This window comes from Bidens hawaiensis, unplaced genomic scaffold (genome assembly GCF_021521415.1).
Source record: "Bidens hawaiensis isolate Kalapana, Puna unplaced genomic scaffold, B.hawaiensis_p1.1 tig00005523_1, whole genome shotgun sequence".
NCBI classification, from domain to species: Eukaryota; Viridiplantae; Streptophyta; class Magnoliopsida; order Asterales; family Asteraceae; genus Bidens; species Bidens hawaiensis.
In genome coordinates this window covers 750,735-894,913 of record NW_027491356.1, presented here as the reverse complement: position 1 = coordinate 894,913, position 144,179 = coordinate 750,735, and the positions used below count along the sequence as shown (strand labels likewise).

The 144,179-nt window shown below is 37.2% G+C and overlaps 1 protein-coding gene and 1 pseudogene across 3 annotated transcripts; both read left to right on the top strand.

The window, feature by feature from the left end:
• The first annotated feature begins 38,634 nt into the window (after positions 1–38,634).
• Positions 38,635–45,190, top strand: LOC143630082 (protein ZINC INDUCED FACILITATOR-LIKE 1-like). Of its 3 annotated transcripts, none has more exons than XM_077099182.1 (16): positions 38,635–38,856; positions 41,398–41,438; positions 41,526–41,586; positions 41,666–41,768; positions 41,862–42,018; positions 42,101–42,163; positions 43,241–43,290; positions 43,384–43,459; positions 43,550–43,729; positions 43,815–43,902; positions 43,975–44,060; positions 44,309–44,416; positions 44,505–44,549; positions 44,654–44,742; positions 44,843–44,886; positions 44,996–45,190. In XM_077099182.1, exons 1-16 carry the CDS (start codon positions 38,703–38,705, stop codon positions 45,085–45,087), a joined length of 1,437 nt encoding a protein of 478 aa, XP_076955297.1. In that variant the 5' UTR covers positions 38,635–38,702; the 3' UTR covers positions 45,088–45,190. The 3 variants fall into 3 exon arrangements, with proteins under 3 accessions (XP_076955297.1, XP_076955296.1, XP_076955298.1); XM_077099181.1 differs by having other exon boundaries at positions 41,398–41,444; positions 41,532–41,586; XM_077099183.1 differs by lacking the exon at positions 38,635–38,856 and adding an exon at positions 40,782–41,252.
• A 16,526-nt stretch (positions 45,191–61,716) lies between these two features.
• On the top strand, positions 61,717–85,392 carry LOC143630048 (protein ZINC INDUCED FACILITATOR-LIKE 1-like; annotated as a pseudogene).
• The last annotated feature ends 58,787 nt before the right edge of the window (positions 85,393–144,179 follow it).

The window sequence follows — 144,179 nt, the reverse complement described above, 5'->3', positions numbered from 1 at the left end:
TTATTTCCGTATCTACATCAATAATGAATTTATAATGAAATAATTGAATATGGTGATTATTAAGCTATGAAGCACGAGAAGTAGAGCGTACCTTGAGCATCGGGCGCGACCAAATGCAAATTTGCCAACACTAGAAGTATAAATATTAGCTTCATAGTGACTTAGTTCAGCAGGATATCCACTTTGAACTCATGAATATATATTATTTCCGTATCTACATCAATAATGAAGTTATATCACTGAAATTGGTAGAGATGGAAGTGGGTTATCATCAATTTATGACATAATAATCTTTTAAAAGTTTGAAAATTTCACTCTGAAGTCAAAATTGGTTGAGAACACACACACCCATATTCAGTATTAGCTAGTTTATCAAAATTAAACCTAAACAGCAAAATAATTGGATTCGAAAGGCAGTTTCTATATATGGAAATGAACGGAAGAAGACTTACCGGTGGTTGTGCAGTGAAATTGAATCGATGATTGTTGGGTTGTTGGTTGGAATTGGATCACAGACACGACGATGGATATTTTCCTACGGTTTGTTTTCAAGAATGACCCATGTTTTGACTTTTTAGTCCAACATGTAACATTTTTTAATCCACACTAACATGATGATATCATTATTATTTATTATTTATTTAAATGAAAAAAACAACAATCTACAGTCAGTAAATTTTGAATGTTACAACTCTATTACTGATTAGTTACACGTTTAAAAAACTATTTTACAAAATAAATCTCTTTTGTTGGATGAAAAGTGATATGACATGTCATGTTTGCTATTAAACTTGAACAATAGCAGTTTTTGAGAGACTCAACCTTTATTATGTTAGGTATTACGTGTACGCAGCTGACCTGAAAGAAGTCGGACAAGACTACAGAAATCAATACAATACAACGGCTCGGGCCTTAATAACGATATTTCTAATTAATTTCTAAAACGGACAATAATACAATAAGTAATAAACAAACCAACACCAAAACGCCACGGAATAAACAAGACTAAAATTAACCCAAGCAAATAATTCAAAACTGAAATATAATCAGAACCTGGACGTCCAATTACGATTGCTTCTGGTCGGAGCTCGACAGTAGGTTATACCTTCCAGAACAAGACAAAAGATTGCAAATGTAAATCCTAATATTGCAATATAATATAATGATTGGTGGTGACAGAAGCTTCACACAAACAAAACACCAACAAATTGCAAACCACAATTTCAATATAATAATTAATAATGATGCCGGTGGTAGGTGATTTAACCACAAAACACATGACCAAATATATTAAAAATCAGTAAATACGAACACGGGATTTACGTGGTTCGGTCACGGTGTGTAACCTATGTTCATGGGCAACGAACAGGGTCTCTTCTTTTAATGAGGTGCTCAAAAAATTACATGACACAATATGGTTTATACAGAGAGTCAACTAGGGTTATTTTCTTTCTCCACAAGTTACAAGAAATAAAATAAACCGGCCACTAAAGTTAAGTGGGTGGCCATCCCGTTCAACCCTTCAAGTCTTCAACTGCCCAACCCATAACAGGTCGGGGCTACACCTGTATAAAACCCAACAATCTCCCACTTGGAGCCTCGGAACGTCTTCACTTGCTCCACCTGCAAACCAACCAGTACCAGTAATCTTTAGTCTTCAATATATACCATGTCTTCCACCTGTTCGTCGCCATCTCCTCAACACTATTCTTGGAGACCAACTGAAGCTACACAGAGCTTCAGTTTGTCCAAGGTCACAACCTTGGTAAATATATCCACCGAGTTCCTGTCTCTCCTAATGTTGTTCAACCGAATAGTCCCATCACTGACTAAACCCTGAATGAAATGATAATGCATATGAATGTGCTTCATTTTACCATGATACACAGGATTCTTGGCTAATTTCACAGCACTTTTATTATCACAGTACAATGAATAATCTGTTTATTCCCTGCCTAACTCCTCTAAGAAAGTCTTCAACCAAACAAGCTCCTTACTCGCTTCAGGAGCTGCCATATACTAAGCTTCTGTGGTTGACAGTTCTGCAGTCTAGATTTCCAACATAGTGTAATGTCCCCCATAGTGAACACATATCTCGTAGTACTTTTATAAGTCTCCTTGCACCCACCTAAGTCGGCATCTGAAAACACTTTAAGAATTGCATCTTTGCCTTTAAAGCATAATGCCATCTTTGAAGTTCCCTATAAGTACTTAAGCAACCACTTCACTGCTTCCCAATGTGCTTTCCCTCGATTTGACATGAACCTGCTAATAACTCCCACTGCGTGAGCAATATCAGGTCTCATGCACACCATTGCATACATAAGACTACCCACTATAGATGCATAAGGAATCCTTGCCATCTCTGCCTTTTCTCCATCGGTACTAGGAGACTGATCCTTAGAAATTTTTATATGACTACCCATAGGTGTACTTTGAGTAACGATTTTCTCATCGCTCATGTTGAACTTTTCTAAAATTTTCCATATGTATTTCTCCTGAGATAAAGTTAGAGAACTGTCCTTCTTGTTTCTGGTGATGCTCATGCCAAGAATTAGCTTGGCTGAACCTAAATCTTTCATTTCAAATTCTTCAGACATCTGTTGCTTCAACTTCTTAAACTTTGACATGTCTGAACTAGCAATCATCATATCAACTGCATACAACAATATTATGATATAGGAACTATTGAACTTCTTGAGATAGCAGCAGTGGTCCATCTCACATCTTTTGTATCCATTTCTACCCATAAAATCATCAAACTTGATATACTACTGCCTGGGTGCCTGCTTCAATCCATAGAGACTCTTCTTTAACTTGCACACCATGTTTTCTTTACCAAATGTTTGAAACCCCTCTGGCTGTGCCATGTAGATATCCTCCTCAAGGTCACCATGCAGAAAAGTTGTCTTCACATCCAACTGCTCCAGATGTTAGTTTTCTGCAGCCATGATACTAAGCACCAGTCTGATTCTAGTCATTTTTACCATAGGATAAATATCTCATTATAATCAACCCCATGCTTTTGTTGGAACCCTTTCACTACCAATCATGCTTTGTATCATCACTTTATCCTTAATCCTGAATACCCATCGGTTCTAAAGAGCTTTCTTCCTTGCTCGAAGCGGTGTGAGAACCCAAGTCTTGTTCTTGTTCAGTGAATCCATCTTTTCTCTCATAGCTCGCTCTCACTAAAACGAGTCTTTCAAACTCTTTACTTCAGAGTAACAATGTGGTTCACCGTTCTCCGTCAGTAGAAGGTAATTAACAGAAGGGGAATATCTCTTAGGAGGTCTAATGGTTCAGGAAGACCTCCTAACCTCTAGCTGAGGTGTAACCATTTCTTGTTCCAGTGGAGACTGTTCAGTATTAGACTATGAACTCCCACTGTCAGAGAAATCCTCAAATTCATCTGCATTTCCTTCCTCAACCTCTTCTGATGTTTCTGAACTCTGACTATCAATCTTCTCACTTGTATCTTCAAACTCTACATGTTCTTTATCAACTTCTTGTGTGAATGACTTTCTATCTTTGTGAAGTCCTGCTTCATTAAACACCGGATCACGAGCCCTGCATACTTTCCTGATCTCTGGATCCCAAAACCTATAGCCCATCTTCGCGTCACCATAGGCTATAAAAGTACACTTCTTCGCCTTAGGGCCAAGCCCTTGCCCCTCTCGTTGTCTTTTATCCCAACGTAAGCACCACAACCGAACACTTTAAGATGTTTGAATGTAACCTCTTTTTCACTTCATACTTCCTCTGGAATTCTGAATCCAAGAGGAACTGACGGTCCTCTATTTATAAGATATGCAGCAGTGTTAACTGCATCTGCCAGATGGTCTTTGGGAGCCCTGCATTTAACCTCATTGCTCTAGCTCTTTCATTCAGTGTCCTATTAATTCTTTCGGCTGCTCCATTCTGCTGTGGCGTACCAGAAACGATATTAATCATCTTTATACCCCTCTCCGCACATAATGAATTCCTTGCTGATGTATTCCCCACCATTGTCAGACTTTAAACACTTCACTTTCAGATTCGTTTCCATCTCCACGGCTACCTTCCATTTCTTGAAAACCTCAAATACCTCTAACTTGTTTTTGAGAAAATAGACCCATAGCTTCCATGTAGCATCATCAATAAAAGTAACGTAGTAGTTGGAGCCTCTTAATGACGATACTAGTGTTTGTCCATACACATCAGTATGAACAAGCTCAAGCTTCTCTGCTTTAATGGATTTTCCTGATTTTACAAAGGTGACCCGTTTCTTCTTGCCAAGCACACAAGGTTCACAAAACCCTGTATCAAGTTCCACCTTTTTCAAATTAGGGAATTTTCCTTTCTCTGCCAGTATCTTCAAACCTTTCTCACTCATGTGACCGAGTCGTTGATGCCACAAACATGATGGACTCGATCCACTAGCCACTGAATTTACCTTTCCCGCTGAGATTTCTGCCATGTACAACGTACCATTTTTTTCCCACGAGCAATTACCAAGTTACCCTTTATAAATTTCTATTGCCCTCCTCCGAAATTAACACCATAACGTTGATCGTCCAGCTGCCCAATTGAAATCAACATCTTCTTTAGTCTAGGAATTATCCTGACATCTTTCAGAGTCCATGTAGTTCATAAAGGAGTCTTCAAGTCGATATCCTTCATCCCGGTAATATCTAGAGCCTTATCATTAGCCAAACGAACTTTGCCAGAGTTTCCCGTTCTGACATTCTTCAAGCTCTTTGTGTTAAACGTAGCATGGAAAGACACACCGGAGTCCATGATCCAAGACTTAACTGTTTTCTCAACACAGCAAATTAGGGCTTCATCATCTGAAACTTCTTTTGTATCAGCATTTACTTCCGAAGTAGAATTTACTTCCCTTTTCTGTTGAGGTGCTGGAGAGTTAGTACATTGACTTCTGAAATGCCCATTCTCCTGGCAATTCCAGCAAATAATATCTTTTCTTGGCCTAGACTTGCTTCCTTTTCTGGATTTTGATATACCCCTGTTGCCTCCTTTGTTCTTGCTCCGCCCCTACCTTTAACACTTAGCAAAGTGCTTGATGATTCTCCACTATTCCTCCTTCTAGAATCTTCATTCAAAATAAAGTCACGAACTTTGTTAAAAGTCAAAGCATCCGATCTAACTGAACTGGTGATTGTTCATGATCAACTCTCACGTAATGAAGATAAAAGTAGGCAAGCTTGCAATTCATCATCAATCTTGAACTTCACCGATGATAAACGTCTCAGGTGAGAATTGAAGGTGTATATATGTTTGGTAACAGAACCTCCCTCTTTCATGTGTGTGTTAACCAACTCCCGGATTAGGAACACTTTGTTTGCAGACGATGGTTTCTCATACATGTTTGACAATGCCTCCATGATTCCATGTGCTGTGGTTTTGTCTAAGATGTTGTAGGCCACGTTCACAGATAAGGCAAGCCTAATCATTGACTTTGCCTTCTTGTCAATAACTTTCCACTCATCTGTAATCTTCTCAGGAGGTTCCTCCAAAGCCACATCCAAATCCTTTTGTATCAGCAAATCCGTGATTTGCATCTTCCACCATCCAAAGTTTTGTCCATCAAACTTCTCGATTTTCGTTTTACCCTCATCAGCCATAATACCGGAGATCAAAGAGTGGGAGCCAACGCTGGCTCTGATACCACTTGTTAGGTATTACGTGTACGCGGCCGACCTGAAAGGAGTTGGATAGGGCTACAGAAATCAATAAAATACAACGGCTAGGGCCTTAAGAACTTAACGGTATTTCTAATTGATTTCTAAAACGAACAATAATACGAGAAGTAATAAACAAACCAACAATAAATCCAACACCAAAACGCAGCGGAATAAACAAGACTAAAATTAACCCAAGCAAATAATTCAAAACTGAAATCTAATCAGAACATGGACGTCCAATTACGATTGCTTCTGGTTGGAGCTCGACAGTAGGTTAATTTAAATAATGATGTTGGCGGCTATTGTATATCTTCAGGAACAAGACAAATGATTGCAAATGTAAATCCTAATATTGCAATATAATATAGTGATTGGTGGCGACAGAAGCTTCACACAAACAAACACCAACTAATTGAAATCCACAATTTCAATATAATAATTAATAATGGTAGCGGCAATAGGTGATTCAACCACAAAAAAACACACGACCAAATATATTAAAAAGCAGTAAATACGAACGCGGGATTTACGTTGTTCAGTCACGGCGTGTAACATACGTCCACGGGCAACAAACAGGGTCTCTTCTTTTATTGAGGTGCTCAAAAAATTACATGAGACAATATGGTTTATATAGGGAGTCAACCAGAGTTATTTCTTTCTTCACAAGTTACAAGAAATAAAATAAACGGGCCACTAAAGTTAAGTGGGTGGCCAGCCCATTCAACCCTTCAAGTCTTCAACTGCCCAACCCAAGACGGGCCGGGGCTACACCCGTATAGAACCCAACATATCTAATACTAGCATAAGTGCCCGCGCGTTGCTGCGGGTTCATGTAAATTATCCCCTCGTATTGGTTTGTAGTGTTTGGTGTGGTGTGTAATAGGTTATCAGTATGAGCGCGCTGCCACATTTGCAAATGGTTTATCGGATTTTTTTTGTGCGGGGTGCGCACTAAAATATTGCATGCACACACATACACACACACACACACACACACATATATATATAGGGTAAGGATCCTAAGAGAACCATTAGCAAATTGAGAACTTTGAGAACCATTTTGGACAACTAAAAAAAACATCTAAAAAAATATTTAAAAAATTATAAAACAAAAATAAAAATTTAAAAAGTAAAAAATCCAAAATTCTTATATTTCATTCCGGTTTCATTAAAAAAACCATTTTTTTTCTTTTTAATTCGTATTATACATATACACATATGTATACTTTTATTTAATCTCTAGTTACATAATGTACACATATGTTTATTACCATTTACCTTAAATTATACATATATGTATAGGAAAAAAAACATGTGTGTACATATTACACATATATGTATAATAAAAAAACGATTTTTTTTCTGTTTAATTCGTATTATACCTATACACATATGTATAATTTCATTTAATCTCTAGTTATGTAATGTACAAATATGTACATTATCATTTACCTTAAATTATATATGTGTATAGGAAAAAAACATGTGTGTACATATATGTACATATTATACATATATGTATAATTTAGCTAAACCGAGAATTTTTTTACGGTTTTTTTTTTGTTTTTTTTAAAACCGGGATGATAAATAAGAACTTTGGTTTTGTTTACTTTTTTTATTTTTGTGTTTTTTTTTTGTTTTATGATTTTTTTTATTTTTAGGTTTTTTTGTGGTTCAAAATGGTTCTCATAGTTCTCAATTCCTAAAAAGTTCTCACATGATCTTGATCATATATATATATATATGTGTGTGTGTGTGTGTGATGCATCATGTTTTGTGAATACTTATTAATAAAGTAGGTTTATGGGTTTTGTGATTTTTAACAAACACGTAAACAGTTTATGAATCCTAATTAAAACATAAATAATGTCAAAACTCAACTTCATCATTTCTCACCCACAAGGCTACCAATACACATTTTCATCAATGGTGCGTTCTTATGGAACTGCTGTCTGCCAATCATTTCATTTGCTATTTTTCTAATAAAATAATAATAGGTTTTAAATAAGTCCTAAAAATAAAATAATAAAACTTAAAGCAGCCAATTTTAATAAAGAACTTATATGTCTTAATGAAACTCTCTTTACTTGCTAACTTTGTAATTTTTATCACATTGCGCACCACATGACCAAGATTTCCAACCCGGTGTGCATATCTTCCAAACAGCAGCCAGCCAGCCAATGTTGCCTACATGAGTAAGCAAAATCATTAAATGAAAACTCAAACTTGTTTCCATATAAAAAATCAGATATGTTGGATTGACATGAAAATTACCTTCACAAAAGTTACCTGATCAACTGCATTAGTAAGAACATAATTTTTGTGAGGTTGTAGAATCTTTTTCAAGACACTACATTCTCGTAGCAAGTGATTGATCATAATATTGTTTTTGCTTTCTAGGATAGAAACTATTATGGTATCAACATGATGATGCAACATGTTATTATATGAATACCTACACAATAACAACATAATTTTAAGTAAAACTTCAAATTAAAATTAGCTACAACAATCAATAGTTATTACAAGTGATAAGTTACTCCTGTTTCGCAATTTCATTCCAGGTCTTCAATGAAGCTGCTATACACTCCACCTGCGCATCATATATAAACCACTTCTTATTCTAACCTTGCTCTATATAGTGTGGAGTTATAATAAGAAGTGGAATGTGTCTAAAAAGTGTAAAAAGTAATCTGGTACGTTAGATTTGGTGATCTGATGGTCTAGATGGAAAGTGTGATTTGTAGGCTGTGTGTTTTATTTTAATACATGCTTTATAACACTCTAGTGACATATTCGTCTAGTGTGTTATATTATATATGGAAACATTATCAGTCTATTATTATTATTTTTTAATCCAAATTGAAAAACAACACCAAAAAAATCATAAGATATATTACTGTGTGTTTTAACTTTAATCCAAAATTTAATCCAATTTTAAAACACAAGACCAAGAACATCAAGAACAATAACAAATTATGCTGAACATGATGAACAAAAACACAATAAACATCATAGTAATACATCAACTTTAAACACTAAAAACACCACAACTATGAGGTAGAACACAATAGTCCATTAAATCAATATTACAAAAAGCCTTTCGCAGAAAATAATCCGTCAAATTCATCCACACAACCACCAACGAGTTCATGAATGTCTATTAAATCCATTAAATCGATATTAACACTCCTCAATATTCAAACCCCAACTCAATATTCAAAACCCTAACTTAGTATTCACACTCCTCCGAAACAAACCCCAACCCAATATTCAAAACCCTTAAAACCAAGAAAACCACAAGCCGAGAGTGCAACTACAATGCACGAATGATTAGGCTAGAACCCGCGTTCCAACATCTCATTAAATAGATCCAGCCCCTCTTTAAACAACCCGACCTGTACATACCCGTTAATCATAACACTCCACGTCATGTTATTCCTCTTTTACATTTTATCAAACAATTGGCGTGCAACATCCACTTTCCCCAACTTTATATACCCATTTATCACCGCAGTCCACGTAACAACATCCTTATTCAAACTCCCATCAAACAATCTCCGACACCCGTCTAACCAACCACAAATAGCGAACAAATGAATCAATCCATTTAGCACAAAATGATAACTTTCCCACCCCAAATAACGATTGAACACGATGGTGGTGATGCCGGTGGTACCTGAGGTTGAAGACAACAATGACGATTTGTAGTGGTGCTAAAGCCGACCGACAGTGAGTCGAACCCGGCGGTGGGTAGCGGTGGTGACTTCCGGTGGTAGCGGCTGGCTTGAAGAGAGAAAAAAAGAGATGATAAACTACGACCCCAGACGGACGAATCGCCGGCGGCATTGAATTAGAGCTGTAACAGTCACCGCCGACCACCACCATTTACCGATCTAAGTAAGTGAAGATAGACTGATATAGAGAGGCACCAACCGTCGACCACCACGCAATAGTCACCGCCGCAACAATCATCGCCGACCACCACGGTGGTACCTGAGGTATGCACCAACATTGTGTTGAATTATCTTGGTTTAACTTTGATCTTAAAAGGTATGCACAGACAATGTGTTATATATATATATATATAATTCCAACAATAATAAAATACCTATGGAGTATCCTACCCCTCTTTGTTATATTTCATCCAATAATCCATATTACTTTTTAGGAAAAAAACCACTTCTTATTCCAACCTTGATATGTGTGTGTGTGTATATATATATATGAACACACACTAGGTTTTATCCACCGTATTATGGGGGGTTGTTTTACATTTTTTATTTTTTAATATTTATTTATTGGATTTTAATTTTCTTTAAGTAAGAAAGTTAATAATATACTTAGAGTTTAACGATGAAAGGGTTTAACAAATAAATGATATGTTATAACTCGTTTAAAAGCTATCTGGATTTGATGGCTCATGACCCGCTTATTTTTTTAACTATAAAATTGTTTCTTAATTATAAATAATATTTTTTTTAAATAGGATATTAATTTTTAGTATATTCCTATTTTATAGGATTTTCACATAAAATATTTGGTAAGATTAATTTTTTAATTTAATAAGATGTTATAACCTATTTAAGAGATATTTGGGTTTGGTGAGACCCATACTCATGAATTCGGGTCAAATGCATGAGAAGCCTTCATTTACAAAGAAAACAATCTGGTGGCTTGAGAGAATTTAGGGAGGAACCAGAGAGCTTTTAAAGACTTTCGTTTATATATATATATATATACTAGATTTTATCCCTTGTATTACGGGGGTTATTTTACATTATTCGTTTTTAATATTTATATATGTATATTTGGATTTTAGTTTTATTTATTGTAAGAAAGTTAATAATTAATTTACTTGAGATTTGATGATAAAATGGTTTCACAAATAAATGATATGTTATAATCCGGTTTAAAAGCTATCTGGGTTTGGTAATACCCATTACCCGTTTATTTTCTTTATTATAAAATTGTTTCTTAATTATAAATAATATATTTTTAAAATAAAATAGGATATTAAAGTATATTCCTATTTTATAGGATTTTCATATCAAATATTTTATGAGTTTAATTTTTAATATAATGAGTTGTTATAACCCGTTTAAGAGCTATCTGAGTTTGGTGAGGCCTTTACATGTGAATTCGGGTCAAATGCGTGAAAAACTTTCATTTACAAATAAAGCAATCTGATAGTTTGAAAGAATGGTTGCTTTACATTTTTCGTTTTTTAATATTTATTTTTTGGATTTTAATTTTCTTTATTGTAAGAAAGTTAATAATATACTTATGGGTTTGATGATGAAAGGGTTTCATAAATAAATGATATGTTATAACCCGTTTAAAATCTATCTGGATTTGGTGACTCATGACCCGCTTATATTTTTTACTATAAAATTGTTTATAAATTATAAATAATATCTTTTTCTTTTTAAATTGGATATCAAATTTTAGTATATCCCTATTTTATAGGATTTTCATATCAAATAATTGGTAAGATTAATTTTTAATTTAATGAGATGTTATAACCCGTTTAAGAGCTATCTGGTTTTGGTAAGATCCATACCTATGAATTTGGGTTAAATCAATGAGAGGTCCCCATTTAAAAATTAAGCAATTTGATGGTTTCCATAAAAAGGAGAAGCGATCACATCGCGACACGTAGAATTTTAGGAGTTTCGTTTATATATATTATAGATATATATAATTGACCTGGTTTGCTAGAAAAATCACTTATTTGACACATTACTCAATCCGCTCACCAAAGTACCCAAATCTAGCACGAGCGTTGTATGATAAAAACGCCATAAATCTAAAAATTCACTAAGTGTTGTATAAACTTTTGGGCAATTATAAAAAGTCTTTAAAAATTTAAAAACTTGATAGTTGTTTAAAGGTAGAAAAAGGAAATTGGAAATTTTGACTTTTAAACTAATTTACTAATATAATATAGATTACCCCGCCTGTAGTTTTTAGTTACAAGTAATTTTTGAATACTTTGTAGTTAATTCTTATTGAAAGTTGTTATGTGAATTGCTACATTAATTTATTAGTAACTTATTTTAAAAAACATATACTCGCCTTAAAATGGTACAATAACAAACTAACTCCCTACCAACCAAATGCTTGTGGGGCGTGACACACTGCCGCAACAAGCGGGCTCTCCTACTAATAAACTAATGCATCAAGAGCCTTAACGCAACACGTAGGGTATGTCTTTTTGAAACTAATTTACTAATAAACTAATGTATCAATTCACAATAAAAATTAAGTAACCTTTTTATAATCAATTTATAATTAAAAAAAACATGTAACACGTCGTCTTAAAAGCAAAATAAAATGAATGAGCAGACGATTCACCATTAGGAAACGTTGTTCATCAAATAAGTGTAGCTCTCTACCATCTTGGAGGTTTTTTATGTGGCATGTGCGCGGAAACTAACACAAAGATAATAAACGAAATGAACTATACGTTCAAGTTCGCTTTATGCATACACGATTAAACAAAAGATAAACAACAAATATTAATACTAAAATAAGGTTTAATATCCTTACACGGCTTTCTTTAATCTTTAACCGTCTCACTAAACTTGAATATACAGGCCCGAGTTTTTCAAAACAAATGACACATATCTTCTTATCCAAAAGATAGTAGCAACTTGCAAGAGCCTTGGAACTGACGTGTGTATGATTAGTCACCTGTCCTAGTTACTGGAAAAATACAAAAGAAAAGGGCTATTAGCAATGCTACTGTTTAGTCATGAAACCAAAAATGGTTACGAGTTGCGTAAAACATAAATTCCTTAATGAAACTTTAAGCAAAGTTTTAAGTGAACTTTAATCATGAGTGAACTAATCTACTTTTAATCAAGAGTGATGTGGGACTTTTATACCAGGTATTGCTTGTTTGAGGAAAATTGGTACTATTTCAGTTTGCAAACACGTTTGATTAGTTAAACGGGTCGTGCTCTTGTCGAGCTGATGGATTGGTGGTAGTTGTGTGAAACTTAGAAAAGAACAAAAACAGTAAAAAAAGGCAGTCTAAAAACATAGAGCAGAAACATAAAAACACTTCTTAGATGTGAACTATCAAATTGATACTTTTTTAAGACGGTCCATTATTACCGAAACCTATTTTGCTCAGGACCTATTCTGACCTGTACACATTATGAACCATCAACATTCTTACCTTCGCATCAACTTTTGCACAACTCAACTGCATCTTTCATATTCGGCCTGCATCTTTCACATTCGGCCTACATGGATCCTGTATATATTATATTTATGCCACTTGTGTCAAAATTCAAAACAACATAATACATAAACTTAAAACAAAAGAAAACAAAAATGATATCTAATAATTCCCTTCTTCATATTAATAAGCACTCACTTAATTATTCAAAATAAACAATAAGATGCGTTAATTATATGCCCCAAAAAATAATCTTTCCAAACAAAATGACATAAAATCACATTTGTATACCATTGATGGATCACTGTGTATTTTCTTTGAGATGTTATCCCATATGACGAATATCACATTTAACATCTGTGTCGATTGACCCGAATTTTTATCCCAAAGGTAAGTGTAGATTGGAGGAATGAGTTTGGTCTTAAAACTTTGATCACCAAAATCTTGTCTTAAAAAAATTTAAGACATCAAACTATAAGCAACAAATTTGCGGTTGGTCGGATTCGTTGGGTAACGAATAAAAAAGGTAGTACATTTGGGGGTGAGAAAAGTGGAAATGACGTGACAAGTATAAGTATAATAATCAAAACCGTTTTGTGGCAATTCTGCTTACTTGGAAAACAATAATGTGACAATTATGAGTATAATTGATTGACTCATTATTTAAAATAATTGATCATTATTATGAGAATTCGAATGAAATAACTCATAACATAAAATTAACTTACTGATTGAGTTCTAACAATGAGGCTGCTACCAAATGAACAAAGGGTCTACAAACCCCGGTGGCTTATCCACGTAAATCTCTTCCTTAACTTCACCATACAAAAACGCGGTCTTAACATCCATCTGATATACCGTGAACCCCATGAAAGACGCATAAGCCAGAAAAATCCGAATGGCCTCAAGTCTAGCTACAGGAGCATAGACTACGGTGTAATCTAACCCTTCAACCTGACAAAAACCACGAACAACTAACCGTGCCTTGTTTCTAACAATAACTCCCGTGTCATCTTGCTTGTTTCGAAAAACCCATCTTGTATCTAGTGCTTTCTTTCCCTCTGGCAGTTCAACTAACTTCCACACTTTCAGTTTATCGAACTGATTCAACTCTTCGTGCATGGCATCCACCCAACTTGGTTCTTGAAGAGCCACTTCCACCGACTTCGGCTCAATCTGAGAGATGAAGCAAGAAAACAAACAACTGTTTATGTGTCCTGTTTGACTTCTGGTGGACACACCTGCTTCAAGAGGCCCGATAACGTTCTCAATAGGATGATTTCGTTGGGTTCTTGTCGGAATTGGCTGTTCGGGAACATCTCCAACAGGAGATAAGTTAGATAGATTTTCACCGACATCAGTGAGAGGATTCTTAAATCCAGAAGTTGTCGTACTATGTGAGTACGAAGTGCTGGCAACGTAGTCATTCGGAATGACATCGGGAAACAAAGTGCTCCCAAAGATTTGACGAATAGGACTCTCCCCCTCAACTGCCGAATCCTTTACTGAAGATTTTGGAATATGCACGGTTTCTGTAACTTCTATCGATTGGCTGATGGACGCAGGTGGTTTGTCATCAAGTGGTTCTGCGACATCATCATCCAACAGAGGAGATATGTGAGATACTGCATGTGAACTTTCTCTCTCAGTATCTACGGTGGCACCACCTGAGGTTTCTGTGTTGATGACCAGAACTACATTGAATGGCTTGAAGAGTTCATTGTAGTCGAACAGCCAGTCCGGACCAACACGTGCATTAGTCTCGTTTTCTTCCAGCCAACGAACATCATAAGATTCAAGAATCTGTTTAGTTGACTTATTGTAGATTCCATAGGCGGTGTGACCAGCATACCTAACAAAGTAACAATCATCAGCTTTGGCACCAAACTCCGGAGTAGACTCAAGATTCAGTAGAGTACACGGACAACCTAAGGCTTTGAAGTGTGCAACAGTAGGCTTATGACCATAAACGATCTCATACGGAGTTTTCATTTTTGATTTGTTGATTATCACCCGATTCTAAACATAGCACGCCGTGTTGATGGCTTCAGCCCAGAAGAACAGAGGCAATTTAGAGTCACACAGCATGGTCCTTGCTGCCTCGATAAGAGTCATGTTTCTCCTTTCAGCCACGCCATTCTGTTGTGGTGTCCGAGCTAAGCTGTACTGACGAAGCACCCCCTTTTCTAAACAAAAATAATTCAATGAAGCATTCTTGAACTCCGTACCATTGTCACAACGAATTCCTTTCAGCTTCAGATTCAGCTGATTTTCCATCAGCACCACGAACCTCTTGATCAGCTCTGCAGTTTCACTCTTATTTGATAGGAAAAATACCCAAGTAAAACGTGAGTAATCATCAGTGATAACCAAACAATAAGAGCTGCGAGAAAGACTTAAGACATGAACTGGACCAAAAAGTTACATATGCAATAGCTGAAAAACTGATGAGATGGTATTAATCAGTTTTGGCTTGTGAGATTTTCGATGATGCTTTCCAGAGCATAGGCCACACATTTTTCAATGGTAACAAAATCTTTAACGGGTAATCCACGTACCAAATCATTTTTAGCAAGACGATTCAGATTTTTCATATTAGCATGACCTAGACGGCAATGCCAAAGCATTGCATTATGTTTAGACACTTTTGAGAACAAACAGGTTATTTCATCAGGAACATTTTTGTTTATGTCGATCACATAAGCATTATCTTTTCTTTGTGATCGAACAAGAATCCAGTCTTCAGGTATAATGATACCTGGTTTCAAAATCAAACACTCCCTTTTAGTAAAATGAGTTGAAAACCCTTTATCACAGATTTGTGACACGCTCAACAAACTATGCTTCAGCTCTGGAACAAAATTAACATTCTCAAATTTCAAAACACAGTTACTTACAGTACCCTTCTGTGTGACCTTCCCTTTTTCTCCACCCGCAAAGGACATATACCCACCATTAAAAGTTTGAATGTCGTGTAGCTGGGAAATGTCTCCTGCCATGTGCCTGGAACAGCCACTATCAACATACCAAGGTCTGATGATATTCCTCCATAGCTGCTCCTGCACAAAGTGTGGGATTAATTAGATTTTGGCACCCAGTCCATAGTGACACTGGGTACTCCTGACTCGTCTACCCTGGTTACGGGCTGCCATGACATATGTTCTCGATTATCTAAAATGGAAGAAGAAACCTTCTTTACCGGAGACTTAGGCATCCATTTATATTTACCATTGAAAGATTTAATGTTGTTTGTACGAATGGATGGTTCAATGTCTGGTTTGCGTGTAGAGGGAACAAATGAATTTGTTCTCCCGACAGGCCGAGGCTTAGAAATCGAGTTCGTTTTTGAAGTAGAAACCTAGTTTCTATTCCTTTTACTAGACATGTTAGGCTTGTTCTGATGAGGACTAAACCTACCAGCTTTGTTCCTGTTCCAATTACCGTAAGAAGGATTTGCCTTGTGATACCAAAAATTTCGTCGATAGGTATCACGAGGCATATTCCTCTGGTAAAATCCATAGTAAGGCACATATGGACGATGTGGACAGTTTCTAGCAATATGACCAGGAACCCCACAGTTAAAACAAGTTTGACGTTTTACATAAAAATCATTATGGTGAACCTTTTCTCTTGACCTATTGTGTGGGTCAGGACATTTAGCTTGATATTTATCGTTTGACTCATTATTCGATTCGACCCCCTTTAGTTCATTTGAGCATCCCTCTTTAGTGAACTTGGTGGTGAGCAGTTTTTAGTTAAACTTTTATTTTTAGTTTTCTTATCAAAAGCCACATCATCAGATTTCACAGTTTTAACAGAATCAACCACACAATTGTCTTTGCCCTTAACACTAGAGCCCACACAAACCGACGACATAACAGAATTCAAAACAGGCAGTTTAAGGAAACATCAGAGTTAATGTCTTTATTAAACGAAACACAAGAGTCATCATCCTCATCAGTCCAATCCTCAACAACTACTTTATCTGCACATGAAGTAAACACATTAGAATCGTTCACTCCTGAAGTGGATACATCTGTATTCACAAGATCAGACTTGTTATTCTTATCTTGTTTACCGTACTTCATGCCCTGTACCTTTTCTTCCTGTTCTTTGATGACAGGAAGTTGAACATAGTTGTTATTGTAAGGTGGGGGTACCTGACTATAACCTATACCACTACCTTCGTTTTCTTTCCACCATAGTTGATTATCAATCATTGAGCTAACTATTTTACTGGAACCCTCGAATTTTTTAAAATCAAGCTCAGCTCTTTCAAATTTAGCAGTTAAATTCAAAATTTCAATTTTGGAGGCTTCCAGTTTAGCGGTTAATTCAGCAATCTCCTGCTTGGCATCTAGATGGTGACAACACTTTATGCTGTATTCAGATTTAAGCTTAGAAAAATCCTTTTGATTTGCTTCAATTTTATCAAAAAAGGCTTTTTCATTTTTCTTAAGTTTAAAGTTTTCAGATTTCACTCTCTCCATATCTCTAAGTAAGTTATCATTGTGGAGTTTGTATAAATTAATTTTATCAACACAATCTTGAGAGCATGGTTGAAAATTTACCTCAGCTGAGCTGGAAGAAGTGAAGGCCATGAACGCAAATTGAAGTTCCCTGATCTGCTCCTCAGCAGCATGTTCTTCCTCAGCATTCTCAACGTGAGCATAATTGGCAGTCTGATTGCTAATGTTGAGAGCAGCCATCTGATCATCCCAAGAAAATTTTTGAGCAACCAAACCTCTTTCACCATTTCCCGAGCTCCCCCAACTTCTCCTCTAACATTTCCCATTGGAACCAGCGCCCTTTCGGTGTTTCCTTCCTTTGCTGGGTTGGTACATTCACGAGCATAGTGACCTGGCTCGTGACAGTTGTAGCATCTCAGAGTATCCTTGTTAAAACCCACTTTCTGGTTGTTTGGCATATTCCAATTGTTCCTTTCCGTTCTCTTAGTGAACTTCTTGGCCCAAAAGACTGCCATGGCGATTTGCCAAGAGATATCCATTTATTCAACATCATCTGGATGGATTTGATCAAGTTCAGAAGCAACTATAGGTTGAACCAAATCTCCAGCCAAGAATGCATTGTAGCAGTTCATGAATCCCGCCATTAAAGCTATGTTCTCTTGAGTTTCCTTTGGGATAGAGGGAATCTGACTGGAATTCTGATTGGGAGCAACGCCAGATGATTTAGGTTGACCACTTTGAGCAGGTTTAGTGAAGAAAACTGGAGCTGGTGGAGATGGGATGGAGGACGGTTAGCTCTAAGTGGACTTGAACATTTGGAAGTTTCCTTGAGGTGGAAGTTGCTTGTAAGTCCCCCCGGGGCGTCGCCGATCGATACGAGATCCGCACGACGTCTAGGAGTGCGGAATCCTCCTAGACTCGTTTATGGTGTAGAAGACGAAGAACACGATTACACACAAAACACATACACGAACAAACACACTAACGGGATAAACAAATCTACAGATCTTTTATAATAATCAAAACCACGTTACATACCAAACATAAATAGAAACACGTCCGACCCGAGGTGAGCTCTACCTCGGGCCGTCCCACACGACTCTCCCTCTCGGTTTCTCTCTAGACAATTGAACTGTAACACAAAACTCTCTAACTTTTCTGGATACACAAACCTAACCAAGACACATATATATATATATAAACAACTTCACGGGCTTGGGCCTGTAGGCGAAGTTGTTCTAACTTCGCCTATGGCAGAAGTTGTTACAACTTCGCCTATGGCGAAGTTGTTCTAACTTCGCCTATGGTGAAGTTGTCCTAACTTCGTACATCGTTTCCGCTGATCAGAATTGCATAGCGACGGTCACAAAATGCACCAACAGACTCCCCTTTGACCTTTGCTCTCAATTCTAACAAACACAAAAGATCATCTGTTACAAAACATGCACCAACAGACTCCCTCTTAACTGATGATCTCTGTTGCAAAACATGCACCAACAGACTCCCTCTTAACTGATGATCTTCTGTTTGCTCTTCAACCAGTCGTGTCTGAAACTGTCGTGTAGCTTCACAAATCTACCAATTACCCAGCGTCTTCCATATCAGATCTCCCCTTCAGTGTAAGCTTCTCCGACTAAATAGATTGAGGTCTTTGAAATGCATGCATCCCCGTGCCTAATTGATCATCTCAACCAATCACGTGAGTCCTTCTGACTTCACCAACACGTGAAGTTGGGCTCCCTCCACAACTTCACCAACACGTCGACATACGATAAGGTTTAATCTTCAACTACTCAACATCAAGTGATCAATTTTATCACAAAACCACCTTGACAGAATCTAACACACATGACCATTAATTAATCTGAAGCATCTTCAATCACCAGGGATAACGATCAAGAACATAAACACTGTAATTCCCGATTAAATCCAACTTGTTCCAGAATTTTCACTTTAATAAATAAGTATCACGTTTCAGGATCCAATTCTCGAACGCCTTGAAAATAACATAAATAATATGCTCTAATCGCAATCCAGTAATGACGAAAACCTTCAGTTCAATTTGACTTTCTTCAGTTGGTCAACCTCGAACAACAACAATTTCATTGCCCACAAACACCCAAATATGTGTCAATATCCAGTTTCAATCAATATCCCATTCACAAACTCAACTCCATATCCAGAGTTGACACGTATTTGTTCGCACGTAAGACCAAGAGATAACAAGTTTCACTCGTTGACGGAACAACGTCTTCGGTCTCACAATAATCGTGTACACCTGGCCATACAGACGAAAACTTCAAACACTTTTTTTTTAACTTCGCCTAAAGTCAACTTCGCTCCTCCTTAACTTCGCCTGTCCATAACTTCGCCTGACCAAAACTTCGCCTGAGATAAGCGAACTTGTGAGGTAGGCGAAGTTGTGAATAACTTCGCTTAACCTTTTATCTTCGGCTAAACCCTAAAAATTTAAGCGACAACTTCGCCTGAACCCCATAACTTCGCCTACGGCGGCTGTTCGGCCAAAAACGCATCAGAAACGTGCCAGAAACACCAAAACGCAGATCTCGAACCATAGCATAAGAGCCTAAGGCTCTGATACCACTTGTAAGTCCCCCCGGGGCGTCGCCGATCGATACGAGATCCGCACGACGTCTAGGAGTGCGGAATCCTCCTAGACTCGTTTATGGTGTAGAAGACGAAGAACACGATTACACACAAAACACATACACGAACAAACACACTAACGGGATAAACAAATCTGCAGATCTTTTATAATAATCAAAACCACGTTACATACCAAACATAAACAGAAACAAGTCCGACCCGAGGTGAGCTCTACCTCGGGCCGTCCCACACGACTCTCCCTCTCGGTTTCTCTCTAGACAATTGAACTGTAACACAAAACTCTCTAACTTTTCTGGATACACAAATCTAACCAAAACACACATATATATATATATAAACAACTTCACGGGCTTGGGCCTGTAGGCGAAGTTGTTACAACTTCGCCTAAGGCGAAGTTGTTCTAACTTCGCCTATGGCGAAGTTGTTCTAACTTCGCCTATGGTGAAGTTGTCCTAACTTCGTACATCGTTTCCGCTGATCAGAATTGCATAGCGACGGTCACAAAATGCACCAACATTGCTGAGTGGCTTTAAACATAGACAAGCTGTCTTGTGAGATAAGGGCATTGTTGGAAGCGACGTTGTAACCAGCAGCACTGTAGGAGTTTGCATGGTTTATTGCACGTTGCTTGTCATCCATGTCACGTGCCTTAATGGTGGCCATCATCTCAGAGATAGACATCCTGTTGAGATCTTTCGTCTTCTTGATAACCGCAACATTCATACCCCAGCTTTTGGGCAATGAGTTCACCAACTTGTTGTTTATCTCGGATGTTGCCAGATAGATGCTTGCGGATCTCATCTCAGTCACAAGAGCAATGAATCTTTGAAGTTGTGTTTCCAGCGATTCTCCCAACACATGATTGAACATATTGAATTTCTGTCGCAGCAGATCTTGGCGACTTCTCTTCATGTCTTCATTTCCTTCATACACTTCAATTAACACCTCTCACAACTCCTTAGCAGATTGAAGTTCTCTAAAACTTAAAGCAATCTCAGGTGAGAGAGCCATAGTTATGGTTGATAGGGCCTTTTCATCCCCTTCAACTTTAGCAAGATCATCATCATCATACATTGCAACAGGCTTCACAACAACTTCAGTTGAATTCTCACGTTGATACATGATGATTTGGGGTCCCCTAACTATGCTTCTCTAGATCTTAGCATCTTTCATCTTAACATACTTCTCGAATCGAAATTTACACTCACTGAATCCCTCATGTGACAGTAGACGAGGCACACGAGTGGTCGTCCCCATTATGGAATCTAGTTCTTGATGGAGTGAAGCATTTGATGACACATTACTGTTGGTTAACTGTTCCATTTTATAAAAACTTTATTAATCAGGTCCAACTAGGTTCTCGGTTCGGTTTCTGACCGAAAACAAGCTTCAACCGAATACTTCAAATGTTGACCGAAAACTGTAAGATTTGACCAATAATCACCGAGAATACTATTTCTTGACCGAAGACACTAATGTTACACCGAAAACCCTTGTTTAGAAGCCAAGAACTGCCAAAATCACCCGAGAACTGAATTATGGAATAAGATTAGCAACCAACTGAATTCCGTGAATTACGGGATTCAAATTTGTTTCCAGATTAGCCAAATCTCTATCCAAAATAAATCTCTTTTCTTCTCTGATTGGTAAACTCACCGGAGAATCACCAAACACCACCAAACGAATAACTCTTGAATCCGTTGATATCACAATAACGAGCCTGAATAGGTCTAAGGCGCTGATACCAATTGTAAGTCCCGTGGAGGATCTTTCAATATGATATCAACTGATCATAATGTTGGTGCGTAAATCCAACACAAGATGATACAAGAATAAGTATAAAGAACTCAAAGGATTGCTTCAAAACACACGTTATAATTAACGTCGGGTGCTTAAGCACAATGTTTACAATACTCGTCTAATGTATCTATGATACTAGACGGCCAAAATCACACATACGTCCACCCTCCTAAACCCTATACAAGATATCTATAAATAAGGTAGCCAACATACCAGCCCAACAAAAGCCCAAAGCCCGCCGAGAACCATAAGGTTCTCGGCTTACATACAAAATATGAAACCGGGATTAACTAAGTGCAAACCATCAAGTATAGACCCAACATTAAGTTTTATATTAATATTTGTTTAGTATGATAAGAATATTATGGATTATTCTAGAATAAGTTTGCCTTGTTTCTCAAGTTAGGTTTGGCTTAGAGAGCAAATTTAGTAGGTCTATAAATAGAGTCTAGATTATTAGTTTTATTTGTGTGTGCGTGAGTCAAGAGAAGTCTCTTCTCCATGGAAGTTTGTTATGTTCGTGATGTTCGTTTGTTAAGTTCATTTGATTATATGAAAAGAGTCGAGTGTTTTGTTACCCCAATATCTCGTGTTTGTTTGCATGTTTGTTTGTTTGATCTGATTGTTTGATCCGTCTGGGCCAACAATTGGTATCAGAGCTACGGCTTGAATTGAAGTAAAGTTTCGTATTATTTCTCTTTGAAGGTTTTGATCACTAGGAAGCTAAGAAAAGGTTTGTCATGGGTTCTTTGTTTTGTCGTTAGTCGTTATTAAGAAAACTAGCAGATTACTTTTTACTTTTAAATCTTGATGTTTTGACTTTGGATTTTCCTTGGAGCCGCCAACATATTTTTGATTTATCGGTTTTAGCTATTAACCATGTTTGGCTTATTGGATTTAAATCGTGGCTTTGTGAATATAGAATTGAGGTTAGAAAACAAATTTAAAAGTTAATCACTGTTTCTTGGTTGGTATAGGAAAATAATAACATATTAATTCTATTTTGAGTTCAAAGTAAGTGCAATAGCTTTTGTTGTTGCAAAATAAGAGATTTTGTTATTTCTCTTCTTTTGTTTGGTGGTTGGAAAAGAGGTTTGTGAAAGCCGTGGTTGAGTTTGGATTTGAGAAAATCAAAGGATAATTGTAATTGTGTGATTTTGAGTATTAAGAAAAGAAAAGTTTGTGGTGTTTGATTATTTAGTGGATATTTAGTGGAGATTGGTTTTGGGATCAGGAATCAATTCCAACTTAAAGAGCAAACCAAAAAAGAAAGTAAATATAGGAAAGACACGATGATGATTGGAGGACTTCCAGTATTGTTGAAATCGAACTACAAAGTGTGGTCGACCTACAGTCGAACCTACAGTCGGCGTAGCTGTAGATGAGAGGAAGATGTACACAGCATTGGGGTTCATATGCCAAACACTACCGGAAGACATCTTGGTACAAGTTGGCATACTCATGAATGCTAAGGAAGTATGGCGTTCTTTGAAGATTCAATTTCTTGGAGTGGATTATGTATGAAAGGTAGAAGATGAAATAGCAGCTAAAGAATCTGCTGAAAAGGAAAGATTATGTGAGATCGCTGAGAAAGAAAGGTTAGATGCAATTGTTTAAGAAGAACAGGCACATAAGAAGGAAGCCCAGGAAGCTGCAGAGATAGAAGAAGCTTTGCAAGCTGTTTTAGATTGTGAAGAAAAATAAAGGTTGAATGAAGAAAAACAAAGAATTTCTTCGGAAGAAGAAAAGATGGTGAATCTTCAGGTATGTCTTTCTGACTCAAACATCCTTGAAGATGAGAAAACTGTCAAGATAAGTGAGGAGAAAGAAAGCAAGAAATTTGCTACTAATCATGATGATGAGAGAAAGGTTATGGAATTGAATGAAAGCAATGATGGAGTTAACATGACTGCAGATTTACAAGTATGTGTGAAAGTCAACAATCGAGCATTTGTTGATGAAAAGTCAAAACAAAATGAATAGTTCAGAAGAATTGTCATAATGAAAAACCCTACAAGGTCTAATAAAACATATTAAAAAGAACATTGGTCCAAATTGTTTTGACCAAGTAATTTTCATAATCAAACATGCCAACTTGGTTATTACACACTGGACATGAGAAATAATTGTTTTGACCAATAAAACTTGGTTATTACACACTGGACAATTATTTTGAGGCTATAATCATACATTCCTCATTTTCTCATGTGTAATATAAAATTAAATGTCACATGAGAAACAATTGTTCAAGCAGACACACAAGTCAAAACAATTATTTTAATACTTTAAGTAATCAAACATCCAATACTTTAAGTAATTTTCTTATCAGATACTTTACCAAAACACTCTCTCATTCTCTCTCTATCTTATCTCTCAAACCCTAACTATTTCTTCATCATACTTCACGATTTGGCCTCATAATCACACTCCGATTACAAAGATGGAACTCACACCCTCGGTATAACATCATCACCACTTCATCTTCATCTTTATCTCTTCTGGGTTCTTGCAGATTTGGGTGACGGTTCATATGAACCGTCAGCTAGATCTGGGTGGTTGATCTTATGATTGTTGAAGTAATCTAGTCTTGCAACTGCTATTAGGCTTCAAGAACATCAATATCATCATTAGATTTTAGGTTTAGTGTCTTGTTTGTATAGTTTGTAGATCTAGGGGTTGTTCGGACATTTAAGGGTCCGATTGAGGGGGTAAACGAAAGGATTTTGGTCTCAAACTCTCCAGATCTCTAAATCAGGTCCAAGCGAATTTGTGAAACGCAAAAGGAACAAAAATAGACCAAGTTGATCTTTTTCGCATAGGAATATTTCGCAAAGGAACAATTTCCGCTTCGCATGGATCATGCGAAGCGAATGGGAAATCTACTTCGCTTCGCACAACCATGCGATGCGAAATATATTTCTTATTCGCTTCGCACAATCATGCGATGCGAATCCTATCTCTAGTTCGCTTTGCATGGCTCATGCGAAGCGAATAGAAATCCTTTTCGCTTCACTCCAACATGCGAAGTGAATAGGAAACCTTATTCATTTCGAATGACCATGCGATGCGAATAAGTGGCCTTGCGAAATTCTCTCCATGCGAATTTTCAACACTTAGCACAATTTTCAGAATGTTGATCCTCAATGCTACTGGACTGTTTGACTCTGGAACAAATATGGGCTTACAATATTAATATATAATGGACATATTGACTTATTAATTAACTAAAATCAACTTATTAACTTATCAAAACAAATTTGTATATAATCAATTAATTATAAGTATATATATACTTTGTACATACTTAACCATTTGTATATAACTTGTCTGTTATTTTGGTAAGTCATCAATGATGATTCTCATGATTTTAATGCTTAATTGCAGTTGCATAACTTATTTTCTCCTCTTGAGGAGCCGGAAAAGAGGAAAGAAAAGGTGTTTACTTCAATGATCAAGGGGCTAAGGCAGTCACCCCTGGAATATGCTATCTCAGCCAACCCTGCCATCTACACCAAATGGGTTACTGAATTTTGGGTAAACACGAAGGCAGCTGGTGATTCCTTGTCTATTATCATCAAAGTAGCTGGCAAGACATTGAAGATTGCTAAGGGTGTAAGACCCGAATCCCGGGAATCCTACAGTTGGTATTCATACAAAATACTTACAAAATACTTAAACTCAAAGACAGTTCATTCCATTGAAATAACCAATTCAGCGGAAAATCATAATTAATAAAACAAGTTCCCAAAACCTGGGAATCATGCCCAAAACCAAATTGAAATGTATTTAATAAAACGTTAAAAGAAAAATGTTTATTATTATTAAAACTTCCGACTAAATATGCCCTTGTGCACTTCCAAGCGGAAACGCATCCTCTTCCTAACCTGAAACTCACACTAACATGCACACAAAGTCAACTTGAGCTGAGTGAGTTCAAGTTTTAATAATTGACATCTAAAATAATAAAAACCATAATAATCATTCCAAGAGTTTTAAAATAAACGGGATACAACAGTTAGGCCATCATCATCAATAAATAATCATTCTTATATATATATATATATATATATACATATGTATATAAACATCCTTATAATTACATCCCTATATATATATCATCTAAGTAATAACATCAGGGTTGAGCACACGTACAACCCAAACACGTAACATCTCATCCAACGTATGCAAACACAAAGTAGGCATACGTAAACATCCTTAGTCGATAACGACTAATAAACATTGCCAATTATTGGCCATACAATAATACATACAAACATACCATAATATCATCCCAAGGCCTGCCCTATACAAGTAAGCCTATGCAAAATAGTTTAAACGGTTCATCAAGCAAAATCACTTAGGTGCGCATGCTAGCCCAAAACTTGAAAAGAGTAAAAAGGGGCATCATGAACTCACCTGATACAAGACACGTATTCACCACGAGCTAGAGAATCCCTAAGTAGCCCCACAACTCAAACTCCTATCGGTTTACATACAATCATTACTAATGACATCGAGATGACTCGTTTATCCTACGAGACGTTCTAACATGGTTCGAGTTACCTAAAGCCTCGACCTCATCAAACTCAATCATAACAGCCCCGGGGTCTGACATTCACCAACACGACCCTTAGATACTCCCTAGAATAAAGAATTCCCAAATTACCCCCGGAAGCACTAGGTGATACTAACACGCGCGTTTAAGAGTCGTTTAGGCAATTAACATTCAACTCAGCCCCGTGTGGACCCAATATGATAAATTCACAGCCAACAAGTCCACACGAGTCAAATGGGTCGGTAACTCGCAAATACAACGCACAAACTATTCAATAAACGCAAATGCGCGTTGTACCGACCCGTTTGAGTAACCGACAACCAATTCAGCCCCAATACTTATAAAAATCATTTTCCAACAGACAACCGAAGCTATCCGAACTGAATTGGTCATCACTTACTCCATCCCTCGCGTTAAACGCAACAATCTACCATTCTAGTAAACCGAAAACTATCTTTCAAACTACAACTAGTTGACCAAATTAAACTAACACCAATGTGCATAATCTTAAAGTATGTTATACTAGACATACCTAGGAGGATTTTGGTGTAAAATCCTCAACCAAAACAGTCCCGAAAAGGTTAGAATTGACAGCCACCCGGTAAGCCTACAACACGTAATTTAACGATCAATACGCGTGGTATAATGATCAATTAAGGTGTAAAAGACTTGGGGAAACATAGAACTAACCTTCAATTGAAGTTTTAGACCTTAACTTGGCTGCAAAACAAGAAAATCGCAGGTGGGGGGGGGCTGCTCTAATGCCGATCGGACACAAGGGACGGGCTAGGGTTTTGTTTTATGTTATAAAATAACAAGTTACACTCTAGTCTCTCAAGAAGGAAGTGTGAAGCAACTTGGGTGAAAAGTTAAATGAATTTAACGTACCGGAAAGATGGTAAGGTCATCGAGGAATGCCGGATAACTCCCAAGAAATATACATACTTTACAAGCTATAAATCTTTAAACCGAAAATTAACGGGTGTTACAGAGGGTGACATTAAACGAGCCTTGAATATTAAGGATGAACCAGATTACCTATTTGAGAAGGGAGATAAAGCGAAGCTCATCGCTTAGGTTAATTTAAAATTGTAATAGTTATGTTTACTTGTATTAAAAAAAATTTTGTTCATTTATATCTTAACTATCTATACTATATATAATATATGAGATACGGGTAAATTAAGACAATTGATTTTAAGTGTTTTGCAAATGCTAATGCATAATGTACATGTGTAAAAAGGGGTAAACTTGTCTTTTAAACACAATTCACCTAACTTACAAGTTTGCCCCCACATCTTTAACCACATTATGTTTTTAATTTTAATCTTAAAATAACTTCCCGCCATGATTTTTAAACGACCATAATTTTTCCGTATGCCAATATTTTTGTAAAAAAAGTGCATCATAAAATCGAGCATTTTATTCTCTTTAATTTGAGTATGATATGTTACAATTTTTTTCAATTTTTAAAAAATTAATAAGTTACGTAGGGGTGCTCGATGCCGATTTCTGATGGTTTGTAAGTTAAACTTGTGAGCCCAACCTTTAGCATCGATTTTTCGTTGTCCAAACCAAAATTGAATGATTAAAAATTGAAACCGAATCGATACCAACTCTCTTATATATAACAAAATAGGAAAAATGATAATTTTTGTAACATAAATAGTAAAGATTAATGGAGCACGTAGGATGCGAAATTATAACAAAGACGAAGATTATATATACTATATATAATACATGAGACAAGGATAAATTAAGACAATTGATTTTAAGAGTTTTACAAATGCTAATGCATAACGTACATGTGTAAAAAGGGGTAAACTTGTCTTTTAAACACAATTCAACTAACTTACAAGTTTGCCCCCTCATCTTTAACCACATTATGTTTTTAATTTTAATCTAAAAATAACTTCCCACCACGATTTTTAAATGACCATAATTTTTTCATACGCCAATACTGTAACATCCCGAAATTTCAAAGTGATATTAATTATATTACTTACTAATAGAGGGAAAGTTTACTCGGGTTGTCAGGAAATAAATAATAGAGTAGGAGGTGGTATGAGTCGGGCTAGTATTGGATTAATGGAGACGGGTTAAATGAGAATGGGCCTTAGGTCCATGGGATTTCAGGGATATAAATATCCCCTAAACCCAAAAATATCTTCATTTCCTTACTTTCTACACACACACTCCAAAAACACACACACCATCTACACCGCCGCCGGGCCGAGGAGAGGAACGGGCAGATCCGAGAGAGAGAGAGAGCGATTAGTGTGTTAACAAGTTAAACGAGATCCAAACAAGCTCAAAAAGGTATGATTCTTGATCTTTGAAGTTTAAAGATCCAAGCTTTTTAGTGTATAAGCGACCGAAAATGGTCGGGAAGCGTAGTGGGTGATATTGAACCATAGCAAGGGTGTTAAAATCGCTCAAAATGCTGGACAGAAACCGAACAGCGGCTGATCTGGACAACTTCGCCTGCAACTAGGCAACTTCGCCTTCAAAGCGATGAACTTCGCCTGCAAGCTAAGTTCGCCTGATGAACTTCGCCTGCAAGCTAAGTTCGCCTGATGGCAACTTCGCTGTAAAGTTAAGTTCGCCTAACTGGTAACTTCGCCTGAGGCCAAGTTCGCCTGATGACAACTTCGCCTGAAGCCAAGTTCGCCTGATGGCAACTTCGCTGTAAAGCTAAGTTCGCCTAGCTGGTAACTTCGCCTAAAGCTAAGTTCGCCTAAGGTTAACTTCGCCTAGAGCTAAGTTCGCCCGAGGGTTAACTTCGCCTAAAGTCAAGTTCGTTTAGAAACTAAATTAAAAATCTAATGAAAAATGTGTTAAGACAGTTAATGGAAATAAAATTTTTCCAAGCTGACCTGGCAGCTCGACCCCAGCTAGGGGCTCTGCCCCTTGGACCCTGCTAGGGGCTGCCGCCCCTTGACCCCGCTGCCAGGGGCGCTGCCCCCGGACCCCCGTTCGTTGTGGGTAGTAGTTAAGAATGGAAAGATGATATGAGTAGTGATAGTTGTTTGATACGTGTACTTGTTATACAATCAGCCGTGCACAGCTGAAGAAAGGGATTACGATTAACGGTGAACGTAACCGTGTTCAGGTGAGTTTCTAGCCCCATTCCTTGTTATGTTTTCGGGGCTGTGTGCATACTCGATGTGTTGTTAATACATTTATCCTAAGTGATAAGTGTATGCCATATGTGATATATGTGATGGATATGAATGATTACTTGTCGGTACGCGAACGATCTTCGGATATTGCGCGTACTGTCAGGTTAAAAATAAAGATACGAATATTATATATCGAAGATGTATGAACATTACAAATGAATACTTGGCGGGGCGTGAACGATCTTCGGATATTGCACGTATCGACAAGGGGTATGGTTGTTAAATGAATGATGTAAAGAACGCCTAGTGTGTTCTTATGCTATAATATAATTATTGTATATGTGACGTATGTGTATACAGGTACACGAATGGTATGTGAGTTCTACGTTCGACATAGTAAGTTAGGATGGCAAATCCCTCTAGCTTCTGTCGGACATAGACTCGGCTGGTAATGGCGTAGTTAAGGACTGTGAGCCTTATACGCGAAGTAGATGATATATGTAAACGTAGATAAGGACTGCGAACCTTATACGTAATATAGATAGGCGTCAGCATAGGAAAGGACTGTGAACCTTATACGTGCTGTATTTGTAGCATAGGTGAGGACTGCGAACCTCGTACATGCTATGAATTAGGTTGCAACATAGGGAAGGACTGCGAACCTTGTACGTGTTGTGGATGTATTTCGGCATAGGAAAGGACTGTGAACCTTATACGTGCTGATTTTGTAGCATAGGGGAGGACTGCGAACCTCGTACGTGCTATGAATTAGGTTGCAACATAGGGAAGGACTGCGAACCTTGTACGTGTTGTGGATGTACTATGGTATAGGGAAGGACCGCGATCCTTGTACGTACCATAAATGGTGAACATAGGTAAGGACTGCGAACCTTGTACGTGTTCACGACCTTGAGTACAGTTATAGACGGTGAACTATGAACGTACTCTCGGTAGACTGAGGTTAGTGATTGTAGATATGTATGTATGTATGGTAGCAAGTATGTATGTAGAACAGAAGGGTAACTAGTGAAGTATGGATATGTATCTACAGATATGTATGTATGTGTATGTATTGTATGGCGTTCGATTAACTAGAACTCACTCACCGTAGCTAACTTTTAGTATGCAAGCAGGTGAGCTGATTATAGAGTTAGCATGAGGATGGCACATGGCATGGATTGAACGGCTGGCATCTGAAGAAAGAAGTAAAGATGTTTTAAATATAAAGTTTTGTGTTATGGTATCAAAGAAAAGATTTAATGTTTTGTAACAAATGATTGATGTTTTATATTCCGCGAAAAGTTTTAATAAACTCTGATTTGAAGAACTGTGTTTATGAGTAAATCCGACGCTAAAGTAGGGCTACCGGGTTCGAGGCCTTACAAATACTTTTGTAAAAAAAAGTGCACCATAAAATCAAGCATTTTATTCTCTTTAATTTAAGTATGATATTGTTATAATTTTTTGAATTTTTAAAAAATTAATAAGTTACGTAGGGGTGCTCCATGCCAGTTTCTAATGGTTTACAAGCTAAACTTGTGAGCCCAACCATTAGTATCAATTTTTCGTCGTCCACAACAAAATTAAATCCTTGAAAATTGAAACCGAATCGTTACCAACTCTCTTATATATTACAAAATAGGAAAAATAATAATTTTAACAACATAAATAGTAAAGATTAATGGAGCACCTAGGATGCGAAATTATATCAAGAACGAAGATTATAAAATTGTAATAGTCATGTTTATTTGTATTAAAAAAGACATTGTTCATTTATATCATAACTATGTATATTATATATTATACATGAGAAAAAGGGTAAATTAAGACACTTGATTTTAAAAGTTTTACAAATGCTAATTCATAATATACATGTGTAAAAATGGATAAACTTGTTTTTTAAACACAATTCACCTAACTTACAAATTTGCCCCCTCATCTTTAACCACATTATGTTTTTAATTTTAATCTTAAAATAACTTCCCTCAATGATTTTTAAACGACCATAATTTTTTCGAACGCCAATATTTTTGTAAAAAAAAAGTGCACCATAAAATCGAGCATTTTATTCTCTTTAATTTGAGTATGATATGTTATAATTTTTTCAATTTTTAAAAAATTAATAAGTTACGTAGGGGTGCTCAATGCCGGTTTCTGATGGTTTGTAAGTTAAACTTGTGAGCCCAACCATTAGCATCGATTTTTTGTCATCCAAACCAAAATTGAATGATTGAAAATTGAAACCAAATCGATACCAAATCTCTTATATATTACAAAATAGGAAAAATGATAATTTTAGCAACATAAATGGTAAAGATTAATGGAGCACCTAGGATGTGAAATTATAACAAGAACGAAGATTATGTATGCTATATATAATACATGAGACGAGGGTACATTAAGACAATTGATTTTAAAAGTTTTACAAATGCTAATGCATAATGTACATGTGTAAAAATGGGTAAACTTGTCTTTTAAACACAATTTAACTAACTTACAAGTTTGCCCCCTCATCGTTAACCACATTATGTTTTTAATTTTAATCTAAAAATAACTTCCCACCACGATTTTTAAACGACCATAATTTTTTTGTACAACAATATTTTTGTAAAAAAAGTGCACCATAAAATCGAGCATTTTATTCTCTTTAATTTGAGTATGATATTGTTATAAATTTTTTAAATTTTTAAAAAATTAATATGTTACGTAGGGGTGCTCAATGCCGGTTTCTGAAGGTTTGAAAGTTAAACTTGTGAGCCCAACCATTAGCATTGATTTTTCGTCGTCCACACCAAAATTGAATCATTGAAAATTGAAACCGAATCGTTACCAACTCTCTTATATATTACATAATAAGAAAAATGATAATTTTAGCAACATAAATGGTAAAGATTAATGGAGCACCTAGGATGCGAAATTATAACAGTAACGAAGATGATAAAAAATCATACTGTAATTAGGTTAATTTAAAATTGCAATAGTTATGTTTACTTGTATTAAAAAAGACTTTGTTCATTTATATCTTAACTATTTATACTATATATAATACATGAGACAAGGATAAATTAAGACAATTGATGTTAAGAGTTTTGCAAATGCTAATGCACAATTTACATGCGTAAAAAGAGGTAAACTTGTCTTTTAAACACAATTCAACTAACTTACAAGTTTGCCCCCTCATATTTAACCACATTATGTTTTTAATTTTAATCTAAAAATAACTTCCCACCACGATTTTTAAACGACCATAATTTTTTCGTACGCCAATATTTTTGTAAAAAAAAATGCACCATAAAATCGAGCATTTTATTCTCTTTAATTTGAGTATGATATTGTTATAATTTTTTGAATTTTTAAAAAATTAATAAGTTACGTAGGGGTGCTCGATGCCGGTTTCTGATGGTTTGTAAGTTAAACTTTTGAGCCCAACCATTAGCATCGATTTTTCGTCGTTCACACCAAAATTGAATCAGTAAAAATTGAAACCAAATTGTTACCAACTCTCTTATATATTATTTAAGACCCCGAATCCCGGAAATCTTACAGTTGGTCATCATATCCAAAAATTCTCAAAAATTTAAAGTCAACAGATTCATCTTATTAAAATCGTTTCAGAGTAATAAACTGCGGAAAATCACAAGTACTAAAACAAGTTCCCCAAAGTCCGGAATGATGCCCAAAAAAAACTTTAGATATATCTAGTAATAGTAAAAAAAAGTGTTCATTATTGAAATCCCCGACTAGATATGCCTTCAACCGTCCAAGTAGCCGCGAGCACGTCCAGGCGGTAATCATCCTCCTCTAACCCTGAAACTCACACTAACATACACACAAAGTCAGCTTAAGCTGAGTGAGTTCAAGTTTTAATAATTGACATTTAAATAAATCATTCCAAGAGTTTAAATATAAAAACGGGATCGGGACAGTTAGGCCATAATAAACAATAAGTAGTCATACTTATATATCTATATAGTTATATCCCTATGCTTAACATCCAAGTAATAACATCAGGTTCGAGCACACGTACAACCCAAACACGTAATATCCAAGTAATAACATCAGGGTCGAGCACACATATAACCCAAACACGTATCATTCCATCCGATGGTGATCATGCCACACGAGCCTCCCCCCTTACAGGCTTTCCAGGGCCTGTCACAGGATTTTAGAACCTGAGTAGTATAGTTTGGCCCAGCCAAGATCACCATCCATCTGTACTCAAACACAAAGTAGGGATACGCAAACATGCTTAGTCGATAACGACTAATTATCATCGCCAATTATTGGCCATAAAGTAACGCATATATAAACATGCGTATACATACATACATACATACATACATACATACATATATATCATTCCAAAATATATCGTAATGAAAGTAGCCTATGGTCATAAAGTAACACATGCTTATACATACATAAATATCATCTCAAGACATACTATGATACAAGTAAGCTTATATCCTTGGGCCTAGGCCATAAGTAATATATATAACCTTAAGGAATGTATGACCATAAACGAGTCTCAAATATCCTAAGGCATAGAATATAATTCACATATATTTTTATGAACCCACAAACACAAGTAAGGCCATGTAATACCATCCAATTAGTTTAAACGAGTAAAATCGGGTAAAGTTGTAATATGGTGTGTATGCTAGCCCAAAACGTAAAAATGTAAGAAGGGGCATCATGAACTCACCTGACACGAGGCACATGATCACAACGGGCTAGAGGACCTTTAAGTACTCCCACAACTCAAAAGCCTGCCGGATTACGAACAATAATTACTAACGGTACCGAAAGGACTCGTTTATCCTACCAGGCGTTCAAACATGGTTCGTGTTACCTAAAGCCTCGACCTCATCAAGTTCAATTATAACAGCCCCCGGGGCCTTATATTCATCAAAACCACCCTTAGAAAATCCCGGGAATAAAGAAGTCCCAAATTGCCCCCGGGAGTTGCTAGAGGAGACGAATGTGCTCGTTTAAGAGTTGTTTAGGCACTTAACATCCAACTCAGCCCCGTGTGGACCCAATTTGATAAATTCACGGCCTACTAGCCCACATGACACTACACGAGTTGGATGGGTCGGTAACTCGCAAGCACAACGCACAAACTACCAATAAACGCGAATTTGCGTTGTACCGACCAGTTTGAGTAACCGACAACCAATTCAGGCCCATTAACATAAAATTTTAGTTTTTCACAGCCCGTATAACATACCGAGGCTACACAATCTGAATTGGTTGTTAATTCCCTCAAACAACGCGCTGAACGCAACAATCAACAAACTAGACAAACGAAATCCTAGTTTTTCAATCTATTGACAATTGATCAATCAAACGAGCTTCATAGCCCACGATACTAAGGTATAACACATATGACATACCTAGAAAGATGACGAAGCAAAACCTCACTTAAACAGACCCGACAAGAACACAATTGAACATCCACCGGTTAAGCATAAAACGAACTTATCAATCAATAACGAGTACAAGATGCAGATTTTAGCATGCGAAGATGCATTTAATTACATAGGAAAACCATGGAAATAAATTATGAAATTTTTACCAGAGTTTAATAAATGTCTTAGGCTTTTAAAATCATTTTTGTTATATTTTTACAATGCACACAAAAATCATAAAAATTCCTCCAGCACAAAAAGGTACGTGCAGCTACTTCAGCGCGCAGCAAAAGTGTTTTAATTGTTTAAAAATCATTACCAAACCAAATTAAGCGATTCCAATTGGGTTGTAATCTTAACTCAAAATGTGAACTTTAAGAAGTGGAATAAACCAATTTGGACTTGTCAAAAAAGAGTTATGATACCGGGAAGACAGATTAGAATCCGTCACCCCACATCAGCTTTGACACCCGTTAGTATAAAATCATCAAAACCATTCAAATCTCATCTAAAAATTACATATTATACCTTTCTGGTAACTACACTCAAAGTAGAACATCATGGAAATAAGAATATATCAAAAAACAATAAATTTTCATTGAGTTACAGACCGAACAATAAACGAGTACGAATCTGTCAGCTGTTTTAATCAAAACTCAACCCTAACATGTTCAACAAAGGGTTTAATGGTGAAAAGACTTGTATTAGGGTAGGACCAACCTAGAATTAGCCAGGATATGGCTCTATAGTGGCTGGAGTGGCACAAAAACCGAGGAGCATGCTGCTCCAAGGCTGCCGATCGGAATTGCCAAGGGAGGAGGAGTTAGGGTTTTAGGTTTTGAATAATTTATACTTTGGTCTTCAAACTTGTAAAATGAATCATCTTGTGCCATAAGTTGGATAATATAACTTTCAAAAATAACCAGGAGGTCCCTGAAGATGCCAGAACGAGTCTAGGTTAAAGATACAAACTTACAAGGCATAAGTCCTTTTAACGAAAATTTACGGGTGTTACGTATTACAAAATAAGAAAAATGATAATTTTAGCAGCATAAATGGTAAAGATTAATGGAGCACCTAGGATGCGAAATTATAACAATAACGAAGATGATAAAAAATCATACTGGAATTAGGTTAATTTAAAATTGTAATAGTCATATTTACTTGTGTTAAAAAAGACTTTGTTTATTTATATCTTAACTATTTATACTATATATAATATATGAGACAAGGGTAAATTAAAAAACTTTATTTTAAGAGTTTTACAAATGCTAATGCATAATGTACATGTGTAAAAAGAGATGAACTTGTCTTTTAAACACAATTCACCTAACTTACAAGTTTGCCCCCTCATCTTTAACCATATTATGTTTTTAATTTTAATCTTAAAATAACTTCCCACCACGATTTTTAAACGACCATAATTTTTTCGTATGCCAATATATTTGTAAAAAAAAGTACACCATAAAATCGAGCATTTTATTCTCTTTAATTTGAGTATGATACTGTTTTAATTTTTTCAATTTTTAAAAAATTAATAAGTTACGTAGGGGTGCTCGATGCCGGTTTCTGATGGTTTGTAAGTTAAACTTGTGAGCCCAACCATTAGCATCGATTTTTCGTCGTCCACACCAAAATTGAATCATTAAAAATTGAAATCGAATCATTACTAACTCTCTTATATATTACAAAATAGGAAAAATGATAATTTTAGCAACATAAATGGTAAAGATTAATTGAGCACCTAGGATGCGAAATTATAACAAGAACAAAGATTATAAAAAATCATACTGAAATTAGGTTAATTTAAAATTGTAATAGTCATTTTGACTTGTATTAAAAAAATACTTGTTCATTTATATCTTAACTATCTATACTATATATAATACATGAGATAAGGGTAAATTAAGACAATTGTTTTAAGTGTTTTGTAAATGCTAATGCATAATGTACATGTGCAAAATGGGGTAAACCTGTCATTTAAACACAATTCAACTAACTTACAAATTTGCCCCCTCATCTTTAACCATATTATGTTTTTAATTTTAATCTTAAAATAACTTCCCACCACGATTTTTAAACGACCATAATTTTTTTCGTACGCCAATATTTTTGTAAAAAAAAGTGCACCATAAAATTGAGCATTTTATTCTCTTTAATTTGAATATGATATTGTTATAATTTTTTCAATTTTCAAAAAATTAATAAGTTACGTAGGGGTGCTCGATGCCGGTTTCTGATGGTTTGTAAGTTAAACTTGTGAGCCCAACCATTAGAATCGATTTTTCGTCGTCCATGCCAAAATTGAATCATTGAAAATTGAAACCGAATCGTTATCAACTCTCTTATATATTACAAAATAGGAAAAATGATAATTTTAGCAACATAAATGATAAAGATTAATGGAGCACCTAGGATGCGAAATTATAACAATAACGAAGATGATAAAAAATATACTGGAATTAGGTTAATTTAAAATTGTAATATTTATGTTTACTTGTATTAAAAAAATACTTTGTTCATTTATATCTTAACTATCTATACTACATATAATACATGAGATAAGGGTAAATTAAGACAATTGATTTTAATAGTTTTGTAAATGCTAATGCATAATGTACATGTGCAAAATCGGGTAAACCTGTCTTTTAAACACAATTCAACTAACTTACAAATTTGCCCTCTCATTTTTAACCGTATTATGTTTTTAATTTTAATCTTAAAATAACTTCCCACCACGATTTTTAAACGACCATAATTTTTTCGTACGCCAATATTTTTGTAAAAAAAAGTGCACCATAAAATCGAGCATTTTATTCTCTTTAATTTGAGTATGATATTGTTATAATTTTTTCAATTTTTAAAAAATTAATAAGTTACGTAGGGGTGCTCAATGCCGGTTTTTGATGGTTTGTAAGTTAAACTTGTGAGCCCAACCATTAGAATCGATTTTTCGTTGTCCAAACCAAACTTGAATCATTGAAAATTGAAACCGAATCGTTACCAACTCTCTTATATATAACAAAATAGGAAAAATGATAATTTTAGCAACATAAATAGTAAAGATTAATGGAGCATCTAAGATGCAAAATTATAACAAGAACGAAGACTATAAAAAATCATACTGGAATTAGGTTAATTTAAAATTATATTAGTCATGTTTACTTGTATTAAAAAAGACTTTGTTCATTTATATTTTAACTATATCTAATATATGTAACAAAACTTGTCAAATACTAAGTAATAAAAGAGATTTAAATGCATACAACATCTAAGTTTGGTCTGATTTCATATGGCCGGTTTTCAGCATAAGCCGAGAACCAAACCCTTAGCTACGGTTTGAAAATTTTGAAACCAACCAACCGAGTGAAAGTAAAAAAAAACCGACCGTGAAACCAAACTGATGTTTTGTTTAAAAGGTTTAAAGGCTTTAAATCGAACCATGAACACTCTTAATTGCTATGTGATTCGTAGGGTTTGTGTTCGGACACCCGCCGCATCACGCGGGCACATTATAAACACACTTTCTGGGGTATGATTGAATACTATATGCCAAATAAAGACCACTTTGTCATTAATTCACTTGATAAGGTTCAAAGTCTCACTTCTCAGAAAATATAAGGTACAATAATATTAATAAGGATATTTGCTCTTTAGTAGCCAAATTCAACTTCTTCTCCCCATCTTTCCCCTCCATATAAAGAGGTTGCAGGTTTAATTTGAAGTTAAATTCCTCCATATCTTAAGCTAAGGAAGCCGGCTAGGGGTGTTTGTCGGCTGGAAGAAAGAAATTGAAGGCAGCCGACTGCTGACTTGGCGCGCGTGAGCTGGATTTAGGGCTTCAATGGCAATCAACAACGATGAACTTAAAGACAAACTTTTGGATCGGGTATACCACGAGAACTGTCCGGGTTGCAAAGTGGATCGTGATAAACAAATGCAAACCGGGTTTCCCTACAAACAGCTCGTGTTTATATGGGTCGTGGTGTTATGTGTTGGTGAGTAACATATATTCTCATCTTTATTTAATGATTAATTAATAATAATAACTAGTATAGTAGTATTTATATATTTTGAAATTAGTTAGAACTGATGGTATTCATTTCTTGAATCTTCATTTACGGAAAAAAAAAAAAACTAACTAAATTCTGCACAAAATTTTGGTATTATCGTTTACGATAAAAATTGTGTACTCGATTTGTTTTATTGCTTTAGTGTCATCATTTTGTTCTTTTGTTTGAAAGAAAGAATGATATAAACATGTTCCGAAATATGCAGGGACCAATTTTACATTGGTTGAGGGTATCTCCAAACAAAATTTTGGTACAAATATATTTTTTTCTTCGTTTTATAAACAAAATAATTTTAAGTTTTAACTTTAACCCACGTCAGCTTTTAACTCTTCTTTTTAGATCTATCATTGAAAATACACATGGTATATTTATATTTTTCAAACGGCGGTTATATATTTAATTTAGCTGTTTGAGTGAATGTCGAAACATTATCTTATTCATTTAGTATAGGTACACACTTATTATAGCGGTACACGGAATTATTTATCAATTTAGTGATAGCAATTGTATGTAGAGTTTTTTACCAAATAGATTAGTTGAAAAAATTATTTATCAATTTAGTATAGTTTAAAAAATATTTATTAAAATGGGTATTTTGTTAGAAGATGTTCGTTTCTCTCCTACTCTAACTGGAAAATATTAATTCTTACTAAATAAAATACAAATATAAAAGAGAGCATTGTTTTTTTTAATGTGATGTTTTCATGTTTTTTTAACTTACATATTTAGTTTATTTTTTTATTAGTCATTTTAAAATAACTTCGGTAAAATAATAAATGATGAAATGAAAATATCTCAGCCTAGTAAACTTTTTGAATGCGTAAACAATAAAATGTAAACAGTGAACGTAATAACTAAAATGCGTTACTGATTAACGATTAATAATAATATTACTTAACGATAAATAATAATATTACATAGCCGTTCAAAACAAAAATAATAAAATTACTTAAAATTTTAAACTTACAAAATTTAAAATAACATATTGTTAAATTTATAATTTTTAAACTAAAATATTATTTAATATGTTAATTTGCTGTATTTGGACATTGACCAATTTGTTTTTTGCTTAGAGACAGTGTGGTAATCCGAACCGACCGAATCCGCGTCTGTTCACCACCTCAACGCGTGGTTTGTTGGCATTTTTTTTGTTTTGTTTTGTTTTAATTACGTTTTTGTGTTTGGACGTTGACAAATTTATTTTCTGGTTTAGTTGTTGTGCCGTAACCTGACAAATTTATTTTCTGATTGAACCACCCATGTTTTACCAACCTACTAGTACTATATGTTGTTTTAAAGTGACACTAAAATTAAAGTATTTTCATTTTGAATATTACTTGGAAAATAACTAGCCAAAAGTTCGGCATGTACACAGTACACTGAGATACCTTTAAATTAAAGTTTACGATATAACGTAATTTACTTTGAAACTAATAAAAACAATACAAAAGCTAAATACATAAAATAAAATAAAAATCAAGAGTAACTCAGATAAAACTAGCGCATACATTGTATGTAAGTATAAAAGTCAAGATTCTATAACTAGCACGTACATTACATGTAAGTATAAAGTGTTTATAATTTATTGCAAAAATAGCAAAAAGAAAATTAAAGAATGGTGTTTAAAATTTTTAGGTATGAAATGTGTTATCACATTACCACTTGTCTAAAATTTGAAACACCATCTATAATAACACATCCAATACATAAAATGATATGTAGAAAGTTAATAGTTTAAACTTTAAAGTAAAAATTATAGAAGAAGACAAAAAAAATGTATTAGCGGTTTATAAATGTGGAAAATGAGATCTCACCTTGCATTAAAGTTCATTAAAAACTCGACTCATCCTGTTCCCAGTTGTCACCCTTCACCAACTTACGTCCAAGAAAAGAAAACATGTTTTCCCATGAATTCAAACATGCAAATCATCTCCTTCCCAAAGAATCCTTACAATTTCACGTTTCATTTCAAAATTATTCGCAACGTTTCATGCGTACAATCTTTCTGAAATGCGATACACCGATGATGGTGATGGTAAGAAGATAATCATTTAGATAAAAAGCCTTAACCATCGCCATCCTTGCAACATCCAAAACTTACCTATTCAATGAACACCAAACCGTGGTGTATTAAGAAAAAAAGATCAATTTACAATAAAGAATCATATATTGATATCTAATGGGTGGCATTAAGAAGCCACTTTTGAAGAAAATATATGACAAAAGTTGTCCTGGGTGTAACTTGGATGAATATAAAGAGCTGCAAACCGGGTTACCGTTTAAGGAATTGTTGTCTATATGGATTGTAATGCTCTGTGTTGGTAAGCAACTATCATTCTGCGTCTTATATAACAATTAACAGACTTGATGATGGTTATATATAGTTAATTTCCAAAATATTTTATTAGGGTCATAAGTTACATTCTTAAACCTCACATTGATGTTCATATCTGATATCTTTCTCAGCACTGCCTATATCATCGCTCTTCCCGTTTCTTTATTTCATGGTAAGTGTGTTCGCTTATGTGCTTACATTGTTTCCAGTTTTTCATAATTTGAGATTTTAAATTCTTTATCTTGATTTATTGTTGTAGGTAAAGGATTTTAACATTGCAGAGAAAGAAGAGGACATTAGTTACTATGCAGGCTTTGTTGGTAACCATTTTTTACCCATTGTGTTTCATTTCTTACCTTTATATTGAAGCGTGTAATATATTAATTACAAATTTTGAAGGGTCTGCGTATATGATTGGAAGGGCACTCACTTCTGTCTTCTGGGGAGTAGTGGCGGATCGATATGGTCGAAAGCCAGTTATTCTGATTGGCTTAGTAACAGTGTTAGTAACTACTTTAACTTATAACTGTCTAAAACCACATTGTATACATCATTATTTCAGCCTCCTAAAGCTTGTAGCTTTCATCTTCTTCAGGGTTGTTTTCAACACACTTTTTGGTTTTAGCGTCAACTATTGGATGGCTATTGCTACAAGGTTTCTTCTTGGCTTTTTAAACGGGTTGCTTGGACCGATAAAGGCATATGCGTGTGAACTTTTCCGGGAAGAACATCAAGCTTTAGGATTGTCATCCGTAAGCAGTGACTCATTTTCTTTTCTTTCTTTTTTGCATTCCATAAATGACATCAAATTTATAAACTTGCCATTTGTTTCAGATTAGTACATCATGGGGCATAGGACTTATCATTGGCCCATCATTGGGTGGTTTCCTTGCACAGGTTTTTAATTCTTATCTCCATTTGCATAGACGTGATCCATATATACCATGTGTCAGGTTACATCTTGAAGATTGACTAGAAGAAGGCTATTTAATATTTATGCACAATCTACAAATTTATAATTAAGGGATCACACTTCTGTTATCAGTATCATGCAAAAATCTCAAATGATATCAATCCCTTGAAGTAAACTCAAGATTTTGTGAATGTCACATATGCCCACACGCGCGCGCATACACATATATATAATATGTGCGTGCACACATGTATATATAATACATTGTATATGCGCGCGCGCGTGTGCATATATGCTGTACGTAGGCCTGTAGGGGAACAAAACGAATACGAATGAAGCATGTTCGTGTTTGTTCGTTTAACACTTTAGTTTCAACTGAACAATTGATTGAACATGAACAATTAAACACATGAGGTTTCATTTTTCGGGCTCATTAAAAAAATGGTGTTCGTGTTAGTTTATGTTCGTTCGTTAACAGAATAAACGAATGGTCCACGAATGAACATAATTGGAAGTAGATGAACAAACATAATTGAGCTAAAAGCAATTGAAAGTAAACGTGAACAACAATGTGTAGGGTCTAAAAAATTATTAAAATTAGACCAAGTTGTAACGAGACTAAAAACTTAAATGAATATGTTAACAAACGTAAACGAACAAACTTAAAGATACGTAAACTAACAAACACAAATGAACATAAACGAATGAGCATAATGAATTTAATGATGAATGTAAGCGAACATTCACGAACAAAAATGAGCAAATGAGATGTGTTCATGCTCGTCCGTTTAACTAAATGAACTAACTTTTTTCTGTTAATGTTTGTTCATTTATTAAATAAATGTTAATGTTCGTTCACTTATTAAATAAACGAACTTCTCACTGAACGGTCAACGGAACGTTCGATTTGTTTACATGCCAACTTAGTTGTGTGTGTAAACGGAGATACAAATTTTACTCATTATATTGCTACTTTAATTAGTGAAATTATGATCTATACTTGTATTAATCTGTATTCCCTTTTAATGTTTTTATTTTTTTTGTGGTTGCTTTAAATTTAGCCTGCAGAGAATTTTCCAAGTCTAGTATCTCCAGATTCTTTATTCGGGAGGTAAAGCTAACCTTTTGTTTCTTCTTGATAGTGATAATTTTATTTCCCAAAATTATTGTTATTTATGCAATTCAATTATGACATGTGATGCAGATTTCCATATTTGTTGCCTTGCCTTTGTATCTCCATTTTCACATTTTTTGTTACCATCGGTGCATTTTGGCTTCCAGTACAGTTTTCTGATCACCTTTTACTTAATTCTTGTTTGATTTCATGTTCTTAACATAAATCTTATACAATATTGTTTTTCAAACTGCAGGAAACGTTACACTTTCATAAGAAAAATGAGTTGGAGTCCGCTTTCTGTGTTTCAGATGCTGATGCAGAAACAGATGAAAAAAAAGATTCCATGTTTATAAGCCTCCTTAAAAACTGGCCACTGATGTCTTCTATCATTGTCTATTGCGTGTTTTCACTTCATGACATGGCTTACACAGAGGTGATCTAAAATCTATCTGTTAATTACATGTCACGTGTCCTAAAAGATCAAACATGTAAACAGTGTCGGTTTTTGTTTTTCACAGATTTTCTCTTTGTGGGCTGTGAGCCCTAAGAGTTTAGGGGGCCTGAATTATTCTACTGAAGATGTTGGCACAGTTCTATCTATCACAGGTGAAATTTTAGAATTTGGACGTTAATTTATGATTTTTTTAGTTTATATTAATCACAGAAGTCTTGATTTAGGGGTGGGCCTTCTTCTTTTCCAAACTTCATTATATCCGATTGCACAAAGAATATTTGGCCCAATCGGTGTAGCTCGCATCTCAGGAGTAAGCAATTTTTCTTATATGTCCTTCATTTGTATTTAAATTGTTTTTAACAAAATTGTAGTTATTATTTTTTCTGTGTCATTATATAATCTTCTTAGCATATGATAATTATTCTATTTTTGATGCAATTATAGTTTTGTAGGAAAGGTTAAATATATTTACATAATTTCGATAGCTTGAGTAGTTGGTTTGACTTTTAGAGTCAAAGGTACTATCTAGCTAAGTTAACGCAACTATATCTTGTGTAGGTTTTGTCTATACCTCTGCTCACATCGTATCCATACATAGCTTTGTTATCAGGCTTCATGCTCACCTTTACGTTAAATGTTGCATCGATCGTGAAGAACGTTTTATCAGTAAGTTTTGTATGGTTGGGATGTTTTATGCATCATGTTGACATTAAACTTTATTTAAATATACACGTACAAATGGTACTTTTACTAGGTGTCTATCATAACTGGCACGTTCATGCTGCAAAATAAAGCTGTGGTAACATCATACCTTCTCTTTTTAACTCTTTTCTTTGTTTTTCAATGTTCTCTAAGGCATTTAACTTATTAATATTGTATACAAATTTACATGAATGATAACAGGAACAACACCAAAGAGGTGCAGCCAATGGCATAGCCATGACTTTGCAGTCAATTTGCAAAGCAATCGGTCCCGCATGTGGAGGAGCACTGTGAGTACTCATTCGTTTAATAATCTCACATTCATATCTACATTCTCAAATTAGACCCAAATTTGCATCAAATAAGTCTCACTTGTCAATATATTTGCAGTTTGTCATGGTCCCAAAAGAGACAAAATGCAACATTTCTTCCTGGTATGTGTTTTATTACTCTGCTCATTATTCTCTTCGCCTGAAAATGCTATTTTCCCTCTTTGAATATTAAATATAAAGTAATTTTGTTTATATCTTTTATTAATTTCAGGAGATCAGATGATATTTTTCTTCTTGAATGTGATTGAAGGAATTGGAGTTCTACTTACTTTCAAGCCGTTTTTGATCACAAACCATTACTGATTAGAGCACATGAACCCATATATAAATATATTTGATTCTTCAGGAATCCAAGGACTGCATGTTTTTGGGTGCTCTACTTGCCAAGGTAGCATTTTTTATGTTGACTTTATATAGAGTCAACCATAAGGGCCTTCTAGCTTTGTATTGTATTGTATCAGTTGTGCTTAGGTCGTGGATGTCATTCATTTTGTGAAGGGTTAAAACAAATTTTATCGACTATTCTTATACTTCGCGTATTTGTAACAACTGCGATCACAAATGAGGTAAATTTCGACCCTTTTTTCAAAATGTAATGTACTACTATGGATCTTATGTTAATTAATATATTAAATACCAAACATTCCTCTTAGGGGAATCAATCTCAAATATGAATATTATGTTAATATATTAGAGGAGTTCTTAAGTTTGGTTTGGGTCACTCAGGTTGTATGTATCTCAAAAAGAAATACATTAATACTTGCAATGTATAGTGAAATTTGAGAGTTCCTAGATTCACTATTTCATCTTGACAACTCGGTTTGTGAGGGAACCACTTGAACCAGTAAATGCTTGGTGTTGGTGGCGGAACTAGGATTTTTACTAGGCGTGTAATAGAATTTTCACATTTGTTAGGTACGTCAATAATTCAATTTATTTTCTAGATCTTTTATTATTATATAAAATTTTGATAAACCTCCTACGCTTGGTGTAAAATTTGTAATATGTTTTTTATGAGACGTCTCTTTGTAAAATAAACGTTACTTTGGGTTAGTGTGTGTCTTTTATCTATCTATCTATCTATCTATCTATCTATCTATCTACATGCATACATGGGAGATTTCAAATAAGAACCACTTTGAGCTTTAAGAACTCGAAAGAACTTAATGTAACAATTTTTTTACATATGCATAATATATATAGGTTACATATATGTAAAAAAATTGCAGAATTTTTTTTCGTACAGAGTCAACTTTTTACATATGTGTAACGAACGTAAAAGTTAGTGTAATCACTTGTATCTTTATTCTCTCTCTTACTTTGATTTTTTAATCAGATTTAATCTCAACCACAAAATATCCCTCCTTTATATATATATATATATATATATATGGGAGATTTCTTTTGAGAACCACTTTGAGTTTTAAGAACTCAACATAACAAATTTTTTTTTTGAATTTTTTTACACATACATAATATATGCAGGTTACATATACGTAAAAGAATTACAAAAATTTTTACGCACCGAGTCGACTTATTACGTATGCGTAACGGACGTTTAAATTAGTGTAATCACTGTACATCTTTATTCTCTCTTCTACTTTAATTTTTAATCACATTTAATCTCAACCACATAATCTAAGCTATTTAATCAAATGTGTGGTCAAGAATAAAGTTCTTAAGTTCTTAAAACTCAACAAGGTTCTTAAAATATCCCCCTACTATACATACATACATACATACATACACACATACATACATACATATATATATATATATATGGTGGAGTTATTATAAGTGGAGTGCATCTAAAAAGTGTAAGAAGCAATCTGGTGGTTAGATTTGGTGATCTGATGATCTAGATGGAAAGTGTGTTTTGTAGACTTTGTATTTTATTTTAATGCTTGTTTTATAACACTTCAGGGGCATAATCGTTCAGTGTGCTATATTATATATGGAAGCATTATCAATCTAGAATTATCATTTTTTAATCCAAATTTTAAACACAACACCAAGAATATCACAAGATATATAATAGTGTGTTTTAAACAAAATTTAAAAAAAAACACCAGATTTTAATTCAAATTTAAAACATAACACCAAGAACTAAAACACACTAGCTTGAACATCATAACCAACATTAATGAACAATATATATTACAGTGTGTTTTTATTAATATGTTGAACATCATGAGCGAAAACACAATAGCATTACGAACTCTACAACTATTCATGATTTAATGATCAAAAACACTATAAACAAACAATAACATTATAAACTAAAACATAAAATTCTTAAATGCCATAAACTAAAGCGCTATACATTAGTGGCCCTGTGTTCATCAGTTGGTTCGTACAATCACAATCGATTGTTGTTGCAATCGATGACTAGATTGGGGCATGGATTCAGATTTGAAGATTAGGAATAGCTTGTATTCTAACAGCTGCTTGATGTCGCATATTAATATACTAGGATATAGCCCGTGTAATACACGGGTGGCTAAAAAATACAAAAAAAAGTTAAATTTAATAATATACCTAATAACATACATTGCCGTCTCAAAAGCATATTAAAATATATTTATATGCCTAAAAATATGTTTAATATAACATATTTTTATCTTATGGATTCATAATAACATACCTTATGGAAGAATGATTTTGCTTTAATAATATAAATAAGTAGATTAAACTTAAATAGCTTATTATGTGTAAATTATAATTTTAAAAATTATTAAGATGGAATCTTATGTGGATAGCTTAATTAAATGACATGAAAAAACCATGTCGCTTTAATAGTTAAACAACTGAGCAATCTACAGTGATAGATGTAAAGTATCAAACATCATAATGAAGAAACTAATAAATAAATAAGCACTTACCCGTGTTCAGCGGGTCATGCATAGTAATGTTATGACTCCAAGATCAGCAAATATAGTTTTTAAAAGATTGGGTTTTGCGATTCAAAAAGGGGTAGCGGCGCAGCTTGTTGCCCGCTTGCCTTCTGTTTCGATGTAATCCAATGAACATGATTGTTTTAACATATATTAACATATATAAAATGAGTAAATCCTGGTTGAAAAATAAGCACATAAAAGTCGTTGTAAAGTGAGTGCGTACGAATTTGTTTCCACATCTATGCATATTGCAGATGATATTATATTACTCAATTACAGTAGAAACTCTATAAAATAATATACTTGGGACCACCAAAATTTATTAATTAAAAGAGTTATTAATTAATCGATAAATTAATAATTATTAATTTATATATTAATTAATATTTTATTAATTTATAGTAGAATACTTAGTTTACAAACACCTTTCAAGCTTCCACTTAATTATTGTATATAATGCATGTATATCAAATGAACGGCCCAATTTGAAAGAAACCTTCAATCTCCCAAGTTGAATTGAAAAATGATCCAAGAAATTATTGAAAGCGTTATTGGAATTAATAAAGATGATATCGATGAAGAAGATGATGAAAGTTCTACAATGGAGCCCTCTTCGCGAAACGAAGCTATTAAAGCGGCAATCGCATTGAACAATTTCTTGTTGAGCTATGAGAAAACAACACCAGAAGTTCTTACCATGCTAAGGAAAATTAGAGACGAGATTCAAGGGGAAATTGATTTCAACAAAAAATAATTGAGTCATTTTTCAAAAAACTTTCATAAATCATTCATGTAATATGCTATATATAAGGAATTATTAATTTATATTTTATATGGGGTCTAAAGAAATTATCAAAAATGTATTATCTTATAATTTTAGCGAATTTTTAATTTAACACCCTATCCCCGAGTCGGGACCGGCAAAAAATATTATCTTAGAGAGTTTATTAAATAATCGAGTATTAATTTATCGAGTTTCTAGTGTAACTTATCTTCCTTTGAAGTTCAAAAATTGATGCATATAAACTAATTAATGTGTATAATAATATTAGGGGTGAATTTATATAACATAATTAATAGTGTACGAATCCATCCAATTCCGGACTAAATTTATAACCAATTGGAATTCAATCCAATTTCAAACCTCTAATTCCGCCCCATGTTATCATTACTATCTTATGTAAACCCTAATTAACGATTAGTTTCAAAAGTTAAAAGTTAGTGAAATCAAACACACGAACATACAATTTAATAACGAAATTGTAATTGAAGCTAGTGTTTCTTACGCGTCGGGACAGGTCGGTAAAACCTGAGCGGTGGAAAAACCCCAAGTGTTGAGGAGGTAAGTCAACGCGAATTGATCGGTGTCGGTTATGTGTGTTATTGTACCGTAAATAAAACTAAAAAATAAAACAAATAAAATTATAAAATTGAGGTGGACCAATAGGTGGAGTCACCTAGTAAAACTCGAGCATTGGTAGTATCCGATCATTGTGGATCCCGAGCATTGAGGTGGTGAGTCTACGCAAATTCAGTCGGTCTTGTCACGTTTGTTACGGTACCGGAACTGAAACAAAACAAAATGGGCATTATGTTGGTTTTCGTTACGGTACTAGAACTAAAACAAAACGCGTTGGGTTTACGCGAATCCAGTCGGTTTCCATTACGTTCATTACGATATCGAAACTAAAACAAAACAAAACAAATATTAGAGAGAAGCGATTGATTATAAAGTATTGATATCGGAATATGTATATATTGTGGTAATTGTGTTGAGTTTCGTCCAACGACGTTCATTCTATCGGTAAAACCAGGGCATTGATAGAATGCAAGCATGCTAGTCCTAGGCGTTGCGGCGTTAAAACACATGCGTTTGTAAAAGTCGAGCGTTGTGGCGGTGAGTCAACGTGAAATCGGTCGATTTCTGTTACGCTCGTTATGATACCAGAACTAAACAAAAAGGTAAGTAAAACCCAGACGTTGGTAAACCCTGTATGTTGTCGGTTTTGTCTTTGCAGCGATGAGTGGGTAAAACCCGATGTCGAAGCCGTGATTCGGTGCAAATTTGGTTAGTTTCGGCTACGTTCGTTAAGGTATCAAAACTAAAATCAAAGGGCTGATAAATCCATGCATTAGTAAAATCTGAGTGTTGACGGTCCTAGGTGATGAGTCGACGTGAAATATATTGGTATCTGTTACGTTCTTTACGACCCTAAAACAAAAAAAAATTGTGTGAACCAATGGAGTTTTGCCACGTGGCCCAATCGTAGCTAATGTGGCACCAAACATACAATTTATACTATATAGATAATATAGAAGAGATCGTTTAATTAATTTGACCAAATTTGGGAACCAATTCAGATTTGAAGATTTGGGCAAACCTGTGCAATCATAATCAAACATCCATTACCCAATTGATCGAACACACATTACTACTAAGGTATCGCCCATTGCAGAATTGAATTGATAGAACGATTAAGTCTGTTTGTTGATGCTCCGTATATGGATGTGAAAGAGGTAGTATGTCTGTTGATGCGTTGTACGGTGGTGGCTGGTGGTAGTGGTCGACCTGATTGGTGACGATGGCTGGTTGAACGACGTTTGAATGGAGGTGGCTGGTAGATGGTTGCCTGATTAGGTTTTTATTTTGATTTGAATATAATGATGAATATGATATGGATGCTACGATATAAAAGAGAGAGAGAAACAAACATTTCACATCCTACCACATCCTACCACTATATGTTATATTTAATCCAATGGTTCTAATCACGTACCACATTCTAACCTTTCTCTACACACACACACACACACATATATATATATATATAAATGATCAGGATTATGTGAGAACTTTTTGGAAATTAAACCACGAGAACCAATTTGGACCACAAAAAACCCAGAAATAAAAAATTCTCGATTTAGCTAAATTATTCATATATGTATAATATGTACATATATGTATACATATGTTTTTTATACACACATGTATAATTTAAGGTAAATGATAATATACATATGTGTACGTTACATGATTAGAGATTAAATGAAATTATACACATGCGTATAGATATAATACAAATTAAAAATTTTTTTGGTTATTTTTTAATGAAACCATAATGAAATATAAGAATTTTGGTTTTTTTACTTTTTCAAAATTTTCATTTTTTTTATATTTTTTTAAATAGTTTTTAGCAGTTTTTTAATGGTCCAAAATGGTTTTCAAAGTCCTTAAGAACCCATGCAGAAACATTTCCCTTGTTTTTAAAATGTTTGGATCTAGTCTTCTTTGTTTTCAAAACAAAATCCTTATATTTTTTAAACCTTGGATTTCTTTTCTTTCACTTTGAAATTGTTTTTTTGGATTCTTAGACACAGCAGTCTTTGAATCCCTTTTTTCTCTCTCCTTTTTGGTTATCCAAAAAGGCTTTTTCTTTTTCTTGGTTTTATCAGTTTTGGATGTCACGTCTGATTCACTGGCTTCACTGGCTTCACTTACAGTTTGATCAGTCCTTGAACCCTAGCTGCTAGCAGTTGTATATCCGTACTGATTAAACTTATTTTGCATATCTCTTTGTTGTCCATGCCAGTTCTTGCAATCTCTTGAAAGGTGAGATGGATTTCCACACATATAACAACATTTTTACTATAGACTCCATAATACTCATCAGAGCTATAAGACATTTGATGATGCCGAGAAGGCGATCCTTGGAAGAAAGGAACATGACTGTGATTCTTAATTGGTTTTTGACCTCGATCATAAAAATCATTAGCATAATGTGACTTAACATAATTTTGTTGATAATGACCATATCAGTTGTTATCTGTAAAATTGTATGACTGGGGATTTCTTAAATGATTGGTTGTTTGAGAAAATGATCTTTTACTTGGTGGAACATATTTACTTGAAGTACTAGCTTTATTTTCAGTTTCAAATACTTTATTTTTATCTGATCTATCCTCAGGCTTACAACTTGAAGATGAACAACTTGGTATGTTCACATCAACAGACTCATCTAAATTTTCACAATTTTCAACACAAGAATCATTAGGCCAATTTTCACAAATCACAGTTTCCAATCGCTTTTTGAAATAACATTAAATATTTTCATTCAAAATAATGTTAGCAATGCAAACACTAACACTGTCACAAATTACATCACTATCTGAAGATGGGTTCAAGTATTTTGCATGAAAACAGAAATATTATTATTACAGACAGAGTTGACAAAGATTGTTTTCAATTCACATTGGAATCAAAAGGTGAATCTAAAACTCTATCTTTCTCACAACTCATGTCTTTTTTCAATGATCCACTTTCTTCTACACCACCTGTTGAACAAGATGAATTACTATTAGAACTAACTGGTTCAAAGATTGGATCAACAGTCTTGGGAACTGTAGGAACAAATATCTTAGGATTTGGTACATAACCAATTCTATAGACCATTTCCCTCTTGTGGGGTGTTGAAACTAAAGTGGGGTAAGGATGTGTAGTTATTATTAAAAGTTGGAGGAATAGCATGTAACATTCATTACTTTTCAACCCCGAAAACTCGATCCATTTCGAATTTTCGAATTTATTTACACACACACACACACAATAATATTACTAATTGGTTTTTGTTGCATGTATTTTATCTGACATCCGCCAATGTTTATTATTTGTTTTCGTTAAGCCGACCCGGTTTATCATGTCAATGTATTTTTGATCGTCATTTATTGTTTATATAATATTCCCGATTATTCTTCGTTCGTTTTCTATTCGTTTTAAAATCTAGTAACGAAATTCCAAGGTTTAAAGTTTTATTAAGTTTGATCAATCTCCAAACTATACAACAAATATCCAAGTTTTATATCACAATTGAAAGTTCGGGACCCAATGTGTAAATTATATAATTACTTTTTCATTTATAAAGCATTTAAAGTCCAAGGGTCATTTTGTAACTTTAATTTAAATCTAGTTTTAAAACAATATAAAACTTGAGGGTCTAAAGTGTAAATTAATAAAAAAAATTATTATTTGCAACCCAGCCCTCTCCCCCCTGTTTCATGTCTTTCCGGCCATCGGCCGTCCGGCAAGCGTCGGCGACGGCTTCGGCCAATCCAAACCTCCCTCTAAACATGTAACATGTTTTACAATTAAATTAATATTGTAATAGACCCCTTCCAACACCCCCCCCTCGCAATGATATCCCGATTTTCTGGCTAGACTAAATCCGGCAATCCCATAAAACACGGCGACTACAAATACACCGTAATTAACGTGTTTTGACCCGTAACTTTAGCATAACGAGTCTAGATGAACGTAATAATGGTTAATCAATATATTAATTGGGTTTTTAACACCTTAATCACCATTAAAATCCCGTATTATTCGCTGGAAATTCGGCCAAGGACATTTAACACCCATTAATCGTATATACGCTCCAATTGAACCTATATATAGAACCTAAATCATTGTCTAAACTCGTCCTCAACCTCAAAGTAATCAAACAAACTCTCTAAGTCCAGTAAAACATTGTCCAAATCGCGAGTCCGGTCAACCGTCGTTTCACCCTCAAACCTTCACAGTTCCAGGTAATTTTTATATGGGTTTTCATATATTTTCAATGCAAAACAAAACCCCCAACCTAATTTTATCTAACATGGAATAATTTAACGGATTAGAAACCTAGGGTTTCCTAGTGAAGAAGATGAACATGTGATTATTGCATTTATATATTCCGTTCTGTCTTATTGCAAATTGTCTTCCTAGACCAACTGGTTGGGGTATGTGTGTTTGGGATGAGAGACCCGGGTCAGCTCATATGTGTCCATGATATTTTTTTTAAAATCTTTATCTTTATTATTTAAAACTAATTAATACTTAATAAATCAATTAAAAATCATAATAAATCAAATATAAATAATTTTAACTTAAATAAACTTATCACTTTGTTACAACTTGTATTATTTGATAAACTTGTGTTACATGAAGATTTAAATGAAATAATGTTATTATTGTCACCTATTAGTGTCACGTGTGTTTGAGCAACCTGTATGTCACACTCAGGCGTTTTCGCTTTAGCTGGGGTGTTACATAGCAGCATATTCAAATCCTAACCCTGCCTTTTGTTTCACCCCCAGCTGTGAGCCAATAATGCCGTTTAGTTTATCATAGGCCATTTCAAACTTATCAACAGCTATTTTTCTTTTAGAAAGATCAAGTCTAGTTCTTCAATTTTAGCATTTAAAGCTATTATTCTTTTACTGCGAGAATCAACTAGAAAGATCAAGTCTAGTTCTTCTATTTTTCTTTTAGAAAGATCAAGTCTAGTGCTTCAAATAACTTTCGATTTAAGCTTGCCATGTCATCATGACGAGTCTTGATTCTAGTAGTAAATATCTTTTCAGCTTTCTTATACTCATCATGTTGGTATCAATACCATGTTTTCTCTTATCAGACTAGCATTATGAGTTCTATATTTTTCTACTTTATCTATACACAGTTTAGAGCATTGACGTTTGTGTACCTCGGGAATATCTGGATTTCCTTGACTGCTTCCTGCTGCAGTACTTGTTGAAGCTTGGCCTCCATTCATAAACACCATCTCAGCCAAGTTCATAGGGTTCATCAGTTCACCCATTTAAGCCATCTAGTCCGGCTCAGTAGATTCACAAAATTGGGTGATCAATGCCTTTGTCTTAGAGCTTCCTTGACCAATTATTGAAACCCCTTGACCCGATGAGCTACCTTGACCAACTGGCCTTTTACCAACATCATTCCCTTTAACCCCTTAATAGTCAGACACATCAACAGTCTTCACATCACAAACAGGTTGTCTTGGGTTAGTGCATTCCCTTACAAAGTGCCCCATTTCATTATAGTTGTAAAAACGAAGTTTATCCTTGTTGAACCCAATGTTGTTACTGTCGGAATCCTTGAAGTTGTTTTTCCCATACTTCTTCATAAAGTTTGTGGCCCGGAGAATAGTCATGGCCATATGGTTCTTAATATCCATCTTCTCAAGGTCTTGCTCGTTGATCTCTGGAAGATCTCCTTGATGGAAAGACGAAGGCAATGGTTTCCCTTGCAGCAATTCCTCATGGCTGTCCATAAAGGCATGGAACAGTGAGATGTGAGAGTCATCAACTTTCATGGTTGGTTGACTGGAGCTGCTTGAGTTTCTGGAGTTATTGCTTGAAGAATTATTGATCCCATGAGCCTTCAGGGCCTGATTAACAACTTGATTATGAAATCTTGAATTGAGTTTGATGCTGACGATCCTGAAACACTTGTCGATGACTTGAAAGCTTTGTTTTGATTGGACTGAACTTCATATTGAACAACTTTTACCCCACTTACTAGATGAACGGTGGGATGAGACTGGCTGAGAAAAGCTGAGCTGAATCCAGAAGCTGTAGAAACACCGGCATGATTCAGAGAACTGACATGATTGCTCATACGTATTTTATCATCCATCTCAAATGATTTGATGGTAGAGGTCAGCTTTGTGAGTGTTTTGTATTCAGATTGGTGGTTCTCTTGATAGTAGGCACACTACTATTCCACGTGTATGGCAGTGAATTTAATAGCTTCTTGTTTATCTCTGGCATCTCTCTGATGATACAAACACTTCTCATCTTTGTGTTTAATTCTTCAAATATGTTGATGAGTGAAGTAACGGTTTCCCCTTGAATATGATTGAACATGTTGAATTCTCCATTTAGCATTTCCCTTCGGCTTTCCCTCATGTCCAAATTTACTTCAAACTTTTCAACCAAGGCATCCCAAAGACCTTTTGTGTTAATACATTCTCTTAAGGTTTGAGAGATATCAGTGGACAAACACACACTGATTATCCCATATGCCTTTTCATCGTCAAGCATTAGTTTCTTATCATTATCAGTGAGACTCTCAGGAGGAACATCAACTGGTCCATTAGCAGTTATTGTTGTAGGCTTAAGGTCCATTCTCAATAAATCTTAACAATAAAAAATCATTTATTCTCACAAAGTTCTTGAACCTCCACTTCTATTCATCATAATTACTTTCAAAGTTTAAAAGTTTGAGTGGTTTGTTTGTAGTTCCAGCCTCATTTTCAAACATCATGTAGTTCTTCATTTATGGATCGTAAGACATCTTTCTAAACTGATCAAATAACTCTAAATCAAAGCAATCCTTGAAAAACATCAAATTCTGTGAAAAATTCCAAGTCAGGGAAATCATAATCGCACGGTGAACTGTAATGCGTTGTGATTGGGTCTCTGAATGTGAATGTGATTAGAAATCTGATACGAGTGTGATTTGTTTCCCAAGTGCAATTACGAGTGTGATTTAAATGCGATTGTGTAACATCTCGGATTTTTCGAATCTGTATTCGTTGCGTATAACCCGACCCGGAAATATTTTGGATCACTATTATTAATTAAAAACCAAATAATTATAAATATTTAAGTTTCTAATAATTCACTTGAAGCCCTTGTACTTTAAATAGTGTTTAAATCTTATTTATATTATCAAAAGTTCATAAAAATGGTCAAAGACCAAAATACATGGACTAAATGTGACAACGTGTGAAACTTATCCCTCATACCCTCCGAAGCGCCGCGCGATAGCTAGCCTACCTACTGGCCGCGCAGCGCGGTGGCCCCACTGCACCCAATCTTGGTTCGTCTTCGTTCGTTAACTCGTTTAAGGTATAAAATCATTTATTTTTGGTATATTAGAGAGAATTAAGGACCAAGTAATCATAATATAACTAAAATACAACTCTTAATTCGTTTTCCCTTGTCCAAGATCAAATTTTTATGAATCTTTTGGTGATTATTTCCTTAAAACATATTTACTTGCTTAAACGGGCCAAAAGGCCCATAATTAGTTTGTTTTGTGTTTTTCTATATAAACAACCATTAAACATCTGCTGTAAACATTATTCAAACCCTAAAGAACATCCTCCAGCCGTCCCTTACCTCTGTTCATCCTCCAACCCTTCGTTTTTTTGCATATTCGTTAAAGATTCAAGACTTGTTCGTTGACTTTGCAAACTCGAGGACCTTTGACTTCCGTTTCTCATCAATCCTTTCACTTTCCGGGTAAGTTGTAAACTGTAAAATTGTTCATACATATTCCCTAGTCAACAACCTTCAATCAATTTCTGAGATTGAAGGGTATTGAGTGGTCAATTGCTTTAAAACCCGATGAAGGGTAAAACAGTCAACAAGTTTGACTTTGCGTTTTCTCATGCTTCTGGTCGGATTCAACATTCGGTCCAGAAGACTTTTATTCTCGTAACGAAATTTTAAGGCCACAGACCAAAACTGAAATTCCGACTCGCTGTTCGGATTCTGGTCAGTACCAGCTCGCTTAAACGTTTAATTCAACATAACTAGAGTTCTACTCATCCGTTTGGATTGATTCCAGCGGAATTAAGTTCGTTTTTATTTATAGTTTCATATCACAAAGTTTCAGGTTCTGATCATTTATCTCGTTTGACGCGTATTGGATGACTCGCTTATCCGTTTACTCGTTTATTCTTAATTATACTCGCTTGCCTTTAATCTAAGGTGAGTTTGATCATTCCCCTTTATATACACTGTTTTCTAACGTTTTGGGGACATATGCGTACTTACTCATATTTTCTATTTTATATATACCCAAAATCGCAAACATAATTATTGTGTGAATATCAATTGAATGTTATTTGCTAATTGCTACATGTTTAATTGTTTACTTGATAACGTTTCGGAGAGGTCCAGCATATCCCCTTGTATAGGGTTCTCATTAGTATGATCATACGACCGTTATAGTAACCGGAGCCCGATTCGCTTGGCAAAGGTAAACCAACAATCTAGTCATTGTAATCAATGCCCGATTCGCTTGGCAACGATTCATTGGCACACGAGTACAACTTGGTTTTGGTTTGTTAAGGATTTGATTGATTATTATCACATGGTTGGTTTGCGCATTTATCATTTATCAAATATATATATATATATATATATATATATATATATATATATATGCTATTATTTAATGTTTCAAAATTGGTGATCATCTCACTCAACATGTGTTGTTGACAAACTCTGTTTTCTACGCATTTGCAGGTTGATTGAAGTTGAAGTATGGACACTTAGAAAGACTTTAGGGTTGTAATGAAGACATACATGAATTTAACATGTTATATTTGTTTATTTGAATTGGTTTGTTGTATTTGGATATTGTGTGTGTATAATTGAAATAAAATAATTAATTAGATATTGTCATTTATACTTATGATAGTATCTTCGAGCTGTGAGCAATCGGATCACGCCCCGGCATTTCCGCCTTAGGTTGGGGTGTGACAGGTTGCAACTGAAAATCCAATGTGATTGCGATTGGCTCTTTAAATGCGATTACGATTCAATGATAATGCGGTTGCGATTGAGAATCTGGAGAAAGGTAATCGCACCAGACGCTGTTTACAACGAATCTTCAATCAAACACAATTTTAGCCAATTTTGAAGCTTCAAACGCCTTAAACAACCCGAAGAATACTTAAAAACACCTTTCAAACACAAAAACAAGACCAAAATCCAAGGTTGTGACCCAAGAACCTCAACTAGTATAGCCAAAAGCTCTGATACCAATTGTAGGTCCATAAACTAGATCTTTCAACTTGTTCTTGGATCAATCTAAGTTGTAGGTAAGCGGAAATCCTTATAACCGAGTTAGATCTCGGATCTTGAATGTGTTTGTGTTATTTTCTACATAAGGAAACTTGAGAGGATAAGAGAGAGAGAGAGAGAGAGAGAGAGAGAGAGAGAGAGAGAGAGAGAGAGAGAGTAGGTGAGAGTTGTTAATTTTTAAAAAGGTTAAGTTGTGCATGTGCATGCTTCACCTTTTATAGGTGAAGGTATGCTATGCTTCCTTTCTTATTTACGGCCCAATGGGCTATAGTTACAAGGCCTCGGACCCAAACGTACAAGCAAGACAAACGAAAGCATATAAAATACAACGTTAAGTAAAGTAACAAATACAAAAGACTTAATAAACAAAATGGACTCTACAGTTCTCAGCCCTGTTTAGTAGCTAGAGACACTATCATACGAACTCTTTCAAATCAGGCCATAGGTGAGAAGGTTTCTTCATAGTCTATTCCATACTCTTGAGCGTACCCCTTTACAACAGGGCATGCTTTATGCTTTTGTACTACACCATCAGCCATTAAATTTACCTTATACACCCATTTTAGCCCAATTGCTTTCTTTCCTTCAGGTAACTCGGTTAAGGACCAAATGTAGTCATTTTTCAAGGCTGGTAGCTCAACTTTCATAGCTTCTACCAAATCTTTTTAACCAATAGCTTCTTCAAAAGAACTTGGTTCCATAGAAGAAAGGGTAAATTGACACGCTTGATAATCTAACTTGAGACTTGTACAATCGTATAGTTCATTAGTGATCGTACCTTAGGAGTTTGCTTTCAGGGGTAGCACTTGAATCTTCCATTACACGACTTGGAATAGGTGACTTGGGACTGAGTTGACCATTTCCCTGTTCATCATCTTCTGTGTCAAAAGTTGAAGGAGTCTCATCAACTATTCAACTCTTACTTGTTCCACCAATACTGATAATAAGATCGTCAGCAAACTCGTGCTTGCCTTCACCTTTAGAATTCCATTTGGCCAATTCATCAAAAGTGACATCTCTGCCAATCGCAAGACTTCTAATAATAGGATCATATAGCCTATAAGCCTTTGAATTGGGTGAGTAGCCAATAAAAATACACTTTTGTGTCTTTGAATCAAATTTCTTTCTCATTTGTTTAGGTTAGTTCATAGGCTACAGAACCAAATATTTTGAGATGATGAATAGATGCCTTGTGGCCATGCCATACCTCATGTGGATTTTTTGTCATCTGCTGCTCGTGTTGGTGACAGATTTTTGATGTAAACTGCTTTTGCTACTACTTCTCCCAAGAATACTTTGTCAAGGTTCCTTTCTTGCACATGCTTATGGCCATGTCAACAAGAGTTCTGCTCTTTCTTTCAGATACTCCATTTTATTGTGGAGTATAACAGACAGCTAGATCCCTTCTTATGCATGCAACCTCACAATACTTCATAAATTCCTTAGAAATAAACTCCCCCTTCATTTGATCTTAGTGCTTTAATTTTCAAACCTGTTGCTGTTTAAACCTTTGCCCTAAACACCTTAAATTTGGCAAAGACTTGAGCTTTGTCATGCAAGAAATTCAGCCAAGTCATCTTACTAAGGTCATCAGTGAACAAAAGAGAGTACTTGTTACCTCTTAATGATTCAACATGCATGGGTCCACAAACATGAGCATGGAAAAGATCAAGAAGTTGCTTGGTTATGGATACATGTTAAGGAAATTCTTCACGTGCCTGTTTCCCTTCAACATACCCTTCACAAATGTTCCAATGCTCCACTTTTGGCAACCCATGCACCATGACTTTTGATCTTAAATCATGTAAACTTCTTTCATTCAAATGGCCATATTTTAAGTAGCATGTGAGTGTTTCGCCACTGATAGTTGAAAGCCTAACACCATTGGTTTTCTTAACATCAAATGGAAAGGTGTTACTACTTGACATAGGAATGGTTCAAACACTTTCCAATTCTTCTTATTAGTGATTGCACATACCCCTTCATCAAACAATTACTTATGGCCAGTTGTCATTAGTTTTCCTATACTCAAAAGATTGTAGTCCAACTCAGGAGTAAATTGATAATCACTTACCATTTTCTGCTTTGCAGCCATAGCTTCAAGTTTCACAACACCTTTTCCCTCGATTTGGATCTTCTTATCGTATCCCATACGAACCTTCACCTTCTTTGAGAGATCAATTGAATTAAACAAGGACTTTTATCCTTACATGTGGTTTGAACAACAACTGTCCAAGAACCACACATCTTTGGTTGCTTGGCTTACTTCATCATGAGCTATAAACACACTATTTTCATAGATCATCATCAGTGCAAATTTCCATGTTTAACTGACCTTCATCATCATCATTTCCTTCTCCCTTAACAGCAGCACTTGCTTGGGGTTCAATCCAACAATCTCTGGTCAAATGACCAATCCTACCACAATTATAATATTGGACCGGTCCTTTTCCACGGCATCATCCTCGGCTTTTGGATGGTTCTTTACCTTTTCCTTGTACAAACAATCTAGCATTTTCTTCTTCTTTTGCTTGAAATGCTTGCTCCTCAACAGGAGCTTGAGCTAGAACCCCCTCTATTAACTCTAGCTTCATGGCCTCGCAATGATCCCATCAATTGATCATATGAGAGTCTGCTTAGATCTTTGGACTCTTCAATTGCAGCCACAACATGACCCCATCAACATGATCTTTGGACTTTTCAACTGTTTGATTCGTTACCGCCTCACCATAAAATCATTTTTGATTAACTGTCTTCATAAATTTTGACAAGAAATCAGCCACTGGTTCTCCCTCCTTCATCTGAATAGTTTTAAACTCCCTTATGGACTGCAACTTCACTATTTGAACTTTAGAATCACATTGACATTCGTTTTGCATGAGTGTCCATCCTTGTTTAGACATTTAGGTTCTTGCAATATGAGAGAAAATTTCATCATGCACAGTAGCAGATTGGAATAGGGACAAGGATTTTGCATCCTTCTTCTTATTCTCTCGTAACCTAGGGCGATCACCATCTGCTTCATTGTATCTAGTACCCACAAAATCCCAAAGATCGTGAGATATCAGGATAGTTTTCATTCTGATCTTCCAAAATTCATAACTATCTCCTTTGAAGACCGGAAGGGTATAGGGTATACCACCTGTTCTTTATTCGTATAAGCGAAATAGGTATTTTGCAAAATATTTTTTTATAAAATAAATAAGTTGGGTGAACTAAATAGTTAATTACAAATATATATGTTCTTTATTCATACAAGTAAATCAGGTATTTTGCAAAAAGATAGCAAAATTTTTAACACCAATTAGTGAAAATCACGAGCATTAAATATTATTTATTATTCAAACGCGTGGGTATCCCAGCTGGCCAGCTTAAACAGTGTTCCAAATATAGACCAATTTGTCATTAATTGTCAACCAAAATGATAATCTTTTGAAAACAAAGGTAAAATAATAATAATAATAATTATTATTATTATATATTATAGTAATATTTTAAGGTCAAAACTCAGCTTCTTTTCTCCACATCTTGCCCCCCATATAAAAAGGTTGCAGGTTGTATTTGAGATTGAATTCCATCTTTGAAGCACAGAAGGCAGCCGAGTGCTGGCAGGCTTGGTGTGAGCTTGATTTAAGGCTATAATGGCGATCAACAACAAACTCAAAGACAAACTTCTGGATCCGGTACACCACGAGAACTGTCCGGGTTGCAAAGTGGATCAAGATAAATGAATACAAACTGGGTTGCCCATCAAAGAGCTGGTTTATGTATGGGTCTTGATGTTATGTGTTGGTGAGTAATAATATATATCCTTAATTATCTTTATTATTTAACGATCAATTTTTAGTATTTTTGTTTATTAACTTTAATAATTTGAGATTAGTTAAAACTGATTACATAAATTTAAGAATTGTATGGCTTGGTATGATCTCTTGATTAAATAAATTATGCGTAAATGTTATTTTTTTTTCCTGGATTATAATTTAACTTCAAATTCAAATATTAGTGTTGACATGTTAAATATTTAGTCGTCATTTATATATAAACCAGTTTTAGATAGAAAACCACGCGCACCATATAATTATTTGTATGTAATGTTTCAAAGAATTCGCATGAACTTTTCTTTAACGAATCTGTTATCTTATTTTTGTCATCCGTCGTCAGATTTGATCTCTCACTGGTTGAAAATGTAAAGTCTTATCAACACTTTGATACAATCATGCCAAAGTCAAAGACAAGATAGTTATCTCTTTTTCAAACAATTCCTACAGTTTTATGGCCACAACGAGTTTAACAATGTTTGAAGTAATTCAAAATTATTTGTTTATCCATTGCCAATCGAAAAGTTTCATGCGTACAAACTTTCTCAAATGAGAGAAACCCATAAAGTGACGATGGTGGCGGTAGATGTGCACCAATTAATGCCCATTTGTCATTCTGTGATCGAACAGATTTCGTAGTTGTGTTTGTTAGAAAAATAATAAAATATCAAGGGAGCAGTTTTGACATCTTTCTGTTATTTGTGAGATCACAACAGCAAAATGGCAGCAATATGTATCGTGGCATTCCCTTTATGATTATTTGTCTTTCCTTTTTTAAAGTCAACTTTTTTCATCTATATATTTTGTACTACTATCTTCTTTATAATATAAACATAACAAACTGATACAATTAAGAAATACAGTAACTTTCTCTGTGATTACATTTAAACAGTGTAGCCAAGTTAATAGCAGAAAACCTGTTCGATAAAAAGCCTGAACCAGATTCATCATTACGACACCCAGAATTTACCTATTCAGTGAACAGTGAACACTAAACCGCGTAACATATAAACTTGTAACTTGTACCATCCACATAACATGAATAGCTTGTAACCAAAACTACTGTAAAAGCATAGCATCAAAAATAAAAATAAAATCATCATAGATAAACACGGTAACAAAAGTTATCTTTTCCACTACTAAAAACTTAATAATTTGCAACAGCGATACTCATATGAAAATTGCCGCAAAAGTGATGTAACGACGATGAATTAGGTTTGATTGAATAAGGTGGTGGCAACTTAACTTACCAACAACTGCCACAAAATTACAACCAACAGACATTGTCCCTAAGTTTCCTTAGGATAAATCTATAAACATACAAACAGATTGAGACATTGCAGCATTTTATTTGTATTTATGTGCTGAACTCCTATTTTATTCTGATCTTTGTATCCGTGTTTTATTATTATTATTATTATTATTATTATTATTATTATTATTATTGGTTTCAAGAAATCCAAATGCTACAATATCTGACAACAACTTCGAATTTTTGTTTTTCCAGCACTCCCAATTTCGTCTCTCTTCCCGTTTATTTATTTCATGGTAAGTGTGTTCATTTATGTGTATACTTTGTTTCTCACTTTTCATGAGTTCAGATTTTAAATTCTTTATGTTGATATATTATTGTAGGTAAGGGACTTTAACATTGCAGAGAAAGAGGACGACATTAGTTACTATGCACGCTTTGTTGGTAACCATTTTTATTCATTGTATTTCATTTCTTACCATTTAATACACTTTAATTCCTCATGTTTCTCAAATCTTATGAAGGGTCTGCGTATATGATTGGAAGGGCACTTACATCTGTCTTTTGGGGAGTAGTGGCTGATCGATATGGTCGAAAACCGGTTATTCTTATGAGCACATCAACACTGTTCGTAACGACTTTTACTTACAAACCATTGTGATTTGTGTACACCTCATCCCTAATGTGCTCCTAATGTTTGTAATTTTCTTCTTTTTCAGGGCTATTTTCAACACACTTTTTGGCTTTAGTGTCAACTATTGGATGGCTATCGTTACAAGGTTTCTTATTGGCCTTTTTAGCGGGTTACTTGGAACGATAAAGGTAGTATGCTTATATTTTGTTGCTTCAGAAACTTTTAACTTCTTTGCTTTGATAGTATCTGATCTGTTTCTGTTCCTCTATGTGTTGACAAATAGGCATATGCAAGTGAACGTTTTCGAGAAGAACATCAAGCTTTAGGATTGTCAGCCGTAAGCAGTGACTCCTTTTATTATCATTCTTAAATTGTCATAATTTTTGCATGAATAACATGTAGAGCCAGAAAATATGTATGTTTCAACTGTGTGTTCAGGGGTGGGGAAAGTTACTTAATTTATGATTTCATATACTAAAAGTATATCTGAACATTATCTGTTATTTGTAAATGTATCATCTGTTTCAGATTAGTACATCATTGGGCATAGGACTGGTACTTGGCCCATCATTGGGTGGTTTCCTTGCACAGGTTTTTATCTCCACTTCTATGTTTCAAGTCCAAATCGATAATCAAACACCAACTAAACGAATAACTCTCGTTTATTAATCAGAAAATATAACTCAAAAAAATGATTATAATTCTCAAACCTTAACTTGGTTTTTCTCTTGACAAACCCTAACTTGGTTGCTCATATTTATAATGTTAACTCTAACTTAGCTAACAAGAAACCTAATAACCATAATATGGTCATTATGTAATTCATTTAATAACCCATTTTAATTCTTGGGTTGGACCGTTTACGAGCCAAACAACAATTGAGCCAACAATCTTGACATGCTATGGATGCATTCCATATTTGCCATGTAGCAGTAGCATCTTGAAGATTGACCGAAAGAAGGCTATTTATGTCCAATTTTTAAACTTAGAATTAAGGGGTAGTAATGTTGTGATCAGTCATTATTTGCCATGTCACGTCATTTTTTTTCTTTTTCTTTCCAAAATTACATTTAAGCTTCTTCACCTAGAGATGTGAAGTACCAATGACCGATCACCAAATCGTTTGGCGATATAGTTTATTTACCTTTTTTAAATTTTGCAAGGCACATGGTAAATAATGAGTTGGCCAAGAAAAAAAAAACGGATTGCCAAACAGAATGCCAATCACAATGTGTCAAGATTGCAAGGTTTTGCCGTCTTGTGATGAATTGGGGGGTCGGATACCCATTTATAGAAAATACTGATAATAGAGGAACGTAATCTTGTTATCTGAATCATGCCAAAAAAAAAAGTTAAATAAGATCAGCCCCTTGAAATAAACTCAAGATTTTGTAGATTTTGTATATGCCACTCATGCATACACACACCCTATATAATGTGTGTGTGTATGTTTTGTAAAAGTGTTTATGGTTGTAATGTTTCATGATCTCTCATTAACCAAATAAACATATATACTGTAGGTCCCGTGGCTGGTGGATCTAACAATACTTGGATCAACCGAGTTTAGTGCTAGAGGAAATCACACTAAGCCACCTAAGCGGTCTCGGATCTTGAGATGTTATTTTCGTTTATGTAAAAAGAGAGAGAGAGAGAGAGAGAGAGAGAGAGAGCCGAGAGAAAGGAAGTATGTTAGAGAGATATTAAGGTTTTCTATTCACTATCAACTACTTACTTCTTGTAGCATGCTTCCTATTTATAGGGAAGCATGCATGAGAAGCAAGTCACATCAAATGCCCAATGGGCTTGTTTACACTTTTTCCCTTGGGCCTATACAACCAAAACAAACAACAAAGGCCCAATGCATATAATTACAATACAAAAGACTAAAACAACAAAATGAGACTAACAATTTCCCTCTAGTCTTTAGTATTGAAACCCGTCGGTGTCGTAATCCAGTCAGCCGTCCTCGGGTAGTGGAAGTTCAACAACTCTTCTAACAAATTTGTTGAAGGCTTCCACTATCCGGTCTATGTTTTGACGACCAATGTCCTCGACGGTTCCCAGGGGTGACTTGTAGAGCTTCTTGATGTCTTCTATGTGCAGCCCCATAAGCTCGTGCTCGTCAAATACGTGAATTTCAGGCAGATCTTTGCAGCGTATGACGGCCTCCCATGTTGTGTTGTCGAATTCCCAGCCAATGAAGTCTCGGAGGATGTTGGGAATAAAGGGCTCTCCATGGTAGATGATATGATAATTCTTTAGTGCCCTGTATCTCCACATTGTTCGTGGCTCCCTGGCGGCTGGGTCTATTTCCCTTAGGTTCTTGTACTTTCGACCCTTATTCAGCTCAAAGTCTCTGTAGTCGACCTTCGACTGACGATGAAGATAATCTGGAATCTAACTATCCAATGTACTTCCAACCGTACCATGGCCTAGAGCTTTTCAAAGATAATTAATGTCAAGCTCTGGTAATGACTTCAGCTCATGGTGGTTGAGATAAATCAGATCACCACTATACCGCCTAATCGCCCAACACGCGTTCTCCTTATTATACTTCGTGTATATAATTAGCGATTCATCGTGGTAAGGATAGATGAGATTGCAAGCGCATGCACGACTTGACACAATATGATTCTTTCTCTTCCTCTTTGGTGGTTCTTGTGTCAAGTCTTCAGTTGGATTGGAGACGGTATCAGCAGCAGGATTCTCTGAAGCTTGAACTTGAGCAAGAGGAGTGTCGGGATTGGGCGAGTAGTTTATGTAGTCATCTTCAACCCCTTCCTCTGTATTTTGATCAATAAGATGCTCCAAGTTCTTTCTTGCTTCAATAAAGTCATCCATAACACCTGCAAAGTCATCAGGAAATAAATCTTTATACATGTCATTTGCCGGCCGAGTCGTGAGCAGCAGGGTCTTGAACTTCATATTGAGTGTGTGGAGGTGATTGAGTGTTACCTCCACCTCCACCTCCTGCTGCCTCGGCTCCTCCATTTCCTCCATTTCCGCCCTCATCATCACTATCGTCATCATCATCGAAGCTATCATGAACGTCATCATTGTCATCATCTTCTTCTTCATCATCATCCTCTTTTTCATCTTCGTCATCACCATCATTTCCACCACCAACACCGCTAGACTGGCCGCCCTATTGTACCAAATGACCAACAGTCGCCTCACCTTCAGACGCTCCCATCCTAACTCCTCGCAAGGCCACACTCGGACCTGCGGTAGGCTGTGAGCCACCAGCCTGAGAAGTCTCACCAGACCTTCTCCAGCTCCTGAAAACCATATCAAGCCTATCCTCCAAACCATGAAAATCATCTTCATGAATACCCATGAGGTATGAGGCCGCTAGGTATTTGCTCACCAATTCTTCGTTTGTCTTCAGTTGGAGCTCATTAAGACGATCGTGTTCCATCACCTTTTCTTGAATCGCCTCCATCTCGGCTCTGAGTGAATCGAGGGAAGCGGATGAAGCGAGCTGATTCTCTAAGATTGTAATTCTTGAATTTGTGGCCTCACTCTCAACATCCCACTTCCAAGTGGCATCCTCGATCTTCTTGTTAAGACTTGTCCTGAGAGCACTTGCAGATGGCAAGTTTCTTTCCAGAGTGGCCAATCTGTCTCCAAGTTTTGAATTATCTGCTCTCAGGTTTGCGTTTTCAGAGGCTTCATGATTCATAAGCACTTGCAGATTATGGATTCGGGTGTGGAAGGTGTTTGTCAATAATCTCTGATTTTCAGCAAGTGCGTCGCTTGCTTCCTTTTGCTCTTCCAACACCCTTATCCTCTCCCGTAGAGCCGCTTTCTCTTCCTCATCCTCCACCGCCTTCTGTTTCATTTCTTTAATAAACTTGAGGAGCACAATCTCTCGCTCCGCCCTCTTAGCGTTGGATTCCTCCAGTGCGAAGATCCTATCAAGGATAGGACCGGCGTACACTGGAGGAGTGGAAGACTTCCCTCGGGCTATGGGTTTGGGTGAGATGATTGTGGAAGGTGGTGTGATGGATACTGTGGGTGGTGTGGTTGTTTGTAAAGGTAGGGTGATGGGTTGGGTAAGGATTGGTAAAGTTGTAGAGGTGGGTGGTGTTGGTTGTGTCATAGGTGGTGTGATGGTTTGGGTTGGGGAAGTTATAATGGTTTGGCTCCATAAGCTAGTTGTTTGGATTGGTGAGCTAAAAACTGATGAAGTGAATATGGAGGAGGTTGGTTGGGTAGGTGGTGTTATGACTTGAGAAGGTTCGGGTTGGGTTTGTTTTTGTGGTGGTGAGGGTGGTGAGGATGGTATTTGGGGCAGGAATGTTGATATGGGTTGGTCTGTTGGTGAAGGTTCGGGTGAGGATTCTGGTGAGTCGTGGAGTAGGGTTTTGGTTTTCTTGGCTTTGGTTTTCTTCCTAGTCTTTGGCTTCTTGTAGGTGGGAATTTGGATTTTGGTTACGTCTAATGCTTTGAGGGCTTGAGCTAAGGCTTCTTTGGTGATTTTCGGTTGGTCAGATGGTTTGTCTTGTGAGGGAATCTTGACAAGAAACTAGGTTGACTTCTGGGAGTCCCCAAGTTTCCTCAAACGCTTCAAAGGTGGCTGGTTTTCTTCTTCCTCATCAAGCTCTATAACCTTGCCCTTCTCAGCCTTCTTCCTCTTTAGATCGTGTTTGGCTTTTGTGCAGTCCTTAGCCGGCTCGTCACTAGAATCGTGTTCACCCTCGACCTCTGGCTCATCCTCTTCTTCACCTTCAACAGATGCCTCATCCCCAGCAGGCTCGGTTTCCTCAAACAGTCCAAATTTAGGACCCGGTCTTGGTCCTTGATACTGATGTCCTCTTCCTTTGGTGCTGAGCAACACACCAAAGATTGATGTCTTGATTTCATGCACATAATATGGCTCGGGATATGACTTCTTGTCCTTAGCCTTCTTTGACCCCGGCCTTGGAACATCTGGGATCAGATCATCCAGGAGCATCTGTACGAACCTCAGGTACATAAGCCATGTGGCTCCACTCCTGATATTCCTCAACATGCATAGGAATATCTTCGAGAGTAATTGAACTTCTTTCGAGTCGTCAGTGCAAACATAATGCGGACCCAGTCAGTACTCATGCTATCAACCCCTCCTCTTATGTCTGCAAAGCAGTGAGTCACGATGTAAAACAGAAATCTCCAGTATGGTGGGAGATGCTTCTTCTCCAAACTCTTCCATTCTGTATTGTATCCCATACTCATCACAAAATCCTCCAACTTCTTTCTGTCTCCCTTCTCATATGTATAATCAGGCTCATCTTCAATCTTTAACGCTCGTCTAATGTCTGATTCAGTAATAGTTAACTCCTTTCCGGCAACATTTGTAGTAAAGGACAAAGAATCATCAGCAATCTTGGCAAAAGCCCAGAAGTCCAAAAGCCACTTGTAATAAATAGCTGGGTTGGCTATAATAGCATGTACAAGGGGTGATTGCTTGAGCCCCTTGACCATTGAGGTGAATACTTTATCCTTCTTGGCTTTTGGTAACTCGAGAGCACAAAACAGACTGTGACCCTGAAATTAAACCATGTGATCATAAGAATCATCATCAAGACACAAACAAAACAAATAAGTTATATAGATATATAAGTTTTAAATATGTACATTTTAGTTTTAATAAGTTAATAAGTTAATTAATAAGTTGCTAAGTTCAATTTGTACAAAGATTAAGTTTAAAATAGTCCAAAAGATCAAACAGTCCTTTAGTTCATAAACAGTCCAGTAGCTTTAGTCCAAAATTTCTGAAAAATATGCCAAGTGTGACTTTTTCGCATCGGATCCAATTTCGATTCGCATGGTTATGCGAAACGAATCAAGAGCCATTTCGCTTGGGGTCCAGTTTCGCTTCGCATGGTCATGCGAAGCGAAACAGGAGTCATTTCGCTTCGCATGGTTATGCGAAGCGAAACAGAGATCATTTCGCTTCGCATGGTCATGCGAAGCGAAACAAAGACCATTTCGCTTCGCATGGGCATGCGAAGCGAAACAAGAGAAGCGAAAAACCTTTGATGCGAAAAAGTTCAACTTGTCAGTTTTTGTTTCTCTTTCCATCCATTAATGACGTCAGCCCTGAATTGGGTTTCTGGAAAGTTTGGACCAGAAACCCTTTGGTTTGCTTGGTCAATTGAGCCCTTGAACACCTGAACGAACCCTATAATTACAAACTGAACACAAACTAAGTCTAAAACTAACAAATAATGATGATAATCACAGATCTAAGGTCCCTAATCACTGTTTATGACCAAGAGAACATCAGAAAGCAAGATATCTGTCTTAGATCTTGCCGACGGTTCATAAGAACCGTCGTCTTGATCCAAGAGAACCCAGAAACAGAAAGGAAGGGATGAACGGTGATGTTTATGAAGATATACCGAGGGAGGATAATCAGGATTCAACAGCATATTTGATAATGGAAGGACGGATCGTTGAAGATTTGAAGAGAATTTAGGGTTTGAAGGTTTAAAGATGAGAGAGAAAAGAGAGAGTGAAAAGTAAAAATGTTTGGTGAATAGTGAAAGATATTTTGGTTTTCCATATATATAGGGTCAGCCTATCTCGCGATAAGGTCAAAACATCGCAAGTATTCACCGAAAATACACTCTCAGTCCTCGGTCTATAAAAATATTAGCATTTTCAAACCCGAAAAACATTTACCCATCGAATCCGAGCACTTGTTTTCTTTTTATAATTTTCTTTTGTCGGTCCGTTACTTGTTAAACTTTGCACTAACGATCTCTTGAACATAAGCATAAAAATAAAATAAAAATAAAAATAGAAATGAAAATTTTTAAAAATAGAAATGAAAATAAAAATTAAAAATAAAAATGAAAGTATTATACTGTACAGGTACTTAACAAAACAAAATACACTAAAATAAAAGAAAATTTAAAATATTTTGAATTTAAAACATAATATTTAATTAATTTACAGAGATATATTCTTTAGTTAATTTACAAAGAACGATCACAACATGGAATCATATTGATTTGCAAAGCCCTAGATTGCGTTTCCATTTTGAAATTATTATGACACAAGTTCATCATTGACTGTAGATATCGTCATTCTCTTTAACTTGACAAGTGTTTTGATGCAAGAGTGATACATTTGAGGTTCGATTAGGCACGGTGCTTATGTCATCCCTACTTAATCAGACATGTTACTGATTCCATCATATCTCAGGCTTACTTTGTGTTAACATATCCCCTCAACTTGACTTAAACCTTTCTTAGTCGATCATAGTACTCTTATTAACATACTGGACTTATTGTACACTGTACACATGACACTTTGTGCTTTGCACACTTTACTCGATCTAGAAAGATTAAAATAAAGCAGAAGTTCAGGCCATAACAATCAGGTCGGATAATACCATATTATCGCGCAGAGAAAGTCCAAGGCTTGAACAAAAGAAAGAAAATAAAACAAAGCAGAAGACTCAGGGCCTTAACAATCAGATCTTGTATGACTACAAACGTAGAAAGTCCAAGGTTTGAGTCGAAAATAAATGAAGAAATAAAGCAGAAGTTAAAATTCCTAGGACTGACTCCTTTTCTGACTCTTTTTCTTTTGTTTTTCTGACTCTTTTGTTTTCTTTTTCTTGCTTTTCTTGACTTTTTACTTGACTCTTTTCTTGACTTAATGAAAATTAAAATTGACACTGACTTTCATAAGACTACTGTGATTAGGTAAAGAGAGGCTTGGGTATGACATGTATAGTTATATTTTTGCCTTCATTAATATAACTTCACAGAATCATACAACCGCTTCTTAAACGTATAGCCACTGGCAACGACATTAGTTTAAGTTTATATCACCCGACACTTACTTGTTTGTCAAGCCTACCTACACATCTATGAATGATCTTGTAGCCTTTTGTTCTACCCTATTTTTTAACGAGCTAGAATCATTACATACCAACGTACTATCACTTTACAAAGGGTCGGATCAAATTCTTAATTGAAAATTTTAAAATAACGGACTCCCTCTATGAAGGAGCTCCCTCTAAGCAGGACAACACTTTTAAAGTTTTCTTAAGATTTTCTTAAATGGGAGTAAGGATGAAATTAATATTATATATAAAAATTAAAATCTTTTTGTTAAGTCAAGTGACTTGATTTTTGTTTTACTAAACGTAAATTTAAAATCTTTTTGGTGAGTTAAAGTTAACTCATTTTCTCCCTCTAAAATTGTGACATATTTGAAAAATATTTACAGTTTTAAAGCCTAAGAGATAAGATTTACTCAAAAGAAATCATGCCCAATGACTCAACGAGAAACAAAAATCGGGCACAACTGTAAGCTTTTGTAAAGAGATCTGCAAAGTTATAGTCAGTATGGACCCTTTTTATGTCGACAAGCTTACGATCATAACAATCATGAATAAAATGTATTCGGATGTCAATGTGCTTAGTCTTTGAGTGTTGGACCGGGTTTTTAACAATAGCAACGGCCGCCTCATTATCACATTTGATCGTGGATCCATAGAAATTCAAACCGTAATCCAGCAGCTGATGCTGGATCCAAATCACTTGGGAGCAGCAGCTGGATGCAGCAATGTACTCGGCTTCTGCTGTGGAGGTGGACACGGTGACTTGTTTCTTGCACTGCCATGAGATTAATCGATCTCCCAGGAATTGACATCCACCCGATGTAGATTTTCTGTCCAAGTTGCGTCCCCCATAATCACTGTCGGTGTAACCATGAAGTTCCAAGGGAGATTCCTTTGGATACCAAAGACTCAAACGTGGTCTACCCTTCAAGTATATGAAAATACGCTTGACAGCCGTCATGTAGGATTCTCTCGGGTCAGACTGATATCTGGCACACTGACAAACAAGGAACATGATGTCCGGTCTGCTTGCAGTGAGATACATCAGGGATCCAATCATTGACCTGTACATATGTTGATCGACTGGTTTTCCCGATGGATCAGGAGCTAGAATAGGTCACGTGGCGATTGGTGTCATGAAAGATGATGAGTCCTTGAAACCAAATTTCTGAATAATGTCTTGAACATACTTTTCTTGGTGAATCAAAGTCCCGTCCTTCTTTTGCTCAACTTGTAAGCCCAGGAAGAAAGTCATCTCCCCTAAGGAACTCATCTCAAATCGCTGTTGCATAACCTCAGAGAACTCCTTGCATAGATCCTCATTCGTGGACCCAAAGATGATGTCATCGACATAAACTTGTACCAAAATCAAATCACTGTTCACCTTCTTGACAAAGAGAGTTTGATCGACGATTCCTCTCTTGTAACCATTCTTCACTAAACGATCAGCCAGTGTGGAATACCATGCACGAGGTGCTTGGTGAAGACCATAAAGTGCTTTGTCAAGGCGGTAAACATGATCAGGATGAGTTGGATTTTCAAAGCCTGGAGGTTGACTGACATAGATTTCTTCTTTTACTTTCCCGTACAAGAAAGCAGTCTTCACGTCCATTTGATACACTTTGAAGTTCATGTACGAGGCGTATGCCAGAAAGATGCGAATTGCTTCTAGTCTGGCTACCGGTGCATAGACTTCATCGTAATCAAGACCTTCACGTTGCCAAAAACTTTGTACAACAAGCCGGGCTTTATTTCTAATGATCACCCCCTTGTCATCCTTTTTATTTCAGAACACCCATTTCGTTCTGATCGGCCTTTTATTTTCTGGTTTCTTCACTAGCCTCCAAACATTTAGCTTCTTGAACCGTAACAGCTTTTCTTGCATGGCTTCTACCCAGGAGTTGTCTTTCAGTGGGACTTTGTAGTCCTTAGGTTCCACCTGTGAAATAAAACAAGCAAAAAGACATCTGTTAATGTTACCGAAAGTACTGCGTGTTTGGATGCCAGCGGACGGATCTCCAATGATGTTCTCAGTCGGATGTCGACGATGAATTGGTAACTGTGGAATTTGCTCGACATGCTCGACTGGTGTTGCCTCAAGTTGAATGGTCAGGCTCTCTATGGGATGGAAGACAGTGGTTGCAGGGACAGAAGCACTTGGTTGAGGATCAGTTTCATCTTCTTCTTGACTGACCAAGTGTTCTGGAGCAATAGGACCTTCCCATAGGTTGTCATAAAATGGGACAACAATGGCTTGAACAGAAGTTGTGTTGGTGTTATCAAAAGTCTCATTTGGATTTGGTTCAACCTGCATGTTTGACGCATCTACCTCCATTGCAGGACCTTGATTGTCTTCTTCTGAGGGAGGTGTGGGGACAGATTCCACCACACTTGGTTCTGCAGGAGGTGGCTCTGCTTGATCGACTTGATCATTTTGATTGTTGTCGGCTGACACATATGAATCAGAATCTGAATCAGTCGTGTCTTCAACAACTGTCATTTTAGTGGTTTCGGCAGAGGGCTGCTCATCATTAACCAAGGCTTGTTGATTAGCCATTGGTTGTACATTAAGTATGGGTGCAGCAGCAGCATCTATGTCAACATGTCCTAGGTCTTTCAAAACAGCATGCATCAGGATAGACTGATCATCAGCTGGTTGAATAGGTGGAGAAACAACAGGGGAAACCGTTGATGCAGCTGGTGTCATGTACATTCCAAGAAATTGCTTGAACAGGCTTTCGTAATCAAACATCCAATCAGGACCATTGTTGCATCGGTAGGGTTCAATTCTTGTCAATCAATGTTGAAAGACTCCAAGATTACTCCAGTTTTCTTGTTGTTGACCCGATAAGCACACTTGTCGGCAGCATAGCCAACAAAATAGCACTCATCCGCCTTTTCAGCAAACTTGGAGGTTGTTCCAGCATTTGTTTGGAGTATGGTACAGGGGCATCCAAACGTTCTAAAGTAGTTGACCCTTGGCTTGGTTCCATAAAAGACTTCATACGGAGTCTTATTCAGTCATTTGTTCAGAAGCACACAATTCTGGGTAAAGCAAGCAGCGTTGATAGCTTCACCCCAGAAAATTAATGGTAGTTTGGAATATGAGAGCATTGTTCTAGCGGCTTCCACCAAAGTACGGTTTCTTCTTTCAGCCACCCCATTTTGTTCGGGAGTGTAAGGTGCGCTGAGTTGATGAATAATTCCCTTGTTGTGACAGAATTCATTCACCACCTTGTTACAAAACTCTGTGTCGTTGTCACTTCTGATGCACTTCACCTTTTTGTCAGTTTGATTTTCAACCAACACAATAAACCTAAGCATAAACTGTGATGTCTCGTCCTTGTGCCCTAATAGAAATGTCCAATTGAAACGCGAAAAGTCATCAGTAATAACCAGACAATAGACTTTTTGACCTATTGCCATTGGTTGAATTGGACCGAAAAGATCCATGTGCAACAACTGAAGAGTGGAATTTACTGAATTGACGGTTTTGGGTCTATGTGGGAGTTTGTGCTGTTTGAATTTAGAGCAAGATAGACATTTTTCTTCACAGTGAAAAGATTTTATTGGTAAACCCCTCACATGGTCACCTTAAACCAACTTATTCAAATTCTTAAAGTTAACGTGACCCAAACGTCGATGCCATAAAGATGAATCGTTCTCCGAGGCCTTGGACATCAAGCAAGAAGCAGAACGCATGGAATAATTGCTTCTCATGTCCAGAATGTAGGCATCGTTGTGCCTCGGAGTACGCATCATAATCCACTCCTCAGGTACTTTAAAACCTGGTTTCAAAATTAGACATTCATTTTCTGTAAATAGGGTTGAAAATTTCTTATCATAGATTTGAGAGACGCTGAGCAGGTTATGATTGAGCTGTTCCACTAGATTGACTTCATCTAATGTCAAAGTACCATTCGAGACCTTTCCTTGTTTGGTTATCTCTCCTCCAATGTCACCGGCAAAAGAAATGTGACCGCCGTTGAATGGTTTAATGTCGAACAACAGCGAATCGTCTCCTGTCATGTGTCGGGTGCAGCCACTGTCTAAGTACCAAATACTGTTGACAGGCGGTCCAGGCTGATCCTACACACATGAAGAACTAGTTAGTGGAGGGTTTCCCGAGACACTCTTTTCTCGGGAAAATTAAACACAAAGTCACCAAGTTTAATTTTATGATTTCTGAAAATGTAATCCTTCGGTGAATCAGAATCTGAAGAACAATCCCTCGAGGAACTTGAATTATGAATTCCTAGATTTTGAGACGGTTTTCTGGATTGCCTTCGTTTTGGTTTAGGTTTAACCACAAAATCCTCTTGATTAGTCTTTGAGAAAACTTTTGAGGGGTTCTTGGGCTTTTCAGCTTCAGATCCCTTAGCTAACCGCTTCCTTTCTCTTTGGGTTAGCCAAAATGGTTTCTTGGGTTTTTCGGTTCTTTTAGGTCTTAAATCTGTCTCACTGGCTGAAGTGTAAGTTTGGTAAGGCATTTTCTTGTTTTGAGCATTATACTTAGGAAATGTATGACCAAACTTACTGTTGAAATCTCTTTGTTGCTTATGCCAGTTCTTGCAATGTCTTGCAAGATGAGACGGATTGCCACAAACAAAGCAACATCTTCTTTTGATGCAATTATATATATCTTGATAACTGAGATATGTGGGATTAGGTGATGTGGTTGGGTTAACTTGTCTGTAACCTATATCTGTCTAATAATGATGAACATTTGAGAATTTTGAAGCAAAATAATTTGAATGCCTAGGTTTCTGTTGAGAAAAATAATAGGCATTATCACACTGATTATAATATTGAGAACTATTGTTGTAATTTGTATCTTAAGAAAAAGAGGTTTTATTTGGTGGCACATATTTACAGGAAGTGCTAGGTTTTTCATTTACAAAACTTGATTTCTCTTTAGTTAAGTTCTCAAAATGATGATCAGTTGATGAACAGCTAGGACTTTTCTTTTCATCAACCTTAGCTTCGATTGTTTCATCAAAAATAGTCTCACATTCTGAATCGGATGAAGAACATTCATTTTCATTACAAACATTTGTACAATTGTCATCACTAGATGATTCACAAAATACATCCTTTGATCTAGACATTAAGTTTCCTAACATTGATTCACACACTTTATTACAGACAGGATTGTTAATCGTTTTTGTTAGACCCACAAAAGATTCAAAACGTGGTTCTAACTCTCCTTTTGGTTTACAACCCTGGTTAACCTTCCCACAATCACCACTTACATCACCTGCTACACAAGACACGTTGACGTTAGACTTATCAGATGATGGAATTTGAGCTATTGATGGAGAGGCAGTAGACACAAATTTCACTGGTTTTGGTAGTTTACCAATACCATAGGCCATCTCTTCATCAGGAAAAGTATTATAGCTAAAATGGGGTAGGCAAGTGTAATTATAATTCATTGGTGGAGGCACCGCTGAGTAATCATAACCTAGCCCCGTTTTGACTTTAGTACTTCTCTGAACTCCAATAAGATCATCTAATTGTTCAGATGATGCTTCAAATCTTTCAACTTGTTTTTCTTTTTCTCGTTTATCAGAAAGATCAAGTTTCAATTTTTCAATTTCATCTTTTAATTTATTTATTATGTCCTTGTAATAGATGACATTGTGCTCTCCTTGAAAGATTTTAAGTTTAAGATTTGCAACATCATCGTGATGTGTTTTAATCTTTTCAACATATATCTTGTCAGCCTTCACATACTCAGCATTTAGTTGACGAAGTTTTGCGTTTTCTTTCAAAACTTCGTCCTGAAGATATCTATAATAGGTAACTTTATTCACACAAGCTTGAGAGCAAAGATTTTTATTTAACTCATCAGAAGGTGATTCGTCAGAACTTGCAGCAGTGGATGAGGATGCTCATTCGTTTGCTGTAAAAGCCATGCTTGCCATGTTGAGAGGGTTCTGCAACTCTTGAAATTGATCATCCCAATCCACACCAATTTGGACCTCAGATTGGGAGACAAGGGCCTTTGAGTTTGAGCTTGAGCTTGAGTTGCCCTTGTATGGATGACCTCCAATTCTTAGAGATGAGCTGCTTGGCTTCTACACCTCATGCCTTTTACCTACAGTCTTGCTGTGTTCTCTTCCTCTGTCGCCTCAGTCACACAAGTATCATTGGCAGGTTTTGATGGATTCGTGCATTCTCGAGAAAAATGACCCATCTCACCACAATTGTAGCATCGTAGCTTTGACTTATCGAACCCGATCATTTTTCTGTCAGAATCATTGAAGCTATCCTTCCCATACGTCTTCATGAAGTTTGTGGCTCTTTGCATAGCCATTGCCATTTGATATTTGATATCCATCTTTTCAAGATCCTTTTGGTTGATATCTCTCAAATCTCCAACCTCAAACTGTGGTGGCAACAAATTTCCTTGCATCAATTCTTCGTGACTTGACAGAAAAGCATGAACTATTGCGATGTTTGAGTCGTTCAGCAAGGGAAGAGCTTCACAGTAACTTGAAGGTTTGCTTGGTTGAGGTTTTGAGGATAAGGAAATCCCTTGAGCTTTTAATGCTTGGGAAACCGCACTGTCGACTGCCTTTTGAAATGAACTTGTACTTGAGGAGTCTGATGGATTGCTGGTTGAGATGAAAGCAGTTGGTTGTGAAGGCACACTCGGGGAGTACTTAGGAGTGGTCACAGGATACACATTCTGTTGAGTCTTGCTTATGAAAGTAGTTGGCATTGAGGAAGCAGAACTCACTCCAGCTTGATTTATGGAACTTAGATGATTATTCATTCTCATCTACTCATCCATCTCAAATGACTTGATGGTGGAGATCAAATCACTGTTTGTCATGGCATTCAGATTTGTAGTTCTTTTGATTGTAATTGTATTGGTGCTCCAGCTGTATGGTAGTGAATTCATCAATTTGTGATTGACCTCAGCATTTGCAATGTTGACACTTGCAGCCCAAATTCTTACCATCAACTTCTCAAATCTCTTTACCAATTCCAACACAGCTTCCCCTTGACGATGATTGAACATGTTAAACTCTTCCTTCAATAGGGCCTTCTTGTTTTTCCTAATTTCAGCATTACCCTCAACCTTCTCAACAAGTGCTTCCCATAGACCCTTGGCACTTGTGTGTTCACGAAGAGTTTCAGCGATCTTATTTGAAAGGCAAACAGTTAAAATGAGATAGGCTTTCTTGTCTTGTGCTAACAGGTCCCTGTCTACTTGATCATAGTTTTCAGGAGTCTTAAGTTGTTCCCCAGCATCAGTGCGAGTCACGGGAACATGAGGAGCTTGTTCAAAACATCACATCAAATTAGTCTCAGTCAATGAGATATAGTTCATGAATCTCCATTTGAAGTCTGCAAAGTTATCATCCAAGGTCATATACTTTGGTGGCTTTGTAGGTTTCCCACTTGGTTTTTCAACAACAAATACCCCTTCAACAGTTTAGAATCCGTGCTTGTCATGATTTCAGAAGTCTCAAACACTTAGCAACCTTCAAACAGCTTAAAAATCAACACAGGCAACTTTTTCGCGTGAAAAAGTGTTTCAAGCGAAGCGAAAAGGAACAGTGTTGCAAAGCGAAAAATGAGAGAGGTGAAAAAGTATGCGAAGCGAAAAACTAAGCGAAGAGAAAAAGTGAACAATAAGGCGAAGCGAAAAAGTTCTATGCGAAGCGAAACGTGAACAGTGAAGCGAAGCGAAAAAGTAAGCGAAGTGAAAAAGTTGTGGAGATGAACAGTGATGAGAAGCGAAAAAGTAAGCGAAGCGAAATTCTAAGGGAAGCGAAACACCAAGCGAAGCGAAAAACCACGTGAAGGAAAAACTTTCTTAAGCGAAAAAGTTCAGTTTTCTAGAAGAAATCTTTCTTGGGATCTGTTCCACCAAACTTGTCAGTTCAAGGTCAAAGGTAGGTACACTGATTTTGATGCCATGAGAAGCGAAAACATTAACTTAACAATTTTAACAATCTTCAATCAACCCGTAACACCAAAATTTACCACTTCTGAGCTTAAGATGTTTAGATCTAGAACTTGAACACTTGCTATCTTTACCAAGAACACATTCTAAGACATTTTTATGAAGATTTTGCCGATTCTTTTTGTATTTTTCTTGTTTTTGAGGTTTTTGTGAACTTTCTTGTCAAGAACACTCGTTTTCTTCTTCTTAAGATCAAAACCCAAGGTCGTAATCCAAAAACCTTCAACTAATGAGACGAAGCTCTGATACCAATTGTAGGTCCCGTGGCGGGTGGATCTAACAATAGTCTTGGATCAACCGAGCTTAGTGCTAGCGGAAATCACACTAAGCCACCTAAGCGGTCTCGGATCTTGAGATGTTATTTTCATTTATGTAAAAAGAGAGAAAAAGAGAGAGAGAGAGAGAGAGAGAGAGAGAGAGAGAGAGAGAGAGAGAGAGAAAGAGAGCCGAGAGAAAGGAAGTATGTTAGAGAGATATTGTTTTTGGCAAAAGGTTTTCTATTCACTATCAACTACTTACTTCTCATAGCATGCTTCCTATTTATAGGGAAGCATGCATAAGAAGCAAGTCACATCAAATGCCCAATGGGCTTTTTTACACTTTTTCCCTTGGGCCTATACAACGAAAACAAACAACAAAGGCCCAATGCATATAATTACAATATAAAAGAATAAAACAACAAAATGAGACTAACATATACAAATGGGCTAAATATATTCTAATAGTCCCCTTCATTTTGGGCTAGGAGTAGGACGATCGCTCAAACCGGCCATGAAGTTTTAATACAATTGTCTAAACGCCATTTGGTAATTACTGTTTATATAATTTCTCATTAACCATTAACCAAACAATCCTATATATAGGGACAACAATACAAATATGGGTCATAATTAAGGCACCCAATAAATATAAATACAAAAACATAAAAATATAAGCGGGCTTAATATATTCTGGCATTACTCATTATATTAATTGTTACTTCATTTAGTGAAATTCTGATTGTACTTATATTAATATGTGCATCTTTTATAATAATCTTTTTATGGTTGTTTTAATTTAGCCCGCGGAGAAATTTCCAAGTCTGGTGTCTCAGGATTCTCTATTTGGGAGGTACAGTTACCCCTTGTCTTGCTTCTTGATTTCTTGATAGTGATGATACTATTTCCAAGTTTTGTTGTTGTTTATGCAATTAAATTTGGAGTGCCAACAATTTGGAGCTGTGACTTGATACAGATTTCCATATATGTTACCATGCCTTTGTATCTCCATTTTCATACTTTTTGTCACCATCGGTGCAATTTGGCTTCCGGTACAATTTCCTAGTTACCATTTCTTTAATTCTACCAGTAGGATGCATTCTAACATAGTAGTCTTGTTTGATTTCATGTTCTTGACGTGAACTTTTTTAAAATATCTTTTTAAATTGCAGGAAACGTTACACTTTCATAAGAAAAATCAGTTGGAGTCTGCTTGCTGTGTTTATGATGATAAGGAAAAAACATATGAAAATAAAGATTCATCTATAATAAGCCTTCTCATGAACTGGCCTTTAATGTCTTCTATCGTTGTCTATTGCGTGTTTTCCCTTCATGAGATCGCTTACGCAGAGGTGATTTAAAATCTATATATCAATTGCACATCACGGGCCTTAAATGATCAAACAGTTACCATGGTTTTTATTACTGTGATTTCTACAATACATTCAAATAACTTTGTTGTTAAACAGATTTTCTCTTTGTGGGCTGTGAGCCCTAAGAATTTAGGGGGGCTCAGCTATTCAACCGAGGAAGTTGGCTCAGTCCTGGCTGTCACAGGCAAAGTTGGACTGAATCCAAATGTGAAATTTTATTTACAATACAGTCAACATTGAAATTATTTCATTGAAGTTGGTTGAACCATGATTTCTGTTCATCTCCTTTTCTCTTTGATCATTGTTTTAGAATTATATTTTTACATAAGTTCAAATTTTAATCACATAAATCTTATTGTAGGGGTGGGTCTTCTCCTTTTCCAGACTTCATTATATCCAATTGCACCAAAATTATGTGGCCCCGTCCATGTAGCTCGCATCTCAGGAGTAAGCAAGTTTCCTATAGACTCGTTAAATGTCTTCTCTATGTCGTCGAAAGTTCTTCTTAACATAAGATAATTATTCTACTTTTTATGCAGCTATAGATTTGCGGAGAGGTTAAATATGTTGGAAATAAATTGGATTGAGCACACAAAAACAGTCGGATTTCGTGACTAAACATAGCCACGACCCTATCTCAATATTATTAATCAAACTAACACAATAAAAACTCGGCACGCTAACAATCTAAACACAATCAGTGTTCAATTGGATCAAGCACACACAAACAACCGAATTTTTGTGGCTAAACACAACCACGGCTCTCTCAATATTATTAATCAAACTCGTAAAATACAAACTCGGCACACAAACAATCTATACGTACATAACCGATATCAAAACCCTAACGTATCCTAAACCTATTATATGACGCAACAAGTAACCAACCCATTTGGATAAACCCAAACCACCAACTATAAAGTAAATAAGACTCATCTCTAACAAACGTTTTCTCATTCACATGTATATCGACCCACCTACTCTTCCACCTTATCCAACCTGTTTCACATCTGAAACAAAGATTAACCTCTTCAAAATATATTTTCATAATTTTCATAATGCAGTAGTTTGTTTGACATACCTAACTAAGTTAACACAGCTCTCTCTTGTGTAGGTTTTGTCCATACCTCTGCTCATGGCGTATCCATACATATCGTTATTATCAGGCTTCACGCTCACCTTCACATTAAACTTTGCATCGATCGTCAAGAACATGTTATTAGTAAGTTTGTATTGATCATATGTTTTCTGCATCATGTTTTCATTTTACTTTATTTAATATGCAGATATATAAATGGTGCTTGGTGTGGACATGATGCCCTCACTTTTGTTTTAATGTGACGCGTATACATAATAATTCTAGTCCATGTATGTGCAAATGAGTAAATTTTGAGCTAGAAAAATAAGGTGAAAAAGAAACATGTGAAGTGGACTTAAAGTGAATTAACTGAAGTAGTTTAACTGTTTATATGTCTTGTACCTTTATTTAATCTCTATCACAATACTTTAATTTTTTACATTACCAGGAGTCCTTGATAACAGGCACTCTCATGCTACAAAATAAAGCTGTGGTAACATTAGTGCCTTCTCCATTCTAAAGCTTTTATTTTATTTTTCAATGTTTTCATGTGACTAAGTTATTAAAATTGTATACAAATGTAAATGAATAACAGGAACCACACCAAAGAGGTGCAGCTAATAGTATAGCCATGACTTTGCAGTCACTTTGCAAAGCAGTTGGTCCTGCATGTGGAGGAGCACTGTAAGTACTCAATTGTTTATAATCTTAGATTTGTATATTAAATACAAAATTACAAATTTTGTCCTTTAAACATATGCGATTTATGGATCGGATCCTTTAAAAAGTTTATTTGCAGGCGGTGTCCTTTACATGATAAGTTTGTTCGATTTTCGTCCTTTTGACCAACTGTCATCCAAAAACTCAGTTAAATATTGGCATACGCTAAACATGTGAGGACATAAATGTAATTTCCACCTGTTTTAATAATTAATATATAAATATAATATAAGAAGATTATTAATTTATAGATACAATTAAATTAATGTGGGTCCCACACCTTCATCCCCATCAACCCTCATCAAGACCCACCCACCACACAACCACCACCAACAACATTTTTGATTCACTTCAAAATCCATCTCAATCAATTGATGCTTCTCGAGCCTCCAGATTCGTCAAATCCAATATCACTCCGGTCTGTTGTTGTGATGAATTGAGGGCCGACCATTTCTGATATAGGGTTTTCTAACTCAAAATCTTTCTTCAATCTAGGGTTTTCTTAACTTGTGGCTTCGTTTAGATCTAACTTCTCCTATGACGATAATACCGGCAAAAAATCGTGAGCTTGCTAAACCCAACTGTAAATTCGATAACTTCCCCAAATCCTATTGTTGGTGGCACCGACGAAGCTTACTTAGGGCCCGAGGTGGCCCCGCCCCCCCCCCCCCCCCCCCCATTTTTTCGCTTAGTGGTGTAAATTTACCCGTTTTCGCCCGAAACTTTTTATACGTAATGTAAATTTAGGCATTTTTGGCCGAAAATTTGAGTCTGCCCCCCCCCCCCCCCCCCACATCGTTTGTGAATTTTTTTATACATTTTGAGTCCGGCCCTCCCGGTGTCTTAGTCAAAGCTTTGCCACCGGTTGGTGGCAACCGAAGGAACAACATTCGTGCCCGTGGGATGCTAAGGTTGGGACATGGATGTCGATCAGATAATAAAACAGGATGGTGGTATTCGTATTTCCGGCAACCACGAGCCACAGTTGCAGGTGGTGAACTGATGGTTGTGTTGTGGGTGGGTCTTGGTGATGGTGAATGTCCAGAAGAGAGAGTTGATGGGGATGAAGGTGTGGGACCCACATTAATTATTTAATTGATCTATATATTAATAACCTTTTATATTATATTTATATATTAATTATTAAAGCAGGTAGAAATTACATTTATGTCCTCACATGTTTAGCACATGCCAATATTTAACTGAGTGTTTGGATGACAGTTAGTCAAAAGGACGAAAATCGAACAAACTTATCATGTAAAGGACACCTCCTGCAAATAAACTTTTTAAAGGACCTGATCCACAAATCACATATATTTAAAGGACCAAATTTTTAATTCTGTCTATACTAAATTATCAAATTAGACCCAAATTTGCGTCAAACTAAATCTCTCTACTCTATATTTGCAGCTTGTCATGGTCCCAAAAGAGACAAAATGTAACATTTCTTCTTGGTATGTTCATTATTCTCCTCACTTGAAAATTCTATTATTTCTCTTTAAATGTTTATGTGAATAAATACAACTCATCGGGGATCTCAAAATGCTTGCGAATAATATAAGAAAAGCTAACATTTTTAACTTACTTCCGGAGTTATCTCATCATAATCACAACAACAATGATAGGACTGTAGTGTCAATCATGTTGGGTTGGCAACTTGAGTCACTGAACCCGGCACGGCCCATATATTTATTTGTGTCAGTTACATAAATCCTAACAAGATGCACATAAAGGCGTGTAGCGTGCACATATCCTATTTAACTCATTTATCTGAAAAAAAAACTCACACGCTAGCTGGGTTGTAAACAAGTTAGAATCAATTATACTCGTATACAGGTTGTAATAAGCATGTTACAAAGGTTGTAAGTGAGTTAACATGTCAACGTGAACCTGACCCATTAAATTAAACATATTTATAAATCAACCAAAGCACGACTTTCTCATTAAACAGGTTGGATGTAAACTAATTTTGCTTATATTTTTTATTAATTTCAGGAGACCAAATGATATTTTTCCTCTTGAATGTGATCCAAGGAATTGGAATTCTATTGACTTTCAAGCCGTTTTTTTTATCACAAACCGTTACTAGTTCGAACGCTTGAACCAGCAAATCCGTACTTTAAATAGATCTGACTTTTCATGAAAAATTCAAGGACTATATGTTTTTGTGCTTTATTTAAAGCTAACCATAAGGGCCTTCTAGTTTTAGTTACTATTCCTTGTTCATTTCTTTTATATTTTTATACTTCTGATACTATCATTGTTTACAACAACTGTGAAACACACAAGTGAACTGTTTCTGGTAATCCAAGTTGCGTGATGTGCTCTAAATTAGTATATATAAATTATATAAACATTTCTTACACTTTTAATAGTTTTTAATTGGTTTTTATTTAATATTACTATCAAATGGTTAATATTTATATTTAAATGATTTTTAATGTAAATGAACTAAAATAATTTATTCATTTAAAAAAAAAAAAGAGGAAAAAGAAAAAGAAGTTTACAACTGTTTTTTAAATGAGGTATACATGTCATTGTTTTAAAAGTGTTTTAATTAAGGTTTTAAGAAGAAAATGTTATAGGTATCGTTAATTGGATTCTTGGTAATTAATCCATTCCTTCATAATTATCAAATTAACAATAACAATTATTACAAGTATTTTTGATTTTTAATTTGCCAATGTTAATACAGGAAGCTAAAATCATAGATATAAATAAGCTACAAGGAATTATGCTAGGGTGATTAGTAGATGGGCTGGCGAATTAAAAGAGAATAAAAGTGGGCCGGAAATTGAACGTATTAGCATGTCGGGAGAAGGATAGGAAAATGCAAATGCACACTCGTGTTGGGTTTCAGTGGTGATCAGTTAAAAATTTGTTTATTAAAACCAGTTCAATAAACGTGGCAAATAATAATTAATCTCATTAATTAATAATTATACGCAGCGGAAAGTAAACGAGTAATCAGCACCGAAACTAAATCCGACAGTATCCGGTTACACACAATACGAGTACGAGTCAAACAATAAATATATTATTATAACCAACGATATATTTAAGTTCTCGGTTAATAATTAACCGGTTGAGACAATGAAGGCTAACGAACCGAGCTAGGTGACACAACGAAATCAACGACCAACGGTGGTGGTGCACGACGGCAACGGCAACGGTGGTAGTGTGCGGCTAGCAGCGGACAGTAGCAGTCGGCATCGGACATCAGCAGTCGGCAGCGGCGACTGGCAGTGGCGGCGACGGCGACTGGCGGTGGCGACGGAGCAGCGGCGGTGGTGGTGTTGACCGGCGGTGGTTAGTGTGGAGAAGGAAAGAGATGGACTTGTTAATTGGATTAAGGTTAAGGTTATAAAAGTATCCCATATTTATATAACCCCTTAACTAGGTTTAACTAATCTAATTAGTTATAAAACCAATGGGCCAATAAGTCCATGTCTTGTTCCAAAGCCCGTTCCATGTAATTTTATCTTGTTAAAGTGTCTAACCCAGTTAAAAAACTTAAGCGAGTTTATGGTTCGTTACCTCACGGTGTAACTCTCATGGGTCATAACCCGGTTGGCCGTATTGGCTTACTCGAACCGGTCCATAGTTCCAGCAGTCTCCCACTTAGACGGTTCCGGTTAAGTTACTCAATACTGACAGCTAGCGGTGATCTAGCTACACATAGCTGCCCGTAAACAGGTTATAACATTTTAAATTCATTAATTAAAACATCTTGGAATACACTATTGCAAGATAACGAATTTATGGTAATCGTTGTCATCTATCCTTTCTGTATAAGACACCAATTGAACAATGAGACATGGATCGGATTCAATCTCATATGGCGTTCAATCATTATAGTTCTCGATCTAGAATGAAAATGGTCCAATCAAACACACAGTAAGTTTGGGTGAGACCTCACACTTCACCAGTTTGAATCAACGAGGGCGCCAAGGTGTCTAACTGTTACATATCAAGTAAGAGTACAGAATCTCATCTTGATTACATACAACTCCCACTGAACTTTAGATTATTCCCAACCAATGCCTTTATAGTTGGCAGTTACACAACAGCGGTTGACACTGATAAAAGAATAGCCTTCAGTAAACGAAAGTTCTAATATGTATCTCAGGTCTAAGGATACTAAATGAGTATACCAGTATCAAAAACATCTTATGACTAAGATCCATGAAGATTATTTGATGCGAGTTGCATCCAACGTCATTCATAATGAGGTCTGTGAGTTTGGAAGTCAACTCCTTGAGTCCAAAGTCAGAATAGTCTTAATCAGAGTTGTTCCCACGAGTCTGACCGACTACGGATAATTTAGAATATAATATTCATGGATAAAACGTATTAAAACCAAACACAGTTATATTATTCAACATTTGCATTTAACCATTAAATCAAAAGACAACTTATGTAACATCCCGAAATTTCAAGATAATATTAATTATATTACTTAATAATAGAGGGAAAGTTTACTCGGGTTGTCAGGAAACAAATAATAGAGTAGGAGTTGGTATGAGTCGGGCTAGTGTTGGATTAAGGGAGACGGGTTAAATGAGAATGGGATTTCAGGGATATAAATACCCCCAAAACCCCAAAATATCTTCATTTATATCTATTTCTTCACACACTCAAAACACACACATTCTAACCGATCAAGATTCGAAGCCGAGACCCGAGATTTTGTTGATAGATCTGAGTTGGTAAGGTAAGAACAAATCCACCAAAGCTAATATTACTGAAAATGGTTAGGATTGGATGGGTTAACCGGACCCGAAACCCAAACTGCCCAAATCGGACCCCTAAAACGTCGATTTTAGGCCGATTTGATGGTTGGGATTTGTAGGCGCCGATCATACGATTCCGTGGGTACCAAAATCGAGTTATTTGGCTAAGAAACGAAGGAGTTATGGGCAAACAGATCTGCAGCGCGATAACTTCGCCTGCAAGATTAAGTTCGCCTGATGAACTTCGCCTTCAAGCGTAACTTCGCCTTCAAGCGTAACTTCGCCTACGGCCAAGTTCGCCTAAGGTTTAACTTCGCCTGAAGCCAAGTTCGCCTAAGGTTTAACTTCGCCTGAAGCCAAGTTCGCCTAAGGTTTAACTTCGCCTGAAGCCAAGTTCGCCTAAGGTTTAACTTCGCCTGAAGCTAAGTTCGCCCGAGGGTTAACTTCGCCTAAAGCCAAGTTTGATTAGAAAATAAATTATAAAGCGATAAATTAAAGTAAGCTAATACTAGGCCACCAGATTAGATAAGACGAGTATTGATACGTGTAACTTGTACAGTCAGCCGAGCTCAAATAGAGAAGGGATTTACAGCTATCAGAAAAAGAAGCAGAATCCAGGTGAGTTTCTAGCCCCATTTCCTTGTTATGTTTTCGGGGCTGTGTGCATACTCGATGTGAAGTGTGAATACACTTACCTTAAGTGGTAAGTGTATGCTATAGATGTTATACGAGGTATATATTTTATAATGCTTGTCGGTACGTGAACGATCTTCGGATATTGCACGTATCGCCAAGGATAGTAAATTCCAAGTGGTTGATAGTGTGTGTTTATTACGTAAATACCGAACTGATATGAAGTGTGATATAGGCAGGTAGAGGTAGAGTGTGTTAGAAGTGGCAAGAGTCTAGTAAGGGTGTTAGTGGCATAACGTGAGCGCGTGATAGGGAAAGCCTGTACGTGCCATCGTTATTATGTGTGTATGATTGTTGATGTGACTTGCTTATTATGTAAATGATATGAAGCGTGTTGTAGACAAGTAGAGGCATAGCGTGTTAGAAGTGACAAGAGTCTAGTAAGAGTGTTAGTGGCATAACGATAGTACGTGGTAGGGTAAGCCTATACGTGCCTTCGTTATTAAAGTGGCATAACGTTTTACGTTATTAAAGTGGCAAAGTGGCAAAGTGGCATAACGTTTTACGTTATTAAAGTGGCAAAGTGGCATAACGTTTTACGTTATTAAAGTGGCAAAGTGGCAAAGTGGCATAACGTTATACGTTATTAAAATGGCAAGTGGCAAGGTGGTAGGTGTAAATAAGAGGCTAAGTGGTAAGGTAAGCAGGTTATACGTTATTAAAATGGCAAAGTAGCTATTATATAATGCTTGTCGGTACGTGAACGATCTTCGGATATTGCACGTATCGCCAAGGATAGTGATTGTCAAGTGGTTGTTAGTGTGTATGTATTCTATGATGCGATTGCTTACTATGTAAATATTGTATTGGTATAAAGAGTGCTGCTGACAAGTAGAGATAGAGTGTGATAGAAGTGGCAGAGTCTAGTAAGAGTGTTAGTGGCATGACGATAGTACGTGGTAGGGTAAGCCTATACGTGACTTCGTTATTAAAGTGGCATAAGTGGCATAAAGTGGCACCAGTGGCATAAGTGGTTAAGCTGTAGGGGTAATTAAGTGGCTAAGCTGTAGGGGTAATTAAGTGGTTAACAGTGGCATGTTAGACAGTGGACTATGTGTCTTCGGATACGTATATATTGTATGAAGTGGTTGTATGATAAGTTGCTTGATTAACTAGAACTCACTCAGCGTAGCTGTCTTTTAGTATGCACGCAGGTGAGCTGATTATAGAGTTAGCATGAGGATGACACACGGCATGGATTGAACGGCTGGCATCTGAAGAAAGAAGTAAAGATGTTTTAAATATAAAGTTTTGTGTTATGGTATCAAAGAAAAGATTTAATGTTTAGTAACAAATGATTGATGTTTTATATTCCGCGAAAAGTTTTAATAAACTCTGATTTGAAGAACTGTGTTTATGAGTAAATCCGACACGAAAGTAGGGCTACCGGGTTCGGGGCCTTACAACTTAAAAGCATAACTGTTGAAATGTTCACACATCCAAATACTAAATCAAAACAAACTACTAGCTAGTCTAAGATCGATAGCATCTCTTTGATGATCATGCTTGTCCTGAGTCATCGGTTTAGTGGACAGGTCAGCTAGGTTTTGATTTGTGTCTACTTTGCTTAGTATGATGTCTCCCGTTCCAGTATATCCCGTATATAGTGAAAATTACTTAGAATGTGCTTGGCCTTGTGATGAGATCTGAGCTCTTTGGCTTGAGCAATGGCTCCTGCGTTATCACAGATTACGTCTATCCGTTTCTGAAAACTTGGAACTAGATCGAGGTGGGTTATGAATTTCTTCATCCAAGAAGATTATGAGCGAGAAACATCTCGGTCATTCTGGAAGCTAGCATCAGTGTAACACCTTATGGTGATCACTTCTTCCACTCCTCTAAACACTAAGAACCTATCCTTGATCATATTCAGGTACCTTAGAATGTTCGTTACTGAAGTTCAACGCGCAATGCTAGGATTTTGCTGAAAACGACTAGTCATTCTCAACGCATACGAGACGTCAGGTCTAGTACATAACATAGCATACATGATAGAACCAATCGTTTAAGCATATGGAATTGCTTGCATGTGCTTAGTTTCAATGTCCGTTGCCGGAGATTACGATTTGTTCAACACGGTTCCTTTAGCCATGGAGACAGCTCCTTTCTTGGAGTTATCCATTGAGAAGCGTGTCATTACCTTGTCTATGTATGTACTTTGACTCAGCCCTAAAAGCCGCTTAGACCTATCTCGGTAGATCTTGATTCCTAGAATATAAGCAGCTTCACCAAGATCTTTAATTCCGAAACAAGATCCCAACCAGTTCTTAACCTCCTTAAGCATAGGGATGTTGTTTCCAATTATCAATATATCATCCACATACAGGATGAGGAATGATATAGTGCTCCCACTAGCCTTTTTGTAAACACAAGGCTCATCTTCATTTTTAATAAAACCAAACTCTTTGATTTTCTCATCAAAATAAAGATTCCAGCTATGAGATGCTTGTTTAAGCCCATAAATGGACTTATTCAGTTTGCACACCCTGTTAGGATATTTAGGATCGATAAAATGTAAAATAACATAATTCCTTGATTTCATTGAATATTGTACAAACTATAAATATACAAACTGATGAGTGAAATCAGGAGAATACTTTGGAAAGACAATCAAACATAAACTAACAAACATTCACAAAATAATTATGATATAAGTGCCAAAAATAGCCGTAGATATTTTCGGCTTAACAGTCCCCCGCAGTTTGAGCCGTAGAAGAGCGGAGGCATAAACTGGAACGAAATCGTTGGAATAAATGCTTAGGTAGTCCCTTGGTGAAGATATCCGCATATTGGTAATTAGCTGGAACGTGTAGAACTTTAAGAGTGTCGAGGCGAACCTTTTCTCTTACAAAGTGTATGTCAAGTTCTACATGTTTGGTTCGTTGATGGTTCACAGCGTTGGCGGATAAATAGACCGCTGAAATGTTATCACAGTAAACAATCGTGGCATGTCTAACTGGGACATGAAGTTCAAGTAAGAGATTACGAATCCAACTTATCTCGGCTACGGTGTTGGCGACTCCTCGATACTCAGCTTTGGCACTAGACCAAGAGATTGTAGGCTGACGTTTCGAGGACCAAGAAATTAAGTTTCCACCCATATACACAGAGTAACCGGAGGTTGACATGCGGGAGTCGGGACACCCACCCCAATCGGCATCCGAATAGGCTGTCAGTTTAGTGGATGGGGAGGGTGTTATGAGGAGGCCATGCGATAATGTACCTTTAATGTAGCGAAGGATCCGTTTCAAAAGTTGAAAGTGTGGCTTGCGCGGGGCATGCATGAAGAGACAAAGTTGTTGAACTGCATATAAGATGTCCGGCCGGGTAATCGTTAGATATTTTAGTGCACCAGCAAGGCTCCGATATAAAGAACCATCGGTAAATAACACACCATGAGTAGCACTCAATTTAGACCCAATTTCGACCGGAGTGCTAGCAGGTTTACATGTTGACATGTTGGCATGTGATAAAATGTCGGCCGCGTATGTTGACTGAGATAAAAACAAACACGTTTTCTGTTGTTCGACGGTGATACCGAGGAAATGATGTAATTTACCGAGGTCGGTCATCTTGAATTCCGCGGATAATGATGTGATTATTTTGTGGAGTAGTGTGTCACTAGATGCGGTGAGTATAATATCATCCACGTATAAGAGTAAGTAAGCCATTTGGTCACCCTTTTGATAAATAAATAGCGAGGTGTCGCAAACACTACTTTTGAATCCACATGTTGAGAGAAAACCTGCAAATCGTTGATACCACGCACGCGGGGCTTGCTTTAAGCCATATAGAGACTTATTAAGTTTGCAAACAAAGTTAGGGTGCGTGTCAGAGGAAAACCCCGGTGGCTGAAACATGTATACCGTTTCTTTCAAATGCCCATGCAAGAAAGCATTTTTAACATCCAATTGATGGATGGGCCACGCCTTGGATACCGCTAAACTTAGTACCGTATGAATCGTAGTGGGTTTAACGACGGGGCTAAATGTCTCATCACAGTCAAGACCCACGGTTTGACTTTTGCCATTGACGACAAGCCTAGGTTTATGCCGTTCCAAAGTTCCATCGGCGTTAAATTTATGTTTAAACAGCCACATGCAACGAATAATTGGTGCATCGGTGGGTCTCGGTACAAGTTCCCAAGTGTTATTTTCCAATAGAGCTTCATATTCGTTAGTCATGGCAACCTTCCAGTTGGGATCAGTAAGAGCGGTAAGATGTGATTTGGGTAACGGAGATATAGACGGAGTGGGTGGGGAAGTTTGTGTGTTAAGCGACATAGGTTGGCGGGGTTTAAAAATTCCAGATTGTGATCGGGTGCGCATGAAGTGATTGGATGTGGTGGGTGGATGTGGGGGCCGGTTGGGGTCTGTGTAATTTAGAGGGTGTGAGGATTGAGAAGGGAGAGATGGTGGGGTATTAGGAGGTGGTTGGTTATTAGGGAATGTGTCGTGAGTTTGTAGTGGAGGGATGGAAGGACCATTTGTGGGTGAATTTGCATTGGCAAAAGGATTTAGTTGGTGGAGGGGCGTGTTAACAGTGGGGAAAGACGTGAATGGGGAAAATAATATGGGTGAGGGGTCTAGGAAAGAATGTGACGGGGGAGGTTGAGAGGGAGTGGCGAAAGGGAAGTTAGTTTCGTCAAAAGTGACGTGGCGGGAAAAAATGGTTTTTCCCGTGGAAATGTCTAAGCACCGGTATCCACGGTAGTTGGCCGGGTAGCCAAGAAATACACATGGTGCGGATCTTGGAGCAAGTTTGTGAGGGCGAGTGGGAGAGAGGTTTGTGTAGCATAAGTAACCGAACACGCGAAGGTGGTCATAAGACGGCTGGCGTAAGTATAGGAGAGATGTGGGGGTTTGGTTGTTATGTAATTTTGTGGGAAGAATGTTGTGAAGATATGAAGCCGTGTGGAGTGCTTCGACCCAGAACGAGGAGGGAAGAGAGGCATGAGTAAGAAGAGCGAACATATTCTCGTTTAGGCGCCGAATCATGCACTCGGATTTCCCATTTTGTTGTGAAGTGTGTGGACACGAAAAGCGAAGTTGCATACCATGTTGGGTGGCAAAGTTCTTAAAATTAGTGTTGTCAAATTCACCCCCCCCCCCATATCGCATTGAAAAGATTTAATCGGTAGGTGAAATTGGGTTGAGACGAATTGATGAAAATGAGTAAATTTAGTGAACGTCTCAGATTTAAATTTTAATGGATAAACCCATGTGTATTGAGTGAAATCATCTACCAAAACCATATAATATTTATAACCTGCATGACTCAATATCGGGGAGGTCCACAAGTCACAATGTAAAATAGAAAAAGGTAAAAAAGTGCAATTGGTAGAATCAGAAAAAGGCAAACGTTTATGTTTCGACAATTGACAAGAGTGACAAACAAATGATAAGTTTATTTTATTACAAGAAATAAAATTCTTCGAACGGAGAAACTCCATAACTGGTTGACCCGGGTGTCCAAGACGATTGTGCCAATATGGAGAATCTTGAGTTGAAGCAAGACAAGCGGTGGCGGAAGCATTTGATGTGAGCGGGTAAAGATCACTCGTACTGTTGTGACGACTCAGGATCGTGCCATCCTTGAAATCCTTCACAGAAAATCCAAAAGGGTCAAACTCAACGGAAGTCCAATTATCAATATTGAACTTACGAACAGAAATAAGATTTTTAATAAAGGTCGGGTTGTAAACGACTGATTTTAGGTGTAATGATTTTGAGGATGTAGGAATGGTGGAGGTTCCCGATCCTAAAACTGGAATTCGATTGCCATTTCCTACAAATATTGACGATATTAGCGAATGTGAGGAAAATGCATTAAGTTTACCTTGGTCATAAGTAACATGAGAAGATGCACCTGTGTCCATGTGCCACTGATCACCACCTGGATTCACGAATAGAGCATGAATAGAATCCGTCAACTGAGTCGGTTCGAGAGGGTCAGTTTCGGTTAAGTGAGCCTGGGCTGAGGATTGTGGTGATTGGGCTGATTGGTTTTTGTTGGGCCTTGGATTTTGGTAATTCCATGGCTGAGTCCAAGATTGAGTGGGAAAGGGACATGGAGGTGGAGCCCAATATGGCCTATAAGCAAGTGGAGGCCCATAAGTTTGAGGATGAGCCCAGAAGTGTGTAGGTTGAGATTGTTGAGGTGGGTATCCTCTGGCTTGAGACTGATTTTGACCACGATAATTGTTGAACCGGCTATTATCACGGCGGCTATTTTTACGACCGGAATCGCGACGAGGGTGACTGTCACGGGGTGGGTTGCCCCGTCGACTGATATTGTCACGAGGAGGGTTATTGTCATGCCGATTGTTAGAATCTTGGTGTGATGTGACAGTGGCGGCTACCATGGGGGTAGGAGAAAGTGTGTCACGAGCCGCGATCCGACGAGCCTCGGATTGTAACCGTTCAATGGCTTCTTCCCATGGGGGAAGAAATTGATTAAGTATTGAGGCAGCTGCATCGTATTCACGGGGTAGTCTGTGAACCAGGTAAAGGATTCGTTGGGTGTTGTTAATCGGACAATCGACCGCGGTGAGTTGATCGGAGAGTTCACAGATACGCTGACAGTAAGCTTCAAGATCCGGCATGGCGGAGAGGGTCAAGTTGGTGAGTTCATGTTGTAATGCCGCGGCTCGCAGACCTTTGTTATTCAGGAACAAAGTCTTGACTCGTTCCCAGGCTTCATATGCTGTTGACTCGTCTTCAAGAACACGAACTAGCAGGTCGTGTTTGAGAGTTCCATAAATCCACTGTAAAACAACCGCATCAATTTTCTTCCAAGAAGAATAATCAGTGGACGTTTTCTCGGGTGACGGCGAACCGTCGATGTGGTTTAGCACATCGTACCCGATGGCATGAAGCTTGAAAAGTTTGACCCATGTAGGGTATGTGACTTCGGTACCGTCAAGAGGAGGAACCTTGTGTTGGATGTTCGTGATGGTGTAAACGGGGTGAAGGGGCTGTGGTTTGAGATCAGATTCGTCTCCCATGATGGTGAGAAAATGGCTGGAAAAGAGTGAAGGAAGGATGGAGGCGTGATCGAGATCAGGCCTTGGGGTATGATACCATGTAAAATAACATAATTCCTTGATTTCATTGAATATTGTATAAACTATAAATATACAAACTGATGAATGAAATCAGGAGAATACTTTGGAAAGACAATCAAACATAAACTAACAAATATTCACAAAATAATTATATATAAGTGCTAAAAATAGCCGTAGATATTTTCGACTTAACATAAAACCTTCAGAAAGGTGTCCATTAAGAAAAGCAATTTTGACATCCATTTGCCATATCTCGTAATCATAGTACGCGGCTATGGCAAGTAATATCCTAATCGACTTAGTCATAGCAACGGGCGAGAAGGTTTCATCATAGTCAATACCTTGAGTTTGAGTAAAACCCTTCGCGACTAGTCGTGCTTTATAAGTCTGTATATTTCCATACATGTCGGTCTTCTTCTTGAAAATCCACTTGCTCCCTACTGCCCGACACTCAGCGGTAGCTCAACCAAGTTCCAGACTTGATTGTCACGCATAGATTGCATCTCGGCGTTCATGGCATCTTGCCATTTCTCAGATTCCGGATCTAAGATAGCAGATTTGTAATTAGTAGATTCATCACTTGACTCGGCTATTAAGAGGACTTCGGGACCATCTATATGCCATAGGTATTTAGAGTTTGGTACGCGAGTCCTATTACTTTTGCGAAGGCTTGTGTTTATATTTGATGTATCAGCAACAACTACTTGTTGATTAGACGTTCCAACTTCCTCAGTGGTTGTTTGTGGTTCTTGAATTTCTTCAAGGTCGACAATAATATTTCCAGTTCCTCAATCGAGAATTTCCTTCTCGAGGAAGTGGCCTTTCCTTTTGATAGAAATCACATTTGTATCAGGATGGAAGAAATAATATCCGCATGACATCCCCATACTCTAAGGAAAGACAAATTGGTTTACGCCCATGCATTATCTCATATGGGGTTTTGCTCACCTTTTTAGTTGGAGCCAAATTGACAATGCGGGCGACAGTCATAAGGGCAAAGCTCAAAAAGGAGTAAGGCAAGTTAGTTCTACACATCATCGATCGGACCATGTTTAGCAAGGTGCGATTTCTCCTCTCGCTCACGCCATTGTGTTGGGTGTGCCAGGTGGAGTGAGCTATGAAACAATTCCACGCTCTTTTAGATGATGTATGAATTCTGAGCTAAGATACTCTCCACCTCGATCTGATCAAAGCATTTTAATAGTTTTCCTGAGTTGGTTTTCCAATTTGATTTGAAACTCTTTGAATTTTTCAAAGTGTTGGGACTTATATTTTAGACCGACGCATCGAATTATTATTATTATGGGTGAAAAATATATTTATATTATTGGTCTTATCCAAGAGGCGGATGAAGTGAAGACCAAGGCACAAGACCATTATAAATAGACGATTAGATCATGTCTTTCATGGTGGTATTTTTGGTGTATTGAGAGTTTCAGCTCTTCCTCGGGTGGCGAGCGTTTATGATTATGTATGTATGTATGAGTGTTCTTTGTGACAATCTTTTGGTTAAGAAATCCTATTTGTGTTTCGATTACAATTGTTCATCCTATTATTGATTGTTAATCGAATCGAACTCTCCACACCTGTCCCTAGATATTTCAAGAGTGAAAACAAGTTTTTGATTCGATCCGAGCTCCTCCGTTAATACTGACTATTCACGCTTCCGCACCAGGGCTCGGTTCTCATAGTTGGTATCAGAGCGGGTTATCGAATCGTTCAGACTAACCGCTGAATTTAATTCAATTCGCTCTTGAATCCGCCATGGACGTTAAACTATGAAGTTCATTGAAGTTTTTGTGGGTTTTTGCATGGATTTGGATGAAGTTTGATGATTCGAAGATGATTCATGTGAGTTGATGTTTGAGTTGATGATTAGTTCGGAGATTCGACATCAATTTCACGTTTATATGTTCAGATTCGTCCAGATCTTCAATTTTTGGTTCGTTTTAGGTCAAACTCGTTTATATTTGATTTTAAAAATTTGAAAGTTTGATGAAATTGATGGTAGATTGGTGATAGAATGTTGATTTCGTGATGATTTGATGTGATTTCAATCTTCAATTTCAGTTTAAGCGAGTTTAATTTCAGATATGAGATTTTAGGGTTTGTTTGCTCAAATTGGGGGTTAATGGTTACTAAGCTTTCAAACAGTTAGCAGTTGATGCTGATTATTAACGAGTAGTTACAAGGGCAGTTTTGTAATGTTGATTGATGATGTGGTCTTAACGAATAGATAATACTCAAACTGTTGTTGCTAATGTTCATCACGAACAGTTAAAAGTTGCTGCAGCTGTGCACTTGTTTAAGGGCATTTCAGTAATTGTTGATGATGATTAAGATTTAAATGCTGAAAATTACAAGTTTGCTGATAAGTGTTCGAATTGTTACGGCTATAGACACGAACAGTTCTTGTAGTTGCTGCTGATTTTGTTAATACATGAACATTTAGATGCGGTAGCCGATGCAGATTGTACGAGTAGTTGTTGTTGATGCAGCTTACTGTACACGATCGGTTGCTGATATTATACGTCAGAACAGATTATTATGCACGAACAGAGGGTTAGTCTCGAGTTGTTAGCTGCAGCTGCTAGTTCGGTTTGCGGCAGCTGCTGGTTTATTTTGTTGCTGATGTTTTGATTTAAAAGGCCACGAGCATATTCGCAGCAACGAAAAATTATTGCAGCTTGTCTCGAGTAGTTAGCTTCTAGTTTACAATACACGAGTAGTTGCAGCAGATGCAACTTCACGACTGATTGACAAATTATTGCAGCTTGTCTCGAGTAGTTAGCTTCTAGTTTACAATACACGAGTAGTTGCAGCAGATGCAACTTCACGACTGATTGACAAATTATTCACGAACTTAAGCTGCTGATATGAGGTTATGCTACTGCAATAATGAACAATTGATGCCGAAATTTGCTGTTAACGGGCCAAAATTGCTGTTAAAATGTGCTGTTAACGTACTGAAATTTGCTTATTAAAATGTGCCGTTAACGTGCTGAAAATTGCTGTTAAAACATGATGTTAACGTGCTGAAATTTGCTGATTAAAGCGTGCTGTTAACGAGCTGCTGATGCTGCTGATTTTAGTGCTGAAATGCTTATTTTAATGCTGAAAATGCTTACTTTCGTGCTGAAATTGCTGATTATGCTGAAAGGGGCAGCTTTGTTAACTAGCTGCTGTTTATTTGGTGGTATGCAGAGTGTGAAATTTGTCAATTTCGGGTTATTTTATACTTGTATTCTTAATGTAAACCTGACCCGTTTTGTATGCCGAACTTTTCGATATTATCAAAATAATGAATTTTATGTTATATATTTGTTTTATGGTTGTCGGATCTCAAAAAAAAACACCCTTTTCGGTTCTTAAAATGCCCCGAAAACGCTCAAAACGAACTCCAGGGACTAAAACTACCAAAATGAAGACTTGAAAGACCCATTTGTAGTTTGTGCTTTCTTGGGTCTATAACCAACCCATTTTCATGAAACACCCTTTATGAAAGACCCATTCAACTTACCCTATATATACACACCCATCTTCTTCATTTGTGCTTGCTCATTTCCTCATTTCTCTCTCAAATTCTTGAATTCTAAGGTTGTTCTTCATAGTTTGACTCTCAAGATCAAACTAAGCTAATCTTTCATTTTAATTAACTTCTCGATACTTAAAGCTTGATGTTACAACATATATATAATATACACTCCTTGTTTACCTTCGGTCTTTCATTTCTCCGGTCTCGGTCGGTTGAAATGTCCGGCTAGTAAGGCAAGGTTACATGGAGGACTTTGTAGTCCTTGTTTATATATTTAACAAATCTAACCATATAACTTGTTATACTTGCTTAACTTCTGCATATTTTAGTTTATTGTTCATATTTGTCAAGTTCCATGGTATTGGGTATGTGGTGACTAGCCTCGGTTTCATCCCGAGTTGAGAACCGAACCAAAAACTGAACTTTTGTTTAAAAGCTTTATTGTTAACTTTTTGAATGTAAAACTTGAGTATTATTATTTATAAGTTATTTTACAAGTTCCATGGTAATTGGGTATATGGTAACCATCCTCGGTCTTATTCTGAGTCAAGGACCGAACCAAAAAAACCGAACTAAACCGAGTTTACTCGCTTAAGACACACAAGTGTGTTTTTAGCCACCAAAACTCATATTTTTCTTCAAGATTATATTTTAAATCAATTTTAGTTAATTTCTAAAAATACTTGGCATGTCGGTAACCAACTTGATCTTATAACAAGTTCGAACCGATAAAGTCGTATACTCGCTTAATGAACGTTAAGGTTCTTCACAATAGAAATACACACATGGTTAAGTCTATTTTGATTTTATTGAGTTATCTCATAACATTTATTATTTTGGGAAGTTAACTTTGAGCTTGGTCAATTATCAAGTCTCGAACCGACAAACCCGAACACTCGTTTAAACCTCGTTTTGGTATTCTTATAACTAAGAGTTTTGCAATATTGCATTTTAACCCATATTATTACTTAACAAAGGTTGAGTAAAAAAAGAAAAAAAAAACTAATGAATAGAATACCGAGACCCGGTTTCGAGTAAACTTATTTTACAAAACTCGTTTCTTTAATTTCTCAAATATTTACATTTTAAATCCTAAACTTTATTTATTTACTTTATTTGTCATGTATTTTATTTTAAACCCTTCCAAGACTACTTACTAACACAAGACCCTTTTAATATAGGTCTTGCTCGTTAAACCGATCTCTCCGATTATTCATGACACTATCTTTCAAGTTACTTGTTAATGTGAGTACTTTTTCATCCCCCGTTTTCCATCTTTCGTTTTGGGGGTGGCATTGCATACTTATTCAAATTCAAATGATTTATACTTGAGTCTTAAACCACAACACTTATTGTATATGTTTACCTAAATAAATGCTCGATTTGGTGTTACATGCTTTACATGATTATGTGCAAATTCTTGAATTCTAAGGCGGGTAGCCTCATCAAAGAATGATCATACGTTAATTCCGAGTATATATGGTATCCCCATATAGAAAGGTGTCGTCAATGTATTCTTATTGACGATTTCATTATTGTCGTCAATGTATTCTTATTGACGGTTCGTAAATGTATTCTTATTGACGGTTTTATTATCTAAATTGTTTCTATTATTTATTGTTTTCATATACTAGTTATGGATTTCATACTATATACTTATTGTCCAAAACTATGAAAATTGCTCACCAACCTTTGTGTTGACAAACTCTATTTTATGCAAAGTTACAAGTTTTTTTAGTAAAAGGGCATTGCCCTTGGTAAAATTTACTGAAAAATAAAAAGTGGTTACATACAAGTGCATCTCCCTCCCTCTTGAACATTTACCATGGAGGGGGTAGACCACAAAAACGAAAATGCGACATTCTAACTTGCTCGTAGGCATACAATTTGGAACATACTACTATACTTAGCAAACATCTAGGCCTAATCTAATCGCCGAAGTAGCAGGACCCCAGCAGATCAATCGAGCCCAACATGAATCATAACCAGTAGCCCAATACCCAGAGTGTTACATATCGGCTAGAGAAAAATTCATTGCACGGGGCCACGCCCCACACACGTAACAAGATGTACAATAAAAGTCCATTGTGAGGCGTATTCAATAGACGCAAAGCCCATCAAAAAGAAAATCCCGTGCACTTCTCTAACCCAACAGATCATATTTCATTCTCAACATCAAACAAGCCCAATTAACTCCATACAATAACTCACATCAAAGCCCAAAACTGAATCATGCTCAATACAAGAAATCATACCCGTCTCGAAGACAAACCATTGCTCACAAACCATTTCTCACAAAAGCGTATAAACTGAACTGGACGAACATAGGCCCACCCCCGCAAGGAAAATAGAAGTAGATGAGCCTCACCCATTTACTAGTTACCAATCCATCCCCATAGATGGATCCAACCCCGGTCCCATTTCTAAGGCACATACACGGGATAGAATAATGATACCAAGCAGTTAACTAACACATTCCTCAACAGTACTAGATGCTAATTTGGTCCTATTCCCAAATATATTTCTCCCCATTTCTAGTGATAACCGAAATATGTTACTTACTTGGTCACTATATGTAATTTTCATCGAGCATGAGAGACCCAAAAAACATACTATTTGAAGCAAAAAGTCAGCCGAGGAAGAAAGCAAAATTCTGCCCCAAAGCCACGCCCAAGAAAGCATATGTGCATTAAAACCGGATTGGGCCAGGCCCAACCCCTTACCGTGCACGTTCCAAAGCCCAGTTCAAAGCAAAACCATCACTTGAAACACAGCCCACATTTTGCCCCCTGCAAGAGTTAGCCCACAGTTCTCCAGGCCTCGAGAAAGGCCGACCAATCTGGATCCATACCATAGAATGCAACCCCCTCACGCATGCAAGAAACCCCCAATGCATGCTCGAAAGCATAACCGGGGCATGCTCGAAAGTCACACACAAATCCACACCATATAATAAGCCATACCAATTTTCATATCCATACAAACATAATCTGATCATGTGCTCGACAATAATCAACACAAGGAAGATACACCAACCTCAAAATAAGATAGTGAAAGACCAGAACATCAACCCATGAGATAAGTCAGCTTTGAAACACACCCTTTCCACCATGTATAAACCACAACTCAATGCAGTTCCTTTATGCGTGAAAATCAGCTCATTGCTACCCATCCCAAGATAGCACCTGATATAAATGCCTGGATTAAATACAAAGGCGGTCCGAGCACCTTCCAGTGTAGAACTTAGAGCCCATATCATGACCTCAGGCTCCCAACAGCTCATTCCAAAGTGGTCATCTCACATGTGTAGCCCATAAAAGAAATCAAATCATAACCCAGCACAAGAAGGCCAGATCCCATAATCGTCAAGCACATTCCATATCAACCATACCAAACCTCGAACTTGCCAGTAACATCATTATCATAACAATCCAAACAAACTAAATTATGAAAGCCTATGGCAACCAACCATGACCGAATGCCGGATCACATTGGATTTGATCAGGAAACAAGATCTTCAGCAAAGCTAACATAACTTACAGATGATTAAGAACAAATTGGCACATCAATAAAGCAACCGAAGCATATCAAAATCCTCTAGGGTAGCATACAATCACGGCTTCCAACAGATAGACTTGAATACCAAATCCCAGACTCACAGAATCAAGAAACAAAAAGCAGATTTATAAGCTTGACAATCCCAAGGAGATACAACCAACCTCAATACGCGAGCGAAGATCAACCCTCGAATAGTTGTGTAATAGGTGAATCTGAACTTTATACCCCTTAAAACATGAAGAGGAAATTGAAGACAATCATTTAGCCCCATGAAACTGGAAGGAAAAATAAAGAAACAAGACTAGTCTGATCAATATTCCACAAGAGTGTCCAGCCAAGCTACCCTTGATTCTAGGTGTCTAGCATCAGTTACAAGCAAGCTTAAAAAATGAATAATAGTTCCAAGGAACCGATTGACTCCTATGAGAACCATAGGACTGATTTGCCCTAGGCAAATCACTCAAACAACACCCCTAGTTCGTGTGTCTGCTAGAATCATGTTCTTAGGTTTTTGGTTGTCTAATACACGAACATACAAAGATATTCAAGTAACAAGCAAAGTAAACTTTGGTTGAGTGACATCTCCTAGCTAGGGGAGATAGACCTTACCTCAAAGATGAAGCAAGATCAAGAACAAACAAACCCCAAGGGTTAGTCTGGCAAAAACCATAAAGAACCGGATAGGATTCCTCCACCATACCTTCTTACTCCGGTTGTCTAGCTCCATATGCAGAACTCATATGGGTAACAACCAAGCCAAAGCTTGATCGATTGACACCCTACCATAAGATAGGATCGATCTATCCAGAAAAGGAAAAGATCATACTCGCCACCCACCCTCCGTAGGGTTACAAGCCGGAGAGATTCAAAGCACCCAAAGTCGGTTGTCTAGCACTAGAATCAACCAGTGAATCTAGGTTACAGATATGAAACAAATCATATCCGATTGACACCCTGCTATGGATTGCAAGGTCGAACAACAAGTATGTAAACACATATTAATTGATCAGACATCGATTCCCAAGAAGAGAGAAGATGGCCGGCTTTGATTGCTTTGATAGGCACATGAAGAATCGCCAAACCCTAGATAGCAGGAGTGTCCTTCCACACGCATGATTTCATCCTTCCCAAACCCTCATGAACACCAATTGCTCGATAACCATGGCACCCTTAACCCAGCCAGTTGTCTAACACCAAGATCCCGTAGAAACTTGGGTAACAATTCTGGAGAACCAGAACCGATTGACATCAAACCCGAGGGACTGATAGAGCAATCAATGAATCACCATCGATTGATCAGAGATTAATCTTGGAAGGAGATTAGGCCGGCCAGGAAGAGGTTTGGGAGAGGAACAAAAATCGCCACTTTCTAGAGAGAACACCTTGGAAAACACACACATAAAGCCGTGTTGATTGGATTGCTTGAAGAAACTTATCATCTTGGCTTTAGGATATTAGAAAATGAAAGAACAAGTTATTTGTTTATCTATCTATTTGGCATTTTGTATAAACAATTGTTGTGTTATTTATGATGATATGGATTTAAATGAGTTGTTTAACTATTGTAACTTTATAGTGTCGTTGTGCAATGAGCAATCATGTCGCGCCTCGACGTTTCCGCCTTCATTGGTCGGGGTGTGACACAGAGAATATGAGGGGTAATCTTGGTAATTTGCTGATGGTACAAGTCTTATATGCAAAAAAGATAAGTTTTTATACCCTGGGCATATAATCTTTTCTCGAGCAAATCTTGTTTTTATTCGAGCATATGTCTTCTCGAGCACACTTTTGTTTTGTCATGAACAATTAGAATTTAGTATTCTAAGCATACGTGCTCGAAAAGAGTAATCTCAAGTTTATTGTCTCAAGCACACCTTGCTCACGAGCATGCTCATGAAGAAAACATTAATGATCACTCACTAGCATATCTTTTACTCTCGAGCACACCTATTACTCACGAGCATATGTGTGGTTAACTGAAAACATCTATGTTTAGGCATGCTCGTGAATGGATTTAAAGGAATTATTTATGATCATGAACAGAAAGTTTGTGTTTGTAAATCAATTACAAGTTTTTGAATAAACTTTTGGATTTTTGATTGAGTTGACTTTCTAAAGTCAAACGGGCCAAGATGGAGAAAAGACTTAATATTGGCTTATCCGTTGACTTTTTGACCATGTGCTCTTAACGGAAAATGTTTGCCCAAGTTTGAGAGACTGTTTGGAAATGACTTTTCTGGTCAACTCAGTTGTTGACCGTGTCGGGTCAACGAGGGGCATTTTGGTCATTTTTGAAGATTTTTGAGCAAACATTGGGCAAAATTCACCAAAGCTTCACGACTTCAACAAGGTGCTTACAAGATCAAGATGGTCGATTTTCTGGATCATTTCATGAGTTGACCAAGTCAAATGTCAACTATCAACCACAAAGGTATCATTTTATTTTATTTATTTTGAATTTCATCAACAATTCTTGATAGGGACAGTCAAGATTGTTGGAATTAAAGAGTTTTATGTTTTCACCCGCACTTGATTTGAAGACACATTCGTTAAAGACAATTGCAACGAAATTGGGGGAGTAAAAATTCTTGAATTTCATTGCAAATTGCTTGCTTCAAATCAAGTGAAAAGACTCAAGTTAAGGAAAAGTTGATCAAGATCAATAATCCAAGATTCTTTGGAAATGTTTCCGTTGTTTGAGCATCGATATGTTTACCCGAAATGTATCTTATCTATTGCACGAGCACAATAGACAAGTCCTAAACTTTAATGAAGTCCTTCGAGCACAACGGAATAACTGTTGTTCGAGCATCGATATGTTTACCCGAAAGGTATCTTATCTATTGCTTGAGCATGAGTCTTCAGATTTCCTAGTACGGTTTGAAGATGATTTACAAGGAAAGAAACAGATTTGAAGAATGGAAGATTATTTGATGATCACATTGAGTTTATTTCTTTTTGTGATGACCTTGTTACTTGAAGTTGATCTTTGAAGCTCAAAGCCTCGTCCATATGCCCATACAACTATATCCAAAAGTGATATAAGAGTGATGATTCGAAATGAACAATGGGAGAAGCTTAACGTGAGGGGGAGAATTTCAACGAAAGACAATGGTTTTTGAGGTGATCATGAAAGAAATTCGATGGCATCGGTCTAAGGGGGAGATTGTTGGGACTTATATTTTAAACCGACGCATCGAATTATTATTATTATGGGTGAAAAATATATTTATATTATTGGTCTTATCCAAGAGGCGGATGGAGTGAAGACCAAGGCACAAGACCACTATAAATAGACGATTAGGTCATGTGTTTCATGGTGGTATTTTTGATGTATTGAGAGTTTCCACACGGGGAAGAGCTCTCCCTGGGTGGCGAGCGTTTATGATTATGTATGTATGTATGTATGAGTGTTCTTTGTGACAATCTTTTGGTTAATGAAATCATACTACTACATCTATCTATTTGTGTTTCGATTACAATTGTTCATCCTATTATTGATTGTTAATCGAATCGAACTCTCCACACCCGTCCCTAGATATTTCAAGAGTGAATACAAGTTGTTGATTCGATCCTAGCTCAGATCCGAGCTCCTCCGTTAATACTGACTATTCACGCTTCCACACCGGGGCTCGGTTGACTATTCATGCTTCCGCACCGGGGCTCGGTTCTCACAGTTGGTACTTGTCAGGACCGTGAATCGGGTGAAACCTTAAAAGGTTGACAAGAACACACCAACTCGATTTCCCAAAGGCCTGTTGAATATCCCGGCGGAATCAGGATATCCAACGAGTGGTAATGAACGAGTGTGAATAATAAACACAAAACAGTAATAGATGGTCAATAAAAGCCCATTCAATAGAAAAAGATTCACTTTAATAAATACATCATTAATGGAACAGTGAAAGGAATGTCTAGGGTTTTGTGTGACGGCGGCGGCGATTGTACGAGAAAACAAAGAGAATATTCTTTGGAATGTTTTTCGTATTCAGTGTGTGCCAGCCTGTATGCCGTCTGGAAATCCGTGTCCTAAAAGCTATCCTAGGACCCCTATTTATAGACCCTGACATTCCTTTTAGAAGTTCCTAATCATTACATAATGAAACACAAAATAATACAAGTGTTGAGTCCTTGAGCAAGATAACAATCTTGCTTGAGCAAGCTCGCTATGCTAGGTATGCTCAATGTATGTCCTCGAGCATACTTTACTTAGAATATCTTCAGTGAAGATATTCCCTTCCAGCAGACTTCATCCTTCTTGACTGGTCCATGCTTTGCTAGAACTAGTCCATCGAGCAAGCTCATTCTTCTTGATGTCTTTAGTTATACTTATTCAGCAATCTTTAGCTTGCTCGGATGTAAGTCTTGCTCGGGAACTGAATTGTGCTCGAAGTCCTTGCTTTGATCACGTGACATCTTCTTATTGCATCCATGCTTGTCCCCATGTGCTCGATCATCCTGTGCTTGTAACACTTGGTTAAAACTTGTATGATCAAGCTGTTTGCTCGATTGGCAATCCTTGATCGATAGAAGAATACTCTTGCTCGTTGAAGTGTAGCTTGCTCGAAGCCTTATCACTTAGAAGAATTAACCATTTAAGGTTCTGAAGACCTTGCTCGAAGTAGTAAAACCATGCTCGATTGCCTAGGCTTGCTTGAAGTCCATTCTTAGCCGTTTTCTAAGGAGGTTGAGAAGATTCCAATCTTCCTTATCATATATCCGACCAAACAATCTCCCCCTAGATTGGCACAAGCTCAGATGCACCAAAACATACCTGCATAGAGTTACGCATGTATCAGACATAGAATATATATCATTCAAGAACATGTCATTTCATTACATAATTAGGAATTCTGCCTCTTGGGCATTACAAATTAAAGTTTTTACAAATTAAACAAAAATACAAAGATAAAGAGAAATAAAATCCATCATCCATTAGCTCCATTCTGTTATCTTCTTCCTCTGCTCCTTGTATCAGATCTTTCCTTTAGTCTCTTGACATAGGCAGCTCTTTGTTTGATCATATCCAGTTCCACAACATCTGAGGAGTTATTTGGAAACTTTGCATCAATTAAGTCTTGTAAGTCTTGAGGATGCATGAATTTGAGATCCTCATCATGTCTTATCATCGCAATTGGTATCCCGGACTCATTTCTCAGTGAAATAGAATCGTTGTGCTAATTGTACGTTATGTATGTGATTCTCCCGAATTGTTGCACCTCTGAGTTTGGTTCCAGCATAACTTATCTCATAGCTAATCACTCTTTCAAGGTCTTCCTTTTATGGTGTGAGCTGCTTGCTTGTGTTTTTTGTTTCTTCAAGTCAAACAGGGAGAGCTCAGATGTGTGTACTTTGTTTATCCTCCTGTTCCTCTTTTCCCTCTCTATTTGACTTCTGATCTCTCTCTTCTTTTGCCACAAGAATGGGAATCCCCTTTCTGCTTGTTCCTTTATGAATTTCGAGAGATCATTTCTTTATTGACCAGATGGCTGACTTCTGATTTGATTGTCGTACAGAGTCAATTCAGCCATCCTGGTCAATTGTTCTTCAGTGAAATTTCTCAAATCATCCCTAAAGATGATGAGATGTTCTTCCTTATCTTCAGTAATGACTCTCAAGGTCTTTGATCGTCTATCGAAGAAGAGATGTGTGGGAAAATTTACATTACGTGGTGGTTCAGGCCTCACAACCTCTGACCTTGGAGTCCGGCTTGTGCTTCCTTGCTGAGTTTTCTTTTGTGCATCAAGCCCTTCTTCCTCATACCATCTCTTGATAGTCTCATCAGTTTGTGAAATCAATCTTCCCATACCACCTCCTTTTCTTGTGCAATGCACTCATCATTTCTGCTCTCACTAGATCATCCATTTTCCTTCTTTTTTCCTGCAACTTTCTTTCAGTCTCTATATACATTCTTTGCTCCCTTTTGTATATCTCTAGTAGTTGAGCATGGGGAATTCTATTGAATTCCTCTTCAGTCATACCCTTGTCCATTACTAGATCTTTTAAAGTTTGGACTCTCTGAGGGTCTTCAAACCATTCGTTTGCTTCTTGATTTTTCTTTTCAACTTCATCTCTTTCCTTTTGTAACCTCATCTTTAGCTCCTGTTCTCTCTCAAATTTTTCTCTACTTGCTTGATCTTTGTGAGAGTCCTTTATCTGTTGAATTCTTCTTTTCAATTCTTCAAGAAAAAGTTTTATCAAATAGTTATACCTATAGCCGTACAGTTAAAGAAATTTGATATCTTTATGTTTAGCCTTTATCATTTCATAATCTGCTTCATCAGTTTCTTTCCTTTCAGTTTTACTGTCAGACTCTTTTAGTACCTTTTCACCCTCTACCTTCTTTGCTACCTTCTTCACATATTCTGAGATATCATCTACAAGAGCTCTTTTGTAGAGTCTGTCAATCTTATCAAATGGTTGCAGGTTAAGGAATGCAGGCTTGTGACCAGCCTTCATCAACAGTTCTCTTTTGGTCTTTCTTATTCTCCACCCCTCAGCTTCCTTTGCTATTTCTTCTTCTGATAGTCTTTGAAGATATATTGGATCATATCCCAAGCTGATCAGATAGTCTTTATCTTTATTTTCATTTTTAGTTTCCTTCACCCTTCCTCATCTTCATTTTCATCCTCTAAATCAATCACATCTTCAAGATTATGAAGAGCCTCAATCATTGGTTCTTCAACATTTGCAGATTGAGCCCTCCTGCTCTCTTCAAGCTTGTCTAACCTCAATTTGTACACCATCTTCTTCACTAATTTCTGTCTTTTAGGTTTTGGTGTCTCAACTTCAGATGTAGCTTTTCTTTTCAAAGATGATTGAGTTGGAGTGGATGTGCCAGGTTGCTCTACTTCAGTTTCTGGTTCTTCAATTATGATTTTCTCATCCACTGACTCAGATTTTTTAGTAACAGTTTCATCTATATGAGTCTCTTCAGATTCTTCAGTAACTTCTTGAATAATGGGCTCATTTGGTTCAACATGCTCTTCAACTCTTGGTTCTCTTTCTTTACTCAAATTAATGAAGTCTTGTTGAGCCTTTCTTGCTGCTATCACTATCTTTGGATGATGTCTCTCTGGGTTATTCAGAATGAGTGTAAGATCTTTCATTATGACCAATTTAACCATAGTACTTGCTGAGACTTCAATGGTTTCATCTTCTTCATGGATAACTGGTCCCAAGCCAAGTTCTTGTTCCTTTTCAGGATTGTCAGGTTCAGTCTCAGATTGTTCTTGATAATGAGTTGTTGGCTCTTCAGGCTCAGTGATAACTGGCTCTTCAGTCTGTGTAGGTTCTTGTTCAACTTCATTCAGATTTGTTTTAAGAGCTTCAATTGTAGCTTTAAAGGCATCATCTGCCTCTTTCATCATCCTTTCATCTGCCTCTTCTTTTTCTTTCATGTTTATTAACACTTCAATGACTTCCTGAGGGATTTCTTCCTCCTCTTCTTTCTCTAATGCCTTCAACTCTTCTCTCTCCAGAGCCTCCAACTCTTCATTCATTAATTTTATTGTAGTTTTCATAGACTCAGCTTCAGCCACATCTGGATCAGCTACATTTTCTTTGTATAAAACATCATCATACTGAACTGTATGTTAGGGCAGGGGGTGTAGATCCTCATCAGTAAGTGCAACCCCCTTTCCCTTTGCTTTTCTTTTTAAGAGTTTTCTTTGGTTTCTTCTTCTTCTTTATCCTCCCCCTCATCCTCCGATTCTCCATCATCATATGCTTGACTGATCATGTTTAAGGCGTTTGATGGTCCAACCTCAATAGCCTCCTCTTCTGAACTTTCATATAATTCACCAATTATCTTTAAGCTCTCTACACCTTCAGGTTCAGGTTTCTCCCCCTGTTTTGGTGCATCTAAGGTCTTATCAACCTCAGAATGCCCCTCTAGGGTTCGAATCTTCAGTAGAGCTTCATTCAAAGCAGCTTCCAACGCCAAGTTCCTTGTAGTCAGAATAGCATTCCTTTCTTTCAATATTATGTTTTCAAATTCTAGTCGTGCATTCTCACATACAACATCATAAAGATTGGGGCTTGAAGGTGAGGTTTCAAGAGTCGAATTTGGGTTGGGTTCAGAGAACGGTTCAGACTCTGCAGTTTCAGGAGATGGAACTTTATACGGTTCAGAGGATGGGGTTGGTTGAGTTGGTTGGGTTGGTTGGGTTGTTTCAATAGCAGGTTGAGCTTGGATATGTGAGTCTTGCAGTGGAGATGCAGGTGGTGTGAGGACAGGAATGGTAACAGTTGGTTCAGTATCAGATAGGGCAGGTTCAGTTGTGGCTGATGAAGAAAGGATATCAACATTAGCATCACTTAGCTCAAGTGAATCTGTGTCATCTTTGTAAAGTTCAGGTGGTGGAGAGTCAGGTGGAGTTATCTTCTCAATTGTTGCAGTAACATTTGATACAACACCCGCTACAAAAGTGTCACACCCTCAAATTCCACTAACGGAGTTTTACCGTCAGAGGGTGTGAACTAACAGGATCGGAATCATTAGTTATAATCAAACCATAAAAACATTTAAATGAAATTAAGTGCGGAAGCGTAAAAACCAAAAGACAAAAGTTGCGTCACGCAGGACGACTTAAAAACCCAAGTAATAATAGTTAAAAACATGTTTGCATATCAGAATGTTCAAAAACTATGCATGATCCTCTACCGCGCGCCCGCCTCGGCTACCTGAGAATAACATACTAAAAGTGTCAACACAAGGTTGGTGAGTTCACAAGTTTATATAAAATAAAGCGTTTAGCGTTTGCGTTCAGCGTTTTGCGTTAAGCGTTTTGCGTTAAGCGTTTTGTGTTAAGCGTTTTGCGTTACCAGATAGTGTTAAATCAATTATATATCGATAGGTAGCTAGCCTATACAACAAGTATTACTAAGTGTTCGACACCGAAGCTGACTGTTTATCAAGTGCCTTGTCACCAGGTCATCCAGACCATGGTACGTGTTAGCCAAAATTACACCCGCTCGACCTCCAGTCGAGTTTAGCGTTGGGTGGGGTTTGTCAAACCCAGTAGTACTACTCAACAGTGACTCGCTATTCCAAATATTAACCGGTTCGATGTGTAGGACTTCAAATGTTTCGTTTGCCACTTAGCCTTTACAAGTGATATATAATTTACTAACAAAATCTTAAATGCGTTTATCGGAGTATGTTATCTCCCCCAAGTGAAAAGCATTTGAAAACAGTTTAAAGGGGTAAGTGAAACTCATTGTTTGCGAAGAATTCCCAAAAATAAATCACCAAAGGATGCGCGTCACAGAAAAACTCTCTCTAGCGTTCTAAAACAACAAAGAGATTTTTCTAAGTGTCGGAACTATTATCGAGTCTCTAGACTCGGCACATAATACCTATGCACACAATATGTTTCGTGTTTCGTTTGTGAATCGTGTGTGACTTTAACAAGTACATTTGTGATACACTACATGTGTGAGCAATTATTTACGTGTCATGTATTAATAATGTACATCACTAGCAATTACTCCCCGTGAGGGCAATTTGGTCAACACATAACAATTAACTAGCAATTATTCCTCGCAAGGGCAATTTGGTCAAAACACGACAATTAATTAGAAATCATTCCCCTCAAGGGCAATTTGGTCAAAACACGACAATTAATTAGCAAATACCATGTTTCATGCAACTTTTACAAAATTCAGCAACTATTTTCCTAACGACAGAATTCTACTTGTAAAACTAGTCTATTCTACCGATCATAGCATCTCAATTAAATTACCAAAAATCATCACAAAAGCATATATGTATTAGGTTTCCAGAACATATTTTATTTTATTTTTATTCCACATATATTTCTCACATTGATCAATTTACCACAGCAAACTCACAACAGTCTAATTTATGCGCAACAGAATGTTATTTGAAATTCCCGTTAAATGAAAAATCCAACAAGTGCAAGACCACTTGGATTAGGTTCCTAACTCAACAAGTCAACTTCCAGAAGTGGAACCAACCCAATTGGTCTCGTAGTTCATGAGATATAACATTTACAAAACAACCTAACAGCAGGTCTAACAACTCAGCTTTGCACAACGTTTTTGTAAAATAATAAAGGTTAACTTATACACGTCCAAAAATTGAAAATTTATATTCTCTAGAAACTAGACTCAACCTAGTTTACTTTAGTATCAATAATCTCAACCAATTTTCACATTTACACCCAGATACAGTCAATTGAACATCAACAACACAATCTGTCCAGAAACTGTTTGCAACAAAACTCAACATATTAACCATCTATGGATCATAATCCATTCATATAACACTCTAAACACCATAACCACTATCCATGCATATCAATTACACCATAAATACATGGTTAGGGTTTTATTTGATCTCAAAATCAAAGACACAACAATTAACATGTAACAATATCAATTCTAGTTATCAAATCATCATCAATACACCATCAAATCAAACAAAATCATATGAACACAATAACATATAGAAATCGGACCTAGGGTTTATAATTAACCCATTGAAAATCGAAAATTAAGCATAGAGGATGCATAGGATAGTTGTTTATACCTTCCTAGCACCTTAATCTTCAATCAAAAGCTTGAAAGATTGCTTGTATGTGTGTGTGTGTGAATGGCGATCGCAAGAGAGGGGGAGGGGGGGCTGGCCGATCGGTCTAGTGAGGGAAAGAGGGCGATTAGGGTTTTAGGTTTATTATTATTAATAATAATAACATGTTACATCTAGGTCCCTCCACTTTCAAATGTTACTTTTCTAACTTAATTAACTAGTCTAGCACATTGAGTTAACGTTTATAACAATGTTATCACATAACACATAAGTCTAACACATAATCATCACATAATTATTGTTTTGACGTTTTTCGTTTTTTCACCAATCGTTTGCGTCAACTCGTTTGCGTTTCGGTGCAAATCCCGAAAGATTACAAATGTAGTAAGTGTTAAGCGTCATTTAAACCCTAGTTTAAATGTAATGAGGTTTGCGTTATAGATTCAGTAATCTTTAAGTTTGAATTGACGGAGTTGAGTTGACGGAGTTAACCTGAAATTGACGATTGTCACATCATTCCCATGTTAAAGAATTTTCGTCCCGAAAATTTGGGTCAAGTCGTGATGAGAGTCTGAAAAAGTAAGAAAAATTTTCAATTTGTCATATCATCCCCTAGTAGAAAGAAATTTCGTCCCGAAATTTAATTCATACCTCCGGTGATTTCTGACGGTTTGACGGGTTTCGCGGTTTCCGGTGTTTGGTCAGCCCTTCAAAAAGGTGAGGATACTTTTTCATCATTTGATCCTCGCGTTCTCACGTGAACTCCGGTCCACAACTCGAGTTCCAACGAACCTTAACAATTGAAATTTTGCTATGCTTGAGTGTTTTGGTTTCCCAATCCAAAACTTCAACTGGTTCTTCAATGAAGCGTAGCTGTTCATCAACTTGCAGTTCGTCCAAAGGGACTACTTGGGTTTCATCGGATAGGCATTTCTTCAAATTTGATACGTGAAAAACATTGTGTACACTGCTGAATCCGCTGGTAAGTCCAGTCGGTACGCCACCGGACCAACGCGTTCCGTTATCCGGTAAGGACCAACATATCGTGGGTTGAGTTTGTTTCGCTTTCCAAAGCGAACCACACCTTTCCAAGGTGAGAATTTGAGTAACACTTGATCGTTCACTTGAAATTCGAGGGGTTTTCGGCGCTTATCGGCGTAACTCTTTTGGCGATCTCGTGCTGCTGCCATGCGGTTTCGGATTTGAACAATCTTTTCCGAAGTTTCGAGTACTAGTTCTGGACCAGTGATTTGGCTGTCACCCACCTCTGCCCAGCAGAGAGGTGACCGACACTTCCGTCCGTACAGTGCTTCAAACGGCGCTGCTTTAATACTTGCGTGGTAGCTGTTATTATACGAAAACTCTACCAAAGGTAAGTGAGGTTCCCAACTTTTTCCGAAATCCAACACGCAGGCACGCAACATGTCCTCCAAGGTCTGAATAGTTCATTCACTTTGCCCATCCGTCTGAGGATGGTATGCTGTGCTCATATCCAGACGGGTGCCTTGTGCGCTCTGTAGCGACTTCCAAAAGTGCGAAGTGAAACGGGAATCTCGATCAGAAATGATTGAGACAGGCACTCCGTGTCTAGACACTACTTCCTTCATGTAGACGCGAGTCAATCTTTCCATTTTATCTGATTCCTTAATCGCTAAGAAGTGTGCAGACTTAGTCAACCGGTCAACGATCACCCAGATGGTATCGTATCCCGTCGGTGTTTTAGGTAATCCCGTGGTAAAATCCATTGAAATGTGTTCCCATTTCCACATTGGAAGTTCCGGTTGCTGTTGCAGGCCAGATGGTTTCTGGTATTCTATCTTGACTCTGGCACAAGTCAAGCATTTGCTCACGTAGGTGGCAATGTCGGCTTTCATATTTGGCCACCAGTAAAGTGCCTTTAAGTCATGGTACATTTTATCTGAGCCAGGGTGGATAGAATATCGGGACTTGTGAGCTTCGTCCATCACTAGAGTTCTCAACTCTCCGTATAGTGGAACCCAAATACGGTTCTCAAAATATCGGACCCCGTCCGATTTGGTTTCAAGTTGCTTGTTCATGCCCCGTATGAGTTCTTATGGAAGATTATCATCTTTCAAAGCTTCGAGTTGGGCATCGCGAATCTGATCGGGTAAGCTGGCATGAATCGTGAGTTGCAATGCTCGCACTCGTCTGGGTTTATCTGTTTCTTTTCTGCTGAGAGCGTCGGCCACTACATTGGCCTTGCCAGGGTGGTACTTGATGGCACAATCATAATTTTTAAGCAGCTCGACCCAACGACGCTGTCGCATGTTCAACTTCTTCTGATTGTAGATATGCTGGAGACTCTTGTGGTCGGTGTAAATGGTAAACTTGGTACCGTACAAGTAATGCCTCCATATCTTAAGGGCAAACACCACAGCTCCGAGTTCCAAATCATGGGTCGTGTAGTTCTTCTCGTGAATCCGTAGTTGTCGAGAGGCATAAGCTATAACCCTCTCGAGTTGCATCAGCACACAACTGAGACCTTATATCGATGCGTCACAATGTACCTCAAAATTCTCCGTTCCCTCGGGTAGGGCTAGAATAGGGGCGCTACAGAGTTTGGTTTTCAGCAGTTGAAAAGCGGATTCTTGCGCGTCACCCCAATTGTACTTAGTGCCCTTGTGAGTCAAAGCGGTGAGGGGTTGAGCAATCTTTGAAAACCCTTCGATGAAACGCCGGTAGTAGCCGGCCAGTCCTAGGAATTGCCGCACCTCAGTCGGGGTCTTAGGTGCTTCCCAGTTTTTGATGGCCTCTACCTTACCGGGATCTACATGGATACCATTCTCGTTGATCACATGTCCCAAAAAGTGAACCTCGCGAAGCCAAAATTCGCATTTCGAGAGTTTAGCGTACAGTTGTTCCTTCTTCAATAGTTCCAGAATTACCCTTAAGTGTTCTTCATGGTCAGCCTTGTCCTTGGAATAGACCAGGATATCGTCAATAAACACAATCACAAACTTGTCGAGGTACGCCTTGCATACTCGATTCATAAGATCCATAAATACGGCTGGTGCGTTGGTTAGGCCAAAAGGCATAACCGAAAACTCGTAGTGACCATACCGTGTTCTGAAAGCCGTCTTTGAAATATCTTCCTCGCGCACTCTTAGTTGATGGTAACCAGACCGCAGATCGATCTTCGAGTAGTAACTCGATCCTTGGAGCTGGTCAAACAGATCATCAATTCGAGGTAGAGGATAACGGTTCTTGACCGTCACCTTGTTCAACTCCCGGTAGTCGATACACATGCGGAATGTCCCGTCCTTCTTTCGGACAAATAAGACGGGGGCTCCCCATGGCGATGAGCTAGGTCGGATAAAACCTTTATCCAATAAATCTTGCAACTGAGTGGACAGTTCCTGAAGCTCCGCCGGTGCGAGCCGATACGGGGCTCGTGCTATGGGTGCTGCACCGGGTGTCAACTCGATTTGGAATTCGACTTGTCGTATAGGAGGGAGTCCAGGAAAATCCTCCGGGAATACTTCCGGAAAATCTCGCACGATCGGTATATCTTCAATTCGCTTCTCCTCCGCGGGTTTCTCAACAATATTTGCCAAAATTGCCGGATGACCCTTTCGTAGATACCTCTGCGCCTTCATGAGGGTGATAACGCTGGTGGTCATGCTGCTTCTCTCGCCCCGAAACGAAATGACCTCGCCGGAAGGGGTAGAAATGTGGACTATCTTGTCGTGACATATAATCTCCGCTCGGTTCTCGGATAACCAGTCCATGCCGACCACGACATCGAAACTACTAAGTGTAAAAGGAATAAGGTCGATATCAAAGACATGACCTGACAATTTTAACTTACATCCCGCAAGTACATGAGTCGTTACTATAGTCTTACCGTCAGCTAATTCAACAGGAAACTTAGCATCTAACGGGGTTGGAGTTAAGTCTAAGAGTTGACTAAAGGCTTTCGACACAAAACTCCTATCAGCTCCAGTGTCAAACAATATAGAAGCAAAACAATCATTCACAGGGAACTTACCAGTCACCACGTACGGATCATTGCGGGCTTGACCTGACCCAATAACAAATGCTCTTCCTTTACCATTGTTTCCACCACCACTGCCACTTCCATTACCCCCGTTGTTGTCGTTCTGTTTCAGCTTGGGACAATCTTTCCTGAAATGACCTTCCTGACCACATTCGAAACATCCCTTAGCCGTCATAAGTGGTTTAGGAGCACCCTTTGCCGTAAGGTCTCCTCTACATTCCTTTGCATGGTGACCCATCTTTCCGCATCTCAGACACTTTACACGGTCACACGGGCCAGCGTGATGATAGTTGCACCTGTTGCACTTCGGGTACTTCCCAGCATAGCCGCTCGAACCCTGCCCGCTACCGTTGTTATTGTTGTTGTGACCCTGATTGTTGAAGCTCCGGGTGAATTCGGGCTTTCGGTAGTGTTGCTGCTGTGGGGGGTTCGAGGATGAGGATCTGGTGTTGTCAAACTTTCTCTTTCCGCTGCTCGGGTTGCTGTTGCTGTTGTTGTCAATACTCGGGTTGTCACGGGCTTTAGTGGTTGAACCCCTAGGTGGTAGCACACCTTGGGTCACTGCTTGATCCGTTAGTTTGTGAGCTAACCGAATCGCTTGTTGAATCGTGGCTGGTCTGGAAGACGTCACCATGCCCTGCATTTGCGGTGCTAACCCATCAATATACATTTCAATCCTCTTACTCGGCGGGTCTACCATCCGTGGACACATCATAGCTAACTCGTGAGAACGGGTGGTGTAGGCTTCGATTTCTGAACCCACCATCTTTAATGACCAAAACTCTGACTCTAACTTTGCAATCTCTTCTCTTGGACAGTACTCTTCTCGCATCATGTTCTTGAACTCCTCCCAGTTCATCGCGTTAGCCAGTTCCAATCCAAGAATCTGTACGTTCGAATTCCACCAAGTGAGGGCAGAATCTTCAAGTGTTCCAGCAGCAAATTTGACCCTACTGGCAGGGGGACAATTACACATCTCAAACGCCGATTCGGCCTTCTCGGCCCAACGCAGGAAGCCTATAGCTCCCTCAGTGCCCTTAAACGAACTGGGCTTGCAGTCAAGGTAATTCTTGAAGGTACACGTTCCAATTGCACCTCCAGCTTGGTTCTGAACATGTGCGGCTAGAGCGGCCACCGCATGGTCATTCAGCAGAGTTTGGAGTTCTGCTGCAGTCAAGTTGATGTTACCACGTCCGTGTCCAGCGTTTCTTCCTGCCATTTCCTAGAATCACAGCATAAAATGTTAAACATGAATTTTTCTTTCATATGCAACACGCCATACATGTAATAAAAAGATAGGTAAGAAAGAAATAAGAAACAATCATCACATCACAACCATATAATAATCCAAATAATAATTCATGATTAAAACCATTGTATTCGCTACAAAGTATTTCAAATCAATCCTTAAAATCATAGAAAATAATAGTTTGGATGGAGACAACCCCTCCATCTAGGTGTTATCATCACTAGATGTCGTCATCTGAGGACACCTCTGAGTGTGCCTCCTCCTCAGCCGGTTCTTTCTCCGGTTCTTCTTCAGGATCCTCCTCGGGATCTTCCTCGGGATCCTCCTCAGGCTCCTCTTCGGGATCTTCTTCGGAATCCTCCTCAGGTTCTGCCTCAGGCTCTGCCTCAGGTTCTGCCTCAGGCTCGGCTGCGTTCTGAGCAATTTGCATTTGTAAGACATCGCAACGCTCTAAAGCTATCTCGGTTCGAATCCTTGCTACTTGGAGTTGTTCTTGCAAGTCTATCATCTCGGCTTGCATCTTTCTCATAATTTTCATCTGTTGATTACTAGCCTCTTGCATTTCCTTCATTGCTGCTGTCATGCGGGAAATTTCCTCTTTAGTTTCGGTTCCATCTTTTAACAGTCCGGATACGTTCGCTCTCGTATAGCGCATGTAACCAACATCACGCTCCAAACAAGAAACAACAGCTGCGAGAACTCGCTCCACAGGTTCGGTTATGGGTGGTAGGGTGTTGGGGTAAGCAGGATGATTCGGGTGGGCTAACGGGGGAACTTGTTCGCGATAAACCATACGCCTAATCATATTAGGGTACCAATCCCAGCTAACTTCGTCTTCGTACATGCCTCCGGATAAGCGATACCTCTTCGGTGCGGGAGCTTCGAGTTCCGGGACTACACGAGGTGGCGATGAGGTAGGTATCTGCGGTTCCTTCTCATGAGCATGAGTCATCGGATCGGATGATGATGAGGGTGGCGTCGACATCCCTACAGGTAAGCCGTGTATGCGCGCGTATGAGTGAAAGAGGTAAAGAGATAAGATAACAAAGACTACACAAACATATGCAGTGCGTATCATTATAACTAATGGGTCGTCGCGGTTATAGTCTAGTATGCATACAATTTCTAGTTCGCTATAACCAATGGCTCTGATACCAATCTGTCACACCCTCAAATTCCACTAACGGAGTTTTACCGTCAGAGGGTGTGAACTAACAGGATCGGAATCATTAGTTATAATCAAACCATAAAAACGTTTAAATGAAATTAAGTGCGGAAGCATAAAAACCAAAAGACAAAAGTTGCGTCACGCAGGACGACTTAAAAACCCAAGTAATAATAGTTAAAAACATGTTTGCATATCAGAATGTTCAAAAACCATGCATGATCCTATACCGCGCGCCCGCCTCGGCTACCTGAGAATAACATACTAAAAGTGTCAACACAAGGTTGGTGAGTTCACAAGTTTATATAAAATAAAGCGTTTAGCGTTTGCGTTCAGCGTTTTGCGTTAAGCGTTTTGCGTTACCAGATAGTGTTAAATCAATTATATATCGATAGGTAGCTAGCCTATACAACAAGTATTACTAAGTGTTCGACACCGAAGCTGACTGTTTATCAAGTGTCTTGTCACCAGGTCATCCAGACCATGGTACGTGTTAGCCAAAATTACACCCGCTCGACCTCCAGTCGAGTTTAGCGTTGGGTGGGGTTTGTCAAACCCAGTAGTACTACTCAACAGTGACTCGCTATTCCAAATATTAACCGGTTCGATGTGTAGAACTTCAAATGTTTCGTTTGCCACTTAGCCTTTACAAGTGATATATAATTTACTAACAAAATCTTAAATGCGTTTATCGGAGTATGTTATCTCCCCCAAGTGAAAAGCGTTTGAAAACAGTTTAAAGGGGTAAGTGAAACTCACTGTTTGCGAAGAATTCCCAAAAATAGATCACCAAAGGATGCGCGTCACAGAAAAACTCTCTCTAGCGTTCTAAAACAACAAAGAGATTTTTCTAAGTGTCGGAACTATTATCGAGTCTCTAGACTCGGCACATAATACCTATGCACACAATATGTTTCGTGTTTCATTTGTGAATCGTGTGTGACTTTAACAAGTACATTTGTGATACACTACATGTGTGAGCAATTATTTACGTGTCATGTATTAATAATGTACATCACTAGCAATTACTCCCCGTGAGGGCAATTTGGTCAACACATAACAATTAACTAGCCATTATTCCCCGCAAGGGCAATTTGGTCAAAACACGACAATTAATTAGAAATCATTCCCCTCAAGGGCAATTTGGTCAAAACACGACAATTAATTAGCAAATACCATGTTTCATGCAACTTTTACAAAATTCAGCAACTAGTTTCTTTACGACAGAATTCTACTTGTAAAACTAGTCTATTCTACCGATCATAGCATCTCAATTAATTTACCAAAAATCATCACAAAAGCATATATGTATTAGGTTTCCAGAACATATTTTATTTTATTTTTATTCCACATATATTTCTCACAATGATCGATTTACCACAGCAAACTCACAACAGTCTAATTTATGCGCAACAGAATGTTATTTGAAATTCCCGTTAAATGAAAAATCCAACAAGTGCAAGACCACTTGGATTAGGTTCCTAACTCAACAAGTCAACTTCCAGAAGTGGAACCAACCCAATTGGTCTCGTAGTTCATGAGATATAACATTTACAAAACAACCTAACAGCAGGTCTAACAACTCAACTTTGCACAACGTTTTTGTAAAATCATAAAGGTTAACTTATACACGTCCAAAAATTGCAAATTTATATTCTCTAGAAACGAGACTCAACCTAGTTTACTTTAGTATCAATAATCTCAACCAATTTTCACATTTACACCCAGATACAGTCAATTGAACATCAACAACACAATCTGTCCAGAAACTGTTTGCAACAAAACTCAACATATTAACCATCTATGGATCATAATTCGTTCATATAACACTCTAAATACCATAACCACCATACATACATGGTTAGGGTTTTATTTGATCTCAAAATCAAAGACACAACAATTAACATGTAACAATATCAATTCTAGTTATCAAATCATCATCAATACACCATCAAATCAAACAAAATCATATGAACACAATAACATATAGAAATCGGACCTAGAGTTTATAATTAACCCATTGAAAATCGAAAATTAAGCATAGAGGATGCATAGGATAGTTGTTTATACCTTCCTAGCACCTTAATCTTCAATCAAAAGCTTGAAAGATTGCTTGTATGTGTGTGTGTGAATGGCGGTCGCAAGAGAGGGGGAGGGGGGGCTGGCCGATCGGTCTAGTGAGGGAAAGAGGGAGATTAGGGTTTTAGGTTTATTATTATTAATAATAATAACATGTTACATCTAGGTCCCTCCACTTTCAAATGTTACTTTTCTAACTTAATTAACTAGTTTTAGCACATTGAGTTAACGTTTATAACAATGTTATCACATAACACATAAGTCTAACACATAATCATCACATAATTATTGTTTTGACGTTTTTCGTTTTTTCACCAATCGTTTGCGTCAACTCGTTTGCGTTTCGGTGCAAATCCCGAAAGACTACACATGTAGTAAGTGTTAAGCGTCATTTAAACCCTAGTTTAAATGTAATGAGGTGTGCGTTATAGATTCAGTAATCTGTATGTTTGAATTGACGGAGTTGAGTTAACGGAGTTAACCTGAAATTGACGATTGTCACAAAAAGTATCATCATCCATCTGCTCTGTAGCCTGTGAGATTGGATTCATAACTGGTACATTCATCTCCTCATTGACCTCTACCTCTGCATTATCTACCTCACAGGCAACTTGATCAATCAAAGCAACATTTTCCTCAACTACCTCCGGTGCATCAAAAGTATGATCAATAACCATGTCATTCCCTCCTCCCGGGCCATATCCTCCATCATCATTTTGAATATCATCATCTTCACCATCACTATCTTCAACATCACTATCCCCTGGAGTCCTTGGTACATCAATAGCTTCTAGTGCTGGTACGAGCAACCATGGGAGTAAATCCCATTCATCATTATCAACAAATTTGCTTTTGGCATCTTTCAATCCTTTGCAAATGTTTGGATTCTGCAATCCCAATACTTCACCAGTTCGTTGAAGATCAGGCAAAACCCTGTCTATCAAAATCTGTAGAAACCTTGGATACATGAAGAATCTTTGTCCTTCTGCCTTCTCTGCATTGGAAACCAACCCTTGAAAGATAAGTCTTTAAACATTAAAGGGTTGCCTGTAGAGTATTGCCACAGTGAGAGTCCCAAGCTCTCTGTTTACTAAAGTCCAAGTCCCTCTCCTAGGAGATAAGGACTGGATCACATGGTGAATCAAGAACCTGTAGATCAATGGAAAACTTCCCTTTTGAAACTGCCCCTCCTTTACTCCTCCCTAGTAGCCCATCGTTGCTTGAAAAACTCTCAGTAGCCTTGGGACAGAGTAAGACGGCTGAGCCCCAAAATTGTCATTTAGGTCTAGTGCAGCTCTGATTGAGGCTTCTGTTATCTCAATGTCGTGATTTAGAACAAACGCCTCAATTCTGTGACAGTCGTCAATTTCAGGTTAACTCCGTTAACTCAACTCCGTCAATTCAAACTTAAGATCACTGAATCTATAACACACACTTCATTACATTTAAACTAGGGTTTAAATGACGCTTAACACTTACTACATGTGTAGTCTTTCGGGAATTGCACCGAAACGCAAACGAGTTGACGCAAACGATTGGTGAATAAACGAAAAACGTCAAAACAGTAATTATGTGATAATTATGTGTTAGACTTATGTGTTGTGTGATAACATCGTTATAAACGTTAACTCAATGTACTAGAACAAGTTAGTTAAGCTAGATAAGTAATACTTAGAAGTGGAGGGGCCAAAGTGTAACATAGTATTATTATAAATAATAATAATACTAAACCCTAACTTATTATTCTTCTTTCCCCACAATCCCGATCGGAACTTCCTTCCCCCCCCCTCACGGCTGCCGCCACCTATATACACACATACAATCAAGTTCTCAAGTCTTTGATCGAAGATTAAGGTGCTAGGAAGGTATAAACGACTATCCTATGCATCCTTTATACTTAATTTTGATGTTTAATGGGTTAATTGAAAACCCTAAGAGCCGATTTTATGTGTGTATGTAATTTATGTGATTGTTGTTGATTTGATAATGATATGATAACTAGATTGGATATTGTTACATGTTAATTGCTTGTGTCTTTGATTTGAGTTCAAACAAAAACCCTAATCATGTATGTAATGTGTAATTGATGTGCATGGATAGTGTTTATGGAGTCTAGAGTGTTATATGAATGCATGATGGTCCATAGATAGTTAATATGTTGAGTTTGGATGCAAACAGTTTCTGGACAGATTGTGTTATTGATGTTTAAGTGACTGTAACGAAGTGTAAATGTAAAAATTGGTTGAGATTATTGATACTACAGTAAACTAGGTTGAGTCTAGTTTCTAAAGAATATAAATTTGTAATTTTTGGACAAGTAAAGGTTAACTTTTATGATTTTACAAAAACATTGTGCAAAGCTGAGCTGTTAGACCTGCTGTTAGGTTGTTTTATAAATATTTTATCTCATGAACTACGAGACCAATTGGGTTGGTTCCACTTCTGGAAGTTGACTTATTGAGTTAGGAACCTAACCCAAGTGGTCTTGTATTTATTGGATTTTTCGTTTAACGGGAATTTCAAATAACATTATGTTGCGCATGAATTTGACTGTTATGAGTTTGCTGTAATGATTTGATGATTGTGAGAAACCTATGTGGAATAAAAATATAATAAAATATGTTCTGGAAACCTAAGACATATATGCTTTTGTGATGATTTTTGGTAAATTAATTGTGATGCTGTGATCGGTGAGATAGTACAATCTTTCAAGTAGAATTTCTGTTTCGGTGAAACTAGCTGCTGAGTTTTGTGAAATTGCATGAAACATGATACTTGCTATATAATTGTTATGTTTTGATCAAATTGCCCTTGCGGGGAATAATTGCTAATTGATTGTCATGATTTGACCAAATTGCCCTCGTGGGGAATAATGGCTAGTTAATTGTTATGTGTTGACCAAATTGCCCTTACGGGGAGTAATTGCTAGTGATGTACTTTATGAATACATGACACGTAAATAATTGCTTACACATGTAACGTATCACAAATACATTTGTTAAAATCACACACGATTCACAAACGAAACACGAAACATGTTATGTGCATAGGTATTATGTGCCGGGTCTAGAGACTCGATAATATTCCGACACTTAGAAAAATCTCTTTGTTGTTTTAGAAAGCTAGAGAGAGTTTTTCTGTGACGCGCATCTTGGTGAATTATTTTGGGAATACTTCGCAAACAGTGAGTTTCACTTTCCCCTTTTAAACTTTTTAAACGCTTTTCACTTGGGGGAGATAACATACTCCGAAAACGCATTTAAGATTTTGTTAATATAGATTATATATCACTTATAAAGACTAAGTGGCAAACGCGTTAACTAAAGTCCTTCATTCACATCGAACCGTTTAATATTGGATAATAGCGAGTCATTGTTGAGTAGTACTACTGGGTTTGACAAACCCCACCCAACGCTAAACTCGACTGGAGGTCGAGCGGGTGTAATCTTGGCTAAACACATACCATGGTCTGGATGACCTGGTGGCAAGGCAAATGATAAACAGTCAGCTTCGGTGTCGAACACTTAGTGATACTTGTTTTATAGGCTAGCTACCTATAGATATATAATCGACATAACACTATCTGGTAACGCAAAACGCTGTAACGCAAAACGCTTAACGCAAAACGCTGTAACGCAAAACGCTTAACGCAAAACGCTTAACGCAAACGCTAAACGCTTTATTTTTATATAACTTGTGAACTCACCAACCTTGTGTTGACACTTTTAGTATGTTATTCTCAGGTAGCCGAGGCGGGCGCGCGGTTTAGGAACATGCATTGCTTGAAACACTTTTAACTATGCAAACTTATTTTTAACTGTTATCATTGGGTTTTAAGTCGTCCTGCGCGACGTAACATTGTTTTCTATGGTTTTACGCTTCCGCATTTAATTACTCGTAAACGTTTTCATGGTTTTGAAACTTTGTTTTATGGTTTGATTATAACTAATGATTCTGATCCTGTTAGTTCACACCCTCTGACGGTAAAACTCCGTTAGTGGATTTTGAGGGTGTGACAAATTCTCTCTCCGTTGACATCGTTGACATATGTTGCAGAACCCCAAAAATCCGAAATATGATTCCTGTAGATTGTGGGATTTTCAGTCAATGCCACCCGCAGATTAGAGTTGCTTAAAAAATTTATCATCGGCTCCAACTCGCAGTTTTCATCATCTATCTCCAACTGAGCGCACATATTATGCCGTTTTTCGAATTTAAACGCCATCAGTTCTGCAAAAACAAAAGAATGTCAGTACACAAAGTTGCAAAACCAATATATGAGGATAGATAGATGATTAATGTCTTCAACAACCTGTTCCGTAGTAATATTCGTACCCGCAAGAACAAGTAAACAGTCAGTCAATAGTTCAATTAGAAACCCTAATTTCGAAGTCGGTGTGACGATTATCGAATAACGATGTCTTACCAAATTCAAAACAGAGCTAATGGCAGTAATCGAAGTAAAATTAAGCAAGTATTAGAGCAGCGAGCAAGAAGGAGATAGCACGAGCAAGTGGGTTTTTGCAATTAGGTTCAAAAGAGGAAGAGATATGTGAAGAAGTTTCTAAGTCCCCCTTTTATACCTAACGTTTGGGCTGTACAGTACCTTGGTTTGTCGTCTAGTGCATGACAGTTGTCATTTAATTCAAATTTAATGTACCTCCCTTGCTCGAGCATAAAGCCAAAGTAAAAGCTGGCTCCCTCCTTACAAGAGTACATAGTACCAACTTTGCTCGACGTACTTGGAATATTCTCCTTGATCACAAGTGTACTCGAGATAGATTGCTCGACTAGACTTGTGCTTATTCCCTTAGCCAAAATTCTAATGAACATCATCGGACCTACTTGAGCAGTAAGTCATACTCGAGATGTAGTATGCTCGACTATACTTAACAAAATTTAGTCAATACACAGTTCTGAGATACACCTGTCATCTAATCTTACTCGACTATACATCATGCTCGAACTACTTAGAATACATCCTGAGAATGGCCTATGCTTGAGATGTGTTCTTAGGTGCTAGAACCTTTGCTCGACTAACTTAAGCGCAAAAACTCAATGTGCTCGAAATACCATTATGCTCGAAAGCCTTAGCATATTAAATCATTCTTATGCCTGTACTCGACCGCACAACCTAAGTGTCTAGACCACAAATTTGCTCGAACCACTAGTGATCCATTTCCTTAAGCTCTAACTTTCATGCCTACTCACCTAGCACACTTCCATGCTCGAATCCCTAAACAAACAGGAAAGCAATCATGCTCGAAACACATATATGACCAATCACGTCATTTCAGGTGCTCGTAAGTAATATGCATGCTCGAAACACTTGTAACAACAAAATTTTCTAAGTAAGATGCATGCTCGAAACACATAACAACAAATTTTCATTGCAAACTCGAAACATATAGTCAATTCACACGTCACATAGTATACTCGAAGCAGCAATACATAATCAAGCACAATTTCTATGCTCAACACACTTAACTGAATATGTATGTCAGTTTGAGAATCAACCGTTAAGCCACTAACCCAAGAAATGATTAAGCATGTCCTGTGCTCAAAATTTCAATTTTTCACAAAGAATAATCATTGCAGAATAGTAAATTAAATTGAGCAATTTGTTTAAGGTGACATAAGAGATCAAAATCCAATTCAAAATGAAATTCCTTTTAGATTATTTGGAAAGATCTCAATCATGGGATCAGACTATTTAAAACAACGATCACACCACTTCATGGTCAGCGTTATTATGACTCAAGTCAGGTTGACAGCAGGTATACTTAGCATAATGGTCATTGCTTTCTGTGATACATTTAGGATTCAATTAGAGCATAAGATAGGAATGGTTATCACTATAGCTTCAGATTGCCTCTAATCTCTTCTCAAAGTGTATTTGGCTTTCTCCAAATCACCCCGAATTGACTCCGACCCCCTGTTGCCCTGGTCAAAATTGATTTTTGTATAATAGAGCAGTTACTTATTTATATTTTTCTCTTTGATAACAGACTGTAAGGTTGAACGTTGGACTTACATGCCATCCGGACTTACATGCCTTACACTCAGGGTGTTTAGGACTTACTTGTATGCCCCACCCCTGTAGTTCCCTTAGTGCCCCTTAAGTCATGAAATCAGATAACTTATATATATATATATATATATATATATATATATATATATATATATATATATACTTTTGATCTTTTTAATACTTTTCAATCTCTTTCTTTCTCTATTCTTTTGAGAGGTTTTCCATATATCAATAATTTATTTCTGCTCAAATGTTTAATAGATATTTTTATAGACCAGAAACACCAACGGGCTCGTGTATGATTGGATAATGACCTTTCTGCCTATCATTCGGAGAGATATGCTAAAGAACATCCTTATTTTCCAATGTTTCACCACATCACACTTAGCAAATTTAAGTGTATATCACATATTGTAACTACAGACTATGGAAAGCTACCATACTTTGCCAATGACTGTACTCAAAGCCTTTTGAACTTATAATCCATGGTTTAGTTATCTTAAACAGTTTTCTATCATTTCCCATTTTAAGTTGGATTCAATTTCCCAGAAAACAGTTTCTTGCTTCCTTGAAGTTGGGAACTTGGATAATATTATCATTTCTCTTATTCAATATCACCGAAAACAGTGTTGCTTAGTCAAAAACTTTTACCAAACTTAAAAACCATTTCCTTTCGAGAGTTCAATTGAAGAACAGTGATTTTTAAAGAAAGTGCTGTCATTTAAGCATTTGTAACAAGCACACACTTTCACAAGATCACAACACAAACATTCAGATAGCATAGAACCAACAAATCATTACTTAAGTCTGTCGAGCATGCTCAGAACTACTTAAGTCTGTCGAGCATGCTCAGAACTTTATCTAGCATGCTCGAAAGTCTATCGAGCAACCTTAAAAGTATATAATTTCAATGATTGTGCTCGAAAAACTTTAACTTTGTGCTCGAGCAGTAATTTGCAAGGAATAAGTAAGTTATCCTGAACACATGTACATGCTCGACCACTGGTAACAACATTCATGCTCGAGTTACTTGAGAAAAACCCCAAGTATGGATTGTTTATGCTAGAAGAGCATTAAACACCCATCTACCACAGAAGCATGCTCGAAACACTTGCAAAAGTTTTCAAGACAGCATTCTATGCTCGAGAAACTGAGCAATGACATCTGTGGTCGAATGACTTGAATAGTCTTTCAAGGGTCTATGCCTGTGCTCGGGGAGCATCAGGCACACTATCAAGCACAAATTCATGCTCGAAGTACTTAGAATCACAAAGATACATCATGCAAGCACAGATCAAAGTACTAAAAGCTGTAATTAGCACGGTTAACAGAAATTCCACACAAGAGCAGTCACAAACATGATTCATGTAATTCGAGTAATCATTCAAGCATAGCAATTCATCATGCAAACATTCAAGGTGAGTAACATAGATAATCAGTAAGCACCTCACTTAAGCACACATCCTAAATCAAACCTCATAAGCATTTATCATTCCTAGGCACTTTAACAGAAAATGAAATCTGGTTTTATCTAAAGGTTTGGTGAACAAGTCAGCCAAGTTATCAGATGTATCTACCCTTTTCATCTCTATTAAGCCTTTTTCCTGACAGTCTCTAATGAAATGATGTCTAATTTCAATGTGCTTAGTCTTAGAATGTTGGACTGGATTCTTAACAATAAACATAGCAGCAGAATTATCAATTAAAATAGCTGTAAGTAAGAAATTCAGACCATAGTACAGTAGTTGATTCTGAATCCATAGAACCTGTGCACAGCAAGCAGATGCAGCAATATACTCAGCTTCAGCAGTAGAAATTGACACTGTAGTTTGCTTCTTGCATTGCCAAGACACTAGCCTATTCCCAAGAAACTGACATCCTTCAGAGGTTGATTTTCTACTCATGTTGCAACCATCATAGTCACTATCTGTGTAGGCCATCAAGTCAAAGGAAGGGTTCTTTGGATACCAAATCCCCAAATCTGGTTTTCCTTTCAAGTATCTGAATATCCTCTTCACTGCTAGCATATGTGAGACCTTAGGGTTAGCTTGAAATCTTGCACAGACACACACAGCAAACATAATATCTGGCCTAGAAGCTGTGAGATACATCAATGATCCTATCTTGGTCCTATATTCATGCTGGTCCACTGGCTCCCCCTTTTCATCAGGTACCATTTTCTCATGTGTGTCCATTGGTGTGGACACTGACTTGAAGTCTTGGCACTTGAATTTGTTAAGAATCTCTTGTACATACTTTGATTGATTTATGAATATTCCATCAGCTTTCTGTTGCACCTGAAGTCCAACGAAGAAATTCATTTCCCCTATTGAACTCATTTTGTATTTGGATATCATCACCTACTCAAACTCCTTGCACGTCTGTTCATTTGTAGAGCCAAAGATAATGTCATCCACATACACTTGCAGCAGCAGTAGATCTTTGTTTCTCTTTTTGTAGAATAGAGTCTTATCAATGGCTCCTCTGCAGGAACCATTTTCCAACAAATGGTTTGACAGCTCATCATACCAAGCTCTTGGTGCTTGATGTAGTCCATACAATGCTTTGCTGAGCTTGTAAACCTTATTTGGATGAACTGGATCTTCAAATCCAGGAGGTTGAGTAACATTGACTTCTTCATCAATTTTTCCATTTAAAAATATAGACTTTACATCAAGTTGATAGACTTTAATGTTCATTGACGCTGCATATGCAAGAAAGATCCTGATAGCCTCTAGCCGTGCAACTGGAGCAAAAACTTCTTCAAAGTCCACTCCTTCTTCCTGTAAGCATCCTAGGGCCACCAGTCGTGCTTTGTTCTTGATTACTATTCCTCTTTCATCTTTCTTGTTTCTGAAAACCCACTTTGTTCCAATAGCATACGTGCCTCTGGGCTTGTATACCAAGTCCCATACATGTAAGTCTCTGAATTGGGATAATTCTTCCTGCATAGCTTCTACCCAGCTGTTGTCTTTCAAAGCTTGATTAATGTTCTTTAGTTCAACTTGGGATAAGAAGCAGGCATACAGGCAGATATTTGCCTTTTTAGAAGAACTTCTTGTCACCCTTTCATGCAAGTCTCCTATTATATTTTCTGCAGGGTGGTTCCTTTCAACAAAGGTGGTCTGCACAACTTGTTGTTCAGACACTTCTGTCTCTAGATTTGTCATGTTTAATACAGCAGAGTCATCTTCAATTCTTTCTTAACTTTCATCAAATTCTTGAGTTTGATTGATTTCAGATGTTGATGCTTCATTTACTCCAAATTGCATTGAGTCAAACAAAGATTGAAACCTATCTTCAAATTGATGTATCCCTTCAGTCTGAGCAGGTTGTTGACTCTGAATAGGTTCACTTTCAACATCACTTGGACCTTCATTTGAGACTTCAACAACAGCCTCCTGTCCATTCCTTTCAACTTCAGCTACTCCTTGGGTGCTTCTCCCAAAGTTAAATCCATTTGCTTCAGGAACAACTGATGTCCACAGCTTGTCCAGATCAACTTGTTTATCTTTTCCTTTTTCTTCAAAGCTGGTTCTATACATACTGTCATCCATATCTTCATTGTAGATTTTAAATAACTTGATCATTTTCTCTAGATCAAACGGCCATTTGGGACCATCAACATTGTTAAAATGATTTTCATTGAAAATTATGTCTGATGACTCAATGACCACCATGTGCTCCTTCACATAGACCTTATAAGCCTTTGAATAAGATGAGTAGCCCACAAAGAAGCATTCCAGTGATTTGGACTAGAATTTGTTTAAATAATCCTTTGTATTTAAGAGTGAGCATCTGCATCCAAAGGGCTTCAAGAACTTCACATAAGGCTTTCTTTTGAAGATAACTTCATATGGAGTCTTGTTTTGAGCCTTGTTTAATAGAACCCTGTTCTGCTCATAGCATGCAGTATTGATTGCTTCTGCCCAAAAAGTGACTGGCAGATTGGCATCAGCAATCATGGTCCTTGCAACTTCAATCAATGTTCTGTTCCTTCTTTCTGCAACACCATTCTGTTCAGGAGTTCTTGGTGCACTGTATTGTTGAAAAAATTCCCTTAGAAGTGCAGAATTCATCCATTATTCCATTTTTGAATTCTGTCCCATTGTCACTTCTAATGACCTTCACCTTCCTCTCAAGCTGATTTTCCATTTTTAGCACATAGGATCTGATCAAGTCTGGTGTTTCATCCTTGCTGCCCATGAAGTATACCCAAGTAAATCTTGAATAATCATCAGTGATTACTAGGCAGTATCTCTTCTTTCCAATACTTGGAACACTTACAGGTCCAAATAGATCCATGTGTAGCAGTTCCAATACCTCATCAATTGTGTTTATCATTTTGCTCTTATGTGAGGATTTGTGTTTTTTCCCTTTGAGGCAAGATGTGCATTTTTCTTCCAATTTGAACTCTCTTATGGGAAGGCCAACAACATGTTCACCCTTTACAAGTTTGTTCATGTTCTTTAAATTCACATGACACATCTTCCTATGCCATAGCTTGGTTTCATTTTCAGTTGCTTTGGAAACAAAGCACGAACCACCTCTTGAACTTGCAGTATTCATTCTTAGTTCATAGAGGTTGCCATTTCTTGGAGCCATCATCATTATCATTTCAGTTGGAATCACAAACTCAGGCTTCAAAAATCAGGCAATGTTCATCATTGAAGGCTACCTTGTATCCTTTGTCACAAACTTGAGAAATGCTCAACAGATTGTATTGAAGTCCTTCAACATGTAGACCATTCTCAAAGGATACCTTGCCATTTGTGAGCATTCTTCTTCCAACAATTTTTCCTCCATTCTCATCACTCCTAAAGGCAACTGGTCCTTCATATTTTCTTTCATAATTGATCAGTGCACTCTTGTCACAGGTCATGTGCCTGGAACATCCACTGTCCATGTACCATAAGTCATTTCTGTTCAAGGACTGTTCCTGCACAAATATATAAATCAGAATTAGTTAAATTCTGATTTACAAACTGCATTAGTTTGTAAGTCAGTACCGTTTGATGATTCATCAGGAGTTGGAACTGAAACTGGGAGTGGGTCTTCATACACAATTTCACATTCCTCTTCAATGTCAGAATCTGACCCATCCTACACAACTTGTGATTTGATTACTTCTTATGTCTGCTCAATCACATAGTTCTTCTTCTCAATCACCTCCTTCTTTGTCTTCCATTGGAACCCTTTTGGTTCAAACCCCTGCTTTAATAGAAACTTTTCATCACCGTTAAGAACTCCTGGTCTGATCTTTGCTTTTCCCTTATCAGATGCCCTTTTGTTCTTCTCAGGTTTATGTGACTCCTTCACATTTTCCTTGATTTTCAGAATGGTCTTGAGTTTCTTTTCAAGGATCTGGTTTTGTTCTTTGCAACCAGATGGTTTTCTACTTCCATTCAAGTATTTCTCATACATTTCTTTGTAACTCTTCATATCAAATCCACTCACCACATCAGGAATTTCAAAGCTGTCCTCAAGAATCCAGCAAGAATCAGTGTGATAACCATATGCATCTCATTTCTTGCACCATACCTTGGCAAAACTTCCCATATCTTTAAGTAGTTGTTGGTCTTTAATTTTGTCACTAGGTTTGGGAAAGTCAAATCCCAAAGAGGTCTTTGGACACAGAGTGTTGGAGAAATCCATCTTGATTGGCTCACTGTTGTCAATTGTTTGTGGATACTTTTCTTTGACAAACACAATTTTCTTTAGCTTGGAGGGAGTTCTTGATGAGCTTCCTTTTTCTTGTCTTGAATTTCTTCTTATTGGCACATAATCAACATCCCCAATATCAAATAACTCATGGTTAGAGAAAACTGGATAAATTGGTGGATGTGACTGATCATAGGAATATTTCACAGTTTCTTATATTCTTTTCTTGATAACAGGCTGTGGTCTTGCACATATGTCAAACACTACATGTTCCCTTCTCATCTTCTCATAGTGTTTTTTTCAACTTTGGAGTCATCTTTGGTAGAAGAGGAATCTAATCACTTTTCTTTTTGCTTGATCTTTTCTTCTTTTTGATTTTAGATGACTTAGAGCTCCCACAGTTGCAATTACTGTCCTCACTGGAGTACTCACTCCACTTCTTCTTCTCACCTTCAATTTTCTCATTTTTCTCAATCTCTTGCTCCTTGCTCTGCTTTATGGCAAATTCTCCATCTTTGTCCACAACTACATCAGCATACTGCTCAACAAACTCAGCCTTATCATCAAAGACATTCTTAAATTGTTTAAGATACTCACTTTTGTTCTCCTTGTCTACCTTCAGTGGGTAACTATCACAAAAAAGTGGTGGCACCTTTTTATATTTCTCTTCATCAGTCATTTTATCAATATGACCCACAATATTGCCTGTGGAAACAAGGTTCTTCAAGAATTCCATTTGTATCAGCAATTCAGCATTCTTCATCTTCTCATCTGCATACATCTTTTTCAACCCTTCAATTTCAATTGTCATTCTTGATTGGGTTTGGTATGCCATCATACAATCCTCTTCAAGTCCCTTTATTTGACTTTCATAGGTTGCTTCACTTGCCTCATAGACATTCAAGAAGACTTCCTTTCTTCCACACTCAGTTTTCCACTTTCCAATCTCCTGATTTAATTCATCAATTGTAATAAGAAGATCAGAAATTGAGATATCATATTGTAACTGAGAGTTTGAGGATTCAGGCTTGTCATGCACTATGGCCATAAAGGCAACATTTGCCTTTTCCATCTCAGCAACATGATTGCTCCAATCGAATTCTCCATCCTGTGGCACCCTTATAATAGCTATATTTCCTTGATCTCTCTGCTGGTTCACAGTGTTTTGATTTGGTCTATTTTGATTTGAGTGAACTTGCATTTGATTGTTTCTTTGTGGTTGAAATGTTTGTTGTTGGGTTCTGTTCTGATTTTGATAGGGTTTTGATTGGAAATCTGATTTCTCTGTTGGAAATTCTGGTTCTGATAGAATTGATTCTGGTTAACTTGATTCCAAACTTGCTTGGGCATGTTACACTCTCTAGCAAAATGACCTGGTTGTTGACATTATAACAGATGGCCTTAGATTTGTCAAACCCAATTCTTTCATTTGGTCCATTGAAACTTGTTCTGCCAGTTCTGTTATACAACCTTTTGCTTCTTACTGCCAACATAGCTTCCTGCCATTTTATATCCATGTCCTCTAAATCATTAGCATCTATTTGTTCCAGATTTTCTTATACAATGCTTGTGTTTATCAGATTCTTGGCTACAAAAGCGTGATATGACTCAGTAAACATTGAAAATAATGCTTGATAATCTGTTCCTTGAGCATTATTATTCTGCAAGAATGTTGACTGCCCATTTGCTGCAGAGGGAGTGTCATCTTCAATCAGCTAAACATTGAATCTGGATTGGCCACTGTAGGTTGAACTTATGTCTGATGGATCCTCAATGATAGGCTGCTGGTTCTTGATTGAGAGGTTGCCCATTGGTGCTACAAGAGCATTGTTTACTTGAAAGCTTGGCTTGTCCTCCCTAATCATATGGTTCTCTATCATCTCGTATTCTGCAGCCTTGAGAAAGGCAATCACATCATCTAACTTGAAGTTCGGAAAACTGGCCTTTTCTTTGATAAACTGGCTAGCAATGTACCATTCCCCGGACAGTGATGATAAAAGCTTTTTGTTTAGCTCAAAGTCAGAGATTTGTAAATCAGTTGTTCTTATATCATTTACAATTGTCATAAACCTCTGCAACACAGATTTCAGTCTTTCCCCGTCCTTAAACTTGAACCTGTCCAATTGCTGCTTCAGTCTGTCTTTCTTGATGTCTCTAAGTTCAGTATTTCCTTCAAACATTTCGATAACTGCATCATACATACCCTTTGCGGTCTTATGATGAATGACAGTTGTCAAAATTTCCCAAGAAAGCCCTAACTTCAACATAGACAAAGCCTTATCATCTCGTTTCTTCATTTTTAGCTCAACGGTGGCATTGTTGTTTGGAGCTGTTGAGGGAACATAGTTTCCTTCAGTGATGGAAGTCCAAAGCTCTGGGTCATTGTAGTTTACCGCCGCTTCAAAGAGCACCTTCCATTTGATGAAGTTTTCCTGTCCAAGCAACCTTGAAATCTTGTTGGTGGAAACTTCCTGGTCTTCCATTTTTTATCAGATCTGAGATCTTGTAGCAGTAAAACAGAGTAAAGCGTCAAGCTTTATCACACACCTTCAGTCCTGTGGCCTTCAATGAGCTTATTCAAGCTCTGATACCACTTGTCAGGACCGTGAATCGGGTGAAACCTTAAAAGGTTGACAAGAACACACCGACTCGATTACCCAAAGGCCTGTTGAATATCCCGGCGGAATAAGGATATCCAACGAGTGGGAATGAACGAGTGTGAATAATAAACACAAAACAGTAATAGATGGTCAATAAAAGCTCATTCAATAGACAAAGATTCACTTTAATAAATACATCATTAATGGAACAGTGAAAGGAATGTCTAGGGTTTTGTGTGACGGCGGCGGCGATTGTACGAGAACACAAAGAGAATATTCTTTGGAATGTTTTTCGTATTCAGTGTGTGTCAGCCTGTATTTCGTGTGGAAATCCATGTCCTAAAAGGTATCCTAGGACCCCTATTTATAGACCCTGACATTCCTTCTAGAAGTTCTTAATCATTACATAATGAAATACAAAATAATACAAGTGTTGAGTCCTCGAGCAAGATAAAGCAAGCTCGCTATGCTAGGTATGCTCGATGTATGTCCTCGAGTATACTTTACTTAGAATATCTTCAGTGAAGATATTCCCTTCCAGCAGACTTCATCCTTCTTGACTGGTCCATGCTTTGCTCGAACTAGTCCATCGAGCAAGCTCATTCTTCTTGATGTCTTCAGTTATACTTATTCAACAATCTTTAGCATGCTCGGATGTAAGTCTTGCTCGGGAACTGAACTGTGCTCGAAGTCCTTACTTTGATCATGTGACATCTTCTTATTACATCCATGATTGTCCCCATGTGCTCGTAACACTTGGTTAAAACTTGTATGATCAAGCTGTTTGCTCGATTGGCAATCCATGCTCGATAGAAGAATACTCTTGCTCGTTGAAGTGTAGCTTGCTCGAAGCCTTATTACTTAGAAGAATTAACCATTTAAGGTTCTGAAGACCTTGCTCGAAGTAGTAAAACCATGATCGATCGTCTAGGCTTGCTCGAAGTCCATACTTAGCTATTTTCTGAGGAGGTTGAGAAGATTCCAATCTTCCTTATCATAAATCCGACCCAACACAAAGGTTTCATGCTTGTGTTTCATAAGATATATACAAGCATATCGACGGCGAGTTTGTTAGCTAAGCAGGATTCGTAGTCATTAAAAGAGTCCGGTCCTATGGATTCAAGAATCCCTTCGGATTGGAGTCTCTTAACTCGTTCCTTGCTTATTTGGCCAAGTCGGCAATGCCATGGAAATGTATCATTGATGCCAAATCTGATACATTTAGAAAGATTATATATATTATTTTTTATTTGAACATCAATCTCATAAATACCATTTCGAGGTTTAGACTCAAAATAAAAGATATCATTCAAGCAGGCAGAAATAGCAATGCCATTAAAAGCATACTTAAATCCTTGTTCAAATAGTAAAGAAACTGAAATAATGTTTCTAGTCAAACTAGGTGCGAACAAACAGTTATTCAAAGTAACTACAAGACCAGATGGATAAGCAAAACGATATGTGCCAGTTGCAAGAACTGGGACTCTCTTCCCATCACCAACGATGAGTTCCATGCTGCCTTGTTTTAGCTTCTTCCAATTTTCAGGCTTCTGCAAGACATTAACGATGTCGTAACCACATGTCACACCCCGTCTCAGGGCCTAGAGGTGTGACCATCAGTTGGTACCTGTTTTGTAAATATATCAGAGTAGCGGGTTCATTTTAGCGAAAGCCTTTAAATATTAAAATATCAATTTACATTATCAAAATTACTCGGGAATTAAACACCCGAGTTTCAGGTTTACAAAATCGTGATATTAATAATACAAGGGTTTATAATATTCAAAAACGAGCCATCTCGAGTGATCTTCTATGACTCCAATCCTTGTAGATCATTTGTTATCATCTAGTTACCTGCAAGGGTGGAAAAAACACGTCAGCTATATGCTGGTGAAACGTTTGACTCGATAAAACATTTATAATAGTCGTTAAACACAAATATAGTTTTCTGTTCACAATCTCAACAGGAATGCCTGTCCATTCCCAAGATTTGTACCTCTACCCTACACACACAATTCAAAGGTTCCCCGAATTACATAGCCCCCGTTCGGAGACAGCCTTCCCCTAGGCTATGTAACCCTGTTGGAGAACTGGTTATGACTGACTTGGTTTTGTATGCCAATTATCAGTTATGTATGGATCCAGACACATGTGTATTCGGTCTGTGTTGCTTTTTATTATCTATTTTGTATTATAACGACTTTAGAGATTATATCTCATGCAAACATTTATCTGACTCTTTGTAATAACCAACCAGTCTATCACAAGAGTAAAATCAGTTCAGACAGTAAAAGGTTAATGTGTTCATCTTATGTTATCAGTAGGAAATATCAACCTCCTTGGCTTCGGTATGCTATTAATCTATATTCATAATAAGCATAAGTACCTAGTTGGTATTATTCAGCAGACTTTAAGTCTGTTTCAGTTTCAGCAGACTCGAGGTCTGATCCAGTTCAGCAGACTCGAGGTCTGATTCAGTTTAGCAGACTCGAGGTCTGACCTAACCTTAGTATAGTTATAGTCGTTTTATGAAAATACTTTTGAATTTACATATGACATTTGGAATAGCACGCTTTGGCCTAATAAAGGATATCATGTTGGCAAACTTCTCCAGGTAAGCAAACAGGTCCCGCGGTTGTTTGGGATTTGTATGAATTACTTTCCTTAGGCAAGAAGAGTCTACTAATGATACCCCCCTTCCAGTTACTACATGCCCGTCAAAATAATAGTTTTGATAACATTACTTCACATGGAAGCAACGTCTTTACTTTATAAAACATTACTTGGAAAATATTAACAGTTTAACGACTATACTCTTAACTAAGTTGTAACTAGATATTTTAAGTAACTAGTAAAGTAACTTAACCCTTAACCCTATTCCTACCTTAATCGGTTTAACAGAACTTAAGAACTTTAGAAATCAGCAGCAATTCAGCTTGTACTTCGTTACAAGATCAACAGCTCGTTAAACAGTGTAACGACACCTCGGTTTTGCACGAAAACGACCCTCGACACCCTAGAACTCCATGGCATGATTACCAAGGTTAAGTGTGTGAAATGAAAGTGAAAATGAGATGCATTGGCTTGAACCCGTAGCTGCCCTTTTATAGGCGAGTTTGCAGACCATCGCGTAGCGATGACCCTTTCACTTGGGCCGTTGCGTAGCGCGAGCCGCAATTCTCCAGGAATTGCCACGTGTTGACACGTGGTTGGCCACGTGTAACGATTTCGTTATCCTGGTCATCGCGTAGCGCGATGAGACCAGTGAGTTTCTTCGTCGCGTAGCGCGACGCCTACCTTTTTCTTGTTTGTGTGATTGGATAATCGCGTAGCGCGATGACGCTTATCAGAAGATCATCGCATAGCGCGATGACTCTTAAAACTCAAAATTTTCATTTTCAGTCCTTTAACTTTTATAATTGACATTTTTGGTCCTTTAACTTCTAATCTTGACATTTTTGGCCCAAAACTAGATGGGGTATTTTCACGGTGTTACACCACAGCCGGTATCAAATACCATTCTAGTGTTACATTTTGTTGCACCTGTAGCACTGGCGCTCCTCAGGAAGCGGCGGTGGTACCTTTGCAACACCCTTGTTAGTGTTCGTGGCAGACCTGGCAGCAACAGTAACCTTCTTCTAGCCTTTACCGTTATGACCCCGGTTTTTAGGTTTAGGCTTGATGACACCAGCAGATCGAACCATAAGAACTTGATTGTTTTTAGCGGGAATATTCATCTCAAACGTCTTGAACATTCCATTAAGCTCCGGTATTGTCTTCACTCAACCATTCATATTGAAATTCAAAACGAACTGGTCGTAAGAGCCGGGAAGAGAGTTTAGGATGAAATCCGCTGCCAATTCATCTGACAGGGGATAATCAAGTTTCCTTAGTTGTTCGATGTACCTTTTCATCTTGACGGCATGCGCCCTAACAGTTGATCCCTGTTCCATTCTGCAGCCGATGAGCTGCTTCATGGTGTCATAGCGCTCTTAACGGGCTTGCTTCTGGAACATGCCAATGAGTTTCTAAAGCATCTCATAGGCACCAAAATCTTCCAAGCCCTTAACAAGCTCGAAAGACATGGTGGCTAGCATAATACAGGCGACTTCAGTAGAGTCATCCATATGTTTGTCAAGAACCCTCTTGGCATCAGCTGTATTGTTTTCAGGCTCGGTTGGGACAGGTCCATTGAGAACATAGTGCTTCTTTTCCATCTTGAGAACAAGTCCCAAGTTGTGGTGCCACTCAAGAAAGTTGGTGTCATTCAACTTTTCTTTCTCAAGGATAGCCTTGAGGGTGAATGGGGAGTTATTATCAGTTGACATATGTTTAAATAAGCAAAAGTAAATTTTAATTAGTATTTTTGATGTTTTAATCCTATTATTAATGACCCAATAACATTAGTAAATAGAAACTTGAGAATCTGGCTTCCAGTTACTTACGGCAGTTGTAACACACAATATTAGTAAGTGGTTAGGCATACAGACAACGATTGCCAATTGCGAATAGAGCACAAATCTCGTTTATGAAGCCTATTAAGACAACACTTGCCTAAGTAGATACGTTTAGCCTCATATATGCCCACCTTAGTTTCCAGACAGCTGTAGCATGTAACAGGAGAGTAAAGTAAGAGTCGCCCTACTATAGTCACTTGTGAAAGGGTTGGATGTGCCAACGAAACATTTTCACCTTGAAGCGATAAGCTAGAAATCAAGTGCGGTGCTGTAGCTCCAAACACTTGAAGTTTCGCAGTATGCCTCAAGTGTGACTTATAGTAGGATGGCATAGACTACTGATTCCAGAATGGGATTAATTTTAAATATTATCGAATAGAGTAAAAGTCTAGTTTTACTTTATTGATCGGGACAACTTGATGAACCATTTCATCTCTCAGGACACTTAGTTTTATATAACCTATTAAAACTAAGTTTGTCGCGATAATGCCAACCTATTTTAAGTTAATAGTTTTACCTATTAAGTTATTTAGTTATGGAAAATTAAATTTAGTATAACTTTACAAAACATGATTGGCTAATTTATTTTAAAATATTTGGTTAGGTTGGTGGTATTATAACCTATTATAATTAAGCAAGCAACCACAATAGAAAATAAGAATATGTAAATCTTTAAATGCGCAAGATTAGTGACTGATATTCCTAGAGCCTATTAGCAAGATCAATCGGGTCAAGGGGTCACAACAGAAAACAACCACAAGGATGGAATCTTGGTGCATCCCGTCATCTTTAGTAACTCCCACTGACTTCAAGAACTCCATGAGCTCGTCCTCGGTTTTCCTTAGGGTCTTCTTCATTACAAAATTACACTAATACAAGTAATGAAAAACTAAACCCTATCTATTACAATTTTGAACCATCAAGGTGGCCAAAAACCATAAAATAAAACCAATAACTAAATACAACTTTTGAACCATCCATATGGCCAAAATAAAAATCATTCAACCAAACAAATAAGGTCGGGCCAGATTTACATATTCAACAAAATAAAAGTCGGGCAATAATTTTGGTCAAATGAAATAAATAAAATTTTAACCAAACTAAAACTGCCCTAATATTTTATCTACACCAAAAACGTCAACTAACTTGAAGTTTATGATGTAGAACAGGTATATATACCAGATTCGACTCGTATGTTGTAACCAAGGCTCTGATACTGTTTATTAAAACCGGTTCAATAAACATTGCAAATAATAATTAATCTCATTAATTAATAATTACACGCAGCGGAAAGTAAACGAGTAATCAGCACCGAAACTAAACCCGACAGGATCCGGTTACACACAATATGAGTACGAGTCAAACAATAAATATATTATTATAACTAATGATATAAGTTTACCTCGGTTAATAATTAACCGGTTGAGACACCGAAGGCTAACGAATCGAGCTAGGTGACACAACGAAATCAACGACCAACGGTGGCGGTGCACGACGACAACGTCAATGGTGGTAGAGTGCGGACAGTGGCAGACAGCAGCAGTCGGCAGCGGCGACGGACGGTGGCGGCGACTGGCAGTGGCGGCGACGAAGCAGCGGCGGTGGTGGTGTTGACCGGCGGTGGCTAGGGTGGAGAAGGAAAGAGATGGACTTATTAATTGGATTAAGGTTAAAGTTATAAAAATTTCCCACATTTAAATAACCCCTTAACTAGGTTTAAACTAATCTAATTAGTTATAAACCCAATGGGCCAATAAGTTCATGTCCTGTTTCAAAGCCCGTTCCATGTAATTTTATCTCGTTAAAGTGTCTAACCCGGTTAACAAACTTAAGCAAGTTTATGGTTCGTTACCTCACGGTGTAACTCTCACGGGTCATAACCCGGTTGGCCGTATTGGCTTACCCGAACTGGTCCATAACTCCAAAAGCTCGCACAACAGCGGCTCTTCCAAATCTAAAGGAAGAAAGAGGACTGCTGAAAACCATGAAGAAATGTGTGAAGACTATCTACCAAAGATACAAGAAATGATTGTCAATGTTACATATCCTATTCTAAATGGTTTAAAGAACCATTCAGAATACAATATACAAGAAAAAGAATCAAGTCAAAAGAAAACTTAGTAAGGATAGAACTACGACGGTTTGGTCTAAAGAAAAAGTTACGAAAGCTCTACAGTGTAACACAGTAAATTTGTGGGAAATGGAATCACTTGTAACACCTTGATCATTACTGTCTACGTGTTTTGAAGGGTTAAATGAGATTTTATCAAATATGACGGAATGTGATTTTAAATGCAATGCATATGTTTTAATTGACTAGAGGGGACTCGGCGGATTATTAGTGAAACTTTGGGAAAAAAGAGTCGGTTTGAAAACTAGAGGTACCAAAGTCATAATTTGGTGAATTAAAACACCAAGGAAAAGAAAACCTAGATCACTCATTTGTGAATCCAAGACGGCCAAGAAAGAGAGCAGGAGAAAAAGGATGCACGACAGAGGTGGTTCTAGTCGGTGAATTCGTGAATTTCTTATTTTAATTGGTGGTGTGGAGGATTAGGGATGTTTGGATGAGGAAGGATTCAATCAAAACAAGATTCCAGCAAAGGAGCCAAGAAATCCGGTCACTGGCGACGTTTCTGATGGCGGCCGACGGCAAAGATGGTTCAGGGTGGTAGATCTCGGCGACGCGGTCGCGTCGAAATATTATTATCTTGATTTTGAGTTCTTGTGACCAAGATACGAGCAAAACATTATAGGTTCGCTTTCCGGATGGTCATTCATTCTCCCGTGAACTGTTCAATTTTCTAGCGACGGAGGATGCAGTTTCCGGCATAGTGAACCGGTGGAGATGGTGGGGCTTGATGAGACGAACATGTGGATATAATATTTTCCTAAAACGGAGTTCATTTGATATGGTTTTGAGCTATTCGACTGTTAACATGGAAACCCGAATGAACCAGTAGGCTGTTTTGGGTTCTGGCAGCTGTGGACGTGAAGGTAGACCATGATAGTAATTTTGTGGTTTGGAATGTCGAGATGAGTTTGTGGATATATGATTCGCTCGAATCGAAGTTCGTATGGTCAAACTATGACCATTTTAGTTTTTGTTTGCTTCGGTGTTTTGGGATGTTGCGCATATGGGTTCAGAACAAGTTATGCTTGAATATATGACTCCGTGAATCTTTTATGTGTTTCTTGGTATAATCATGGGATATGAGAAAATTTGTCGGCATTGATGTTTGAGGACATCGATAACATTGTTTATAGGTTATTTATACGCGAACGTGCATGTCAGTTGTGCAAATTGGAAACCTTGTGAAGGTTTGAATCGGGGCTTTTACTTCTATCCGCTTCTAATGTATGTCATTAGCTTCATATTCGAATTTCATGGCTATTGGATTTGATTTTTTCGATTAATTACGTATAGTTTGAAATTAGGCTTTTAGTTCATCTAGATTTGGGGATTTTATGATTCGTGTGTTGTGTGAC

Excerpts from the sequence above, each read along its gene's own strand:
- LOC143630082 (XM_077099182.1), top strand. The coding sequence starts at position 38,703 with ATGGCAATCAACAACGATGAACTTAAAGACAAACTTTTGGATCGGGTA. Across the intron at positions 42,164-43,240 it reads TGGGTGGTTTCCTTGCACAG|CCTGCAGAGAATTTTCCAAG; the intron begins GTTTTTAATTCT and ends CTTTAAATTTAG. Across the intron at positions 44,550-44,653 it reads TGCTGCAAAATAAAGCTGTG|GAACAACACCAAAGAGGTGC; the intron begins GTAACATCATAC and ends GAATGATAACAG.